Source organism: Scyliorhinus torazame, chromosome 18 (genome assembly GCF_047496885.1).
Source record: "Scyliorhinus torazame isolate Kashiwa2021f chromosome 18, sScyTor2.1, whole genome shotgun sequence".
Classification (NCBI taxonomy): Eukaryota; Metazoa; Chordata; class Chondrichthyes; order Carcharhiniformes; family Scyliorhinidae; genus Scyliorhinus; species Scyliorhinus torazame.
In genome coordinates this window covers 50,458,537-50,580,008 of record NC_092724.1, presented here as the reverse complement: position 1 = coordinate 50,580,008, position 121,472 = coordinate 50,458,537, and the positions used below count along the sequence as shown (strand labels likewise).

The 121,472-nt window shown below is 47.8% G+C and overlaps 1 protein-coding gene across 3 annotated transcripts; it reads right to left on the bottom strand.

Moving 5' to 3' along the window:
- Positions 1-10,497: 10,497 nt before the first annotated feature.
- Positions 10,498-98,836, bottom strand: LOC140395206 (signal-transducing adaptor protein 1-like). 3 transcript variants are annotated; one of them, XM_072482739.1, is made up of 13 exons: positions 98,661-98,836; positions 73,915-73,986; positions 71,020-71,139; positions 68,332-68,388; positions 66,934-67,103; positions 65,513-65,644; positions 61,210-61,279; positions 59,941-60,043; positions 57,093-57,185; positions 48,862-48,933; positions 17,913-17,945; positions 13,775-13,867; positions 10,498-11,814 (listed from the first exon to the last, which is right to left on the bottom strand). In XM_072482739.1, exons 1-13 carry the CDS (start codon positions 98,748-98,750, stop codon positions 11,774-11,776), a joined length of 1,146 nt encoding a protein of 381 aa, XP_072338840.1. In that variant the 5' UTR covers positions 98,751-98,836; the 3' UTR covers positions 10,498-11,773. The 3 variants fall into 3 exon arrangements, with proteins under 3 accessions (XP_072338840.1, XP_072338841.1, XP_072338842.1); XM_072482740.1 differs by having other exon boundaries at positions 10,498-11,811; XM_072482741.1 differs by lacking the exon at positions 48,862-48,933.
- Positions 98,837-121,472: the final 22,636 nt, after the last annotated feature.

The window sequence follows — 121,472 nt, the reverse complement described above, 5'->3', positions numbered from 1 at the left end:
AAGGCACAGAAAAAAAAAAAAATGTCGAGGGTGAGCAAAAAAACGGCCGTAAAAAAAACAGCTGAAGGTCTGTCGGGGAGTGGAAAGGTCACCGCAGGGTCACCAAGGAAAATGGAGGCTGGAGCACCAGGGGAGGCCACATTGCTTACGGCTGAAGAAATGACTACGGTGATGGCTGCGGAATTCGAAAAGCAGTTGGCGCAGATTGCGAAATGCATGGAGACGGGGAGGAAGGAGATGAGGGAGGTTTTGAGTGTGCTGGTGGAGGAGGCGGTTTCCCCGGTGGAGGAGACGTTATTGCAGCACAGTGATCAACTTGCCTCGATGGGGAAGGAGACGCGGAAGGTGATGGACACTAACAAGGATCTGCGAGGAAAAATGGAAGACCTGGAAAACAGATCCAGGCGACAGAATTTGAGGATTGTGGGGCTACCCGAAGGAGTTGAAGGACCGAAGCCGACTGAGTATTTTGCCGCGATGCTGGCAAAACTATTGGGGGAGGGGGAGGATCCCTCCCAATATGAACTGGATCGGGCTCATCGGTCGTGGAGGCCTGTACCAAAGGCGAGTGAGCCGCCAAGGGCAGTGACTCTGTGCTTCCGTAGGTACAGTGTGAAGGAGAAGGTCCTGAGCTGGGCCAAGCAGAAGCGGGTGGTGCAGTGGGCTGGAGCTGGTATACGTGTATACCAGGACTTTACGGTGGAGCTGGCGAGGAGGCGGGCTGCCTTCAACCTGGTGAAGAGGGCACCGTACATTAGCAAGGTGCGGTGCGGCATTGTATATCCAGCGAAGCTGAGGGTGACTTACAAGCTCAGGGACTTTTATTTTGGAACGGCGGAGGCAGCGGAGTAGTTTGCGAAAGCAGAAGGACTGTGGCAGAACTGACAAATTGAGGAATGGCCATGTGCCGATGTAACCTCATGACTGTATTTTCTTCTTTTTTGTATCACTGCGCGCGGGTGTAGAGGCTAAAGGAGCCAATGTTGTATATATTTGGACAAGGGAAGGGACGGGACTTTCACTCGAAATGAGGGCTCTTTGGGGTGTAGGTGGATATGCGGGGTTTGTGTGCTAAAAGGGGATCTTTGGGCTTTCCTAGGGCCGGGCAAGGGGGAAAGGGACCCGGGCGGGGGCCTCCACTCTGGCCGGTTTAAGCCGGCCAGTGAACGGGAGTGAGGTGGGGGAGGGGCTGCGGCCATCGGAGCCTGGCAGAACAGGGTCCGAGTGGTCTAGCCGGGGTGGAAAGTTGGGGGGAAGGAACCGAGGTTGGGAGGAGGAGTTTTACAAGAGGCAGTGGACGGGAGGAGCTGGAGACCTGGGGTGGGGGGGCGGGGGGGGGGGGGGGGGGGGGGGGGGGAGCTGTGTAAGATTAAGGGTGACTACAGGTAATCCCTGATTCCTTTTTGTCATTTGTTTATGTAAACATGCGGGTTGAGGTTTGGGGGTTGGTGGGTAGATGGGATCGTTGTTATTATGGGGACTGACATATCTTGCTGATTATTGCTTATTGTTGATGGGTGTAAATGTGGGAGAAAATGTGAAAAAGGAGGAGAATAAAAAAATTTTAAAAACGTTACAGCAGGGCACTTGGAAGTAATCAGGCATTTTCAACATAATTTTGTGAAAGGGAAATCATGTTTAACCAATTTATTAGATATATTTGAATAGGTAACTTATGCTGTGGATAAAGATGAACTGGTGGATGCACTGATTTTCAGAAAGGATTTGATAATTTGCCGAATCCAAAGATACTGGGAAAAATTAAGGACACAATCTACCGGTCAGTGCAATATGGCCGATAAATGACGGGAGTCTCCGCTCCCAAGATCTACCTGCCTCACTACGCCTCGCGAGATCTAACACAATCTTGTGAGACGTTGCGATGTAAAGCCTGCCCATTGTGGACGGGACCACTTTTTGACAAATCTACATATTAGAGCGGCGAGACATCTAGTTCACTGTAATATGCAGTTCTCTGAGGTAACCAAGGCGTTGGGACCAATCTCCTTCACTTCGGGTGAGCGCTGTTCAGTGGTGGTCTCCACAAATGGGGACCGGAGGGAACGGCATTCATGGGGATCTCCCAGGAGATCAGAGGCACCCAGGTGCTTGCCCCCTGGGCAGGGTGGCACCCTGGCACTGCCAGTATGCTGCTGCCACTATCCACAAGTGGCTGTGGCAAGGCTGCAGAGCTTTGATCTGATCCATCGATTATGGGATCACTTCGTTCAGTCTTTAACAAGCACGTAGTCCTGTGTTGTAGCTTCATCAGGTTGTCAGCTACATTTTAGATACAACTGCTACCACTCCCGGCATGTTCTGCACTCGTGAACCAGCGTTGATCCTCTGGCGTAATGTAATGTAAAGTGAGGGATATGTTGGGCCATAAGGTTACAGATTGTGATGGAATACAATTCTGCTGCTGCTCATGGCCCATGGTGCCATATGAATGACCAGTTTTGAGCTGCTAGATCTGTTTTTTGTATCTATCTCATTTAGGATAGTGGTCGTGTCGCACATCATGATGAACGGTCCCCTCAGTGTGAACATGGAATGTTATCCCCACAAGTTCTGTGTAATGTTCACTCCTACATATACAGTACTGCTATAATGTTCCTACAACTATGCTGTCTGAAACCTGTGATGTTGCAAAGAATGGATCTGTATGGTTCATCAGTGGTGTTTCATTTGTAAAAGGCTCCAGGATATTTTGCATTGCCATATTTTAATTCCTCCTGCCGTTCTATTCACAGGTTTTACTTCCTTCCCCACCCAGGCCATGCCTCCACTTGAATGAGTGGATAGCTGATTTAGCTTTCATTCCTCATCCTCTCCACACTCTTTCCCCCTCCTCCATGATACATGAGAGTTAGCTATGGTGATGCACCTACAAACAGCAGGCATGCTCCGTTTCTATCAGTCTTGGCTAATGTGGAACTCACTTGATAAGTATTTCTGGGTAAATCCAAATTTTTCCGTCAGTTTACCAAGACTCCAGTACGAAAGTAAAATACCGTTGATGCTGCAAATCTCCTTGACATCGGCTGTAAAGTTGATCACTGCTGTCTCGAAGTTACATATTCATAGCCTGGTCTTTTTTGATCTTTTGTGTAAACGTGATAACTACTGTAAGTAGGTAATCACAAAGATCCATATAATGAGTTTTTGTGTTGACATGAGTGTTCTGGCAGGTGGCCAATATCGATTCCAGCCAGGGCCTTATTTGATTGGTCCTGTTTTCCACCTATATGAATTTTCCCCTCTGCCAGCCTGTCCCCAGCACCACACCATTTTCATCAGGGATCTGGACATAGCTTAGAGTTTGCTGTCGGTCCTACCAGATCATCCAGCCAATGATGCAGTTGAAGTCACCGCCTAGTATGGTTGGCCCAGACATTGCCAGCCATAGTGGGAGGGGAGGAAGTCAGAATTTTGCGCTTGCACAGAAGCAATAGGCCAGCTAGGATGGAACACATTATGTATAGGATTTAATGCTAAGCATATAAATGGAGACAATTTTTAATCCCATTTAAAGTGTGCAATTTACGAGTCTGAAAGTCTATGCAATTGTCAAACTTTTGTGTGTTTCTGCATGTCCTTTGCATTCACAATCGGTTGCACCCTTGCAAGGTTGAGATAACAGTCTTGCTCCCTCACGGGAGTGTTGTTCTAGCTGGGTGACATTGGATTATCGGGGGGAGGGGGAGGCGGGGGGGGGTGTCCTTTACCTCCTTTCCATCCTGCGCACCATGCTGATTTTTCTGCTGGTGGCGACTCCCTTGCCTTTCCTCACCTGACGAGAAGCAACTGGGGGTGCCTGTTAGGTCAGCTACCTCTTGGAGTTAGTTTGGACTTTGGCCTTTTCTGTCTTTGTGGTTTTTCTTTTAAACAATTGTCAGCCTCCTTTGTTCTTCTTTTGTCTCCTCTTCCATTGTCTGCTCTACAGGAGGCTGAGAGGTGATGTTCTGAGTTTGACAGTTTGCTGAAATATGCTGCCCATTTTGATTGCTTGCCACACCTTCTTCATGGCCTCTTGTCCACCCATGATGAGGTGTCAATCCCCTTTCGAGGTTTGTTACCCCTGTTAATCATCTGCACATGGGTAGTCTAGCAGTATGGGCGGGACATGGAAAGCTGGCCAGCTTCCCTAGAACCATGGAATTCCTACAGTGCAGAAGGAAGCCATTCGCCCCATCGAGTCTGCACCGACCCTCTGAAAGAACACTGTACCTGGGCCCACTCCCCTGCTCTAACCCGTAACCCCACCTAACCTGCACATCTTTGGACTGCAGGAGGAAACTGGAGCACCCAGAGGAAACCCACGCAGACATGGGGAGAACGTGCAAACTCCACACAACAGTCACCCAAGGCCAGAATTAAACCTGGGTCCCTGCCGCTGTCAGGCAGCAGTGCTAACCACTGTGCAACCATGCCACCCCCCCCCCCCCACTTCAGCACACAGCACTTGTTCTCCTTGCAATCTGCCGACCTTCATGCTTGCAGTGTCAGCAGGAGGTTGCTCTGCAGTTGGCAGCCATGCATCCGGATGCCCCAACTCTGGGCTTTCTCCATACACCAGGTAGCCTTGACTTCATCCAATGGTGAAACTGGAGGGTGGCTCCGTTGGCATCGATCTTCAACATCACCTTGACCTGTTATCTGCTAGTCCAAATCACGAAAGAATCCTTGGCTTCATCTTCAACTCTTCCCATGTCACCCCAACATACCTGACAAGAAAGACCAGCACATCCACTATGAGGATACGTGGTTTTGTCGTGACAGCAAAGTAAACAACAGCTCCACAATGAGGATTGACAGCTGTAACTGGTTTGCTCTCTCCTTCAATATGTTTAAGAGCCTCAGGCGGCTTGTGAGGTTTTTAAACATCACATCGAAGTATTCACTGGGGAAACACTAAGGCAGAAATGCCTATAGCTTAAAATCCAACATTCAAAACGGGTTTGCTTAACAAACAAAGCCTGGTCTACCACTATGTCTTCCTCACTGTGACCCTACACACCCCTTGGCTTGGAGCTCAAGTATTGGTACCAGCCATGGCTGAAACATTTGAGGGCGCAATTCTCCAAAATAGAGACTAAGTGTTCGCGCCATCGTGAAATGCCGTCGTGTTTCACGACGGAGCGAAATGGGCACGGGGACTACCGATTCTGTCCCCCAAAGGGGCCCAGCACGGCGCTGGAGCGGGTCACGCCACTCCAGCCTCCCCGAACAGGCGCCAGAATGTGGCGACAAGGGGCTTTTCTCAGTAACTTCATTTAAAGCTTACTTGCGACAATAAGCGGTTTTCATTTCATTTATAAATGGGCGCCACGCCAACCCGCGCATGCGCGGGGGACTTCTTCAATGCTCCGGTCCCGACGCAACATGGCGCGGGGGTTCTGGGGCCGGAAGTGGAACAAAGTAGGCCCGGGAGGGGAGAGGCCAGCCCGCCGATCGGTGAGCCCCGATCGCAGGCCAGACCCCATCGGAGACCCCCCCCCGGTGCTTGCCCCACTCTACAGGCCGCCCCCTGACCCTTCGCACAGAGTTCCCGCCGGCAGCGACCAGGGGTGAAAGGTGCCAGTGGGATTCTGCCGTTTCCGCGCGGCCGCTCGCCCCATCCGGGCCGGTGAATTGGCAGCGTGGCCTCGTAGAGCGGCCCGCGACCGGCGCCGCGCCGGTGCAAATGGCGCCGATTCTCCGCACCTCGGAGAATCGCGCGCCGGCGTCGGGACAGCGTGGCGCAGTTGCGGCGATTCTCCGGCCCGGCGCAGACTCGGGGAATCGCGCTCTGAGTCTTCACTGTATTGATGTTAGTCCTAAGCCAGCATGAGATGCACCAATGAGAGGAGAGCTCGAACACCATGTCGTCATTGTTGTCAGGGCATTAGACCCACATCTGTCTTTAGTCTACTTACAGCAAGCTGTCTGAGAAAGCAAAATTTGTTCTAGGCTTATAATGAACGGAGCCCTTAATGGAGCCTTCTGCTCCTTTATGGAAATGTTATTAGTCATTTTCCAATTACTAATGTCAAAACACAAATAGAGCACAAAAAGAATGATAAATAGGGTGTTCGAAGACTCGGATGGAGCTGGAGTGGTCTAACTCTTTGCCAAGTCCTTCCAGTTACCAATCATATTGTCAGTCTATATTAAGTCTCTTTAGATGGAGCCTGGCTGGCTGTCCTCCTGTGTAATTTATGTTTTAAAGGGGAGTACTATATCATTAACAACTGTACAATTTAATAGTCAATTCACAAACATGTTTCTTTGCCAAGTGTTAAACCACCTGCTGTTGCGCTTCAGAAAAAGGCAATTTTCCCACCAGCAGGACAAATACCATTTCAGAGCACTACATTTTACAAAGCATGACCATTATCAGAATTGTTTTCACTGCCATAAAATATTCCAGAGAATTCTGCCTTGGCCATGATTCTTTTTTTCATTCACAATTTTCTTTTTGTTTCTTTCCCTTTCTGAAGATTGCCGCCTTTACAGTACACAGCCTGTACTATAAAGATTTGCTTCTGTCTTTCTGTTGCGATCATTTCACAGATGTTAGTGGCAATTGGACAACTCGCCCGAGTGCCCCTGCTTTGTCTGTAGCCCTATGTGCATAGATCCTGAGTGACTTGACATTGGAAGGAAACATCATATTCGAAGTAAAATTAAAGCAGGAAATGCTGGAAATACTCAGCTGCTCCTGCAACATCTGTGAAGAGACACAAAAACATCAGGTAGACCAGCTTACATCTGTGTATCTAGCTAGTGAGCATCCTTGTATGGTGGCACAGTGGTTAGTACTGCTGCTCACAGCGCCAGGGACCCGGGTTCAATTCCAACCTCGGGTGGCTGTCTGTGTCGGGTTTGCACATTCTCCCTGTGTCTACAAGGGCTTCCTCCAGCTTCTCCGCTTTCCTCCCACTGTCCAAAGATGTGCAGGTTAGGTGGATTGGCCAGTCTAAATTGCCCCTTAGTGTTCAACAGTTAGGTGGGGTTACGGGGATAGGGTAGTGTGTGGGCCTAGATAGGGTGCTCTGTCAGAGGGTCAGTGCAGACCTGATGGGCTGAATGGACTCCTCCACTGTACAGATTCTTGAGGGAACAGTGTTAGAGCTTTTTGAGGCCAAAATGTCTCTTTTACATGTTTGGTTTCCAATAGCAGACAAAGTAATGTGACAAAACGAAAGAGAAAATGCTGGACAATCTCAGCAGGTCTGGCAGCATCTGTAGGGCGAGAAAAGAGCTAACGTTTTGAGTCCAATGACTCTGTCAAAGCTAACAGACAAAGTGGGAAATATTTATACTGTGGAGTGAGAATGAAAGATGAGTCATAGCCACAGAAACCCAGGGAAACAGGGTGCTAATGGCCACAGAAACCAAGGGGAAAGAGTGCCAATGGCAGTCCCCAGAGAGAACAAAAGATGTGAAAGGCCAAACAGCAGAGAAACTACAGATGCTGGAATCTGAAACAAAACAGAAAATACTGGACAATCTCGGCATCTGTGGAAAGAGAAGGGAGCTAATGTTTCAAGTCTGGATGAATTTGGCTATGATAAAGAGTCATCAAAACTAGAAACGTTTGCTCCCTTCTCTCTCCACATTGAATCATTCCCTGATACTCCATCTTCCCATTTTATCACGATACGGAAATATTTTTTTGTCTTCCTCTTGATCAAGTGGCACAATGGTTAGCACCGTTCTTTCATAGAGCCAAGGACCCTGGTTCAATTCTGGTCTTGGGTCACTGCCTGTGTGAAGTTTGAATGTTTTCCCGGTGCCTGTTTGGGTTTCCTCCAAGTGTTCTGGTTTCCTCCCACCGTCCAAAGATGTGCAAGTTAGGTGAATTGGCCATGCTAAATTGCTCCTTAGTGTGCAGGGATGTGCAGGTTAGGTTCTGGGGTTATGGGGTAGGGAGGTGTGGACATAGGTTGAGTGTTCATTTAAAGGGTAGGTGCAGACTCGATGGGACGAGTGGTCTCCTTCTGCACTGTAGGGATTCTATGCAGTGCCAAATCTTTCCAAAAGTGAAGCCCTCAACAACTTTCCATGTAGCTTCCACTATATGTAATTTGTGGAGTGGGGGTAGGGTGGGGTCGGCCTGGATGATTTTAATGGCTGGAGTGTTACAAAATAGAATCACTGATCCCACTAAGATAAAAGCAAAATACTACTGTGGATGCTGGAATCTGAAACAAAAACAGGAAATGCTGGACAATCTCAGCAGGTCTGACAGCATCTGTGGAAAGAGAATGGAGCTAACGTTTCGAGTCTAGATGACTTCACACGTGCTGGGATTATCCAGCATTTTCTGCATCAGTGTCACTGATCCCACCCCCAGGCTTTGACACGTTCCACCGATTTGTGCGCCCGTTAAGTGAGATTCTGCTTGAGGCACAATACTTGTGAGATTCACCATATTTCCAATTTTATTTTTCTAAGTCTTAAACAGAAGATGAAACATTCAGCATGTTTCATAATGGCCACTTTCTGGGTGGGACAATTACATACGTGACTTTGGGTACATTTAATGGTGAACAGATAAAGACCAGGGCCGGAACTCCATTTGGGAGACTTGTTTTCCCGCTGGAGATGAATCACCTTTGATTTGCACTCGCACTGGGAGCACAGATCAGGGACAATTCACTACTGTTATGGGCCAAGGTTTAGAGAACCCCAAAGTGTATCATGGAGTTCACCTGACCGACAACTTTTAATAGATTGTGGTATAGGGAGCACATGGTTCACTCTACAGGTGTGTTACAGCAGAAATGGAAAAGTATTTTTTAAAGCAAAACAATGTTTATTCTATGAACTCAAGTTAGTCTTTTTAAAACATAGAGTGAACATCTTAGCAACCATTGATTCAAATACATCCCCCAAAAAATACAACACTAAGTAATTCTTACTTTCCTTTTAACATCCATAAGACTTAAAAACACCTTTTAACAGAAAGATATCAGGCGTAACTTCACTACTGAGAACAGTTACCACGTTGAAATCAGCAAATGGACACTCATAAGCTTGCAGAGATTCACACACATCCTGCTGTGATTGCAGCTTCTCCAAAACTAAAATGAAACCAAACCCACCCTGCAGCAAAAAGCATAAAGCGAAAGTAAAAAGCTGACAGACTGCCCAGCTCCATCCACTCTCTGACATCATTGCAGTAATAAACACGCATTTCTTAAAAGTACTCTCACTGCAGATATTTATATACACACCCATTTATAAACACCCATTTCTTAAAGGTACTCTCACATGACACTACCCCTTGCCATGCAAATTCATGTATGGGTGGGGATCGTGAGGGATTCCCTTGGGAATCCTCCTATTAGGCCACCATTTGAGCGAGCGGCCAGATAGCGAGGCCCGGTGGCTGGAACCCCTCCACCCTGCAATGCAGTTACTCTGCCCCTCCCATGGGAGTTTCAACATCACCCCCCACAGAAAGAGGGTGACCCGACCCCACCACCAGAGACTCCCAATACAGAAACCCCCATCAGAGACCCCCCCCCCCGCTCCCCCATATGGGAGACTCCCATAAGAGAGACCCCATAAGAGAGAGAGAGACTCCATCTGACTTCCCCCCCCCCCCCCCCCCCCGCTCCCCCATAAGAGATTCCCCACCATGAAGCCCCCATTACAGAGATCCTGGCCTGGAAGCTGGAGAGCATCCAGACAGAGACAGTGAAAAAAAAATCACAGCTTTAAAATTCGCCTGTGCAATACACCTGCTGGCTCGGGCAGAGAAAGAAGCACCTGTAAATTCTTAGAAAGAGAAAACCACATCAGCTGGGTTTAACCCTCCTCAGATCTTTAATCTGTAAGGCTTTCATTGATACCAATGTGAAATTGATTTTACTAGGCTGTGATTGACAGCATCCACACAGCCAGCTGTCTGGATTGTTAAATCTCAATTCCCTTCATGCTTGAGTGGAGTTCAGTAGTCAGCTGTGAAACTAACTGCAATGTTTATGAACATCGAGCTATGATTGACAGTTCTTGGACCACATCAAAGACAGTTAAGTGCTCTCACTTCCTCTTTTGCTCTGCAGAAAGTACTTTACTGTAGGGGTGGGTTGCATTGGGGGGGGGGGGGGGTCCTCCGATTTTGCGGCAACTCCCTTAAAGAGCCATGCTGGGAAATACCTGCACATATTCTCACCCACGTGAAACCCAGCTCAGAGGACTGGAGATTCACGTGGATTTGGAGAATCTGGTGCCCAGCCCATTAATAGAATGAATTGCACCCTCCCACTGGCACGGGGTGTGAACCTTGATGCTGCCGCCAGTGGGGGACCGGAGCATTGGAGCTGGATCGTTGTCGATCCTGTTTTTTGCCTGACACTGAATTCTTGGCCGCATCGGGAACTCCGCTACCAGTGGCAGGCAGCAGAGAATCCAGCCCCAGGTCAAAACTACATGAGAAAAAGAAAATTTCCCTTGGTACAATTGGCGCTCAATATAGATATTAAGATTACAAACACCACAAGCTTTAATTTCATCCAATGTTTGTCAAGACTTTATTTTCATCATGATTGTCAAAATGGTTACAATTTAAAAACAGAATTAAGAAAATAGTGCAAACCATAAATATGTACAGCAAAATTTGCTTTAATATTGTTTTCTACAGATATCCCCCGCACCATTTTTAAAAGACAATTTGAGAAGTGCAAGCAAGTCATATTGATCAGAAGTTCTATGATTTGGGCAGCACTAATTCTATTCAAACAAAGCAAATTGGAGGTTCTACTTGATTGGTCTCAGTGTCTCTGTATTTGATAGGAGACAGTCAGGATACAGTCATTATGCTGCAAATCTGACAGGATTAGATTTTGCTTGGTTAAGGACAGGACCAGATATTGCTATTTTGTCTTTTATCCTAAATAACCCAGCAATACTTTTAAAGATGTGTGAGCTGCTTGAGGGCTCTCCACACCCATGCCCATCAAGAGTCACTGTCTTCAGAATAAAGTGTGTGATGGCGGGGGGAGGGAACTAGAGGAAAAAACAAAATAATTATGTTTTATATTAGATAAAAATTACTTCAACCTAATTGAATACATTGAAAATTCACATTAATCCTTATCAAAGTACTTAACATGTACCATGCTTAAATTAATCTTGAGATCTTTTTCACAGCACTGCTGGTTACTAAGCTCAGCTTTTTTATAAAGCATACGTTACTGTTCACATGTAGTCCAATATATTGTGTTATCATGTTATTTAAAAGAGGAAGCTGCACTCGAGTCATGTAGCTCGCCCTTACACTGCTCGTGGCTAAGTGACCCATGTACACAAAGGTACAAGCACAAATGAGATCCAGGTAGATCCGTGGAAGGAATTGGCACAGGTGTCTATGATCTCATCATCAAAACTAATGTTTACATCTTGTTCAATTTAGTGTAGAAAGGAAGTGGGACTGCATCATCTTTTAATCCGAATAACTACTTTTTACAGTACAATCTGGATTGTAAGATTGAACATCTTTCAGTTAAGTCACCATGACTATCATTAAACAGGAAGTGCAGCAATGGCAATTATCATATCAAAGAATCAACATTTAATGCACAGTTTTAGTGAAGAGGATTGGTTTGATATTACCCAAAAGGGAAGTCAACATCCTCAATGATTTTAACATGTTTTTTTACATGTTTGGAAATATCACAATATATTTCACTCAAATCCCATTTCTTCACTTAATTCTTCTCCAGTCCTCTGATAGGCATAAATGTTATTGGGAAGAATGTTGCTCATTCTTTGCTGTCTTTCACCCCATCAACTTTTCCTGGTGCTCACTGTTGACAGCTGCTGAAGAAACAATAAAACGTGTTAGCTTGGAACACATAAACATAGTTAATTAAGCAAGAAGTCTGACAACACCAGGTTAAAGTCCAACAGGTTTGTTTCGAATCACTAGACTCGCATTCAAAATATCGTCTTGCATCTTTGACTTTGTCTATATATATATATGTATGTTTCTATATATATGTTTCTGGAACCCACCTCTTCATTCACCTGAGGAAGGAGCTGTGCTCCGAAAGCTAGTGATTCGAAACAAACCTGTTGGACTTTAAACTGTGTTGTAAGACTTCTTACTATGTTCACCCCAGTCCAACACTGGCATTTCTACATCATAGTTAATTAAATATCATCAGGAAAGCCTACATTTATCACACAGATCACACAGTCACAAGTTTGATGAGTGCAGCTCCAACAATACTCAAGAAGCTCAACACCATCCATGATAAAGCGGAAGATGGATTCGCACCGCATCCGCCACATTCAACATTCACACCCGCCACCACCGACGCATAGTGACAGCTGTGTGCACCATCTACGAGATGCACTTCAGAAACTCGTGCAAGACTCCTTCGACAGCACTTTCTAAACTTGGCCTCTACCACCTGTTATGGGCCAGGATTTAGCGAGCCCCAAAGTGTATCATGAAGTTCATCTGACGCACAGCTTTTAATAGATTGTGGTATGGGGAGCACAGGGCCCACTCTACAGGTGTGGTACAGCAGAAATGGAAAAATATTTTTTACAGCAAAACAATGTTTATTCTAGGAACTCAAGTTAATCTTTTTAAAACATACAGTGAACATCTTAGCAACTATTAATTCAAATACAACCCCCAAAGAATACAACACCAAGTAATCCTTTAAGCATTCCTTTTAACATCCATAAGACTTAAAAACATACCCTTTAACAGAAGCACATCAGGTTAAAGTCACTACTGAGAGCAGTTTATAGTTTCAAATCACCAAAAGATCGATTTACAGTTTTTAGATTACAGAGAGAGAGACTCATACACCTTCTGGCTGTGACTGCAACTATCCAGCTCTGAAAATGAAACTAAAACACACCCTGCAGCAAACAGCCTAAAACAAAAATAAAAAGCTGACAGACAGCCTAGCTCCACCCACTCTCTGACATCACTGCGTAATAAACACCCATTTCTTAAAGGTACTCTCACTACAGATATTTATATACACACCCATTTATAAACACCCATTTCTTAAAGGTTCTCTCACATGACACACCTCAAAGGACAAAATCACCAGATGCATGGAAACACCACCACCTCCAAATTTCCCTCCAAGTCCGCCCTTCGTTCATTGTTGCTGCGTCCAGATCCTGGAACTCCACCTCCACCCACCCCCTAACGGCACCATGGGTATTTCTACAGCACAGGGACTGCAGTGGTTACAAAAGGCAGCTCACCACCACCTTCTCAAGCACAATTAGGGACGAGCGATAAATATTGACCTAGCCAGCGGAGCCCACATCCCATGAACGAATATATAAATTGTCCAACCATGTACACTTTACTGTGGCTATCAGGAGTGGGAAAGGTAACTGGTTTTTCTCCTCTGGTCCAGGAATATGAGACCAATTATGGTTTCCCTACTGCGCGCCTACTGAGATTCGCTAAGAAAGACACGGAATCAAATTTGTGACTGTGTGATCTGTGTGGCTCTCGGTCGCACTGGGCAGTGTACTTACCATTTGAGTGATCAATGGTGCTGCTGAGCAGGAGCTTCGAAATAGTTGAAAAGCTATACTACACCATAATACTGAAAAATTGCATTTATAAATCTAACAAGGTAGTAAATCCTGTGCTGTTTGCTGATTGCATACCCAAATTCCACAACATATATTTCGAGTAAGTGAAAACTGCGTCTATTCTTAAGATTTGATAGGTACAGAATTTAATAAGCACTTTGAAAAACAGTATTTCATATTTTTAACCACCTTCTCCGCTTACCTGATTTTAATCTAGGTAGAGCTTTGATTTGGGAAGAATCTGCCTGTGTCTGAATTTTTGCAATTGGTGGCATAAGTATCTTCTTGGGTCGAGCTGCAAAAGACAAAAATCAGATGTTCAAGAAGACTACAGAATAATGCTATTCTCAATGTCATATCTGACACGTGGAAATGTCGACTAATGTAATCCTGCATACATAAGAACATTAGAAGCAGGAGTAGGCCATCTGGCCCCTCGAGCCTGCTCCACCATTCAATGAGATCATGGCTGATCTTTTGTGGACTCAGCTCCATTTTCCGGCCCGAACACCATAACCTCCCTTTATTCTTCAAAAAACTATCTATCTTTATCTTAAAAACATTTCACGAAGGAGCCTCTACTGCTTCACTGGGCAAGGAATTCCATAGATTCACAACCCTTTGGGTGAAGAAGTTCCTCCTAAACTCAGTCCTAAATCTACTTCCCCTTATTTTGAGGCTATGCCCCCTAGCTAGTTTTGCTTTCACCCGCCAGTGGAAACAACCTGCCCGCATCTATCCTATCTATTCCCTTCATAATTTTATATGTTTCTATAAGATCCCCTCTCATCCTTCTAAATTTCAATGAGTACAGTCCCAGTCTACTCAACCTCTCCTCGTAATCCAAACCCTTCAGCTCTGGGATTAACCTAGTGAATCTCCTCTGCACACCCTCCAGTGCCAGTACGTCCTTTCTCAAGTAAGGAGACCAAAACTGAACACAATACTCCAGGTGTGGCCTCACTAACACCTTATACAATTGCAGCAGAACCTCCCTAGTCTTAAACTCCATCCCTCTAGCAATGAAGGACAAAATTCCATTCGCCTTCTTAATCACCTGTTACATCTGTAAACTAACTTTTTGCGACTCATGCACTAGCACACCCAGGTCTCTCTGCACAGCAGCATGTTTTAATATTTTATCATTTAAATAATAATCCCTTTTGCTGTTATTCCTACCAAAATGGATAACCGCACATTTGTCAACATTGTATTCCATCTGCCAGACCCTAGCCCATTCACTTAGCCTATCCAAATCCCTCGGCAGACTTCCAGTATCCTCTGCATTTTTTGCTTTACCACTTATCTTAATGTCATCTGCAAACTTGGGACACATTGCCCTTGGTCCCCAACTCCAAATCATCTATGTAAATTGTGAACAGTTGTGGGCCCAACACTTATCCCTGAGGGACACCACTAGTTACTGATTGCCAACCAGAGAAACACCCATTAAATCCCACTCTTTGCTTTCTATTAATCAACCAATCCTCTATCCATGCTACTACTTTCCCCTTAATGCCATGCATCTTTATCTTATGCAGCAACCTTTTGTGTGGCACCTTGCCAAAGGCTTTCTGGAAATCCAGATATACCCCATCCATTGGCTCCCCGTTATCTACCGCACTGGTAATGTCCTCAAAAAATTCCACTAAATTAGTTAGGCACGACCTGCCCTTTATGAACCCATGCTGCGTCTGCCCAATGGGACAATTTCCATCCAGATGCCTCGCTATTTCTTCCTTGATGATAGATTCCAGCATATTCCCTACTACCAAAGTTAAGCTCACTGGCCTATAATTACCCGCTTTCTGCCTACCTCCTTTTTTAAACAGTGGTGTCACATTTGCTAATTTATGTTTTACTACCTCCATTTATTTAATAGTTTGGGTTTTAGACAATGTGATTACCTCCAGACTGTGCATGGCTTTCAACATTTCAATCGTGTACATTGGGCAGCACGGTAGCATAGTGATTAGCACAATTGCTTCACAGCTCCAGGGTCCCAGGTTCAATTCCCGGCTTGGGTCACTGCCTGTGCGGAGTCTGCACGTTCTCCCCGTGTGTGCGTGGGTTTCCTCTGGGTGCTCCGGTTTCCTCCCACAGTCCAAAGATGTGCAGGTTAGGTGGATTGGCCATGATAAATTGCCCTTAGTGTCCAAAATTGCCCTTGGTGTTGGGTGGGGTTACTGGGTTATGGGGATAGGGTGGAGGTGTGCGGTTGGGTGGGGTGCTCTTTCCAAGAGCCGGTGCAGACTCGATGGGCTGAATGGCCTCCTTCTGTACTGTGAATTCTATGATCTATGATCTACATCTTGTCCCCTTAATCTAATCTAATTTGTGTGTTTGAGAATGCAACACATGTCCAATTTGAGCCAGACAGGCAGGAAGTGCTGAACAGAGCCACAACACCTCTTCACAGGAACGGGGTGCAATTGGGATGGAGTAGAATGTCACACTTCAGTTGACTAACCAGTGGGTGTTCAGGAATCTCAGGTTCGGCAGCCATTAAACTAAAATCAGCTTCTGTTTATTCCCCAGTCAACTTCTCCGAGTTCAATGGTTCTCAAAGTGTGGTCCATGAGGGTCTGCAAACTGGCCCAAAATGCAAATCACTGAGATGCAACCCCATGATGGAGTCCATTTCAGAGAACCCCCATTCCCACCACTTAAGCTGAATGGCTCCCAAGTGCGTGGCATGAGGTGTCATAAGCACGAGCAACAATATAGTTTTGTAAGCAACATTTAGGTTTCTGTTGATTTTGTTTCATTGATGTAGATATGAGATAAGTATTAGTTTCTCAGAAGACAATTGTAATAATGTTATAACTTAAATTAACCCGTTCTCTTGTAGTATTAATGTCTATAATGTAGAAATGTCCACACCTAAATTTCAAGCATAAGTTAGTAATTTGCGCATGCTATTTCATTTTTTTATATGTTCATTACATTGAATAGCAAAAAGCTCCCCCAAATATTTACAGTTTCCATAAATTCCCATTAAGTTTTTTTTGCGGTGGAAAGCAAAAGCAAGTGGGGTATCATAGAATCATAGAATTTACAATGCAGAAGGAGGCCATTCGGCCCATCGAGTCTGTACAGGCCCTGGAATGAGCACCCTATCCAAGCCCACACCTCCACCCCATCCCCATAACCCAGTAACCCCATCCAACGCTAAGGGCAATTTTGGTTACTAAGGGCAATTTAGCATGGCCAATCCACCTAACCTGCACATCTTTGGACTGTGGGAGGAAACCGGAGCACTCGGAGGAAACCCACGCAGACACGGGGAGAACGTGCAGACTCCGCACAGACAGTGACCCAAGCTGGGAATCGAACCTGGAACCCTGGAGCTGAGAAGCAATTGTGCTAACCACTGTGCTACCATGCTACCGGGATTCAGATCACAATGCCTCATGAGATTGCTTTGAGGGACCTCCCAGTATCTGTCGGCGGCGCTGCCTTTTGCGACCAATGCAGCCAGTAGATCACATCCACCGTCAAGGACTGTGCTGGGTAGAGCCAGTCGGTGGTGTGCAGCGTCTTTGGGCCCAGCTAAGTGGTCGATGGATGAAAAGGTTTGAGGGCTGGTGTCTTCCTCCATATTCTAAACATTTTATTGGGGGGCCACAGCCCAATCTATGTCTGGTTAAAGAGTTATTGGGTGCAATCTAACCAAATTGGAACAGAGTCCCGTGATGAGCGCGTTTAGCTGGGTGTTTCCCGGCACCTGCAGCGCCAAGAAACACCACGCTATCTATCAGGACTCTGTTTCAATTCGGGGCCATGGCGGGAAACGCCCTGCTGAGGCTGCACAGAGACCTGTTTCCTGCACTGAGGAGCTCTGCTCACCGGAACTCCTCAGTGCAGGAGGAGATCGGGATGCCATTTTTAAATGGTGCCCTGATCTCTCAACTCCATGATGTGACTATCTAACACCCCTCCCCCCCCCCTCCCCTCCCCCTTCAGAGCCCCAAGCCCCAACACACCTATACGGGAGTTCTCTCATCCCCCCCCCCCACCCCCCCCAACCCCCACCAGCAGTGCAAGGTTGCCACCCTGTCCCAAGGGCAAGCTCCTGAAAGACAACAATTGCCTGGGAGCTCTCTACAATCACGTGTCCTTTTGTGGGGAACAGCACTGAACAGCGCTCGCCCGAGATCTCTGGGGCAAAGGTGTAATGTCCCACCGCCTCAGGTAGATCAGAGGAGCGTATATTAGAATGAGACTAGCTTACTCACTCTAATATGCAGATTTGGAAAATAGTGATCCTGCCCACATTGGGTGGGATAATGCCCCGTGGGATTGCTTATCTTACTTTTAACACTTGTTTTTTTACTTACTTGTTATTTTGACTTGATCCAGCTTCTCAATTTCTGAGGAAAGAAAACATGTTATATTCTCAAATGAAGAAGAATAGGAAAGGTCTCACATAGAATCATCCAACACAGGATATGATTTTCCTTTGAAAGTTACTGTCGAATCTGCTTCCACCACTCTTTGAGACAGTGCAGCCCAAATCATAACAAGAGGCTGCTTTAAGATTCTCTGCTCATTCCACCCCCTACACCGCCCCCGCTCCCCCCTTGGATTTTTAAACCCATCACCTTCATTCAGGTTGCTGACCGTCCTGGAGTATGAACAGTTTCTTTCGATCCGATCTATCAAGCCCTCTCATAATTTTGAACACCTATAGTGAATCACCTCATAGCCTTCTCTGTTCAAAGAATATAAATCCCAGTTTCTCCCATCTCTCCACTTAACTGAAGTCCTCTACCTGGCATCAATCTGAGAGGCCTTCTCTGCACCCTGCTCAAGGCTTTGAAATCCTTCCTAAAGTGTGGTGTCCAGGATTGAACACAATACTCCAGCTGGGGCCTAATTCATAAAGGTTGACTATAATTTCCTTGTTTTTGCAAGTCATGCCTCTATTTATAAAAGCCATATGCAACAGCATTATCAACTCATTATCTAGATTCAAAGATTTGTGACTGTGAATCCCAAGGTCCTTCTGCCCTTCAATCCATGAGGAAATTATGCTGCTTAATTTACATTGCCTCTTCTTCTTATTTTTCCAATGCATCGTTTCACATTCCTTTGCATTAAATTTTATCATGTGCCTTCCAATGTTACCCATACTGGGAATGCTAGCCAATGTGTTATATTCAAAACTGGACAGCAGGATATTTGCACCACTCAGTTTGCAGGTAAGTGTGATGGTTTTGTGCTATTGAGCCATGCCTATTAGGATCTGGTTCAAGACTGCCCTGAATTCAACAGTAAACTCCATAAACTGTTTTCTTTCAGAGCACTAATGAGCTGCCTGCCCGCAAGCGGCTAATTCCAGCTAGTCATGTAGAAATATGCAGCAGAATAGGATAGGAATAAAGTTGGGGAGAGTCAATCTGGGCCACTTCCAAATGTCTGATTCTAGAGCAGCATTAGCAGAGTTTGGAAGCAGGGCCACTTCATGCCCTTAGTACAATAAAACATGGTATAGAAAGTCCAAAGATGGAAGGTAACGACAATGAATCTCCAATATACACGTTTAGATATTTGTAGCATCTTCCCTCGAGGCGTTAATATCCGCAGACAAGTTCTTTCCAGCAGGGTTCTCTGAGTAGTGATGTGAAGGTAGATTCCCCATCAGTGCAGAGGCATTAATGACGATTGTTGCAAACCCAAAAAGCTACCACAGTTAAGAGTAGCCCACTCTGGCTGGACGTCTTCCTGGGATTCCCACCATTGATCTCCCAACATGGCCATACTTGCAGCCTTTCCATACCAACTGGAAAGCAAATAGACTTAATAACACATTGGGTGATTTTTGACTATCAAACCACCCCCGATCTTATAACTAATACTTTTATAACTAAAGTGATGAAGCTTTTCATTTTGTAAATGCCCGTATGATTTTTCTCCTGGATTGCCAGGAAGCATATGGCTATTCAACATGACTCACGTTGAATAGCCATGAGGCCACACTTAGCCCCGTTTTGTACACTGAGGAGCTCCGCTCGCCCGAACTCCCCAATGTAGGGAGAGATCGGGACTCCATTTAAAAATGGCGTTCTGATCTCCGAGGCCCCCAAAGTGATCCCCGACACCACCACCCCCCGAATCGCATTGGATCTCACGATGCGTCACTATCCCAGGTGCAGTGTCGCCCAGCTTTTATTGGCCGCACTGCACTGGGGAGAACTGCTTTTCCGGTGCAGCGTGGCCATTGGATCGCACCCCGTACTCCACCTGCCCATTTTTTGTCCATTCATGTAACCCATCTATATCCCTTTGCAGATTCTTTGTATCCTCCTCACAACTTGCTTTCCTACCTATCTTTGTATCATCAACAGCTTTGTCTGCAACACAGACTTCATCCAAATGTTGATCTCAGCAGCTCTTAGCACAGGGCTAAATCGCTGGCTTTGAAAGCAGACCAAGGCAGGCCAACAGCACGGTTCAATTCCCGTAACAGCCTTCCCGAACATGCGCCGGAATGTGGCGACTAGGGGCTTTTCACAGTAATTTCATTTGAAGCCAACTTGTGACAAGAAGCGATTTTCATTTCATTTGATTTCATGGTGCGGCTCCAGCACTGTGGCACTCGACCCTACCAGTTAAAGTTTGCCAACTTGAAAATTTTCCAAAGTCTCTGTTTCCTATTAGTTTGTTCCAACCATGTTAATATAACACCCCCAACCCCATGAACAAAGGATTCTTTGGCAGCACCTTCCAAATACCTAGAAAGACAAGGGCAGAAGATGCATTCACTCCAAGCCACATACCATCCTGACTTGGAATTATATCGTTCTCCAAGGCTGCCTTCAGGACGCGCAACAACGCAGAATCGTCGAGCAGAAACTTATAGCCACGTTCCGCACACATGAGTGCGGCCTCAACCAGGACCTGGGATTCATGTCGCATTACATTCATCCCACACCATCTGGCCTGCGAAATCCTACCAACTGTCCTGGCTTGACACAATTCACACCTCTTTAACCTGGGGTTACCCCATCTCTGGATCTATAAAGATTTAATCACCTGCTAATGCTCGTATTCCAAGCATTGTCTGGCATCTTTGAATCTGTCTATATATATATGTTTCTGGAACATACCTCTTCATTCACCTGAGGAAGGAGCAGCGCTCCGAAAGCTAGTGACATCGAAACAAACCTGTTGGACTTTAACCTGGTGTTATAAGACTTCTTACTGTGCTCACCCCAGTCCAACGCTGGCATCTCCACATTATGGAATTATATCACCATTCCTTCCCTGTGGGTGCACCTGCACCAGATGGACTGCTGTGGTATGAGGAGGCTCACCACCAATTTCTCAAGGGCAATTAGGGATGCTGCCCAGCTAGTGATGCCCACATCCCTTGAACAACTGTACTTTAAACATTAAATCCAGCAAAATGCTCATATCTCCAATTCTGCCTTTAAACATTATCATGAAAATTGCAAATACTCAATACATAATTAAAGCTACTGTGATTTTTTTAAACTTCATTTATGGGATGTGGGCACCGCTGGCTTGGCCAGAATTCATTGCCCATCGCTAATTGCCCTTGAGAAGGTGGTAGTGAACTGCCTTCTTGAACAGCTTCAGTCCACCTGGTGCAAAACCACCCACAGTGTTGTAAAGGAGGGAGTTCCAAGATTTTGACCCAGTGAAGGAAGGAACGGTATAGCGACCCCACACCAGATCCCAACAGTGTCTACGATACTGGACCGAAACCCCAATGTATTCTTTTGTAAGAATGATTTGCTCCAAGGATGTTTGCAAGAATGGGGATTTGGTCATTTTAAAATAAAACTTTATTATGAATACAATCTTAAACTTTTTAACTTCACACCCAAAAAGAGCAGCTTAGAATTGCCCCTTAAACACTACTACTCTATTTCCCATTAAACAACTAGAAAATAAACATACAGCTCTCAATCGATCTTACTGTGGGAAGGTTGTGGACACAGCATCAGGCAGCTCAGAACTCAACTCCTCTCTCCAAAGTCTGCCTTTCCAAAGCCTTTCAAAATATCTCTCTGCATTCCTTGGCTCCACTCAGCAATGACCTCATGTCTCCAAGCTAAAAAAACAAATGATCACTGCAGTGCAAAGCACATTAACTCGCCAGGGACTTTCCCAGTCAAACCATAGTCCATCAGTCCAGACTGAAAAACACATTCCTTTGTCAATTACTAAAAGCACCCAGGCCCTGCAAAACAGAATTATTTTTAAACAAACATGACCACTGCAATCAAACACACTCTAACCCCAGGCTTTTAACCCTTAAATTGCCCAATAATTGCATTTCCCTCTGGGTCCTGAGTACATCTGCCAGCCCTGAGATGTAACCAACACAGTCTGAAACATCTATTTGCCAACTCGCAGCTGTCTATGAGAGTGTGACCTTGTCAGTCAATAAGAGTTCATCACAAGAGGTGGAGCAAGCAGGCATGGAGGAGCAGGCAAAGGCAGGGGAACAAGTGGGAGAGTTACAAGAGAGGCCAGTGGGGGAGGGGGACCAAGTGGAGGACGGGGAGCAGGAGGAACAGTTGGGGGGAGGGAGCAGGTGAAAACATCGGAGGGGGAGAAGGTGAGGGTGTTGCAGGGGGAGCAGATGGGGGCATCGCAGGGGGAACGGATGGAGGGGGAACAGATGGAGGAGAGGGAGCAGATGGGGCACACATGAGGAAAGCAGGCAGGAGAAGGAGAGCTGCAGGGTGAGAGGATGGAAAGGCTGTGTGGGGAGAAGGGGGTTAAGGTGGAGGTGCTGAGGGACGGAATGCTGTGGGGAGAACAGAGCGTGGAACTGTGTATTACGGGTCTCTTCACCCACATTGTTCGTAGGAAAGTGATAGACACAGACAGTGAAAGTGGAAACTCTTCAGACTGGGGCCATGTCTGTCGTCCGTGCCCAGGCATGCATGGGAGATTCTTAATGAGAGAACAAGAAAGGGAGATGCACAGTCTGATGAAAGAGCACCCTCAAATATAGATAGGAAACATAGAATAAATATGTCCTGGGAGTCTGTGACCGACTGTGAGAGAATTCAGGGCACTTGTCAGGAGCATCATTTTGGGAGCTCTGCTGAATCAGTGACAATATCTCAGAAGAGAGGGGTGGCACGTTGGCCCAATGGTTAGCACTGCTGCCTCACGGAGCCAAGATCCCAGGTTCGATCCCAGCCCCGGGTCACTGTCCATGTGGAGTTTGCACATTCTTCCCGTGTTTGCGTGGGTTTCGTCCCCACAACCCAAAGATGTGGAGGGTAAATGGATCGACCACGCTAAATTGCCCCTTAATTGGAAAAAATGAATTGGGTACTCTAAATTTATGTCTAAAAAAAATCTCAGAAGGTGATTTTACCGCAATACTTCACAAGTTCTGAATACAGAAATCCTACCAATTGTGAACCTGTCCGTTGTCAGGCTAGATTCCACAGGAAGTTGAATCTGTTTCTCATAACTGGTTTGCTGGATGCACTTAGGAGAAACTATGGGAAAATAAATGATGATCAAAATGAAGGAGACTCTTCTCAAGGCCGTGTAGCTATTCAGGGCGGTGCTGGTGATCCAGCCAGGAGGCCATCAGTAAATAATGTGACAATAACTAAGGGCTTAGAGCATCTGTACCAGAGCCCAGTTATAAAATGTGTTAATTCTACAACTGGCTACCATAGCGAGAGTTTACAGTGTGACCATATTGATTGCAGTGGTCTTTTAAGGAGTTTGTATTCTGATGGAACTTGCCCCACAGCTGATTGTGTGGCAGCACGGTAGCATTGTGGATAGCACAATTGCTTCACAGCTCCAGGGTCCCAGGTTCGATTCCCGGCTTGGGTCACTGTCTGTGCGGAGCCTGCATGTTCTCCCCGTGTGTGCGTGGGTTTCCTCCGGGTGCTCCGGTTTCCTCCCACAGTCCAAAGATGTGCAGGTTAGGTGGATTGGCCATGATAAATTGCCCTTAGTGTCCAAAAATTGCCCTTAGTGTTGGGTGGGGTTACTGGGTTATGCGGATAGGGTGGAGGTGTTGACCTTGGGTAGGGTGCTCTTTCCAAGAGCCGGTGCAGACTCGATGGGCCGAATGGCCTCCTTCTGCATTGTAAATTCTATTATAACATCAAGGGCATTTAAATGGTCATTGGATAAACATATAGATGATAATGGAATAGCGTAGATGGGCTTTTGATTGGTTTCACAGAGGGCCTGTCCTGTGCTGTCATGTTCTATTGTAGGTTCTTTACTCAGAGAGCAGTGAGGGCGTGGAATGCCCTGCCTGCAACAACAGAGGACTCGCCAACATTAAGGGCATTTAAATGGCCATTGGATAAACATATAGATGATAATGGAATAGTGTAGATGAGCTTTACATTGTTTTCACAGGTCGGCACAACATTGAGGGACGAAGGGCCTGTAATGTTCTATGTTCTATGTTCTAGTTTTGAGATAGTTGAACTAACAGTATTGTTAATAGTGTAGATGTGAAGTGTAATCTTTACTTAACTAATTTCTTAGTAATATGTTCGAATCTGATTCAGTGTAGTGTAATAAATTAGCTTTGTTTATTAAACACAGCTTCCTGTTCTTTGTTAGCGCTACAACTTTCACCATCCTGAAAGAACTAAAACAAGGAACACTCAGTCTGCTCTGCATGTTGGGGACCAATCTCAAAGTTACCAAACAAGTGATACAAACTTGAATCCAACTGCAGAGGATTCTGTGCCCATGCAGAAAGTGTCAGAACCTGTTAATGTTCAAACTCAACCAATACATACTGGACAATTACCAGGAAATTGTGTGGTGACCTGTAAATGTCAAAGTGACACATTGAAAAGTTTTCATTCAGGCTGGCTACACTACTTTGATGGATTGCTCGGGAAAGTGGTGTATGTAAACAGTGTGACTGGACTGAGTAGCTACGAAGTTCCGCCAGATGCCCAGACACAGCTGCCTGTATAAAGGACTTCACAACGATGGCAGTTAATGTTCCCACTAAGACTGGTAGGTTGGGAAAGAAATTTAGAGGCACCCCTTCACATCCCTCAAAAGTACCCCACAACAACTCAACTGGGCCTTTTTGATAGGTTCATAGTGGGATCTCCACCCCAGTTCTGCCTAAATCTATCATGATAACTCTGAATTAGGCCATGGGTCTCTTGAGTCTGATTCATCATTCAGCAAGACCGTGGCTGATCTTTGACCTTGACTACACTTTTCTGTTGATCCCCATACCCCTTGAGTACAAAATGACGAGCTGAAAACCTGACTTAGTAAGTCACTAAATGACCATGCTACTCTGCCGCACATTCTATAACAGTCCTGTTATAAACAGATGTGGTAAACCACTGTTGTATATATATTAGGAGATGTACGGTAAGACCCTGTACAACAGGTACAGCGGTAGTCCCTGCCTGCTGGCTCCACCCAGTTGGCAGAGTATAAATATGTGTGTCCTCCATGCAGCAGCCATTTCGCCAGCTGCTGTGGGAGGCCACACATCTTAGAGTAATAAATCTTCAGTTGTATTCAACTCTCGTCTCTGTGCAATTGATCGTGCATCAATTTATTACTCTAAGATTTTCAGAAGATGGACCTCCGCATCAAGCCGGATCGCCTGCAGCTGGATCCGCAATCAAAAAGGACTTTCAGTACTGGCTAGCTTGTTTCGAGGCGTTCATCAGGTCTGCACCAGACCCAATTCCGGAAGCTCAATAAATACAGATACTGGACTCGAGGTTGAGCTCCAACGTCTTTCCTCTGATCCAGGACGCGGCGAACTACGGCGAAGCCATGGCCCTACTTAAAGAGAATTACGCTCAGCGGACGAACATGCTCTTCGCCAGTCACGTATTCTCCACTCGCTGTCAGCTCCCTGGTGAGTCCATAGGAGATTTCTGGCCTGTCTTAATTCCACTAGTCAGAGACTGTGACTGTCAGGCCGTTACGGCCACGGAACATTCGAACCCCCTTATGCGGGACGCTTTTGTTACGGGGATTGGGTCAGATCTCATACGCCAGCGACTTTTAGAGGGGGCCACGCTCGACCTCGCAGCAACAAAAACACTGGCGCTATCGATGACGGTTGCCTCGCACAATATTCAGGCCTACACACCCAGCCGCGCGGCCCAACCCTCCTACGCATCGCGGACCCCACAGACGGCTGTCCATGCGCGGCCTTACCCAGCCAATGCGCCTGCGTCACGCGCCAGCCAGCCAACCCCGGGGGTCCCCGATGATACTTTTGCGGCCAACAAAAACAGCCCCGCCAATGCTGCCCAGCCCACGCTGCCCTTTGTAAGGCCTGCGGTAAGAAGGGGCACTTCGCCGCGGTGTGCCAGGCCCGCGCAGTCGCCGCTATCGCACCAACCCCCCTCGTTTAAGCACAATGGGCGTCGCCATCTTCTCCCCCTCAGACCACGTGTGGCCAGTGGGAGCCGCCATCTTCTCCCTCCACGCGCGGCCAGTGGGCGCCGCCACCTTCCGCTCTGTGGAACATGTGCGGCCCATGGGCGCCGCCATCTATTTCTACCCCCGCCACGTGCGGCCAGTGGGCGCCGCCATTTTGTCCACCCCAAGATCTCCAGGCACCGCCATCTTGTCTCACCCACAGCGCATGGGCACCACCATCGTTCCAGGACCCGTGCCCCCCGGGCACCCCATCATCCGACACCAGCGACGACCAGCCACGACTCGCCTCGGTCACCATCGACCAATCTCACGCGCACAACCTGGCCACTGCATCGACCAGCGTTAAGATCGATGGGCACGTGACCTCTTGCCTACTGGACTCCGGGAGCACCGAAAGCTTCATCCACCCTGATACGGTAAGGCGCTGCTCCCTCATGGTACACCCCACCAATCAAAGAATCTCCCTGGCCTCCGGATCCCACTCCGTGGCGATCCGGGGGTACTGTATAGTCACGCTCAATAGAATTCAGCGGCTTCCGCCCCTACGTTCTCCCCAATCTCTGCGCTGCCCTGCTACTCGGCCTGGACATCCAATGTAACCTCCAGAGCCTAACCTTGAAATTCGGCGGGCCCCTACCACCCCTTACTGTGTGCGGCCTCTGACCCTAAAGGTCGACTCTCCTTCCCTTTTCGCAAATCTAACCCTGGATTGCAAACCCGTCGCCACTAGGAGCAGATGGTACAGCACCCAGAACAGGACCTTCATCAGGTCAGAGGTCCAGCGGCTGCTTTGGGAAGGCATCATCGAGGCCAGCAACAGCCCCTGGAGAGCCCAAGTGGTAGTAGTTAAAACTGGGGAGAAACACAGAATGATCGTGGACGACAGCCAGACCATCAACAGGTACACGCAGCTCGACGAGTACCCCCTCCCACGCATATCTGATATGGTCAATCAGATTGCACAGTACCGGGTCTTCTCAACTGTGGACCTCAAACCCGCCTACCGCCAGCTCCCCATCCGTAAGGCGAACCGTCCATACACTTCCTTCGAGGCAAATGGTCGCCTCTACCACTTCCTCAGGGTTCGTTTCGGCGTCACCAACGGGGTCTCGGTCTTCCAAAGGGAGATGGACCGAATGGTCGACCGGTACGGATTGCGGGCCACCTTCCCGTACCTAGACAATGTCACCATCTGCGGCCACGATCAACAGGACCACGATGCCAACCTTCCAAAATTCCTCCACACCGCCACTCTCCTAAACCTCATCTATAACAAGGAGAAGTGCGTGTTCAGCACGAACTGCTTAGCCATCCTTGGCTATGTGCTCCAAAACGGAGTTCTGGGGCCCGATCCCAACCGCATGCGCCCCCTCATGCAGATCCCCCTCCCCCACTGGCCGCCCACTGCCCCAAGGCCCTCAACGCTGCCTGGGGTTCTTTTCATACTACACCCAGTGGGTCCCAAACTATGCGGACAAGGCCCGCCCACTCTTCCAGTCCACCCATTTTCCGCTGACGGCCGAGGCTCAACATGCCTTTGACCGTATCAGAGCCGATATCGCCAAGGCCGCGATGCGCGCAGTAGACGAGACGCTGCCCTTTCAAGTGGAGAGCGACGCATCAGACGCTGCCCTAGCCACCATCCTCAATCAGGCAGGCAGGCCCGTGGCATTCTTTTCCCGCTCCCTTCATGCCTCTGAAATTCAGCACTCCTCCGTCGAAAAGGAGGCCCAAGATATTGTTGAAGCTGTGCGGCATTGGAGGCATTTCCTGGCCGGCAGGAGATTCACGCTCCTCACTGACCAATGGTCGGTAGCCATCATGTTTAATAACACACAGCGGGGCAAGATCAAAAATGATAAAATCTTGAGGTGGAGGATCGAGCTCTCCAGCTACAAGTACGAAATTTTGTATCGCACCGGCAAACTCAACGAGCCCCCAGACGCCCTATGCCGAGGTACATGTGTCAGCGCACAGGTAGACCGACTCCGGACCCTGCACGACAGCCTTTGTCACCCGGGAGTCACACAGTTGTACCACTTCATCAAGGCCCGCAATCTCTCGTCGAGGAAGTCAGGGCAATCACCAGAGACTGCCAGGTCCGCGCAGAGTGCAAACCGCACTTCTACCAGCCAGACCGTGTGCGCCTGGTGAAGGCCTCCCGCCCCTTTGAACGCCTCAGCGTGGATTTCAAACGGCCCCTCCCCTCCACCGACCGTAACACGTATTTTCTCAGTGTGGTCGATGAGTACTCCAGATTCCCTTCGTCATCCCATGCCCCGACATGACGTCTGCCACCGTCATCAAAGCCCTCAACACCATCTTCGCTCTGTTCGGTTTCCCCGCCTACATTCACACTGACAGGGGATCCTCATTCATCAGTGATGAGCTGCGTCAGTTCCTCCTCAGCAGGGGTATTGTCTCCAGCAGGACGATGAGCTATAACCCCCGGGGAAACGGGCAGGTAGAGAGGGAGAACGGGACGGTCTGGAGGGCTGTCCAACTGGCCCTACGGTCCAGGAATCTCCCGGCCTCCCGCTGGCAGGAGGTCCTTCCCGATGCACTGCACATCATTCGGTCACTACTGTGCACCGCCACTAACGACATACCCCATGAACGGCTCTTTGCCTTCCCCAGGAAGTCCACATCCGGGGTGGTGCTCCCGGCGTGGCTCGCAGCTCCAGGACCCATACTCCTCCGTAGGCATGTCCGACTCCACAAGGCGGACCCGTTGGTAGAAAGGGTGCAGTTACTCCATGCGAACCCCCAGTATGCCTACGTAGCGTATCCCGAAGGCCGCCAGGATACTGTCTCCCTCAGGGACCTGGCACTAGCAGGTTCCACACACACGCACACACCTCTGGCCCGGCTCCACACACCCCTCCCCCAGCGCTCCCAGCAGCAACCTCCCCAGGACCATCCGTCCTCCCCCTGCCCATGCCCGAGGATGAAGAGGATTTCGGCATGCTCTCGGAGTCACCGAGGGCCAGACCAACATCGGAATCGCCGCCACCACTGCGTCGCTCCAAGCGGCACATCAAGGCCCCGGACCAACTAAACCTATAACTGGTTCGGGGCTGTCTACCCACTGGACTTTAAAAGAAATTTCTTTTTTGCAATACTGTACATTAAACTCAAACTTGCTGTATATAGTTCTCCACCACCCCCGCCGGACTCAATTTTAGCAGGGGGTGAATGTGGTAAACCACTGTTGTACATATATTAGGAGATGTACGGTAAGACCTTGTACTACAGGTACAGCGGTAGTCCCTGCCTGCTGGCTCCACCCAGTAGGCGGAGTATAAATATGTGTGTCCTCTGTGCAGCAGCCATTTCGCCAGCTGCTGTGGGAGGCCACACATCTTAGAGTAATAAAGCCTCAGTTGTATTCAACTCTCGTCTTTGTCCAATTGATCGTGTATCAACAGATTTCTCACAACTCACCCATTTCCTCTAAATCGCTCTACCTCAGCCTTCCTATTCTGTTTCCGGTTTATATCCTTGCATGATCTCCTTATCTTCACCATCTCTTGTGATCTTTCTGTACCCCTTATCTCTTTCTTGTTTCAGTTTCCGCTTGGGGCCCTTCAAAAAGGGAGAGAGGCAAAAAAGTAGGAAACTATAGATCGGTTGGATTGACCTCTGTGCTGCGGAAGTTGCTGGAATCAATCATTAAGGAGGTGATGACTGAACCATTAACAGTATGGTTTTATGATGGTTAAGACACGCTTAACAAACTTGCTTGAGCTCTTTGAGGACATAACCAGCAAGATGGATAATGAGGAACCATGTAATTAAAAAAGCAAATGGAATGTTTGCATTTATTGCAAAAAAGACTGGAGTATAAAAGTAGAAAAGTGTTGTTGCAATTGTAAAGGATATTGGTGAGACCACATCTGGAGTATTGTGTCCAGTTTTGGTCTCCTTATATGAGGAAGGATGTGGTGGCATTGGAGGCAGTTGAGAGGAGGTTCACCAGATTGATTCCAGGGATGAAAGGGTATGAGGAGAGATTAAACAGTTTGGGCTTATGATCGCTGGAGCTTAGAAGGATGAAAGGGGAGCTGATAGAGGTATATAAAATACTAAAAGGGATTGATAATTTAAATGTAGATCAAATGTTCCCCCTTGTGGGACAATCTAGAATGAGAGGTCGCAGATATAGGTTGAGAGGCGGTAGATTTAGAACTGAGATGAGGTGGAACTACTTCTCGCAGAGGGTGGTGAATTTGTGGAACTCACTGCCCCATAGTCCGGTGAAATCTGAGTCATTAAATGGTTTCAATAAGGAGATAGTTGTATTTCTGACAAAAAACAAAGGTTAAAGGAATATGGGGAACGGATAAGGCGGTGGACTTGAGACCAGGAAGAGATCAGCCATGATCTGATTGAATGGCTCGAAAGGTTGAATTGCCTACTCCTGCTCCTAATTCCTATACTTAGAATCCAATATTCCTAAAGTTTTCCAGCAATCACAATGACGATATATTTCCAAGTCTGGGATGGTGAGTGGTTTGGAGAGAAATTCCAGGAGGTGGTGTTTCCAGGCATCTGCTGCCCGTTTCCTTTTACAAGGTAATGGTCATGGGTTTGGAAAGTGCTGCTGAAGGGACCTTGGTGACTTCCATCCGTGGTGATGTAACTAGTTTCATGCATTTGCCTAATTTAAAAATCAACAAGGCAACATATAACTGGAATGATCGGGGGGAAACATGGGGAGGAATTCTCCATTCTAGCGGCTAAGTGCCGGTGCCAACGGAGAATCCGCGGGTGATACACAACAGGGAAATCAGCGCAAACTCCTCACCAATTCCGGTACCGGTGAGGGGCTAGCACCGGCGCCATGTGAACCACCTGCGGATTGCGTGGAAAACGGCCGGAGAATGGCTGGGTCCCAGGCCACGCATGTGCAGGGCTGACGACCTGCGCCGGTCACGCCAGAAATGATGCCACCAGCCATGCTCAAACCTAACCTGCCCACCCCAACCCTACAGCACCCCCCCCCGTCCACCCCCACCACACCCCCCAGCCCTAGCGAATGTCCCCCGTCCAGCAGAACAGATCCCGGACAAGTGTGGCGGCGCTGGACGCCGTCCGCAACCAGCACGCCGGGTTTTCAACCGCTAAGACCGCACGTGGCTCACGCCATCGGGAACTCGGGCCCGATGACACTAGTTTGAAGGGTGCGGAGCATCGCAAACCGGCATCAAACCGGTACCTGCCCTGGATAGAGCGTCGGAATCCACTCTCCGCCCAATCACCGATACCAATTTTGGCATCGGGCTATGGGGAATGCCGCCCATGGGGTTTTCATGTTCTTTTTGATTTATTAAAAATTTTCCCCCAAAAAACATCTGGTGTGACTCAGGTTGTCTGCACCTACATAGAGAATAGTCACAGTTGGGCTAATATGAGGGTGATAAGAATGCAATGAAGATGTTGTTAATGTTGGGAAATTCCAGCATTGTTCAATCTCATAAGATCTTTGGACACTTACAACAGGAAAATGGTTTGGAACACTGAATAATTTCACTTGGTGATCTCCATATGTTAAAGATTAACTGCAGGGAGAGTGAGGGCCAACAAGCCTCACTGAACAGCAGTATTTCAGTGCATCAACACAGAATCAAAGTTGGATTGCACGCCCAATAACAATGGAGTTTAAACAATTTTCTTGCTTTTTCCTTAAGAAAAATCAGGGGGTTTTCTCCTAAATTAATAAATGCCGTTCCTCCAGAACTCATTCACTTTCTGAATGAGGGAGTCTCAGTCCATTTCGCTCAAGGGCAGGTTAAACTTTAACTCTAGGTTTACATTTCAAACCGGAATTACACCCCTTAACTCAACGAATAAATTGTGGGTGCGATTCAGCGACTGTGTTGTGCCCAGCGTGGATCTGGGCACCCCGGTGAATAGCAGGCCAAATATGGAGAGCATACCATCAGTCCTCATTTACATTCATTTCAATCTCATTAACGTGATTGAAGTTGAATGCAGCGGCCTCCTGGAAATTACCCTACTTCCCAGCGGGAAATCACATGGGCATCATTTAGTACTCCTTTTCAAAAGCGTGAGCTGGTGCAATGGCAACTGAGGGGAAATGAGGAGGTGAGTCACCATTTCCATTTTTCAGCATGCAGGGGCACCCTTGGGGAGGTTAGGGGCTTTGCATCTGTGAGGCCTTCAAGCTATCTTTGAATACTGTGGAGACTCATAACGGGGCAACCACAGCTGCAGCCTGTCTGTCCTACCAAACACTTCCAGATCACAGCCCTGCTGCTGCTTCTATCCTGAAATTCAATTTCACCCCCTTTGACTGTGAGCAGCCTCTAGCTTCACAGCTGAAGGATATTTCAAATGGGGAATTAGCCTTAGTTAGTTGTGACAGTGCTTCACAGCTGCAGGTTGTGTTTGCTGCTTGCTTCTGCTGGTGGCTGCAGGTGCCTGGAGGCTGCTGTTGCTGTTTCCTTCCTTTTCTGTAGTTGGAAAGAAGGACAATATTTTCTAAGATACCTGAGCCCTGGAACACCGGGCTCAGGGAGACGTACGAGTCCAGAAGGCAATCCAGTTTGAGGCAAAAAGATGCTCCAGTACCTGGTGTGTGACATTGGTCCAAATGGTCCACCTGATGACGCCATTGAAGAAATGCTTTTGCAGATTGCTAATGCTTTTGTTGCTGGTGTGGTGAGTGCTGCATGTAATTGGCAGGTCACCATGGGTTACACACCTGGAAGTCAAGGATGTTCAACTGCACCATGAGCGGCAGTTGAATATGTGGATGCCAGGATTTGATTCCGGTGAGATTGGGCCTTGTGGGAGGGTCTGCACAGCTGCAGATCCTGGACAGAGAACGGCACTGATACTTAGAGCAAGTCACACATTGATGGACAGATCATTTCAATGACAAAGTTCTGGACATTATAACACATTCACAGGCTTCACCTCAGTTTCTGTTGAGGAACCTGCAAGAGGTGATATTGTGTGTTTGTTTTTTAAAATGAAAATGAGCTGACAGAGCTTTGTATTGGTACCAATATGGAACGATGACGTTTCCTTGTTGTTTACTGGTTAGTGTGGTAGGTGGAATGTTACGTACTTGATTTTCGAATCTTTGTTACTGTTCACCGTTTAATAAACAAAATATTCTCAACTCTGAAGTGTCTCCTCAAGGGCACACATGCCATGTCTCAGAGAATGATTAGTGTGTTGCATGTCCAGCAAACTTTGATACCTGAACATTATGCGTCGACACCATAGAGGCAACTGCCAACAATCAAACACGAAAGAGCAGGGATTCACCACTGTGGATCTTCTCATGACCAAAGGGTGAGTGTGTGGATGAACGGAGGGCAGCTGAGCACGGTGTCCCTAACGTTCCTGGCAAAGATCTGGGATTTGTGGTCTCGGGGATCCTGATGTGGCCGGGTGTGAGTGTGCAGAGCAAGATTTTCCAGCACAACTGCCTCGCTGGATGACACACTTAGAGAAGGCGGGTCACGTAAGGGTAGGGGAGGCTTGGGGGTTTTAGGGGTCCCGAGGGGGAAGCCCCAACTGATTATCAGTCTCGCTCCTTCTCCAGTTCCTTCCAGATAAAACGATGTTTGCTGGTGTGGATCCAATGGAAGCTTTCCTCACATTGCTTGTGACAGCTGAGGTGGGCAGATGCCGGAAACGGCACCAACACCAACACCGGTTGGAGACAGATGCACAGATATGCCCATGTGCGGGGTCACGGCGCAACCTGAGTCCTGGCCGCTCAACAGGCTGAGTAGGGACCCAAAATGGGAGACCAGTGATGGCCCAAGGTGTACAGGCATCGTTGGTTATTCAATGGGTTGACGGACATCATGTGCTGCAGAAGACAGTGTGGCACCTGTGCCACATCTTTGCCGACTTGGCACCTCGTGGAGGAGGAGGATACCCGCTCCCAGTGGCCATGAAGCTTACTGCAACTCTGAACTTTTATGTAACTGTCTCATTCCAAGGCTCAAATGAGACCTGTGCGGCATGTATCTATCTCCTACCTGATGTGTTGGCTGTTCTGGATCACATACAGGTCACCAACACTTGAAATAGTGCAACACTATTTTATTGACTCATTAACTGTTTAACATACTCAGACTGTGGGTTAATACGATACTAGCTTTAACTAAAGACCTTTGCCTTGTCCTAACCAGTCGATGCACTCAGCACATGGTGAATGTCTGTGTTGCAGGCTGTGAGCTCTGTCCTCCTCGTTAGCTGCAACTCGAACGAGCGGGAACTCTGATGCCCCCTGTCTTTATAGTGCGTGTGCTCTCACTGGTGATTGGCTGCGGTGTTGTGTGTGTTGATTGGTCCCACTGTGTGTCCATCAGTGTGTGTCTGCACCATGATATACTGGTGTATATTATGACATCCCCCCTTTTATAAAAAATGTACCTGTGTGGCAATAAATAGCGTGTGGTGAATGTTCCTGACTATGTGTGTGCGAAATATTTACAGGACTATGTACATAAAAACTAAGCTATTTACATGGGAAGGTGCCTGGTGCAGAAAAACAGTGTGTCACAAGAATAACGAGATGAACACTATGTACAAACCACTTGAACGATTAAATGGAAGAACAGAACAGATCATAAAGTCCATAAGTCCACAAAGTTCACAAATTAAGTCTCTGAGGTGGGCGACAAATCCTGGTTGACCGTCTCAAGGGTGGGTCAGGGGCCGCCGGCTGAGGAGCGGGCTGGACTGCGTCAGAGTGAGGAGGATGCAGAGTGACATGAATCTCTGCATAGTCCAGGTCAGCGTCAATAGGAGGGCGTGGCACTGGCGGAGGCTCACGTAGCGAGTGCAGAACGAGACGAAGGGCACATCGATTGCGGCGCAGAATGGAGCCATCCGGTAGACGAACCAGGAACGAGCGGGGAGCCACCTCCCGAAGAACCACAGCGGTTGCAGACCAGCCACCATCCGGAAGATGGATACGGATGTTGTCATCTGGAGCCAGAGCAGGGAGATCAGCTGCACGGGAGTCATGAGCCACCTTGTGCTGTGCACGAGACAGCTGCATCCCGTCGAAGGACCGGAACGTGTTCGAGGTCTGGGACATGAATGGACGGCACCGTTGTCCTCAGGGTGCGACCCATGAGCAGCTGGGCTGGCGACAGGCCAGTGGACAGTGGGGCCGAGCGATAGGCCAGCAGGGTGAGGTAGAAATCGGACCCAGCATCGGCAGCCTTGCAGAGGAGCCGTTTGACTATGTGGACGCCCTTCTCCGCTTTGCCGTTGGATTGGGGGTACAGGGGACTGGATGTCACATGCACAATGTTGTACCTCCTGGCAAAGTTGGACCATTCCTGGCTTGCGAAGCAGGGGCCATTGTCCGACATCACAGTGAGTGGGATGCCGTGTCGAGCAAAGGTGTCCTTGCAGGCACGGATAACTGCAGACGACGTGATGTTGTGTAAACATACCACCTCCGGGTAGTTTGAAAAGTAGTCTACAATCAAGACATTGTCCCTGCCCAGCGCGTGGAACAGGTCGATGCCAACCTTAGACCAAGGGGACGTGACCAACCATGGGGCTGCAGGGTCTCACGTGGTTGGGCCGGCTGGAAGCGCTGACAAGTGGGGCAGTTGAGCACTGTGTTGGCGATGTCGTCATTGATGCCGGGCCAGTACACTGCCTCTCGGGCCCGTCGGCAGCACTTCTCCACGCCAAGATGACAGTGTGGCACCTGTGCCACATCTTTGCAGACTTGGCACCTGTTCCAAGGCGAGCTGGCGCATGCTGTGCGGGATGACAATGCGGTCCAGTTTCAGGAGAACACCATCGACTACCGCCAGATCATCTCTGATGTTGTACAACTGCGGACATTGGCCCTTGAGCCACCCGTCTGTTAGGTGGCGCATGACACGATGTAGCAAAGGGTCAGCCGCCGTCTCGCGGCGAATTTGGACGAGGTGTTCATCCGTGGCAGGTAGATTGGAGGCCACGAAGGCCACATGGGCGTCAACCTGACCGACGAATCCCGCTGGGTCACACAGAGTGTTGACTGCCCTGGAGAGAGCATCGGCAATGATTGGGTCTTTGCCCGGGGTGTATACCAGCTGGAAGTCGTATCGCTGGAGCTTGAGCAGAATACGCTGGAGGCGAGGCGTCATGTCGTTCAAGTCTTTCTGTATTATATTGACCAGCGGGCGATGGTCGGTCTCAACGGTGAATTGGGGAAGGCCGTACACATAATCATGAAACTTGACCACACCAGTCAAAAGGCCCAGGCACTCCTTTTCTATCTGCGCGTAGCGCTGTTCCGTGGGGGTCATGGCGCTTGACGCATATGCAACGACGGCCCATGCTGAGGCCTCTTCGCGTTACAGGAGCACTGCCCCAATGCCAGACTGGCTGGCATCAGTCGAAATCTTTGTCTCTTTCGCTGGATCAAAGAAAGCTAAGACCGGAGCCGTGGTGTGTTTGGTTTGGAGTTCTCTCCATTCGCGCTCGTGGGCAGGAAGCCATTGGAAGTCTGTTGTCTCCCTGACCAGGTTCCTGAGAGCTGTGGTATGAGAAGCAATGTTAGGGATGAACTTCCCTAGGAAGTTGACCATGCCCAGAAATCGGAGGACCGCCTTCTTGTCCTCTGGCGTTTTCATGGCTGTGATGGCAGCCACCTTGTCAGCATCCGGCTGCACACCCAACTGGGAGATGTGGTCCCCTAGGAACTTGAGTTCCGTCTGACCAAAGGAGCATTTGGCTCTGTTGAGGCGTAGACTCTGCTCACGTATGCGTTTGAACATGCGCTGGAGGCGACTGACATGCTCCTGCGGGGTGGTCGACCAAATGATTAAGTCATCAACATAAACGTGAACACCTTCAATGCCTTCCATCATTTGTTCCATGATCCTGTGGAGCACTTCTAAAGCCGATATGATCCCAAACGGCATCCTGTTGTAACAATATCTGCCAAAGGGGGTGTTAAAGGGACACAGTTTCCTGCTGGATTTGTCGAGCTGGATTTGCCAGAAACCTTTCGAGGCGTCAAGTTTGGTGAAGAGCTTGACGTGAGCCATCTCGCATGTGATCTCTTCGTGCTTGGGAATCGGATAATGCTCCCTCATGATATTGCGATTCAGATCCTTGGGATCAATGCAAACTCTCAGCTCACCGGAAGGCTTTTTTACGCACACCATGTCAGTTGGATCTGTAACTCTGGAGATCACTCCTTGGTCCTGGAGGTCCTGCAGCTGCTGCTTGAGGCGGTCCCTGAGGGGTGCTGGGACTCTGCGAGGTGCATGCACCACAGGAGTGGCGTTCTGTTTAAGTAGGATCTTGTAAGTATATGGCCATGCCTTCGAAGAGTCGCGGTGCTGGTCGATGATGGCGTCAAGTTGCGCCCTGAAGTCAGCGTCCTGGAAGGCAGACGTGTCATCAGGAGAGAGAGTGAACTCTTTGAACGAGGTTCAACAGCTTGCACGCCTGTGCGCCAAGCAGGGAGTCCTTCGAGGAGCCCACGATCTCGAAGGGAAGGATGGCTTTCCGTGACTTGTGTGTCACTCCAAGTTGGCACGAGCCGATAACAGGAATGATGTTGCCATTGTAGTCCAATAGCTGGCAGGCCGATGGAAGGATGGCTGGTTTGACACAAAGGTTTTGGCAAGCAGACCAGGCCATGAGATTGGCGGAGGCACCAGTGTCCAGGCGGAATCGTATTTGGGACCGGTTGACCGTCAGGGTGGCACACCACTCAACGTCTGGATCGATGCTGTATACCGACAGCAGCTGGTGTCTTTGCTTCGGGGACAGCCTGTGTTTTGTTACGACACCGACTCGAAAAGGCGCTTTCAGGTGCTCGGTGTCACTGTTGTGTGGGAGGTCCGCATCGGACTCGGTGACCGTGGGTTGAATTGCCTGAACATTCCTGCGAGGCTGGCTGAAGCGATATGAATGGGCAGGCTGAGCTGCTCGACAGAAGGCAACATAGTGGCCAAGTCTTCCACATCGTAGGCATTGTCGAGATTTTACGGGGCGTTGCCGCACATCGTGACGTCAGCACATTCGTTGCGCCACCGCGCATGCGCGGTGCGGTCGTGCGTGGTGCACGCCTGCGCATTACGTTCCTCAACGTCGCCATCCCCTCGTTTGGTGCGTACAAGCGCGGGAGTCCATGAAAAGAGCGCAAAATGGCCACCCTCATCCAGGCTGAGGCCCTGGAGGTGCTCAATCACTTGGACCCGTTCCGCCTCGTGGGAACCTTGCCGCTCCGTTTCAGCCGCTTGTATATGGAAGTACCGACTCGTGACGTTTTCATGTAAGACACAGGTCTTGATGGCGGTTGCTAGGGTGAGTTGCTTTACTTTGAGGAGCTGCTGACGTAGTGGGTCCGACTGAACACTGAAAACGATCTGGTCGCGTATCATCGAGTCGGAGGTGGGCCCGTAGCTGCAAGATTGCACAAGGATGTGGAGGTGCATGAGAAAGGATTGGAAAGGTTCATCCTTACCCTGCAAATGCTGCTGGAACACGTAGCGCTCGAAACTTTCATTCACCTCTACGCTGCAGTGAGTGTCAAACTTGAGGGGGACCGTCTTGAACTTCGTCATCTGCAAAGGTGAGAGAGTTGAAAATGTGGATGGCATGGTCCCCGGCCGTGGAGAGGAGAAGAGCAATCTTTCTGGTGTCCGAGGCGCCCTCCCTGTCCGTGGCTTCGAGGAAGAGCTGGAAGCCCTGTTTGAAAATCTTCCAGTTGGCCCCGAGGTTGCCGGCGATGCGGAGCGGCGGCGGCGGGCTGATGTTGTCCATGTTGCAGGATGACGGAATGCTGGCGGAAGGCAGATCACATGCAGGTAGGTCTAAGAAGTGCTAATATCCCACTCCTGGTATCATGATGTTTTGGGTGTTCTGGATCACATACAGGTCACCAACACTTAAAATAGTGCAACACTATTTTATTGAATCATTAACTGTTTAACATAATCAGAATGTGGATTAATACGATACTAGCTTTAACTAAAAACCTTTGCCTTGTCCTAACCAGTCGATGCACTCAGCACATGGTGAATGTCTGTGCTGCAGGCTGTGAGCTCTGTCCTCCTAGCTAGCTGCAACTTGAACGAGCGGGAATTCGGATGGCCCCTGTCTTTATAGTGCGTGTGCTCTCACTGTGATTGGCTGCGGTGTTGTGTTTGTTGATTGGTCCCACTGTGTGTCCATCAATGTGTGTCTGCACCATGATATACTGGTGTGTATTATGACACCGCTCACAGGTGTAGCGGGAGTTTACGGATACTCTTAATGCCCAGGCATCCAACTATATCACCTTCGACCTGGATCAGGCCCATCAAGTTTCCCGGGCTGCAGAATTTGCTGCCATAGTCAGGACACTCCGTCCAGGGGCAGATAGATGGCACGCATGTTGCTCTGCGAGCACCAAGTGCTGTTGAATACGGGCCGCGATTTCGCCAATGCGGCCGTCATGAAACGCCCCACCAAATGCGGCCAACACCGGACTTTTCTTTCCGTTGAATTACGCCCTGTATTTTTATAGTGCTTTTAACATAGTAAAACGTCTCAAGGTGCTCCACAGCAGCATTATCAAACAACATTTTCACATTGCCCCATAAAACGATAATAGGGCAGCTTGTTCAAAGAGGTGGGTTTAAGTGGAGCAACCTTAAGGAGGAAAGTGAGGCAAAGAGATATAGGGAGGGTTTTCCGAAGCCTAGGGCATCTGAAAACTTCACCCTCCGCAGATGGCTGCCAATGGTGGAGTGAATAAAACTGGGGTCGGAAAAGCTGAGGAGGAGTTTAGGTACCTAAAATTTGTGGGGCTGGAGGAGATACACAGAGGTCAGGGGGGGAATCCTGCAAGTGATTTTTAAATGTCTGAATGATGGAAGAGTACAGACTGGGGGCCAAATATGGTCTCTTCCTGGTTCGTTTAAGCTCAGGATCACACCAGATACTGAACCACCAGATTGTAATTTAAGGTGAAATTTATTTTTTTAATGAAAGCAGATCTCTAGAAAGTAGTGAGAAGAAGCTCATTGAGAAAAAATGACTGATAATCAAATATCATTCAGAATTAGGGCAAATTGAAGAGGGATTCCAAACAAATCCGCAAATGGAGGAACAAGAATGTCAAGATAGTGGATACATGCACGGCTGTATGTGATCCTAAAGGTTGGTTTAGCTCAGTTGGCTGGACAGCTAGTGCGTTATATAGCACAAGGACAGCAGTGTGGGTTCAATCCCCGTACCGGCTAAAGTTAGTTATGAAGACCCGCCTTCTCAACCTTACCCCTCGCCTGAGGTGTAGTGATCCTCAGGTTAAGTCACCACCAGCTCTCGCTTTCAAAAGCCGACAGTCATCTGGGACTTTGGTAACTTTACTTTACCTAAAGGTCTAAAATTGATTGGCGCCATGCCAACCGACGCCGAAAGGCCTCCGTGAGTTGGCGCATGCGCAGGTGCGCCAGTGTGTTCCCAGAACCGCTGCCGTGATTCCTGCACATGCGCAGTGGGTTTCTTCTCCGCGCCGGCCAGGGTGGAGTTCTACAGCGGCCGGCGCGGAGGGTAAGAGTGCCCCCACGGCACAGGCCCGCCCGCAGATCAGTGGGCCCCGATCACGGGCCAGGCCACCGTGGGCCCCCCCCCATCCCCCGCGAGGACTCCGCAGGCCGCCCGCAGAGCCAGTTCCCGCTGGTACAAACCTGGTGTAATTTACGCCGGCGGGACAGACCAAAACGGGCGGCCGCTCGGTCCAACGCGGAGCGGAGAATCGCCGGGGGGTGGGGGGGGCGACTGCCAACGGCCCCCGACCGGCGCGACGGGATTCCTGCCCCCGCCAAAAAAACGGCGCCGGAGAATTCGGCAACCGGCGTCGGGGCAGTGGGGTGGGATCCACGCCGCCCCCCGGCGATTCTCCAGCCCGGCGGGGGGGTCGGAGATTCCCGCCCGTCTCTGTATTTGCACTTGGCATCCCACGATGGGCCTCTTCAATGGGAGAACTGCCAAAGTGTTGCAACAATCAGTATTTCCAAATAAAATCTATATGTTAGAATATTGTAGTGATAATGAAGGATAATTACTAACCAGGCCACTATGGAGAGAACCCTGCCCTTCTACTGCCATGAGACCTCTTACCACCTTCTGCGGCACAGTCTGGACCTTGGTTGATATCTCATCTGAAAGACGCCACCGCTGGCAATGCAGCCCCCACCAAGTACTTCACTGGCACGTCAGCCCAGATTATGTGTTACAAGACGGGGTCGTCGCCCCCCCCCCCCCCCCCCCCCCCGCCCTCCTGCCACCATGATCATCTGGTTCTGTTGTAAGTCAATGGACTTTGGACTGGCCCGTCGACTCTCCTTAGACCATAAGACATAGGAGCGGAAGTAAGGCCATTCGGCCCATCGAGTCCACCCCGCCATTCAATCATGGCTGATTTCAACTCCATTTACCCGCTCTCTCTCTCCATAGCCCTTAATTCCTCGAGAAATCAAGAATTTATCAACTTCTGTCTTAAAGACACTCAACGTCCCGGCCTGCACCCAGTCCCGCCTCAACGGTGCCTGAAAACCCAGGCTAAAGTCTCTGGATTGAGAGTTGAAATTAAATTAGAGTTTATGGACTTTTCTGGTGAAAAAATAAACGTGGTTTACATTTGGCTTTTGCATAGCACTTAGAATGGAAGCACAGTGGAACATGAATGTGTCACATCTTCATGGAATATTCAATCGATCGAATTGCAAAGGAGTAAAATGAAGTACAGAAACATTTGGTTGTGCCGTGGCAGAGTGAAGGGGGCGAGAGCTCTGGTGATATAAAATTTATTTCCAATGGGGTAAATTCCCCAGGTAATATTGAAATTTGTTGTGTCTTTTTCCTAGCATTACGGAAGTGTAATTCTGGAAGGAAAAAGAGAAGCTAAGGGAGTTCCAGATAGACCAATGAGCGAAAGATACAAACAAGCTCAGTCATGGCTGGAGAAGGTTTAATGACAGCGAGGAGCATCACAAGGAATTAAGAGTTGTTCCCTCATATCCCTGGTATCTCAACCTTACACCCTCATGTTCCTTATGTTTGATTTATGCATCCTCATGTAAGCAAGGTCTGCGTTGTGACTCACGTGTATCTGGCGTCAAGATTGTACATTACATAAGTACATTGGGGCTGCAATTGGAAACTCAAATCTACTATACTTTATCTGAAAAAATATAAGAGGAATGTGTGACATTATGGGAATTGTTCAGAAAACAAAGGGTTAATGTCATATCTTAATTAACCACTAGATGCATCTAGATGCAGAACTACATAAAACAGTGACTTACAGACTTCTGGAGGAGAGCTGGAGGAGAGCTTGAGAGAACAGTGATAGAGAGGACAGTACAGTTAAAGATAGAGTGTAGAGACTAGTGTTAGTTGAGCGTAGATTGTAGATTACTAGACTATTGCTTACTATAGGAGTAAGTGGTTGAGCTTAATTAAGTAGTGTAAATAAATGTTAGCTTTGTTAATGAATTTAGCTTCTGTGGTCTTTGCGAATACTATAACATCCATCCTGAGAATAAAATCACGAAGAACACCACAGAATGAAACCCTATAGAGTTGATGATGATCCACCATTCCATAAAATCTAGTCGATCTGTTGGATTATAGATGTATCATAGTGATGTTAATGACGATTCCCAGGTTAAAAGGTTTTCTTGGAGCACTTCACTTCCTGTATTCTGAATTCTCGTACGTTAGATCTGAAATTCTGTATCAGGACAGCGCATTCCTGACCAGGAGACATGGAAAACTTCTCAATCATAAGAATCAGAGTTTTAAAACCCACCCAATTATTTCCCAGGGGAATCTGTGCCATTTTTTTTCACTCTTCAGGCTGTAAAATAAGTAACCAACTCCACAGCTAACCAAGACAGGAAATGTAATCAAACTAATACCAGCATTTTGTCATTTACATGCCTGGTTTCTTTACTACAAACATTACCACTATTTGTTCCATGACATCTTTGGCATGTAATCTCTCTTGCCCTACCCCAGATCATCCCTTTTGTGCTCCCCCCCCCCCCCCACACACACACACACACACACACTCCCCCGGCTCCAGTCAACCTCATAAACCCATCACATTCCCACCTTCCTTCAGTTCTGAAGAAGAGTTATGTTAAACTCAAATCGTTAACTGTGTCTCTCTCTCCACGGATGCTGCCAGACCTGCTGAGCATTTAAAGCATTTTTTGCTTTTATTCCAAAACAACTATGTTCAATTCACCTTTTGTTTATTGTCAGTACAGATCCAGGGAAGCTATTGGAAAAAACATACGAGATTGTACAAAGTTTCAGACCCGCCAAGCATCCCGCTGTCTAGACTGCCTCAGGTCACTCGTGACTGGTAAATGGGCGACGACGAAATGCTGAAGTGGTGGTGGTGATGGTGGGGGGGTGGGGGGGGTGTAGCATGTGAAGAGAACAAGCTTATAATTTGCATCTCAAAATGCACCATTACTCCTCTTACTGAATCTAAATTTAAAGTGCTTTATTATGTGAAGAATATGTTCTTCGCGGGATGTTAAACTGAATGGTGATGGTGCGGGCTGCATGCAGTGTTCTGAACAATTAGCGAAGGCTGAATAACTGTTGGCAATTGAAGTTGTTGGAAAGTAATTTAGTACCTTTTAATTCCGCGCATGGATTAGAAGCAAGGCTCGATGCATATAAATCACCCAAAGTCCATGGATAGTATTTTATAGAACTATGAATTATTGCAGCTCATTTGAAAATAGATGCGAGTTTTGAAAAATTATAGTGATGGGATGGCTTTAATATACATTTGACAAATCAAATCTGTCAATCACCACGATTCACAACTGGGTGTGGCAACATTGCAGAGCTTAGAGCTGATTCATTGGTTGTGAGATGTCTTAGCTCTGACTGCTGTCTTAGATGCCTTACAAGCAGTCTTGTGTTGTACCTTCACCAGGTTGACACCTCATTTTTAGATAAGCCTGATGCTGCTCCTGGCATCCCTCCTGCATTATTCATTAAACCAGGTTTGATTCCCTTGGCTTGATGGTAATGACAGAATGGAGGATATGCCGGGCCACGAGGTTACAAATTTGGGGCTGGTAATGGCCCACAGTGCCTCATGGATGCCAGTCTTGAGTTGCTAGATCAGTAGAAAATCTGTCCCATTTAACATGATGGTAGTGCCACACAACATGATAGAGGGTATCCTCAATGTGAAGGCGGGACTTTGTCTCCACATCGACTATGGTGATCACTCCTACCAATATAATCACAGACAGATGCTTCTGCAATAGATAGATTGCTGAGGACGAGGTCAAGTAAGTTTTTCCCTCTTGTTGGTTCCCTCACCAGCGGCCACAGATCCAACCTGGCAGCCATAACCTTTAGGGTGCTACCGAGCCACTCTTGGTGATGGACACTGAAGTCCCCACACAGAATACATTCTGTGCCCACGCCACCCTCGGTGGTTTCCTCCATGTAGTGTTCAATATGTAGGAGTACTGATTCATCCGGTGAGGAGGTTAATTGTACCTGGGGGTTTCCTTATCATGTTTGGCCTGATGCTAAAAGGCTTCATGGGGGCAGGGGGCAGTGTTGAGTGCCCCTAGCACAACTCGCTCCCAACTGTATAGCACAGTGCCAACACTCTGGTATGTTGTCTGGCCCATCACCTCCGCCTGGGTTTTATCAACGGAAAATCCATCAGAAACATTAGACAGAATTTTACTAGCCCTTTGGTAATGGGCCAGGGGATGTTCCACATCTTCCTACTATCATACTATTTTTCTACCAGCAAGAAAGTCGGCAGATGTGCCCCTAACTGCCCCCTGCTTGGAGCCCAAAGGATTAACTTACATTTCGCTCATGTCCGGGGGAGCCTGGAGCCACATGGCCAATGAAATCAGTGGGCTCTGCGGAGGGGACTCCTGACACCAATTGCTGACATGGTGACAATGGCATCGTCTGCAACCCACCACACCCATCCCACATTAATTGCGACATGTCTGCCTTATCCCAGCTTCCCCAAACCCCATTTACGCCTCTTTGCGAATGCTTGGCCCGAGAGGTGCCCTCTCGTTGCAGCTGTAGCTTCAGTAATTGCTACCTTTAGCAGTGGCATTGCGAAGCTGCCAGCCCTCTGACTGAACCAGGTGTTCTGGGGGGGCATGTTGTGGGTCGGAGGTGCAGCACCTGCATATGCTCCTCTGTGTCCCGTCACTGAGTGAAGCAGGGAACAAAGGTGGGACTCCTGCCACCCACACAAAATCCAACCCATTGTTTTAACCTCTGCCACATGAACAGTATAAATGAGTCTGGCCAAGCTGATTACCCACTCCAGTATAATGGCTAGTAGTGAAGCAGTGTATACCATCTACAAGATGCACTGCAGGAACTCACCAAGTATCCTTAGGCAGCACCTTCCAAACCCACAACAACAATCCATCTAAAACTGTGATGGGCAACCTAGGCTAGTGATTGGGCCGCAGTGAGTGGTCCACCAGCCTCCAACGTCCAGATCCCATAGATTGGGCGCGATCCAACGGGCACACTGCGCCAGAAAAGCAGCTCGCCGTGGTGCAGCATGGCTGGTAAAAGCTGGGAGACCCCACTCCTGGGGTCTACCCGGCTCGCAACACTTCGCGGGATCCAACACAATCTCACAAGACATTGTGATGCAAATCCCGTCCATTGTGGGGATGATCACTTTTTGGCAAATCTGCATTATAGAGCAGGACAACGGGCTGGATTCTCCGTCCCGCCGTGCCAGATTTCTCGTTCAGCACGCCGGCGGGATGCCCCGTTTTGCCGGCTGGTCAATGGGGTTTCCCATTGTGGGGCCCCGCGCTGTTGGGAAACCCCTGGGCTGCCGGCAAAATGGAGCATCCCGACAGCGGAGAATCCAGCCCAGTTGGTCTCATTCTAATGTGCAGATTCCCGTGGTTTCTGAGGCTTTGGGATTCAGCCCCTTCGCCTCGGAGACATCAGGTGAGCGCCGTTCAGCACTGGTCCTCACAGAGACCAGATGGAATGGCACTCGTGGGGGTCTCCCAGGGGATTGGAGAAAACCAGCTGCATGCCCCTTGGGCAGGGTGGTGCCCTGGTACTGCCATGGTGCGCAGGTGGCACTGTCAGCTGGCATGGGCACTGGCAAGGTGCCAAGCTGGCATTTTCTTTCCACGTGTGATTGGGCCGGGGGTACCTGGGCCAAGGACCCTCCTACAGTGCGTTCGGGCTGGAGGGTGGAGGTCGGGGATTGCTTCAGGAGGCTCGGCAATCAGGAAGCCATTTAATGGTGTCCCGATCTCTCGCTACACTGGGGAGTTCTGGCAAGCGGAGCTCCCCACTGCACAAAACGGGGCTGCACAAAACGGGGCTATGTGCGGCCTCGGCCATATGTTCCCCATTCAGGCCCCTTCTACAACATGAATCGCATTGTATAGCCACGTGTTTCTCGGCACTGCAAACGCTGCGAAACACGTGGTTGAACAGGCTCGCTATGGAACTTTGTTCCTAATTGGTTGAATCGATCCCATGAAATTTAAAATGGACTGCAGCTTACCACCACCGTCCCAAGATGGGCAATAATTGATCATCTTTGCCAGTGAAAGAACAGTGAAAGAAAGATCGTAGGGAAGATCACAAAAATGTATTGCTAAAATAGAGACACAGCAAGGTTGCATGAAAAAGGGTGTGGTGCAGATTGGAGGTCAAATATTTCGTTTTATTACAAAGGAATTCCAACTGCTGCTGATTTACCGCAAGTTCTTCAACTTGACCTGAAAGGATTATGGAACAATTTATCCGATTGGTGCAGACCTGGACCGTTGACATGTGTTAAAGACTATTACTCACTGTGGTAGCCTTGAAGCAACAAAAATAACCTACATTTATATAGCACCTCTAACTTAGCACGAGCAACCAACAGTGCTCCACAGGAGCATTATTAGCCAAACTTTGACTCCAAGCCACATATGGAAATATCAGCGTTAGGTGACCAGAAGGTTGTTCAAAGAGTGATTTAAAGAGTGATTTAAAAAGAAGAAAAAGATGAAGAAACAGCAGTCAAAAATAGGGGAGCAATAAAAACTGGGCTGCACGAGGGCAGGGAATTGAAGCAGCGAGAGATGACTGAAAGTTGTTGAGTGGTAGGACGTTATTAAGGGAAAGAAAAGAAGATGTAGGGATTTACAAACAAGAGTGAGAATTTTTAAGCCGAGGCATTGCCAGGCCAGTCTTAAGGAAATTCTAAATGAAACATGATCTTGCTAAATGGACACATAATCCCAGTTGTTACACAAGGGATTTATCTGTGCCTCTCAAGTATTATCAGAGTTTATAGTTCCTTGAGAGCCGCTCGCGAACATCTTAATTGGCTTTCTGTCTCTCTGCATGTCCAGATAATTTCCACTCACCAAGGTACGGTTTCTCAAGTTGTCAGCTCACACATTGAAACAACCACAGATTGTAAGCAATATAAAGTTTCTTTTAGAATCCCTACAGTACAGGAGGAGGATATTCATCTAACTAGTCTGGACCAACCCTCCGAAATAGCACCCTACCTAGGCCCAATCCCCGGCCTAACCTGCACACCTTTGGACATTAAGAGGCAATTTAGTGTGTCCAATCCACCTAACCTGTACATCTTTGAGAGGAAACCGGAGCACCAGAGGAAACCCACACAAACACAGGGAAAATGTGCAAACCTCACACAGTCACCCAAGGCTAGAATCAAACCCGGGCCCCTGGCGCTGTGAGGCACATGTACGTCTCCCTCTCTCTCACATATGCTAAGTACTGCACCACCATGCCACCCACGGTTGATAAGAATAGTTTTATTATTAGAATATTGACCATGTACAACATCCCAAGTTGCATGATATTTAAAGATGCTAAGCAATATGAAGTTGCAACATAGCGATCTGTGGCTGGTTCCAAATTTATTCCTAAGTTTGCACTAAGTTCGCTAAGCCCAGCTGAGATCTGTGCATCAGCATCCGTGGGCTAATGAAGATCCTACTTCTGATCGCTGAATCACAGAATAAGACAGTGCAGAAGAGGCCCTTCAGCCCATCAAGTCTGCACTCTTGCATGAAAGACACCTGACCTGCCTACCTAATCCCATTTGCCTGCACTTGGCCCATAAGCTTGAATGTTATGACATTCCAAGTGCCCATCAAGGATGGGAGGCAACCTGCGTCTACCCCCCTCCCAGGCAATGCATTCCAGACTGTCACCACCCTCTGGGTAAAAAAGGTTTTCCTCAAATCCCCCCTATACCTCCTGCTCCAACCTTGAATTTGTGTCCCCTCGTAACTGACCCTTGAACCAAGAGGAACAGCTGCTCCCTATCCATGCTGTCCATGCCCCTAACAATCTGAGGTCATCCCTCAGTCTTTTCTGCTCCAGCAACAACAACCCAAGCCTATCCAACTTCTCTCCATAACTTAAATGTTCCATTCCAGGCAACATCATGGCGAATCGCCTCTGCACCCACTCCAGTACATCCTTCCTATAATGTGGCGACCGGAATTCCACACAGTACTCCAGCTGTGGCCTCACCAAAGTTCCTTACAGCTCCAACATGGCTGTAGTCAACTCTACTAGAGTTGAAGATGCATGTGTGGATATTGAGTGAGGGCACGATTGTCAGAACTGCAATACTCATGGACTTACACTCATAAGTGAACTAGTCACTAAAGTAAATCATGAATGAAAATGTGTGTGGAATCTTATGCAGTCAGTACAGTCAGAACAAAATGGGTGAAAATTTAAAATAAAAATGCAAATAATATATTTGGACACATTAGAGAGGGATGATAAATCACATGTAACATTTCAACAGTGCAGTTTGGAAATTAGACAAATTACCATCATTATTGAGGTACTCTCCTTCCGGTTCGATTATTATAGGAATCTTTGGACTTAGTTTCTCTTCCTTAACTGTGAAGGAAAGATTTGAAGTGTAGGAGTCAGGAAAGATAAATAAACAAATAGAAAATCAGCAAACATAAATATATATATATAGCTTGGGCAGAATTTCTTCATTGGACCAAGAAAAGGAAAATAGAATAACCCCTTCTTATTCATAGAATTTACAGTGCAGGAGGCCATTCGGCCCATCGTGTCTGCACCGGCCCTTGGGAAGAGCAATCCACCCAAGCCCACACCTCCACCCCATCCCGGTTACCCAGCAATCCCACCCAACCTTTTTGGACACCAAGGACAATTTAGCATGGCCAATCCACCTAACCTGCGCATCTTTGGACTGTGGGAGGAAACCAGAGCACCCGGAGGAAACCCACGTGTCGTGTTAGGTACACTCGTCTAACACTGGCTGCAACTGGATGCAGCTTAGATCAGAAAGGTACTCCAGACCTTGAAGTTAGTTCAGTCAGGTTTATTGAACTAATAGCACAGTCAGCACAGTTCTCTGTGAGTTTGACTCTCTGCTAACTTAAGTGTGGTTACTCTGTCTGACTGAACCAGACTAGCTCTTAGCCACGTGGTGGAGGTGTGAGATTGTAAGAACATCCTTGACTGACTCTCTAGATGTTCATCAGTGGAAAGAGGCGGAGTGTGAGTGCCACGTGTCTTTTATAGTCAGATCCCACCCCCGAGTGTCCTGCCTGCTTATTGGTCATGTCCAGTTCTGTGTGTCCATTAGCTGCTTGTCTGTATATCATTATGTATGTGTCTGCATATCGTGACACCACGCAGACATGGGGAGAATGTGCGGAGGGGGGAGAATGTGCAGACTCCACACAGTCAGTGACCCAAGCCAGGAATCGAACCTGGGACCCTGGAGCTGTGAAGCAACTGTGCTAACCACTGTGCTACTGTGCTGCTCTAATGCCAAATTCTGATTGCATTTGTTGCTCAGTGCAATGTGGTGGTATGTATTGGGGGTCATGTGGGACTGTGAAGCCGAGATGCTATTGGCTGACAGATCCCGGGTCCTGGTTGGCTGCCGACTCCTGGCTCCGCCCTGAAGGCGGAGTATAAGAACCCGAGCTTCTCCCCGCAGCTTCATTCTGTTGCTGAGCTGCTGGGGACAAGCATCGCTTAATAAAGCCTGGATCAACTTCATCACTTCTCGTCTCTCGTAAGTCATTGTGCGCTACAATTTATTAAGCGAGCTTAAAAGACTATGGAGCTCCGGATCGCCCCGGAATGCCTGCGGATCAGCCCCCACGCAGCGAACTCGGCAGCAGGATTCAAACACTGGCAAGCATGCTTTGAAGGCTACCTCCGAACGGCCCCCGGCCGGATCACAGAAGACCAGAAAATGCAGGTCCTGCATTCGAGGGTAAGCCCGGAAATTTACCCTCTCATAGAGGATGCAGAGGATTTCCCAATGGCGCTCGCATTGCTGAAGAGCATCTACGTTCGGCCCGTTAACCAGGTCTACGCGCGCCACCAACTCGCGACGAGACGGCAAAGTCCCGGAGAATCGCTAGAGGAATTCTACGCCGCGCTGCTAATTTTGGGACGGGGCTGCAGCTGCCCGCCGGTGAACGCGATCGAACACACGAACCTGCTAATTCGCGATGCATTTGTGGCAGGTATGAACTCACCCCAAATCCGCCAAAGACTTTTAGAAAGAGAGTCGCTAGGACTCTGAGGCACGGGCCCTTGCAACTTCCCTAGATGTGGCCTCGCAAAACGCCCGCGCCTACGGCCCCGACCGCGCGGCAGCCCCTTGGGCTCCGTGGACCCCCGTCGTGACAAACTACCCCCCCCTCGCAAGCGTGCGCGGTTAAAGCGCCAGACCATCCCGAGGGGGCCCGCCGCTATTTCTGCGGGCAAGCGAAACACCCCCGGCAGCTATTTGTAAAAGCTGCGGCAAGAAGGGCCATTACGCGGCAGTGTGCCGGTCCCGGGGAGCCGCCGCAATCCCCGGAGAAGAACGAGCCCAGCACATCCCAAACGCTCCCCAACCCCCCCAGCGCCCCATGTGCGACCCGCCGGCGCCGCCATTTTGGGTCCCGGGCATCACGAGGTGAGGATGGGCGCCGCCATCTTGTGACCCCCAGCCACGATTCATGGGGGCGGACACTTTGTCCACCCCCGACCACGTGCGATCCATGGGGCGGCCATTTTGTCCACCCCCGGCCGCGTGCGATTCATGGACGCCACCATCTTGGTTGACAACAAAGGACCCCAGCATCGACGGCTCCACGGGGTCCGAAGACAACGCCGCGACACTACTACCACGACTGGCTTCGGTGACACTGGATCAATCGCGGCCCCGGACGCTCCAGACGACGACAACAATGGTGCTGGTCAACGGATACGAGACGCCATGCCTGATCGACTCCGGGAGCACTGAAAGTTTTATTCACCCAGACACGGTAAGACGCTGTTTTCTGACCATCCATCCAAGCACGCAAAAGATTTCCCTAGCTGCAGGATTCCACTCCGTAGAGATCAAAGGGTTCTGCATCGCGTACCTAACGGTGCAAGGGAGGGAGTTTAAGAACTACAGGCTCTACATCCTTCCCCAACTCTGCGCGCCCACATTACTGGGATTAGATTTCCAGTGTAACCTGCAGAGCCTAACATTCCAATTCGGCGGCCCAATACCCCCACTCACTATCTGCGGCCTCGCAACTCTCAAGGTTGAATCGCCGTCCTTGTTTGCAAACCTCACCCCGGATTGCAAACCCGTCGCCACTAGGAGCAGACGGTACAGCGCCCAGGACCGGATATTTATTCGGTCCGAAGTCCAGCGGTTGCTGAAGGAAGGCATAATCCAGGCCAGTAATAGTCCCTGGAGAGCACAGGTGGTAGTAGTAAAGACCGGGGAGAAGCAAAGGATGGTCGTAGACTACAGTCAGACCATCAACAGGTACACGCAGCTAGATGCATACCCTCTCCCCCGCATATCCGACATGGTCAATCGGATTGCCCAATATAAGGTCTTCTCCACCGTGGACCTCAAGTCCGCCTACCACCAGTTCCCCATCCGCCCAGGTGACCGCAAGTACACCGCCTTCGAGGCAGAAGGGCGTCTATACCACTTCCTAAGGGTCCCATTTGGCGTCACAAATGGGGTCTCGGTCTTCCAACGGGAGATGGACCGAATGGTTGACCAGCATGGGATGCAGGCCACGTTCCCGTATCTCGACAACGTAACCATCTGCGGCCACGAGATGCAGGACCACGACGCCAACCTCCAAATGTTCCTCCAGACCGCTAACGCCCTGAACCTCACATATAACGAGGAAAAGTGCGCGTTTAGCACAAACCGGTTGGCCATCCTGGGATACGTAGTGCGCAATGGAATAATAGGCCCAGACCCCGAACGCATGCGCCCCCTTATGGAATTCCCCCTCCCCCACTGCTCCAAAGCCCTGAAACGTTGCCTGGGTTTCTTTTCATATTACGCCCAGTGGGTCCCCCAGTATGCAGACAAGGCCCGCCCGCTAATACAGTCCACTACCTTCCCCCTGTCGACAGAGGCTCGCCAGGCCTTCAGCCACATCAAAGCGGATATCGCAAAGGCCACGATGCGCGCCATCGACGAGTCCCTCCCCTTCCAGGTCGAGAGCGACGCATCCGACGTAGCTCTGGCGGCCACCCTTAACCAAGCGGGCAGACCCGTGGCTTTTTTCTCCCGGACCCTCCACGCCTCAGAAATCCGCCACTCCTCAGTGGAAAAGGAAGCCCAAGCCATAGTGGAAGCTGTGCGACATTGGAGGCATTACCTGGCCGGCAGGAGATTCACTCTCCTCACCGACCAACGGTCGGTAGCCTTCATGTTCGATAATGCACAGCGGGGCAAAATAAAAAATGACAAGATCTTAAGGTGGCGGATCGAGCTCTCCACCTTCAACTATGAGATCTTGTATCGTCCCGGAAAGCTGAACGAGCCGTCCGATGCCCTATCCCGCGGCACATGTGCCAACGCACAAATAGACCGCCTCCAAGCCCTCCACGAGTACCTCTGCCACCCGGGGTTCACTCGATTCTACCATTTCGTAAAGTCCCGCAACCTCCCCTACTCTGTGGAGGAGGTCCGTACAGTCACCAGGAACTGCCACAGCTGCGCAGAGTGCAAACCGCACTTTTTCAGGCCGGATAGAGCGCACCTGATCAAGGCTTCCCACCCCTTTGAACGCCTCAGTTTGGATTTCAAAGGGCCCCTCCCCTCCACCGACCGCAACGCATACTTCCTGAACGTGGTGGACGAGTACTCTTGTTTCCCTTTCGCCATCCCCTGTCCCGACATGACAGCGGCCACAGTTATTAAAGCCCTTGGCACCATATTCACACTGTTCGGTTGCCCCGTGTATATCCATAGCGACAGGGGGTCCTCCTTCATGAGTGACGAGCTGCGCCAGTTCCTGCTCAGCAAGGACATAGCCTCGAGCAGGACGACCAGCTACAACCCCCGGGGGAACGGGCAAGTAGAGAGGGAGAACGGCATGGTCTGGAAGACCGTCCTACTGGCCCTACGGTCCAGTGATCTCCCATTTCCCGGTGGCAGGAGGTCCTCCCGGACGCTCTCCACTCCATCCGGTCGCTGCTGTGTACCACCACTAACCAAACGCCGCACGAGCGCCTCCTTGTCTTCCCCAGGAAGTCCTCCTCCGGAACGTCGCTGCCGACCTGGCTGGCGGCCCCAGGACCCATCTTGCTCCGGAAACATGTGCGGGCGCATAAATCGGACCCGTTGGTCGAGAGGGTTCACCTTCTCCAATCGAACCCGCAGTACGCCTATGTGGCGTACCCCGACGGCCGACAGGACACGGTCTCCCTGCGGGACCTGGCGCCCGCCGGCAACACACACAAACCCCCGACATCGATCATCCCCTCCCTGCCACCGATGCACCCCGCAACCGCCCCCTTCCCGGGGGGATCGGTCCTCCTCCCGTGCCCGCCCAGGAGTAAAACAGGAATAAACACCGAAATGCTCCCGGAGACGACAACGCCTGAGCATGCACCTGTACCACCACCGGGGCTGAGGCGATCGACGAGGAAGACCAGATCGCCCGCTCGACTCGTGGAATCCGCGTGACAACAAGAATGTTGTTGTAACAAAAAAAAATGTTTTTACGAATATTGTAAATATTTCTCACAAACTTGTACATAGCCCAGTGTAGGGCTAAAACTGTAGTAACACTGTCCGAAATTTTCCTTCCAGGTCCAGCCTTGTAAACCCCTACCACCATGCGAACCACCACCCCGCCGGGTTCATTTTTAACAAGGGGTGAATGTGGTGGTATGTATTGGGGGTCATGTGGGACTGTGAAGCCGAGATGCTATTGGCTGACAGATTCCGGGTCCTGGTTGGCTGCCGACTCCTGGCTCCGCCCTGAAGGCGGAGTATAAGAACCCGAGCTTCTCCCCGCAGCTTCATTCTGTTGCTAAGCTGCTGGGGACAAGCATCGCTTAATAAAGCCTGGATCGACTTCTTCACTTCTCGTCTCTCGTAAGTCATTGTGCGCTACATGCAAATCCCTCAATACTGGACTCAATCAAATCAAACTCAATGACCACTTCAGTGAGCATCTTCACTCAGCAAGCGAAAGCTTGACCATTCTGGTTCACTGCTTCAACTGATCCTCCCATGCTCATTCTAACCTTTCCAATTTTGACCTTGTATGTTGTTCTTGCCAAGCTCAACATAAACGGCATTTCATTTTTCTCTTACATACACTGGATTTTACAACCCTATGTGTCTTCCCCATTTTTCTGCCACTTTCATCGATTCATATTCCCCTCAGAGGGAGATGGTGGCATAGTGGTATTGTCACTGAGCTGTAGCCTGATGGGTATTCCTGAAGGCACCAGCAAAGTGAAGACACCAGCAAAGCCTGATGGTTAAAAAGGCTAACTCTGTCAACATAAGTAATAGAAACAGTGGGGCCTGCGGTGAAGAACAGGATCTGATTGAACAATTGCTGTTGCTCTGCCTTGGACAGACAGTGAATGAACACAGACCCCTGTGTGTGTCGTGCTTCTGAGAATAAATATGACCCCTGAGTGAATCACGACTCTTTGAGCATTCGTAATCAGAAAATACACTGATTGATTAGTGCTGTTCCGTGAGTACGTGACTGGAAGCATGAGCGAGACCTGTATAAAAAGAAGAAACAAGAGACTTCTGAAGTGATAATCTGCATGAACAACCGTCGTAAGAAGCCATGCCCTGTGTCCGGGACCCAGAAAGGACAACGGGATCCATCAAGAGGAAGTCTGATCACCTCGCCTATTAACAGGTGGTATTTAGGTCTCAGCCATGAGTTTTGATACCTTTGTAGAACAGAGTTTTGATACTGCATATACAGAGCATTTGATATTTTGTGTCATGGAGTTTTGATATGGTGTATGATAGAATCTCTTGTGCAGCAATGATAAGCATTGGGATTTTTATGTTGTGTTTAATAAACAAGTGATTCAAAGTCAAAAGGTGTTGTGTCTGTCAATCAATCAATTTGAACTAGGGTCCCGGCCAACAAGACTAATAATCCAGTGACCCGGTGTAATGCTGTAAGTCTGAAATTAAAAGTATAATGAAACCAATGTCGAATGGTGTAAAAACCCATCTGATTTATCAATGACCTTTTGGGGAGGAAATCTGGCCTACATGTAACGGCAGATCCACAGTAATGTCGTTGACTCTGAAATGGCCTAGTTCAAGGGCAATTAGGGATGGGCAATACATGATGGCCCAATGATACCCATTTCCAATGAATAGAAATATCTTCTAAATTGTAGCATTTTGCTTTCCCTGTTATTCTACAATATTCTATAATACGTTTTTAATAATACATTAATTACTATATACTATAAATATATTTTTAAAAGCATGATTTTGATGATCTTCATATATCATCCAGCACTTTAACCAATTTAATAAACGTTCACAGGCTGTTAAACACTTTAATTGTTTCATCGTAATAGAGGTTAGCATTTAGTTCCTCTTATTCTTTATCTGCTGCTGTTCTCTCCTTGCCTCCCATCATTTTGTTGGTCAGTTCAGCTACCTGCTTATTTCAGCCATTCCTCTATTAATGTTACACTTTATTTTTCTGAACAAAGGTATTCCACCCAGACACATGCCCCTTTCATCTTTCAATTACTGATTGATGGATTGTTCATTTCCGACACTCTCGTGTTTTTGTTTCAGCTTTCTAGAATTCACTGATATTATTGACACACCCTGAAACCAATGGCTTCTCCAGTTATATGAAGTTAATGAGGAATCCTCACCAATTAATTTCATTGGTTTAGCTCAGTGGGTTAAATAGCTGGCTTGTAAAGCAGACCAAGGCCAGCAGCGCAGGTTCAATTCCCGTACCAGCCTCCCCAAACAGGTGCCGGAATGTGGCGACTAGGGGCTTTTCACAGTAACTTCATTTGAAGCCTACTTGTGACAATAAGCGATTTTCATTTTTTTTCCATTTCATCGTATCTCATTTAAAATTTTCTTTTGAAATCATAATACTGCCTGCTCCTTATTATTTGCCCATTAACCTATTCCAAAGGTGTATTACCCTTCAGCAGAAAATGTTCCGCTGACTTCCAAATATATATTAATTTTAATTTTATGTTTCCACATTTGATGCTTCCCCCACGATGATCAATTTTGCTAATCCTCTTTGTAATCTTCTGCAAAAACACACTCAACATCTTTAATCGTTTTTCCCAGAGCTTCATTGAATCATAGAATCACGACAGCAGAGAAGGGTGCCATTCGGCCCATCGAGTCTGCACCGACCCTCCAGAAGAGCGCCCGACCTAGTCTACACCGACCCACTCCTCTGCCCTATCCCTGTAACCCTACTTAACCTGTTGTACATTAAGGAGCAATTTAGCATGGCCAATCCACCTAACCTGCACATCTTTGGACTGTGGGAGGAACCGGAGGAAACCCACACTGACATGGGAAGAGGGTGCAAACTCCACACAGTCACCTAAGGCCAGAATTGAACCCGGGTTTCTGGCGCTGTGAGGCAGCAGTGCTAACCACTGTGCCACCGTGCCGCCCCTCAGAACTCTAATAATTGGAATTTTCTTGTAGGCTCTTCTCTTCCTGAAGGCAACAATGACTCCGACATTACCAGGCAGTCACTACATGGTTATCAGTTTACCTGGTGGGTATGTCCAGGTTGCCGTTTTGAAGGGTGACTGTTGTTGCTCATGATGGATCAATTCCCCACTCTCAGCATCTTCCTTCACAAGGCCTGAAAAAAAACAAGCGTCACGGATAATAACACACAGTGACTTTGGTTGGTTTACTATGCAGGATCACTACAGTGGTGGTATCAAACATGTTTCATTTCTGAGTCAAATGTCTCTCAAGTCGGAATTTTAGAATAACCTTGGGAGAGGTGGTCAATTTTAACCCAACTTTTACAATAGGAAACTGACGGGTTTGGATCAGCCACCAGTTTTACATAAAGTCAACTGAGTGTAAAATCAAGCAGCGGTTTAAAGAAAGCAGCCAACCGGATCACGTCAATTTCCCATCGACCTGGTTCAGGTTAAAACAACGCCTTGATTTTTTTTTTAAGTTTGAAAATAGATTAGGGGGAGGATATAAAAGCTAGCAGAGTTGCATATACGTATATATAACAAATGAGAAGGCAAGAGAATGGGGATGAGAAAATATCAGCCATGATTGAATGGCGGAGCAGACTCGATGGGCCGAGTGGCCTAATTCTGCTCCCAAGTCTTATGGTCTTATGGATTCACGGCATTCCTTCAAACCAAACTGTGATTTTTGGAGTATAGGTGTGGTAACTTGACCACAGAAAGGTAGCCAAATGTATTGTGAAAGTTCAATCTTCTTTACTTGATCAAAATAACAGTACAGCATGGATTCAGAAACAAGCAGTAATTAAACATAACTATACGCAAGCTCCCCGTGGAGAATGATGAAACCTGTGCAAGCCCACACTACCAATGACCTCACTCGCGCACTCCCACACTTGCTAAAGACATCCATACATGTAATCAAATAGGAAGAAGCTTTGTATAACACTATACCAATCGGGTTAAACTTCTGACAAGCAAATGTAAGAAACAATATGAATTGATATAGCATCCTGAACACATCTTAACATGTTTCTCATTGATTAAATTATACACACAACTATATCCATAGTTATACGGACAAATATGGCAGTAGGTTTAGACGCAGCAAGTCACTCAAACAGAAACCAAGATTAATGGCAGGTTTATCTCTGCTTAAATGTCGTTGGCCGAGGGAGGAACGTTACCAGGACACCAGGAAAACTCACATCTATTTTTCAAATACCTGAACAGATAAACAAAATCTTGGCTCGACATTCCATTATTTCCAGCTCTGTAATTTGTAATGGTCATCTGGCTACCCAGAAAGTGGTAACACTGACATTCCCTCAGTCCTACAATCAGATTGTCAGCCTAGGTCGAGTGCTCCGGGCCATGTATTATGTATTATTAGGAAGATGGGTGCAGTGGTTGGAGGTCTTAGTCCCGGGACATCACTGCAGGAGTTCCTCAGTTCCTAGGCCCAACTATTTCCAGCTGCTTGTTCAATGACCTTCCTTCCAACCATAAAATCAGATGTGGGGATATTCGTTAATGATTTGCACGATGTTCAGCACCATTCGCAACTTCCAGACATTGAAACAGTCCATTGCAAATGCAGCAAGACGTAGATAATATCCAGGCTTGGGCTGACTAGTGACAAGTAACATTCACTACACACAAGTGCCAGGCAATGACCAACTCCAATAATAAGAGATAATCAAACCATCACCCCTTGATATTCATTGAATCCCCCACTATCAGCATTCTGGAGGTTACCATTGACCACAAACTGAACTGGACGATCCATACAAGTACTGTGGCTACAAGAGCAGGTCAGAGGTTAGGACTCCTGTAGTGAATAACTCACCTCTTGACTCCCCAAAGCTTGTTCATCTCCTACAAGGCACAAGTCAGGAGTGTGATGGAATACTCCCCACTTGCCTGGATGAGTGCAGCTCCAACAACATTCAAGAAGCTCAATACCATCCAGGACAAAGCAGCCCACTTGATTAGCACCCCTTCCACAAACATTCACTCCCTCCATCACTGACGCACAGTAGCAGCAGTGTGTACCATCTACAAGATGCACTGCAGAAACTCAGGAATGTTCCTTAGGCAGCACATTCCAAACCCACGACCACTGCCATCTAGAAGGACAAGGGCTTCAGATACATGGGAACACTACCACCTGGGCGTTCCCCTCCAAGTCACTCATCATCCTGACTTGGAAGTATATCGCCGTTCCTTCACTATCGCTAGGTCAAAATCCTGGAACTCCCTCCCTAACAGCACTGTGGGTGTACTGACACCACATGGACTGTAATGGTTCAAGAACCAACTCACCACCACCTTCTCAAGGGCAATTAGAGATGGGCAACAAATGCTGGCCGAACCAGCGAAGCCCACAACCTGTAAAAATGAATATAAATAAATAAATAACGCCAGGCCAGGTCGTACTAACAAACCCTAAATAAATTGATTCAAGTATTGCTCTGTATGTTCACAGCAGCTTAATAATGCACACTTCGTGTCCCCAAGCTAGGTATGGTTTCAAATGGGATTGAATAAATTAACTTGCAAACAATGCAAGTCATCATAGGGGAAAACAATTGTTACACTGGTTTATACTATCATAGAGTTAAGTATTGGGTACCATAGGGATGCACCTAACCATAAGATAATCAGTCCATTTATGAGAATGAATAGAATCAGTGTACCCCAGAGATAATCCATGGCAAAACTTTTAACTTGAGAGAGTCTGGATTTTTTTGTGTATAAAGGAGGAATTACTTGCACAGAATAATTCTCCCAGACTTCCCCTCTCTGGCAAGGCCTTGTTGAAACCCATACATACGTTCAATATAATTATCTGTTGAATGCGAAATAAGCAATAAATTACAACAAAAGAACGGATGAACATACTCAGGTTGATTTCATAGTCTGTGGCTCTTTCTAAAGGCTTCAAAGCTCCATTGGTGTAGTTAACAAAATAGTCGATTACTTCCTGCTGACTTCTGCACAAGACCTGGAAAATACCAGAGATGTTGTCACAACTTCATCCACCATGTTTAGTAGCAAAAATGGAGATTTGGTAATTAAGAGCTTTTCACCCCCACACTGTACGTGTACTATTAACGTGAGAGGACTTTGCTTTACAAAGACGTTGCAGTCCAAATGTAAATTAAATCAGGGAGGGCCCATGCTGACACCATAAGGCGCAAGAGCAGAAGTAGGCCACTTGGCCGATCGAGTCTGCACCACCATTCGATGAGATCATGGCTGATCTGATATAATCCTCAACTCCACCGTCCCGCCTACCCCCATAACCTTTACCTTACTTACAAAAAAATTATCTATTTCACTGGAGGTAAACACTGAGAACATCTGCCTGGAGGAGCAAGTTTCATTTTATTTTGGGCAACGCCGAAATCATTTCATACCAACATTAAACATTATAAATGCAACGTACATGCATTGTTGGAGCTAAAGACAGCGGTGTTATATTTGGCTAAGAGTTGAATAGTGGAGATGTGATGATGTATTTTTGCTCGGTTATACAAGGTGGGAGTAAAGTTGTGAATGGCGTGGAGGTGTGCAAAGGAGTGTTCTCAGTAATTCAGATGTTCAAACTTCAAGCTTTCTTATGTGTCAGCAGAGAATCAACATTGGGTTAAAACTGGCCAAAAGAATGGGAGTAATCATACTAAGGTCATACCCAACAAAAATGTTCCTAAAGAAAGCTATTATAGAACACATTTTAGTCCTACTGATGCTGATTCATCTGGTTGGGGGGGGGGGGGGGGTGCATAGTTCCACATATTATCCTCCTCCAGCACTTCACAGTGAATAGTTTGCACAAAAGTGATCCTCCACACGTAAACATTAGCAGCTATAGGCTTGCATTATCACCAAGGTTACTTTAATCTCTGTTGACACAAATACAGTCACACTTTCCAACACTGCTCAGAGGATAGCAATCTGGGCAAGAGAGTACTGGTTGATTGCTCCCTGTAACTCAGGGGCTTCAAGACCAATTGTAACGTTGTTAATGCCATCCTAGTTCAAATCAACCAATTCAGCTGGAATCAGACTCTTCCTGCTCTATATGGTCCAGAACAACAATGGAAGGTACAGCTACCGACTGAGCTGTTTGTACTCAATAAAAGCGTAATTATACAGCTGCTTACTTACTCCATTGTCAACTTCAATGATGTACCCATTGTCTGCACAGCGTACTCGGTAGTGCTTTACAAGTGCATTGCTGAAAATGTAAAACACAATTTCATTATAACCACGTGTTTAACATGCTCACACCACATTGTTCCCTACTCTTACTTGTACTTACTCAGAACCTGAACACTATGCAACTCCTTGAGTCTTCGCTCCCCTTGTCTATAGTCAGGTTTATAAAGCCTAAGCATAACATCAGATAATTAATTGTTCTCATCTTTTATGGGCTTCCTGCACTGTGAGATTTGGCTCTTCATCAAGGTTCCTCTAAAAGATACCATTCTACTGCTTTGTGCTTCCATGTTGTCCACCTGAATGAGGTTTAAAATCCTGCTATTGTAATTTCTTATGAGTTTAATTCTTATTTGGACAGATGCTTTGTGTACCTAACATTTATAACCTAATCCTGTGACATTATCATAAATGTGAAGAACTTTAAGGGTTAATGTAATGTCTAAATCAACCACGAGAGGGAGCTAGATGTACAACTATATAAGGCATCAATACTAAGCCTGGTGGGTGAGAGGTTGAGGAGAAAGCTAGAGGACAGACTGAAGGAAAGATAGTGTGAGTGAGAGCAGATCACAGTTAACGTAATAGTGTAGACATTAGTAGTAGATCACTGAAGGTATTGGGCGAGATTCTCCGATATTGAGGCCAAGTGTTCGTGCCATCGTCAACGCCGTCGCGTTTCACGACGGCGCGAACAGGGCCCAGGCACGACCTATTCTGGCCCCCACAGGGGGCCAGCACGACGCTGGAGCGGTTCACGCCGCTCCAGCCTCCTTATGCGGCACCAAATGGGCGCCGCGCCAACCCGCGCATGCGCTGTTGGGGCAGCTCAATCCTGCACATGCGCAGTTGGGCCGCGCCATCCTGCACATGTGCGGGGAACTTCTTACGCGCGCCGGCCCCGACCCAACATGGGGTTGGTGTTCAGGGGCCGACCGCGCCAGGACGTAGGCCCGGGGGGTGGGGGGGGGGGGAAAAAGAGGCCAGCCCGCCAATCGGTGGGCCCCGATCGCGGGCCAGACCCTATCGGAGGCCCCCTCCAGTCGGAGGTCGTGTACACTATTATACACAAGATTGCTTATGCATATTATCACAACTGCCATGCTGACAGTGTCACCTGGGCACTGCCAGTGTGCCCAGGTGACACTGTTAGCCAGGCATCACGCCAGCCAGGCTGGCAATGCCAAGTTGCCTGGGTGGCATTTTGCTTGCCCTGGGGATTTGGCCTGGGGATGCCCTGCCCTTGTGAGGTGCAGGGAATATGTTGACCCCTTAGATGTGAGTCAGGACACTGGAGGTCTGGAGGCTGCAATTGTGCCCCGATTTGGATCTCTGATTGGGACGGAGTGCACCCTCAGTGGAGTGTTCCTCGCCGAGGCACCAAAATGAGACCCGATTGATAACGGGTTCATTCTCGGCGCTGACAGCACCGATAAACATCCGGCTAAACGCGCTTGACAAAGGACTCTGTTTCATTTCCATTAAATCGTGCCTCAAGGCATCATTTCCAAAACTGTCACTGATTTCATCTGCCCTGGAGATCTTCGCCCCACAGACTCAAACCTCACAGCTTTCCACCCACATGGGTTGCTTCTATTTTCTTCCCAAGATCCATACACGGGTCTGCCCTGGTGGACACATCATTTCAGTCCAATAGGACTTGCCCCAGAGGATGCCAGTCCTATCTCGACTATCTTCTCTTCCTGCGATTTTTCAAGCACCATTTTTTCAAGTCTCATGGTACTAACCATCTCCTTTTCACTATAGTCATTCAATAATGATAATTTTAATTAATAATAATCTTTATTAGTGTCTCATGTAGGCTTACATTAACACTGCAATGAAGTTACTGTGGAAAGCCCCTAGTCGCCACACTCCGGCGCCTGTTCGGGTACACAGAGGGAGATTTCAGAATGTCCAATTCATCTAACAAGCACGTCTTTTTGAGACTTGTGGGAGGAAACCGGATCACTCGGAGGAAACCCATGCAGACACGGGGAGAACGTGCAGATTCCGCACAGTGATCCAAGCCGGAAATCGAACCTGGGGCCCTGGCGCGGTGAAACAACTGTGCTAACCACTGTGCTACCGTGCCACCCCAATAACTCTCTACACTCAACAAAAGTGGTCTCAGGGTGCTCTGCATCTGCCGTGAACAGAGGTCAATCAATCCTAATCCACCCCCACCCTCTGGTGCCTGGTTGAACTTGTCACATTGAACAACTTCTCCATCAAGTCCAATCACTTCTTCTAAATAAAAAGGTGTTGCTGCAGGATCCCATATGGCCTTAATTGTGATTCCTTTTTTGTGAGATATTCTATATCCAACTCCTACACAGGCCCCCTCCCTCCCCACTTTTTCCAATACATTGATGGTTCTATCGGTGCTGATTCCTGATCCCATCCAAATCTGGTAAATTTCCACAATCTTGCATCCAATTGTCATCCTTCTCTCACCTACATTTTAAACTTTTCCCTTCCTTGATCTCAGCCTCTATGCAATCACTGACCACTATATTCCTTCTGATTCCGAGGGCGGGATTCTCCCGAATCCCCCGATGGCCCGACTCCGGCGTACAAAAATGGCGCGAACCACTCCGGCATTGGGCCAACTGGAAGTTGCGGCCATGCCAGTGGGGTTGGCACCACGCCAACCGGCTCCGAAGGGCCGGCGCGAGTTAGCACATGCGCAGAATCGCCGGCGTGGTTCCGCGCATGCGCAGACCGGCCGGCGTATTCTTGAGCATGCGCAGGGGGGTGTCTTCTCCGCGCCGGTCATGGCGGAGCCCGACAGAGGCCGGCGCGGAAGAAAGGAGTACCCTCACGGCACAGGCCCGCCCGCAGACCAGGCTACCATGGGGGCCCCTCCTCAGGGCCGGATCGACCCACGTCCCCCTCCGAGGACCGCACCAGCCGGTCTACCAGCCAGGTCCCGCCGTGTGGGACCATGTCCATTTCACGCCGGCGGGACTGGCCAGAAATCGACGGCCACTTGGCCCATCGGGGCCCGAGAATTGCAGGGGGGGGCCGCTGCCAACGGCCCTTGACCGACGTGGCGCGATACCTGCCCCCGCCCGAAAAACGGCGCCGGAGAATATGGCAGCCTGCATCGGAGCGGCAGGGTGGAATTCATGCTGCCCCCCGGGGATTCTCCGACCCAGCGGGGGGGCGGCGAATCCCGCCCCTAAGGTCACCTTGACACATCTTGTTCATGCCCTGCTTCCTTAGAAGGACTTTAATGCATTCTGTCAGTTTCTCGATCACCATTGTATCTGTTCTGCTGATACTGCCTTCCATGTCAATCTTTCCATTATGTCTTCTATTTTCCTCAACTGGAGGGTTTCCCTCTGTAGTGGTTGATAGGGCTCTTGACCATAGTCATTCCATTTCCCGTACTCCTGCATTCATCACATTGCCAGAGCCACCATCAGATTCCCTTATGTCTCGGAGAAGAAGTGCAGATTGCATGGCCATTCTATAGAACTTTCCCATTCAGTCTGCAAGCATGGCCCTGAGCTTCCAGTAGCCTGTTGTTCTAATTGTTGTCATTCTCCCACTCCCACCCAGACTTCTCTATCCTCAGCTTCCCATGCATTTCCATTGAAATGGAACATAAGCTGTTTCCTACACGTTCCCATTGAAGCCCAACATAAACTGGAGGATAACCATGTCAACTTCCAATTAAGCACTTTACAACCTTCCGAACTCAACAATTTCAGTTCATAGCCTCTTCCTTCATTTTCTTTGGCTGGCAGTTCTGTGACGGTTCTGCCACACCCATTTACGCCTCCTCCAGGCCCATCTTTTGTTTTATTGCTTCTCCCACTAGCAACTCAGTTTACCTTGCATCATTGCCCGTTTTGTCATTTAATCTCTCTTGTTTTCCGCCCCATCAAAGGTTCTCCCTTTTGTTCCATATCCCATCCCCATAGCCTTTGCCTGCCTCTGAGCTTGCTCAATACCTGGTACGTCTTTTTCTGATGATGGGCCATCTCGGTTTCTGTCACCACAGATACTGCTGTACCATCTGGAGTATTTCCAGCATTTTCCCCTTTTACCAGTTAGTCCTGTTGCAGTTTGTAAGGTGTTGCTGTTCTCCATAGGTGACTGTTGCATTCACCAATCTAACAATGCTTGTATGTTATAAGTAATCCGTTATTTGTCAACATGTATTAATTGTATGGTGTTTCTGGATGACCTGATGAGGCCATAAGCCATTAATTTTAATAAATTCAAGTTATTTCATTCTTACCCGTTGACCATTTGCCTGGTCGTAATTGCGAAATTCTTGTTATCCCTGCCAAGTCTCATTAACATGTTTCCATACTCCATGTTCTTCTCCAACATGATCTCACCTTCAAATCGTGAGATCTTGTAGAAGCAACTGGAACAAAGCAAGATAAAAGCAGTTAAAACAGAATTGTATTTAACTAAGCTGCAATCTGTACATACACAAAGCCAAAGTTATAATAAGAAGGTTTAACATTTTCATATCAAATCCTTTTGTGCGGTCTTTAAATTGAGGTGTTTGTTGATCCCTTAAAAACAACTAGATAAACCCTTTCATTAAGATGTCATTGCATGCAAATATTCACAGGATCGTAATGCACAGTGTATTTTCAGACTCAATATTCAGGTAACTAGTGTTATCTGGGTTCCTCCAATTAATCCTGGAGTACGCCTTCATCTCTAAACCATACAAATTTAGAAAGTCCCAGATTCAATCTCTACTTTACGCTGATTAGCTGATCAAACTAGGTTGGAAGTTTGGCTCCAGAGTTGGGCTAGAGAGGACAAAATCTATCCAGTGCTTCTGATTCTCATCATTGTTCTCACGAAGGAGGCGGTTAAAGGTTATTGGGGGTAGGCAGGAATATGACGTTGGGTTGTAATTAGATCAACCACGATCTGACTGAATGGCAGAGCATATTCGAGGGGCTAAGTGGCCTACTCCTACTCCTAATTCGCATGTTCATGTGTCCATATAAAAACTTTGTATTTCAAGTGAGGATAATGTTAGGCTGGAATGGTGCTCCCTCGCAGAAGAAGAGTTTGACCATGAAGAATGGACGCATCGAGGGTGACCAGCACCTTTTTTTCAAATGTCATTTACAGGATGTGGGCATCTCTGGTTAGGCCAGCATTTATTGCCCATCCCTAGTTGCCCCTCAGAACGTGGTGGTGAGTTGCCTTCTTGAACTGCTGCAGCCCCTGAGGTGTAGGTACATCCACAGTGCTGTTAGGGAGAGGGTTCAGGATTTTGACCCAGCGACAGTGAAGGAATGGAGTTATATTTCCAAATCAGGCTGGTGAGGACTTGGAGTGGAACCTCCAGGTGGTGGGGTTCCCACGTATCTCCTGCTCTTGTCCTTCTAGATGGTAGTGGTCGTGGGCTTGGAAGGTGCTGCCTAAGGCACCTTGGTGAGTTCCTGCAGTGCTTCTTGTAGATGGTACACACGGCTACCACTGTTCACCGGTGGTGGAATCATAGGGCAGAAAATGTCAACACCTTCAGCACAAGGAGTTGAAGAAAATAAAAATGAGAAGATGGACATGCATAATCCCAGAAGATTATACTCTTCCTTTTCCTCCATTGCCATGTTCCTCTTCACCAACTGAACCCCCATCATGCTGCCACCCCTTGTCCCTTCTTCCCACTTCCTAAGAAACCACCTGGGCATGCTCTCGATATCATCATACTCGTTTTCGATTGGCTCGGAGGTCTTCGATCGTTCCGGCAGAGGTGGAGGTCCTGACTTTCTGCGTTGTTTGATCTCTTCCTCCATCACCTCCTTAAGTCTTTGAATTTGTCCAGGGAGTAGGTGCAGGTTGGGAATCTCCAACTATGGAAAGAAAACGCGTTAAAACAACCTTCTCAGCTCCATTTCATAAATGTATGAAAAATATGGTATTTTCCTTACTTGCATCTGTTTAGGAATTTAATATTAGCAAAGTGGGAGTGCCACTTCCCTGCGGCATTCCTTACAAGTAATCCAGAAATGAAAAATATATTTATGCTATTTAGTTCCTAATTGAAGTGTTGCTTTAAGGCCACAACTCAAGCACACCCTTTAGGAATCCAGATAATTGGAACTGCTTGTAAATTGTTAGGTTAATTGGAGGTCAGTAAATTGCTCATCTTTTTAAAAAGAGACATTTTAAACGTACACGAGGAACAGCGGGATTCTCCACCACGTGATTCTCCGTTTTGCCGGCGCCCGGGGTTTCCCGACGGCTTGGGACTGCCCCACAGTGGGAAACCCCATTGACCGGCCGGTGAAACGGAGCATCTCGCCGACGGGGTGAGTCTGAAAAGTGGCGGGGCGGAGAATCCAGCTGAGGATATATGCAGAACAGGGGGGCCGTGGGAGAGCTCCTTTTTTCTGGCGAAACAAATCTATTCAATTTTGTGTACTCTACCCACCTTGTAGTCTGTGCTAGTGTATCTCAAAACAGGCCATAAGATCATAAGACATAGGTCTAGAATTAGGCCATAAGGCCCATCAGGTCTGTTCCACCATTCAATCATGGCTGTTGTTTTTCATCCCAATTCCCCTGCCTTCGCCCCATAACCCCTGATCCCCTTATTAATCATGAACCTATCTATATGGAAAGGTGTGTTGACCCTGGACAATAGGCCATCAAAGGTCCTTCACTGTCCAATCAATGACCTACACAGTCCTCACTATTCAGGCATTGGTTCAGCTTCAAGTGACTGAATTAAGGGCTATGGAGAGAGAGCGGGTAAATGGAGTTGAAATCAGCCATGATTGAATGGTGGAGTGGACTCGATGGGCCGAATGGCCTTACTTCCACTCCTATGTCTTATGGTCTTATGAATTTAAGCATTCAAGAGGAAATATCTGAAAAGGAAGAATGTGCAGGAATAAAGGGAAAAGGCCGGGAATGGCACTAGGGGAATTGCTCACTCAGGGAGGCGGTGCAGACGTGATGGGGCCAATGACCTCCTTCAATGCCGTGACAATTCAGTGATTTGAACAGTGTTTCTTCCGTTACCCTTCCAGGCTACAACTGAAGCTGACACTGAAGTGACAACAAGACCTGGCTTACCTTTACAGCAGTGTGAATAAAGCCTTTCCACTGCTCTCGACTCTCTGGGCTATCTGCCTGTGGAAGAAAAGATACAATTATCAAGAGCTTTTGGGGTTGAGGTTTGTTTTTGTATTTCTACATCTAGAAAAGGTCATGGAGATGGTATCCCATATTCACAGCAGTTAAGGTCCTCTATGACAACTAGAAGGTTTGTTGATTTAGTAGGCGGCACAGTGGTTAGCACTGCTGAGTCACAGCATCAGGGACCCAGGTAAATTACCCCTTAGTGTCCAAAGACTTAGGTGGGTTTACAGGGATAGGACGGGGGAGTGGGCCTCGGGGTGGTGCTCTTTCAGAGGATCAGTGCAGATTTGACAGACCTCCTTCTGTACGGCAGGGGTTCTATGGACAAACGATATCTAAATTCCAGAGATTGCTTCTTACAGTGTGTTGCTTTTATCCCCTCGAGTGAGAGAAATATAACAGTCTATGGGCAGACGTTTCCGCTCCCATCAGCAGCAGGAATCATGCTGGGCAGGGCAGCAAATTTGGCAGCAGGCCATAAGTCAGTTTCCCAAAGTCAGGAAATTTGTTTGAACTCTTTGTTCTGATTTTTATGGCGGGTAAAAGGCAGGTCTCGCTGATCTATAGCGGGTACTCGATCTGCATCTCATGACTGATCATTAAAAGGTTAACACACTGAAATCCTGCCCACCCCCTCTAAATTTAGTGTCCTACCAATGGGAATTTAGAACGTCCCCGACTGTACATACGTAAACCCGGCCAGGTGGACTACTTCCTGGACTTTCAGGTTGTCTGCCTTTCACACCGACACTAAGGGATATCAACTGCCTGTCACACACACTGCACTAAGGCTAGACACAGGGGAGGAGTGAGACTGAGCCAGGACTTGTGGGGGGATAGGGTTTAAAGAGCAATGTGGGAGAGTGAACGGCTGTCTGTGCGCCTTCCAAATAAGGTGCGCAGATGTTGGAGCCTACAAAGCCTTTCCTGCCCACCCCACCATGAGATTCAACGTGCTTCTCCACGGCTGCATAATTAGGGCGGCACTGTAGCACAGTGGTTAGCACTGTTGCTTCACAGTGCCAGGGTCCAGTGTTCGATTCACGCTTGGGTCACTGTCGGTGTGGAGTCGGCACGTTCTCCCTCTATCTGCGTGGGTTTCCTCTGGGTGCACCGGTTTCCTCCCACAAGTTCCGAAAGGCGTGCTTGTTAGATGAATTGGACATTATGAATTCTCCCTCTGTGCACCCGAACAGACACTGTAGTGTGGCGACTAGGGGATTTTCACAGTAATTTCATTGCAATGTTAATGTAAGCCTACTTGTGACAATAATGAAGATGATGTATTAATGAGTTGAACAACGCAAGATCTTGCGTGTTCAGCCAACCCGCTCTCCAGCGGAACTCATTGGGCGGAATTCTCCGGTCAGAATTCTACGGTAGCCGACGCCGAAATCACATTCGCCAATCGGCCGGAGAATCCCCGTTTCCGACAAAATCGGGGCCGGCGCTGCTTTAGTGATAATCTGCCCCCTCCTAAGCGGCGTACTCTAGACGTACACCGCACACCATTGCCTGAGGCCCACCACCCGATGCTCCACCCCAGACCGGCCGAGTTCCCAACGGTGTGGGTCTCTCATTGTATTACCTGTCGGGAACTCGGCATGGTGGTTGCAGACTCAATCCAGCGCCGCCACAGTCGGGGGAGGGCCGATCTGCAGGCAGGGGGGACTTTGGCAGGGGCTGAGGGCACTGTTGGAGGGTGGTCCGAGGCTCACGAGCCGGCCAAAGGGGGGCCACTATTTGGCAGGCCGGGTCCGCGCACGGCCAGTACCATGTTGCATGGCGCGGCTGCTGCAGGCTGCCGCCGTGTGCATGCACGGCCTCGGACCTAGCAATTCTCCAAGTCGAATCGACATCTAGAGCCGGGTGCTCTACGCTACCTTCTTGCTAATCCCCAGCCAAACGGAGGATCGTTGGCCGTTTTGCGCCAAAGGTTTGGTTGTAAAAGGCCACCGTTCCCACGCCGGCGTCAGGACATAACCTGAGAATTGGAGAATCCAGCCCACTCTCCTTCAATTCCTCCACCAGACTGAAGTCTCTGAAATGGAAGGTTCCGTCTACTAGAGACAGGAAGGTTGACGGAACTAAACAAGGTACGAAAATGGAAACAGACTTGCCTTTATATTGTCCTCATTACATCTCTCGCAAAATGTCAACATGAACAACTGAAGTGATTCATTTTACAATATGCCTGTCGTCTGTCAGCCATTTTGCATACAGCAAAACAGCAAGAATGAATGTTTGACCTGCTTTCCTGGCAATGCCGGTTGAGTAACAACATAGCATCTCATCCAAAAAAGACAGAAAGAGAAAGGCAGCGAAGCGAGGAAAGAAAATAAAACATTAATATTGTTTGGCTGTTCCCTGTTGCCTATGTGACAGGCAGCATGCTGCTTTAAGCCATGTTTATGTTTTTGGACCGAGTGGATGCCCCAGGTGAACAGTTCACACCTAGGATTTCTCCAACGTTGACAGGTCTGCCACGGGTGATGTGCTATCTTCTGCCTTTTCTGGGTGAAGTGAGCTACAAGGATATTAATTAAAAGAAGAAATGTTTGCTTTGGATGTAAACTTCCCAGGGCCAGAACATGGAATTCACCATCAAGAATAAAGTGTTACCTTTAATCTAACGTTGCCATGTTTCAGCTTTAGTATGAAGTTGGACGTCTGCGGGTCCTTGTCAGGGCCGTCCTCATTCACCACAGACACCAAGTCACTCAGGCTGATTTTCTCAATGTACTGTAAAATAATAGAAATCTTTAAAAATAAGTATGTGTTCCTCAAAGATTCTGAAGTGCGATAATTTTCTGCGGCACTTCCTAAGGGTGGAAAAGGTCAAATTTAAACTGGGGTGACGCTATTGTATCCAGATGATCTACGTACCGCTTCAAGGGGGCAGTGGACTTGGAGAATTAACACTAATGGGTAGAATAGGACGAAGAATGCAAACTGACCAACTTTAATAAATGCTCCCTGACATTATGGTGATATTATGCTGCCGATGGATTTAGCAATCATTTCAGCCGTTCGGCGGAAGGAATTCCCCTCCTTGAGAGCCATCAGCCAATCCGACTGGCTGGCAGCTCTTGTAGTCCCAGCAGTGCCAGGACTCAGTCCCCAATGCAATGGGCCTACATTTTTCCCAGCTAATCCTTTCCTTTTCACATTCTTGATTAAACGTTATGTTCCTCGCTAGTCTGTATTCCTATTGTCTATTCCCTTTCTCAATCAGTTTCTTTGCTACTCCTTAGCTGGGTTCTAAATTGCAGCCCCCACGCCCCCCCCGCCATTCCTCAAGCTTATAACCGAGTGGTTGGATTCTCTCGGAGTCAGGCCAAGCAACCCTAGATTGGGTGCAGAGGCTACTGGGCCGCGCCGTAATACATGGCGCCAGCCGTGCGTGGACCCGACATTTAAGATGGTGCCCCCTTGGACACCTCCTCGCCACCACCTGGCCTCACCCCACCAGCCCTCGCCGAAGCCACCCCAGCCAGCAGCATGACTCCCACCCAACTGTGACGCCGCTGGACACAGTCCGCAGCCGCCATGCCGGAGCATGCGCAACCTGCGTAAAATAGGCGCCGCCCCCAATTCGGTCATAAAAATAGATTCTCCGCCCGATCGATTACAAAATCGCCATCGAGAAAAGGTGAATCGCGCCCCTGGTCTGCAAAGTCTGTGCAGCATCACAGGGTTTGGATGGAGCAGGCAGATGTTCGACTGGGGGCTGAGTTTGATCAGGAACGGACTACCAACACCAGACTGGGATGTCGGGTAGTTTGGGTGGGGGAGGCGGGGGGGGGGGGGGGGGGGGGGGGGGAGGAAATTAAGACCTTGGGTGGGGTGAGAAAAATTATTTTGGGGGTTGGGTTGCGGTGGTGGGTGGAGGGCGTCACTGTGGGGAGATTATGCATGACCATCGACAATTCTCAGGCAAGCATCTGGGCCTATTAGGTTGGGGGAAAGGCCCTTATCGTCTGAATCCACTAAGCCTTTGCCTGGAGGAAGTTGCCAAGAGCAGTCAAGAGTTTTAAAACCTGCCCAGCAATGAGGCTCAATATTTAAAGATCCAACCCTCCTTCTAAGAGCGGACTGCCTGCTCACACAACCTGCGGCTTCAGGAAATGAATAGGTTGACATCTGGGAACTAATGTTGCTGACTTTACCCCAACCCAACCCCACCCCCACCTGTTCTTTCTTGTTTTTTAAAAATGTTTTCCAATTAAGTGGCAATTTAGTGTGGCCAATCCACCTACCCTGCACATCTTTGTGTTGTGGGGGTGAGACCCACGCAGGCATTTAAGTAGGGTGCTCTTTCCAAGGGCCAGTGCTGACTCGACGGGCTGAATGGCCTCCTTCTGCATTGAAAATTCTATAACTCTATAAGACACGGGGAATGTGCAAACTCTACACGGACCTGGGGTCAGAGTCAAACTGGGGTCCTCAGCGCCGTGAGGCAGCAGTGATAACCACTGCGTCGCCGTGCTGCCCCTCCTGTTCTTTCTTTAGGTAAAAACTTAGCCTCTCAGCTTAAACAAGAGAGATTCCAAAGCTCCAGGAGGAGCCACGACTATTCACACATTGGAGGGGTGGGGGCAACTAGAACAAACTGAACAACCCAACACTAAGAGCCATCGCCACAGACTGCATACAATTGATGCGAGTATGGTTTTACCCTTAAGAGGCAGGAATAAGATGTACCATGTCTTAATGCACGTACACTCATTTATAGCACCACTTCCACCCACTCGCTGCCTGAGATATCACTGTAATACAAGTGGTATGCCCTATTAAATTAAAATTTGCAGCTGCCAAATCGGCTGTGGACAAGATTGCTGCAAGCATTGTCAATCAGAACAATGGCTCGTTTCAAAGAAGCAGAGCTTCATTTGCGAAATGCGGGCCCAGCAGGCTTCTCCCGTCCCAGGATAATAACTATTTATAAATCAACTTCCAGGTACACGGGCTCCTCAGATACCGAGGCACTCCGCCAGTTGACACTGGGCAGAATAATTAAAAGAGATATTCCAGTCAGATTAAATATCTCCTCCTGAATGTTGACCTTAGTGAATCCGACAAGTTTTCTTTGAGGTTACTAATGTATCAGCAGCTTAACAAGGCACTACAGAAGTATAACGACAGCTTCTGGAACTGTTGGGTGCTTTGATGGGTGGGAATATAGTTTTTCCTTTCTGGTTGGATGAGCTCAAAAGCATTGAAAGAGTTTCATTGTATACTTACCTCAGAAGTTTTTCTTTCTAAGACCCAAGCAGAATGGTGGCATTACTGAAAAATGGCAGCTGTGGTAGCCACTGGCAGATAATCCTGCATGTTCCTCATCTTGTCAAGCACAAATAATTTTCCGCCACTTTTCACCCCAGCCCCCCGCCACCCCCCCCCCCCCTCCCCCCCCGCCCACCCCCACAGTAATAAAAATATTAAATGAGTCTGTTTATTGACATTGCTGTAATTTGGGAGATACGAGCACTTGAATTCAAAAACACGTGAACCTACCATTGGATCCCGACTGGTCACCTGGAAAAGCAATTCGTTCCCTCTTAGCACGGTCCAGTACCTCTTGTATGTCTGTCAAAAAGCAAGATTGCATGTTATACAAATACATTTTCTCTCTTCTATGTCTCCACCCGATACCCCCACAAATTGGCCGACCTGTTGGGGGAGAACCAAGTAGTCCCAGTCACTCACATCACCATGGAGACTGAATGGAATTCTCAGTTTGATTGTGTGCATTGCTGGGAGCCATATCCACCATCTTAATTGCCTCTCTGCCCCCACTGGACAACAGTTTTCCCGTCAATCAGGCGTGTTCAAACGATCAACTCACACAAAATCGGTATTCAATTTTCAGCCCTCTCCTACTGAAGGTCCTGACTAAGTTGTGATTCACTGCTGTTGAACACGTCCCAGTACTTCATCCAGAGTGGCTGCTTTTTCCCCCCCGATCAGCAAGTCTCATCGTGCTATTCAACCACAGGAGAGGGAGAGCTGTCACAATCAAATCCAACTCCCTACCTCCCCCGAGAACCAAACTCAGCTCCATTCCAACAGGATAGTGATCAGAGTCTCGTTCATTGTTCTCTCTTCAGTCCACAGGCGGTGAGGCCAATTGCAGCACTCAAACTGCTACCCAAATTGAGATCAGTCAACTCAGTCTGGGGGTCAATCTTTGGGCATTAGCTGGCCCATGTAGTTCAATACCATGCCATATAGTGGTATCACTCACAGCAACTGTAGCAATGTAAGCATGCTATTACAGAGTACAAATGACTGTTAATCACCAGGCCAGAGCTTGCTCTTGTTATCTGATCTCATCCGAACCGGTTCTTCAATTCAGCAAAGCCATAGATTTTTTTTCCAATTAAGGGGCATTTAGCGTGGTCAATCCACCTACCCTTCACATCTTTGGGGGGGGCAAAACCCACGCAAACACGGGGAGAATGTGCAAACTCCACACGGACAGTGACCCAGAGCCGGGATCGAACCTGGGACCTCGGCGCAGCAGGGCTAACCCACTGCCCCACCGTGCTGCCCAGTAAAACCATAGATAAATGAGCTCAAAGAAATCAGTAAATTTAAGTCAGCTTCTCAAACGTTTGTAAGAAAAACCCAGTAAGCCTGGATTTGGTCAATATTGGGCTGCTTCTCAGCATTTTCATCCCCTCCATTCTCTTGACGATCCATGGGCACCTTCCAGCTTGAAAAGGGAGAGGGAATGGGGGAAGCGAAGGGAGATTCCTTCAAGGTCTGGCGATGGAGGAGGATGAAAATTTATCATGGTTTCTACTGTATTTCATGAATTAAAGAAATTATCAATCAGTAATGACTGGCGTTGAGTGATTGTAAAAGTCTTTCTTGTCTCTGAGCATTTTCACCAGTTCTAATTTTTTTCTTGCAAAAAAAAAAACATTTTTCATAAAATATCCAGAAGAAACATTACAAAACACTTCAGAATTGTCATAACAGGAAACAGCAATGATATTCAGATTTTCTTCATAGATCATGGCCGGATTCTCTGTTCCGGGGTCCGAATGCTCCCACCAATGGAGAATCGGGACTGGTCTCCCAGAACACTAAGAGCGGCGCCTCGGTGCAAGTCTCACTCCTTCGCAATGCAAATGTACGCACGGTGGAGAGCTTGCCGGATTTCTTCCAAATTATAATATTGGTCCGCCAATTTGGGCAGGCAGCCCAATCCTAAAGTCTGTCGGCAGCCCACCCCCCCCCCCCCCCCCCCCCCCCCCCAAGGCTACAACCAAAATCCTGATCCCTCCTTCCCCCCACTGACAACGAGGGGCATCCTCCCCACTAGGGGGATAATAAGTCACCCCCCCCCCAGACCACTTAACATGAGGATGACCCGATCGCCTCTGACGCCCACCCTCCCAGCTCCCCCTGCAGCCACCCTTTCAGTCCCCGCCACTGGCATTGCCAATGGAGCACTTCTCCCTGGCACCATGGCACCTACACCTACACCCTGGGAGTGAAACCCACACCTGGGACGGTGGGCCTCAAGGGGGGGGGGGGGTCAAGCCAAAGGTCAGGTGCCCCTCTGCCACTGCCAGGCTACAGGGAGGTTCCCCAAGGTTCCTGGAGGGGGTGGGTGGGTTTGAGCTGTGGATGATGGTTTGCACCTTCCAGCACTGGGCAACCTGAAGATGACCCTTTACATGATGATCTCAGGCAGCTCTTTGCTCAACAACATCCTCCTGGTCTGTGTTTTTTCATCATGATATGGCCTCCTCAGCCTGAAGTGCTCTGTCTGACAGCTGCTGAGCAGTCCAGTGAAAAACCAATGCAGGAAACTTTCCCTTTCCTAACATCTTCTCCCTCAGACAAAAACATTTAAGATAGCAGCTTACAAGTGTCAGAGCCTTCCTAGAAAGCCCTCAACACTCATCAAGATCTCATTACAGGATCCTTGGGGAACCCTCATCTGCAGCCTGGCAGCAGCAGACTGGCACATGACCAATGCCCTGACCCCTTTAACCCCTCCCGGGGTCCACACCACCAGGGCTGCACTTGGCCAACCACACACCGAAATCCACCGAGTGGATTATCCGCATTTTGCATTTTCCTGCTGGCACGGGATGGGTAGCACGCTATGGCTGATGGCACAGGAGCAGAGGATGTCAACGAATCTGGCACCGATCCCATTTTTCAGGCAACCCACCATTCTCTACCCCAATTGGGAATCCCGATACTGGCATTGGGCAATGGAGAATTCACTCCCATGTTGCACTCTGAGGTGCTTCAATACGATAAGGACAACATTATAAACTTTTCAAAATGGTCTTTACAGACAGTGCAATGATATTCAAATTGGGCGGCACAGTGGCGCCGTGGTTAGCACTGCTGCCTCATGGCACCGAGGACCCAGGTTCGATCATGGCTCCGGTTCACTGTCCGTGTGGAGTTTGCACATTCTCCCCGTGTCTGCACGAACCTCATCCCCACAACCCAAAGAGATGTGTAGGGTAGGTGGATTGGCCACGCTAAATTGCCCCGTACTTGGAATTTTTAAAAAAATAAGAACCATTTAAAATAAAATGATATTTACTTCCGGTGGCGGCTATGAAGGAGTAAGTCGCACATTTGGTGGTTCCCGCTCGGGTCGGACTTTTGGACCTTTTCCCCCGATTTTCTACCGGACTTGAACTGCAAGACTGATGACAGAGGCAATTGTTCACTGAATTCCCACATCGGTGCATGGAGAGAAGGACTAGAAGTGCTCGTAAAGGCAAAAACAGAAAGACAGCGAAGGCTTGGGCTGAAGCTGCAGTGGGAGACAGCATGGCGGAGGACCCAGCAGTCTATGGAGCAGCTGATGCAAGTCATTCAGGAAGGCTTTGCTAAGCAGAAACGGGACTGCTTGGACCTGATAAAAGAGTCGATTGAGCGGCTGGAGCTTAGATTGGACGCCCAAGATCGGGCGATCCAGGGTAGAGAAGGCGTTGGCTGAGCAGGAGGAACATCAAACTGCAGTGGAGTTGGAGGTGGGGATGCTGAGAGACCAGCAGAAGAAGCTCCTGGAGAAGGTGGAGGACCTAGAGAATTGGTCCCGCCGGCAGAACTTGAGAATTATTGGGCTCCCGGAGGGGTCCAAAGGAGCGGACACTGGGGCATACATCGCAGATATGTTTGAGAAGCTGTTGGAGATGGGGCATTCTCCCGACCCTTGGAGGTGGATAGGGCTCACAGAGCACTCGCGAGGATGCCGTGAATGGGAGCCCCCCCGAGGGCAATGGTGGTGAGATTCCACAGGTACTTGGATAAGGAGCGCATTCTACAGTGGGCCAAGCAGACACGGAGCTGTAAGTGGGACAATAGTATCCTGTGGGTCTACCAAGACCTGAGTATGGTGGTGGCCAGGAGAAGAGCAGGCTTCAACCAGATTAGGTCAATCCTTTTTAAGAAAAAGGTGAAGTTCAGACTGTTGTACCCGTCCCGTCCCTGGGTCACGTATGAGGAACAGTACTTTTATTTCGAGTCGTCTGAGGACATGCTGGACTTTGTGAAAAGGAAAGGACTGGTGATGGACTGAGAACTTTTGAACTTTGCTGCAACGTTCAGGTTTTTTTGTTTCTCTGTTCTTTAAAAAAAAGTTTCGTTTTTTGTTTTGTGGAAGCTGTTTGTAATGCCTTCTGTATTGATTTGGGACCAGTGGCAGAGCTGAGTGAGTTAAGGTCTTCATTTGCACTGTTGGGGGGTGGAGGTGTGCATGTTTAGATTTTGGTGTATTTCTGTCGGGCAATTGTATGGGGATTGTTTGATCATAGATCATAGAATTTACAGTGCAGAAGGAGGCCATTTAGCCCATCGAGTCTACACCGGCTCTTGGAAAGAGCACCCCACCCAAGGTCAACACCTCCACCCTATCCCCATAACCCAGTAACCCCACCCAACACTAAGGGCAATTTATCATGGTCAATCCACCTAACCTGCACATCTTTGGACTGTGGGAGGAAACCGGAGCACCCGGAGGAAACCCACGCACACACGGGGAGGATGTGCAGACTCAGCACAGACAGTGACCCAAGCCGGAATCGAACCTGGGACCCTGGAGCTGTGAAGCAATTGTGCTATCCACAATGCTACCGTGCTGCCCGATGTTGGAGTATATTTGTATGAGCGGGAGTGAGGGAGGGTGGGGAGGGAACAATAGGTGGGAGACCATCCGGCACCAGGGATGGGGGCCACCAAGCTAGCTGGGCGGACTAGCTCACGGAAACGCATGGGGGGTGTGCATATGTTCTGTTTATTAAAAGGGTTGGGTTGCAGAGTGTTGTTACTAGGGGGAAGAGGGGGGAGAAAATGTTCTACTGACGAGGGAGGGACTTGGGCTAAGGGACAGAGAGGAGGTTGGGGGCGGAGGCTGCCTGGGGGTGGGCCGGTGGAGGCACGGAGCATGGGCTGGAGGCGGGCCCAAAAAAGGGGATGGCTGATCGGCGAAGAACAAGCTACAGTCTGAGGTGTTCCACATGGTTAATAGCCCCTCGGTGTACTATGGCTGAAAGGATTACACACTGGCCTTTCCCCACTGCATCTTGACAGTGACTGCCGCAAGTTTGAATGTGTCCCTCAGCACGACCTTGAGATGTGCCCATTCACTGGTTCGAATTTTTTGCAGTCAACCAGAAAATAATTTCTTTTAAGAATTTGTTCAAAACAACAGGTCAATTTTTCTCAAGAACCCTGACCAACCAGACTTGGGTTTATCGGTCAATCATTATTTTCTCTCAGAAATGAAAGAACTAAATTTGCATTCAGTTAGAAATAATTTAAACTCGGTGTTAGCTGACCTGTGATTAAGAAATTCAGTTGCGTTATTCAAAACAACAATCAGCCACCCGTGAAATCTGTTATGATAAACTACATTCCTTACCCATGAACCAGTGTTTTCTTTCAACACAGTGAGGGAGGGAGTGGGGGAGGTGCAGGTCTAAGCATGCGAGAGTCTACAAATGCTGAATAGCAAGGTGTATTTTTATTTGCAGCCAATGTAAAACTGGGTCCTTTTGAATTGGATTGCACTTGGATATCAAAGTGGCCCGACTTAACCTGTTCCACCGGCTGCTCAGAAGATCCACAAAAAGTATATCTGCCTCATTGGATTTGCCAGCTCTGCTTGGGCTAAATGGAAGATGTGCACCAAATTGCCAGAGGCCAGTACAGTCCCGCTATCTCAATGGCATACAATTCCCAAAAAATAATTCATAGGAATGGCATGTGGATCTGGAGTAGGTTTAAGCTATTAGCCTTAAATTACAACACACCCCACTCCAAACAATGCTCCTCTAACTGGATACTTATGATAATGAGGTTCTAAATCAATTTATCATCACCACCTCAACAAACATCACAAATTAAATTTTGATACCACCAGCATTCTCCCCTTGCTGCCTTGGAAGCTAAAATTTCAGAGTCAATGGTTCACACAGCTGCTCGGGGGGTCCCTCTATGCCTCCAAGTTCTGCAATCTCTCTTCATTTAGAAAATATGCAGCTTTTCTATTTTTCCTGCCAATGTGGACATTTGTGGACAATGCTCTGAGGTGCAGAAACATCTCAATGTCCTGGTACATGAGTCACAATAAGATGGTATGCAGATACAAGTGATTAGGAAGGCAAATGAAATGTGGTCATTTATTGCAAGAGAAATGGAATATAAAAGTAGGGATGTTTTTGCTAAAGTTGTACAAGACCACATTTGGCACGTGGGGTACAGTTTCGTTCTCCATTTTTCAAAAAAGGATATAATTGCAGTGCAGAGAAGGTTGACTTGACTCATTTCTGGATTGAAGGCCTTGGGCAAGAACGTCACGGATGAGACTCGGACAATGGAGAAGTCCATTGACCTCGGGCAGGATTCTCCGGTCGCCGGGCGGACGTGGCCGGAGAATCCCATCCCTTATCTATGGAAGAAAGGTTGAACCTGTTGTGTCTGTATCCACTGGAGTTTAGAAGAATGGAAGGTAATCATATTGAAACATATACTGAAACATATACAGGGAGGATATTTCCTCTTCACGGACACAGAATTGTTAGGGCGCAGAAGGAGGGCATTTGGCCCTTCATGTTTGCACCAGCCTCCAAACGAGCACCGTGGCTTTGTGCCATTCCCCGGCCTTTACCTGTACCTTGTACATTTCTATTCAGATAATCATCTAATATCCATTTGAATGCCTCGATTAACCTGCCTCCACCACGCTTCCAGGCAGTGCATTCCAGATCCCAACCTGAAAAATTGTTCCTCACAACACATTTGCATCTACTGAAAATCATCAATCTGTGCCGTCTTCTCCGAGCAGGCCCACAGTTCCTCACTATCTTCTCTGTCCAGCTTCTTCATGATTTTGAACATCTCTGTTAAATCTCCTCTTAGCTTCTTCTCTCCAAGCAAAACAGTCTCAATATTTCCAATCGACCCTCATAACTGAAGTCTTGCATTCCTGGAACCATTCTTATAAACCTCTTTTGCACTCCCTCTAATGTTCACAGTCTTCCTATAGAGTGACATCCTGAACTGTATACAATACTCCAGGTGGGGTCTAACTAGTGTAATGTGAGAGTACCTTTAAGAAATGGGTGTCTATAAATGGGTGTGTGTATAAATATCCGTAGTGAGAGTACCTTTAAGATATGGGTGTTTACTATTGCAGTGATGTCAGAGTGTGGGTGGAGCTGGGCTGTCTGTCAGCTTTTTAATTTTCATTTTTGAGCAGGCTGCAGGGTGTGTTTTAGTTTTGTTTTCAGTGTTGGAGCTGAAGCCAGACAGAGCAGGTGTACTGTTGATCTCTCTGCCATGAAAAGACTATCTCTTGATCATTTGGTGAATTCAGAATTATAAATGTTCTCAGTAGTGAATGTAAACCTAATGTGTTTCTGTTAAAAGGTGTTTTTAAGTCGTATGGATGTCAAAAGGAAAGCTTAAAAGGATTACTTAGTGTTGTATTCTTTGGGGGTTGTATTTGAATTAATGGTTGCTAAGATGTTCACTGTATGTTTTAAAAAGGTTAACTTGAGTTCACAGAATAAACATTGTTTTGCTTTAAAAAATACTTTTCCATTTCTGCTGTACCACACCTGTAGAGTGGGCCGTGTGCTCCCCATACCACAATCTATTAAAAGTGGTAGGTCAGGTGAACTCCATGCTAAACATTAGGGTTCTCTAAACCCTGGCCCATAACACTAGTGTCTTGTATAAGTTCAGCATAGCCTCCTTGCTCTTGTACTCCATGCCCCTATTAATAAAGCCCAGAAAACGATATGTTTTACTAACTGCGCTCCCCAACTGCTCTGTCACTTTCAATGATCTATGCACATATACACCCAGGTCCCTCTGCCCTGCACTCCTTTAACAAGTTTACCCCGTATATTATATTGTCTCTCCATTTTCTTCCTACCAAAATGCATCACTCACACTTCTCCACATTGAAATTCATCTGCCACCTTTCTGCCCACCCCATCAACATGTCAATTCTGATGTTCTGCAGTGTTCTTGTCACAGTTTACAATACTTCCAAATTTTGTGTCACCCGTAAACTTTGAAATTGTCCCCTGCCCACCAAGGTTTAGATCAGGGTTTTCAAACTCAGGTTCGCGACCCGCAGGTGGGTTGTGGGTAGGTGTCGGGAGGGTCGTGGAGCGATTGGTTGTGGCGTTCCTGATCGCGGGAAGAAGTTCCCAACTGCAGTCCCCGATTGGTTGCGGTGTTTGAGGGGCAGGCGGCACGGGGCTAGGCTGTGTGCTGGTCACCGCACGCAGAGTGTTGAGGGAGGGGGAGGATGGGTTGACGGGTGTCCACTTGGACGCAATGGTAACAGTGTTGGTCCCAGCTTGGAGCTCCGCTCTGGTGCTTGTCCTTTGCTGCTCTGCTCGTCCGCCGCCAGCGATCGGCAGTACGCAGCCTGCGGCTACTTGGTCAATCCGTTCAACGGCCAGCACAATGTCCGTTTGCACACCCACGATGGTAAATACTGGTCGGGAAGTGGTCTGTGACACACTGGGGTGGGTACAGTGAGAGGAAGCCAGGCCAGATTTCTCGGAATACTGATTAACCAAGGCCAGTCAATAGGGCTGACATATGTGAACACTAGATGAAACCTACAGTCATCACTTTTTGTCGACACTCTCTGGAAACCAGGAAGTCAGAGCTTTTGGTGAGAATGGAGCATCAGGTGACTTGGATGTTTGGATAGTGCAATGCAGTGGGACCATTAAGAAATAGTGTGACATTGTGTATGTTTGACAAGTTACTTATCTCCTCTAAAGTCATAGTTTGTAAAGTAAAAACAAGAGTATGCTTTTTTATAATTGGTTAAATTGCTAAAGAAATGGGAACATATTTGAAACAAAGTTTGTGTGTAAATGTAAGGCTGCATATGTTCAACTGAAGTGAATTTAATTTTTAGCAGTAAAAAGTCATAAATTTGGAAAAATTAGATATTAGAAATAAAGTTTCAAAGTTAAAAAAAGAATGCCGGCCGTGACCGTCCTTTAAATATGAATGATGAATCTTTCCCCCAGAGGCAGCGGCAGAGAGAAGGTCATGCAGCTGGCACATCAATGCTCTGGGCGTAAAATCATAGAGGTGAGATTACTCCATTTTGTTGCTGCCAGTAAGCAAGCAACAGGAATGTGTGAAGAACTGAAGATGGGTCATTTCGTAATAAGGTAGAGAGGGCCAGAGATACAAACAGAACAGGATCTCACAACTAAATCTGCTGGAGAGAGCTTCTCAGGAGAGTCAACGGTAGGACAAGGCAATGCTAGTGTGAGCTGTATACCGAGCTCCAGGGCTTCTGGTGAACAAACAATTAATAAGAAACTAAAATCGGGAACAAAGCAGTGTAAAGATGATTTCTTGAGGTTTGGTGCTAATTGTGCCAATGCGATTCAGGATGCAAAGCCCATGTTTGGTATATGCAGGGAAGTGCTGACAAATGAACTTTAAAACCCTCAAATCTTCAAAGGCATTCGAAGACGAAGCATGACGAGTACGAGGACAAACCTCTTTTTTTTTCAAAGCATGCAGCAGGAAGTTAAATTGACAGCTGAAGTCCTTAGCTGAAATGTAACATTGAATGATGAAGCAAGAGATAGCGTGAGGACCAAGCATTAAAGGTAAGCAATAATGATATGTCGTGAAGGTCAGCCGGCATGGGTCGCTAACGTCAGCTGGCATGTCTCGCAAACGTCGGCCGGCATGGGTCCCGAAGGTCTGCCGGTTGGTAAAAGTGGGTCCCGGGAAAAAAAGTTTGAAAAACACTGGTTTAGGTCATTAATATATATCAGGAAAAGCAAGGGTCCCAATACTGACCCTGGTGAACACCACGTCAAACCTTCCTCCAGCCCTAAAAATATCCATTAACCATTACTCGCTGCTTCATATTATTTAGCCAATTCCCCCTCTTGTAGGAATATAGTTTAAAAATGAAATAGGTTTCCCTTTCCAGATGGAGATGAGGAGAGTTTATTTTCTCTCAGAGGTTCATTGTTCTGTGGCATTCTCTTCCCCAGAAAGCAGTGAAGGCTGGGTCACTGAATTTCTTCAAAGCTGGGTTAGATAAATTTTCGACAGGCAAGGGAGTCAAGGGTTTTGGGCAGCAGTGGGGGAGGGGGGGACGGCAGAAGAGTGGAGTTGAGATCACAATCAGATCAGTCATGGTCTTACTGAATGGCGTAACAGGCTTAAAGGACCCAATGGACTACGCCTGCTTCTAATTCTCAAGGCCTCCTGTCCCCATGAGTATGAAACAGGTTGGCATAAGTGGCTTTTGAAAGTAGCAAAACATAGCAGTAGACAGCATTCCAGAATGTGGGAACAAGAGCACCAATGTGTGCCACTAATAGTGAGTAACATCAAAAAGGTCCACAGTAATTGTATCTAATAATGCCCACCCATGCCATGGCCTGTGAGTAAAGATTAAAACTTGTCCAAATGAGGTGGATAGATAGGGCCTGGGAATATTGCTTCTGGACCTTAATTTTTCTCCCCGTTAAATTTTGCAGCAATAACTTCTTATTGATTTTTAATCCCCCACAGGTTCGCCTCTGTATAGAAAATTAACTTGGTAGGTTGTGAAGCAGACATGGTAGGAGATTTGGGCATTGATTCGCACTTCAGGTGCACAAAGACATTCATTCGTCTGAGGAAGATGCCATGCAGTTTCTTGATTTGTGAAAGTCTGTGTGCACAGTTTGCCACCTCTGCAATGGCCTGACTTTTGTTCGGTCAATGGAAATGAATTATGACAAAATAATTCAAAATCCCACCAAAATACATTGGCCAAATGGTCTGTTGTTTACCAGTGAGTTAAAGAAAAAAAAACCTTATGGCATTGATTTTTTATGGCAGTCATATCCATAATGTTTTTGTGAAGGATCTGTAGGGTGACCGGTGCAATGTTGTGTGCAGTGGTCTGTTAGCTCACACAAGCAACAAAAATGGAATTTAAAAAACAATTGCAAATTTTTTTTCTCACTATTCCAGCACCAGCTGAGAAAGAAAGTCACCTGGATAGGCAGATTCTGGCGGGTTCTACCAGTGTCTAAAAAAGCCCCAAAATAAGACTCTACCTAGGAAGCAGAATCTGTCAGTTAAAATTGCCATGGGAACTTATCGGCTGTCTTCCCATGTTTTGGGCATCTGACTGATGCAGGCCAGTCAGATGAGGCTTGGAACATAATTATCATTAAAAACTCACACTAGTTCACATTGAAGGGATTCCACACTCACCCCAACTCCATCCACCTAATTTATATCCCAAGTTAAAATCAGGGTTAATGTGAATCATCTCTCTCTGTGTAATGTAATTTAATGATTGAAACTTGTTCTGTTTACTGTTCTTGATAAGCCCAAGGAAACTGTTGACTATAAGACACTGGAGAAGGTGGAGAAAAGATTTACAGGAATGATGCAAAAACTGAGAGGTTAAAACTATCCGGCAAGGGAGAAAACACTGTGGCTCTAATTCTCTAGAAATGAGAAAACTGAGCTGTCTTTAAAATTATGAAGGGACTTGATAGTGTAGAAGTAGAAATGTTTCTATTTGTGGATGTATTCAAAACTAGAGACCATAAATATTAGAGAGTCACTAATAAAACCGTAAGAAGTCTTACAACACCAGGTTAAAGTCCAACAGGTTTGTTTCAAACACTAGCTTTCGGAGCACTGCTCCTTCCTCAGGTGAATCACCTGAGGAAGGAGCAGTGCTCCGAAAGCTAGTGTTTGAAACAAACCTGTTGGACTTTAACCTGGTGTTGTAAGACTTCTTACTGTGCTCACCTCAGTCCAACGTCGGCATCTCCACATCATGACTAATAAAACCAATAGGCAATTTAGTTTTTATTCATTGAAGGCAGTGTTTTTCAAACTTTTTTTCTCGGGGCCCACTTTGCCAACCGACCGACCTTCATGTACCCCGCCGGTCAACCTTCGCAACCCACACCACATTTGTTTATCTTTAATGCGAATGGGGAGCCTGCTTTGTCCTCACGATCTATCTTGAATCAGCTTCAAAGGAGGAGAGGGCAATACACATATCAGGTGCAGACTTCAGCCAGTTCCTTTGTGCCGTCGGTATTTTTATGAAAATGGAAAACCCAACCTCGCACATGCATGTCGTCGTGGGTGGCAATAGCAGCAAAATTCATGCTTTCCCAGCGCTGAATACTCATGCCGATGCTATTCCAGAATGCTGACAACCTCATTGGCTTTTGACGTGTTTTTAATCTGGTATCACAGGTCAGCTACAGCAGCATAGTCTTTTAATTTGGAGTCAGCTCCAAGAACTGACACTTGGATCACAACATCAAATGGAATTTTTCACCCACCACTTCTCTTTCAAAATCTGAACTTCTCCTTTGATTTGTCAGTACTTCCCTGCATATAACACACATGTACTTTGCATCTTTATTTGGATTGGCACAACTGACAAAATTATGTGTCAAGAAATCATCTTTATACTAATTTGTTCCAGAGTTCAGTTTCTTCTTTGTAGGTTGTTAACCAGAGGCCTTGGAGCTCTGCACAGAGCTAACACTAGCACTCCTCTGTCCTGCCCTGGACTCTCCTGTGCAGCACTCTCCAGCAGATTCTGCTGTGAGATCCTGTCCATTAGCTACACTGCTTATTTGTGTCTCTGGCCGTCTCTTACTTTTAAGAAAATGACCCATCTTCACAGTCCTCTTGCCAGCAGCTGGAAAATGAAAACAACGCCACTGTGTGATTTGGTGCCAAAAGCACGTACAAGTGCTTGACATCAAGTGTATATGCACTGTTGTCGCTTCTGGCCGGAATATTCCACTCAGCCTCCTTTATTTTAAATTTTTAAAAGCGGCAGTGTCCACCATTCTCAAGGCAAAAGCCAGTCGCGGCTGTTGGATGCTCCTCCCCCGATCGGGACTACCACGGAAACAGCGCGATCAATCATTCTGCAACCCGCTTGATACCCGACTGACCACTGCATGACCCTCCTGACACCCGCCTGCAACCCACACTTTGAAAAACTCTAATTTACAGGATGTGGGCATTCCCGGCTAGGCCAGTATTTATTGCCCATCCAGGATTGCCCTTGAGAAGGATAGGAAATGGTAAGAATGTGGACTTTGCTGCGAGGAATAAGTGATATGAACAACTAGATGTCTTTACAAGGATACTGGATAAGTAAATGAGGGAGAATGGAACAGAAGGATACACAAATAGGTTAAGATGAGATGAGGTTTGTGGGAAGCATAAACACTAATGTGGATCAGATAGGCTGAATGGTCTGTTTCTGTGTGTAAATTCTATATCATTCAGTACCGTTCTTTGTTGGCCGTGTAAGCAGTGCCTATATCACAATATCTATTTGATTCATTAAGCCTTTCTTCAGTTGTGGGTTAGATAATGGGCTTTGGCCCCTATGACTGGAGTTGAAATGCAGTTCAGGCCAAGGTGTGAAAGCTTCTCCTCACTACTGACTGGCATCAAATTAGTTTGGCCGGTTATTAAATACCTGAATAAATATGCAGCCAAGACAGAAACTGTTTTTGTTTCAGTACAAAACCAGCCATTGCATTCTCAAGATAAATGGTTAGTAAAATGGATAAATGTCACATTGGTGCAGTTGGGGGCACTCATCTGAGTTTGGGGAGAGTACAGAGGCTTTATTCTTCATTTAACTCATTCTGTACTTAACTAGGGAGGGCTTTGTGGCATGGTAGAAGAGCTTTACCCGACATCTAACCAACACCAGACGTAGGGTGGGATTCACCGACCAGCCCGCCGCATGTTTTTCGGCGGAGGTGGTTACCGACCCTGCCATTGTCAACAGGATTTCCCGATGACTGCACCCCTCATCACCGGGAAGCCCATGCGCCAGCATGGGATCGGAATATCCCGTGCCATCAACAGTATTCCATTCCCCAGCACAAACTTTGTTGCCTTGTTTTGCCAGAAAATAAATCACCATTTCTTATACTTTCTACTTTAAAAATAAAACTGAATTTCTTGTGACAAGTGTCCTTTACATTGGAACAATCACCACAATAACTTTTTCCCTGAAACTTCCACAGATTGTGATGAGTTTCTACAGTTTCATATGAGATGCTTCTCTCGGTCCATCCAGTCACTGACTTGTGGCACTAATTGATTTCAGTGAAAGAAAGTTATTTTGACCAAACGTCATTGATCCAAAATGTTATTACTGCCAGACCTGCTGAGTATTTCCAGTATTTTGTTTCCATGAAAGCAAAAACTAGTTTGTGTAGATTCCGGGTGCCGGCTGTCACAACAACCCACAGGCAAACTATGTGACTAAATGATCACGTGATGACAAGCAAAACAACACGATGGGGAAAATTGAAATCATATTTCAGAATATGATTCACTGGCAGAAAATGCTGGAAACGCCCATCATCACCTCAGGAGGTATTAGTGGAGAAAGGAAAAAGTTCTACCATTTCAGGTTCTTTGACACTTCTCTATTTGGACGAAGATCACAAGACTTACATTTCAATTCCAATTCTCTTTCCGCATTTAAGTGGTGTGCTAAGGCAGACTTTTATCTGTTTCCGTAGCTGGTTATTCCTGGAACAGGTTACTTGCGGCTTATAGCTAGAGGGGTACCACTCTGTATCAAGCATGGATGACCTGGGATCTATCCCACTCTTACCACCAGCCATTGGCGTGCAGGAATGATTTGACTCTCGGCCTGTTTGGCCACGTTGGGCCATCAAGTTCTGTGGTGGGTGTTATCACCTACCCGGAGCCTATCGGAGGGGGACAATTGGTTACCCCACGTTATATTTTGGGTCCAATCAAATCAATATAATGAAGGAAACAAACGTAGGGACAAAGTAAAATGGGCCACTCCTGGTAGGGGCACTGCCCAAAAAGAACTACAGAAACTTACCAACATCAAATCATAGTGTGAAATGAGGGATCGATAAAGCAATCCAACCCCTGCAGCGCTCATCAGGAAAGGAAGATGGTTACCCCATGTACCCTGGGGAATATGAGCTCCTCCAATGGGGGAGGGGGGCAATGTTAGCATTGCAGCTATATAAATAAAGCTGACACGTGCGGTACCAGCTAGAGAGGGAACCAGCAGTGAACTACTGGTACTGTGTACAGATGGTTGTAAATAAAGTTACTCTCTGGTTGACTCTACAAACTCGGGCTGGACTCTTCGTGGCCCTCACAAAAGTGGGACTTGAACCTGAAGCTTCTGGATCAGAGACAGGAAAGCACCCCACTCCACCTAAAGACCATGCAACTATTTTGCTTTTGTCAGATCCTGCCTAGCCAGCTGAGTATTTCTAACAAATGTTCGCTTTCATTTCAGATTTCCAGTATCTACGGTATTGTGCTTCTTGCTTCAGCGAATGTCTATACCCAATGATCTGTTTGCCAAAGGTTTTTAAATCGCTGTTCTTAAATGTTTTCAGGGTGATTTTTACATTTGTCCCCCAATTTCTTCAAATTGTAACATCAAACACTCCAAGGACAGGTACACAAAGTTCAATGCAGATTAAAGCTCCCTGTACATTGATTCATCAACCTACCAGGCAGCACGGTGGCGCAAGTGGTTAGCAAGTTTGCCTCACGGCACCAAGGTCCCAGGTTCGATCCCGGCTCTGGGTCACTGTCCGTGTGGAGTTTGTACATTCTGCCCGTGTTAGCTTGGGTTTCGCACCCACAACCCAAAAAGATGTGTAGGGTAGGTGGATTGGCCACGCTAAATTGCCCCTTAGTTGGAAAAAATTAATTGGATACTGCAAATTTAAAAAATAACCTACTAGGCCCAACCTCAGAGCTGCTCGAGTGTAACATTGTTCCTCATACCAGCTATCCTTTTGTAAATATAGAATCATAGAATTTTTATAGCACGGAAAGAGACCCTTCAGCCCATCGTGCCCGTGCCCATCATCAAGCACCTATCTACTCTAATCCCATTTTCCAACACTTGGTCCAAAGCCTTGTATGCCATGGCATTTCAAGTACTCATCTAAATATTTCTTAAATATTGTGAGAGTTCCCGCCTCGACCATCCTTTCAAGCAGTTAGTTCCAGATTCCCACCACCCTCTGGGTGAAACGGTTTTCCCCCTTATCTCCTATAAATCTCCTTCCCATTACCATAAATCTATGCTCCCTGGTTATTTAACCCTATGCCAAGGGGAAAGGTTCCTTCCTATCCACCCTATCTATGCCCCTCAATTTCATACGCCTCAATCACGTCTCCCTCAGCCTTCGCTGTTCCAAGGAAAATAGTCCCAGCCTACCCGGTCTCTCTTGATAGCCGAAACACTCCAGCCCAGGCAACATCCTGATGAATCTCCTCTGTACCCTCTCTAGTACAATCACTTCCTTCCTAGAGTGTGACGACTAGAACTGCACACAGCACTCCAGCTGTGACCTTTACACAGCTCCATCAAAACCTCCCTGCTCTTATATTCCATGTCTCGGCTAATAAAGGCAAGTATCCAATACGCCTTCGTAACCACCTTATCTACCTGTCTTGCTGTCTTCATGGATTGATGGGCACACAAACACCAAAGTCCCTCTGATCCTCTGTATTTCCTAGGATCCTGCCATTCATTGTATATTCCTTTGCCTTGTTAGTCCTCCCAAAATGCATCAAGTCACATTTTTGGGGGTTAAATTCCATTTGCCGCTGGTCTGCCATCTGACCAGAATATGATTCTGAGCTCAGTGTGAATCACTGTTACTGCATTGCGGTAGGAGGAGCCACAATGCAGTCTGCAGTCTCAGATCTATGACATCTGAGAGTTGAATGCAGTCTTTGTTAAACTCCTGTCATAGCGGACTTTTACAGCAAACACAAAGGAGAAACTATTATTGCATCAGTCCAGACTGATTTATCCCCAGGTTCCAGAGGTGAAAGACTTGTATCTAGAGAACTGTGCCACCCAAAGGGAGAGGGAGGGGGAGAGAAGATGAAGTCGCATCACATTAAAGGCACTGTATAAACTCAGATGTTGATATGTGCAGCTGTGTCGTGTCATGCATACATATGCAAGAATTTATTGGCGTGTGTGCATAATTCTGTCTGTGTGTATGTATTATTCATACTGACATCAGGATGTATTTATACATTTACAGAAACTGAGTTGTTCGAATTACTAATTAGAAAAAACTATACATACTGATACTTCTGGGCACATGCCAGGTTCAGCTATAAATCATATCAATTCAAGTACTTTTATGAGAGTTATCTTCTCAATCATAAATAAGGAAACCAAGTATTTAAAATGGTGTAAATTGGTCAGATGGCAAAGTTATGAGGAAGGATGGGAAAATCCTAGTCTCTCCATAGAATCATAGAATGTACAGTATTGAATGACGCCATTCGGCCTATCGAGTCCGCACCGGCCTTTGGAAAGAGCACCTTACTTAAGCTCACACCTCCACTCTATTCCCATAACCCAGTAACCCCACCTAACCATTTTGGACACTAAGGGCCATTTACCATGCCCAATCCACCTAACCTGCATATCTTTGGACTGTGGGAGGAAACCGGAGCACCCGGAGAAAACCCACGCAGACATGGAGAACGTGCAGACTCTGCACAGACAGTGACCCAAGCCAGGAATCAAACCTGTGATCCTGGAGCTGTGGAGCAACAGTGCTAACCACTGTGCTACCATGCCGCCCGCCTTTGAAAGGAGGTGATTGAACTATCGGTGAAATGAATAAAGAGTATGAAACAATATTTCCATAATACAAAATCATATCGTTAAACTTGCTTCATCAGTTGTATTCTTACTTCTCAGTCAGACATCCCACCCTAGAGCCATGTGAATCTAATCTAGACTTGATTGCTGAGTACTGAGGATTAGTTTGCTCAGTTGGACGGCTGGGTTGTGATGTGGAGCGATGCCAACAGCATTGGTTCAATTCCTGTACCGGCTGAAGTCATCATTGAAGGTCCAGCCTTCTCAACCTTGGCCCTCGATGGAGGTGTGATGACCCTCAGGTTAAATCACCACCACACAGCTCTCTCGCAAAAAAGGAGAGAGCAGCCTGTGGTCTGCGGGGACTGTGGCAACTTTCATGGAGGGAATGTTGTATTATTAGGGGCACTGGGTTGGATTCTCCAGTTCCACACCACATGTTTCTCGGTGGCAGTGGGATTCTATCATGCCCACCGCTTGTCAATGGGATTTCCCATTGAAGCCACTCCATGCTGCCAGGAATCCCACAGGTGCTGGCAGGAAAAGTGAATCGCAACAACCAGAAATTTCCAGTCACTCTCTTGCAAGATGAGATGTTAAATCAATGCCCTCTTAACTTGGGTGTAAAAGATCTAATTGCACTCCCCAAAGTACAACAGGGATGATCCCCCTGGTGTTTTGGCCAACAGCGACCCATCAACCAACAGCTAAAACAGATCATCTGCTCATTTATTTTATTAGTTTGTGTGACCTTGCTGTGCAGAGATCGATTACTGTGTTTCCTGCATGACAACGGTGACTTCACAAGCAGTTCATTGACAGTAAGTGCTCTGGGATTGCCTGAGCTTGTGAAAGGTGTTATAGAAATGCAAGTTCTTCTTTTCTTCGATAAAAACAGGGCAAATGTTCACTAAGAAACACTGACTGATCTTTGGGAGTTCTTTGCAAAGAGCAGAACATGCTCAAAATGAACTTTGAGGTAAGGTATTGGGATCCAAGACCCTAGGAACACTTAAGATCCACAGAATTGTTACGATACTGAAGAGGCCATTCAGCCCATCATGTCTGCACCAGCTTTCCGAATGAGCAATTCCCTTAGTGCCATTCTCCTGCCTTATCCCCATAACCTTGCATTCTTTCTTTTCGGATAACAGTCTCGGTGTCTTTTGAATAGTTTGATCGAACCTGGGGCCAACACACTCTCGGGCAGTCAGAGAATGTGAGGGAGAACTATAGAATCATGAGGTGGGATATGTGGAATGTTCATCCTTATTAATGTTTTGTGACCTTCTAATTCAAATCTTCTATCTAACTCGAAGGGAGAAGGATTTCATAAATGCACAAAATGGCCAACATGACGAACAGCAATGTCCAAACTTGGGTCTGGTACTAAACCTGACCGGCCACTTTGTGTCTGAACATCTGCCTCTTGTGCCTGAGGCTAAGATGTTCCAGGTCAGTTTTCACTCAAAATGAACAAATAATATGTTTGAGCCTTCACAATAAGCGATTTTCATTTCATAAAGGGAGGAATCTTACCATATTTGTTCCAGGGTGTCAGGCTCAGACTGAAAACCTGCATGTAGCGCTCCAGCTGCACAAATAAGTTTTCACTCCAGACCTTGAGCCTCTCTGAGTCAAAACCATGAGGAGCCATGGCTTACTCTGGCGAGCGGGGCCTGATAGAGCTGACAAGGCGCGGTTTGAATATTCAGTTGGTGAGGTTTTATTCTTTAATGAGAGGGGAATCATGTGGCTGGGTAATTTCATTCAAATGTATTCAGAAACATGAAAACCAAGTTCCCAGCCTTTGTGGGTGCGAACTGTGTGGCGCCACCAGCGAGGGGCATGAAAAATGATCTCCGGATCTCTCCGGATCTCCCACTCAGGTTGGCAATCCCACGGGCCGCTAACGGGGGCTTAAAATCACCCCCCAATGTATTTGTGCTTTTGTTATAAGAGGAAGGGCAATTAGATGTTTTTGGGTGTTCCAGTCATGTTGGGGATTGGAATGAAAGGAATTAGCATGGGAAAGGGAGGTGTCATATAAGAATTTGTGAAATTTCCACTGGTCAATAAAAGTCTCACAACATTTTGAATACATTTCTAGTAGCCGTACGTAAAGACCAAGACATTTCTCCCTTTTGGATGGCAAAGATTTTTTTTGTCTAAAATTCCCCCCGACATCCCACCAACAGACAAATTAAATAAGGAAGCAAAGGTTGAACCAGGGCATTCCTTCCAAAAGACGACAGGACAAAATTTTAGGTGTAATTATGAGATAGCCCTGAGTTCAGGCATTTTGCTCTAACGCCTTGAATCCTTAGCCCATTCTCTGATCATGCAGATCATGACAAGTCCTTTCAAAAAGGTGCAAGATTAAACATTTTTCTTTAAACGCTAAAATAATGCTTATTCAGGGTTTTTTTTGGTTTCTGTTACACAAAGAGGTTTACAGTTTGGAGTAGGCTATGTAATTATAGCCATGATATAAGCATTTTATAGCCACCACATAAGCATTTCCTCTTGTTTACATTCCATCTTCAATGGCACACAAAATTAACAAGGAACAAGTTAAAGGCAAATTGATAGATTGTAGCAGATTCATTGCACAACTGCAACACAAGTGCCAACAATGAGTATTTCCAACAAGGATAGGACACAACCATCGCACCCTGGACTTGCAGCACAGCCATCAACCTCCCATTGCTATTATTAAACAAAGAAATTAAATGGATCGGCAAGTAGCTATAGGCATAGGGCAAAGTTCAAAACTCCTCAAAGTTGGATCACCATCTATGAGCTGGCAATGAATTAGTGCGCACCTGGTTGAGTGCAGCTGCAACAAAACTCAAGGGGCGGGATTCTCCGCAAAACCAGACATGTTTTCTGGCGCACCGCTCCCCCGCCGGCAGCAGGATTCTCCATCCCGGCAGCCAGTCAATGGGGTTTCCCATTGTGGCCACCACCACACCATTGTTAAATCCGTGTGCGTGAATGCGCTGCCGGCGAAGCAGAGGATCCCGCCAACGGAGAATCCGCCAAGGTGTAACAGAACAGTTTGTTTTACCATACCCCTACTTCTATGTTACTTATCCACCCCCTTCACCATCAGCGCATTATTGCTACAGAGCATATTTATATCAACACCATGTTTACTTCAACAGCACCTCCCAACCACAGGATCCTCACCACTGGGATCAAGGACTTAAGCAGCATGTTCATGGGAACACCATATCCTCGGTTTCCCTTCAAGTCACACACCATTCTGACATGGTTTGTAATTTCTTTATCATTGAGTCAAAATCCTGTCTCCTGGCCAATGGTAATCACGAAGGCTTTAATAGTGTGGACTCTCAGTGATGGAGTTGCATTGGAGAGAAGGATGGGCTTTCCTTTATTAGAAATGTTAATTGCTTGTAACTGCCCTGCAAATGTTATCTGCCAGTTCCCCTTCAGGTCACTCACCATTCTGACTTCGAAATACATGGCGACAAACCTTCAGTGTCGCTGGGGCAAAATTCTGGAACACCCTCCCAAACCGCACTCTGCTTTATTATCGGGAGAGTGGTGAATGGAGCTGAACAAGATGTAATCAGCAGCAAACAGCGCCACTAACTTGAAATGAAAAAATGAAATGAAAATCGCTTATTGTCACAAGTAGGCTTCGAATGAAGTTACTGTGAAAAGCGCCTAGTCGCCACATTCCAGCACCTGTTCAGGGAGGCTGGTACGGGAATTGATCCGTGCTGCTGGCCTGCCTTGGTCTGCTTTCAAAGCCAGCGATTTAGCCCTGAGCTAAACTAGGCCCTGTGACCAGACTTTATGATGGACCAAAGGCACTAGTGAAGCAGCTGAAGATGGTTAGGTCGAGGATGCTTCTAAATTATTCCTGCAGTGATGTTTGTGCCTGGTGCTGATTTGCAGACCAAAGCTAGCCACTCTCAGATGAGCTATTCCAATACATAGGTCACTGACATCTACCTAATAATGTGGAAGATGGACCAGGTATGCCTTTTTCCCAGAAATTTAGCCCAATGATTTACAGTCCTCTCATCTCTGCCCATTTTTAGTTGATGATTGATTAGCAAAGGGATGGAAGGACTCAGTAATATTGCCATTAAGCAGTACGAACTCATCAATAATCTGGTTGGTGAAAATGGTCTTAACTTATTTTCCTTCTGCAAACTTATAGTCCTCTGAAACTTAATTACCATCTGCAGTGTTGGTCAATGCCTGGTATGCCCCAATGCTTGGGGTGTGAAGTGACCAAGTAACATCCGCGCCACACAATGACCATCTCCAACAAGAGAGAATCTAAGCATCATCTGCCAACACTTCATCACCTTGCATTAGATTTCTGTATATCCTGGTCATTTATGTCAAATAGAAACAATAGCATTCCCAGTAGCACTGTACCTTGGGCACACATTCTGTATGTTTCCCCCACTTTGATACAACACTTAAATTGTTTCCAGATGTCTAAACAGAGCAGTTTGTTCTGTAGATTTCGACCATCCACCTCTCAGGTATTGCCAGCATGCAGGGCTGCAATACCCCCTGTGATGGTCAAGCAAGGAACAAGAGTGATGGTCAAACAAGGAACAAGAGTGGAAGTCCAGCATGGAACAAGAGTGATAGTCATGCAAGAAACAAGAGTGATGGACAAGCAAGGAACAAGAGTCATAGTCATGCAAGGAACAAGATTAATGGTCATGCAAGGAACAAGAGTGATGGTCAAACAAGGAACAAGAGTGGAAGTCCAGCATGGAACAAGAGTGATAGTCATGCAAGAAACAAGAGTGATGGACAAGCAAGGAACAAGAGTCATAGTCATGCAAGGAACAAGATTAATGGTCATACAAGAAACAAGAGTGATGATAAAGTGAGGAACAGGAGTGATGGTCAATCAGGAAACAAAGTGGTGGCCATGCAAAAAACAAGAGTGATGGTCATGCAAGGAACGAGAGTGATGGTCATGCAAGGAACAAGAGTGATGGTCATGCAAGGAATGAGAGTGATGGCCATGCAAGGGGCAAGAGTGATGGTCATGCAAGGAACGAGATTGATGGTCATGAAAGGAACAAGAGTGGTGGTCAAGCAAGAAACAAGAGGTGTTTTTGTTTTTTTAAGTACCCAATTCATTTTTTCCAATTATGGGGCAATTTAGCGTGGCCAATCCACCTACCCTGCACATCTTTTGGTTGTGTGGGTGAAACCCACGCAGACACAGGGAGAATGTGCAAACTCCACAAGGTCAGTGACCCTGAGCAGGGATCGAACCTGGTACCTCGGCGCCGTGGGGTAGCAATGCTAACCACTGCACCACCGTGCTGCCCTGCAAGAAACAAGAGTGATAGTCATGCAAGGAACAAGATTGATGGGCAAGCAAGGAACAAGAGTAGTGGTCATGCAAGGAACAAGAGTGATGGTCATGCAAGGAACACGATTGATGGTCATGCAAGGAACACGATTGATGGTCATGCAAGGAACGGGAGTGATGGTCATGCAAGGAACAGGAGTGATGGTCATGTAAGGAACAAGAGTGATGGTCATGTAAGGAACAAGAGTGATGGTCATGCAAGGAATGAGATTGATGGTCATGTAAGGAACAAGAGTGATGGTCATGCAAGGAACAAGCATGATGGTCATGCAAGGAACAAGCGTGATGGTCATGCAAGGAACAAGAGTGATGGTCATGCAAGGAACGAGATTGATGGTCATGCAAGGAACAAGAGTTATGATCATGCAAGGAACAGGAGTGATGGTCATGCAAGGAACAAGAGTGATGGTCATGCAAGGAACAAGAGTGATGGTCATGCAAGGAACAAGAGTGATGGTCATGCAAGGGACAAGGGTGATGGTCATGTAAGGAACAAGAGTGATGGTCATGTAAAGAACAAGAGTGATGGTCATGCAAAGAACAAGAGTGATGGTCATGCAAGGAATGAGATTGATGGTCATGCAAGGAACAAGAGTGATGGTCATGCAAGGACCAAGAGTGATGGTCATGCAAGGGACAAGAGTGATGGTCATGCAAGGGACAAGAGTGATGGTCATGCAAGGGACAAGAGTGATGGTCATGCAAGGGACAAGAGTGATGGTCATGTAACGAACAAGAGTGATGGTCATGTAACGAACAAGAGTGATGGGCATGCAAGAAACAACAATGATGGTCATGTAACGAACAAGAGTGATGGCCATACAGGAAATAAGAGTGATGGTCAAGAGCTGGGAAGAAACAAGGTTGATCTCCAGGGCTTGAAATTATGAAGAACCAGATTTTCCATTTGAATTTAGACTTTCAGCTTTAAAAGGACAAATTTGAGATGCAATCTTGTAGAAGCCTTTAAGATCAAGGGTTTAGAAAAAGGTTAGTCTTGAACACAAATTCAAATTAGCAAATGCTCACTTTGGTATAGGTAATCAGGATTTTGGTTTCACACAAAAAGCCATCAAGGCGCAGAACAGGCTTCTCAATGAGAGCAGCGGAGGCAATAATTCTGGAGTCAAAACAAAACAACTGAAGGCGGGGGGGGGGGGGTTGTAGGTGGTGAAGAGCAGGCAGCTTGTTGGGTTTTTCCGGCTACAAGAATGGTGACGGGGATCCATTGATGGCCCTGGGCCAGTGGGAAATCCGTCCTCCGTTCCGAACTTTTGATCCCTTCAGCTGTACTTCGAGCACTCAAACAACGGTCTTAACTAATGTTTTATATCCTTTGGCAGGGGAAATTTTGTGGGATAACCCCGGTAACAGCTGTATCAACCGGAACAATTCCGCTCCTGCCGCGCCAGTGTGAAAGAATTTACTCTCCTTAAACCTCAACTTGGGAGAAAAACTTGCAATCCCTGAGAAGAGACCCTTCCAGCTCTTGTAATATCAAAAGTAGGTTTCCTGCTTTTCCCGAAATACTATGCAACGTATTTGCAATTCACTATTACCAGAAGCAAATCAATTAATATTACAAGCATTTGTCAAAGTTCCCAAATTAAAAACTTAACTCGCCTAACTCGCCACAGTAATGAAATATTAATGGGGATCGATTGGAAATAGAATTACCTGGCTTTTAGTTTCTAGTTTTTCTAAATAGCCCTCATGGTAACCAGGAACGTAGGAGATTCTGTGCCGCCCTAGTCTCGGAGATGCCATGGTATCGGTTTGCTGAGGGCGAACTTACTCAGAGACCGCCAGCTGAGTTGTTTAAATACTATTGCAGGAAGTGTGCAAGTTTGGAATGTCAGTGGAGTTACCTGAGCAATGCTTGTTAGAGCCATCCCTCCCCTTGCTAAAACTGATTGGATCAGGGAGAGGTGACAGGCTGCAGGGAACCAAATGATTGGCTCCCATTCATGTCCATCACAAGATTTTGTAGCTCCCCATAGCCCACCCTCGGTGGTCTGTTAAATTCTTCCCACAACATATTTATGCTGTTTCTAGATAACGTGGCGGAACCTACAGGGTGGGGAATGCTTGCCTTCCCAACGCTCCTTGCAGAGTACGAGCTACCCCCGCTCGGGGTGGGGTATCTCAATTAACCAATGTATAAAAGGTCAGCCATGAAGGCACTGACCAGAATAGAAACCCAGTAGAGATCTCCAGGTCATGCATATATCGTTTGTGTAAATACAACTTTGTTTCTTATTGTACTCCCATGTCCTTATTATAGCATCCTCTGGAGCCTAAAGTAAAATGTAAATCGCAAACAAACACGTTTAAGGAGGTGAGCTGAAGGAGCCGAGGGGGGTCAGCAGCAGCAAACCTAAATTGTAGTTCTCCATGTACTCTGATCTATAGAGCCCCCCAACACCCCATTACCAGGTGGCACAGAGAGTTTTCCAATAAATAAAAGACCTGCATTTATATTGTGCTTTTCACCATCACCAGTCTCAAAGAAGCCAATGAAATAATGTCGGAAAGGCAAACCGAAATTGCTGGATAAACTCAGCAGGGCGGGCCGCATCTATGGAGAGAGAAATCGAGTTAATGCTTTAAGTCCAATATGTTCTGTGGAAGGGTCACATGGACGGGAGGTCTGTTTCTCTCTTCACAGATACTGCCAGACCTGCTGTGTTTATCCAGCGATATTTCTGTTTTGATTTCAATTTCCAACATACATAGTATTTTGCTATTATTTAAACTCCCAGTGACAGCAGTGTGATGATGGCCTTAGAATCTCTTTAGAATCTGATATTGATTTGGGGGGGGGTATAAATATTTGCCATGACACCAGGGATAACTCCCCCGTTCTTCTTCAAAATGATGGCAGCAGGGAAGACCCCTAGCCAGAGTCAAGAGATCACAAATCTGATCACTGAGAAACTGAAAAATCCTGATTGTGTCAGTCAATATCCTGTTGCAGCTTTTGAGGAAATGCACAGTTGGTAAAAGGGCCAGGTAGTCAATGAGGAGATTTTGTTTTAACCAGCAGTTAATTGTGATCGGGAAAGCACTGTTTGTAAAGACTGATGGAAGCAGATTTAATAACATCTTTTAACAGGGAGTTTAATATATCCTTGGAAGGAAATCATTGTAGGATTATGGGAACAGAGCAAGGGGAGTTCCTTAGGGTAATTCCTGACTATCTTCAGCTGCTTCATCACTAATGTTCCTACCATCATGTCAGAAATGGGGATGTCTGCTGATGTTTGCACAATGTTCATCACCATTCACGACTCCTCAGATACTGAAGCAGTCTGTCTTCATATACAGTAAGACAAAAGTGCCAGGCAATGACCATCTCCAAAAATAAAGAGACAAAATGTACCAAGAGGCTTGAAGATTGTAACGCTAGCTTCACGATTCAGAAGGCTTCTTCTTGGGGTTCTCTCCATTGGCACTGCTGGTTCTCCCTTAATAGCTGATGTAATGGTGCCAATGTTATGGCTAAATTCAAAATGAACCTTCCGAAATGAACCATACCGAGGAAGGACTTAAGCTTGCTGACATGTTTGGGTGCCAGCACACTTCCTATGGCCATGACTTTTTCTTCCAGAGTGTGCAACCCTGTCGCGTCAATGCAAAATCATGTGTATGCCACTTCTGAGGCCTGAAAAGTGCATTTTTTGCATTTTAGGTGAACACCTACAACACAAAACCTCTCTTCTAGGCTGGCGATGTGTTCTTCTGGGTGCCAGGGACTAGCACCTCATCAAGGTAAACCATCACCTTCTGAATTCCCTGGAGGAGATTTTTCATTGTCCGCTGGAAGAGAGCGCAGTCTAATGCAATGCCAAACCGCAGTCTGGTGTACAGGAAGAGGCCTTTGTGGGTATTGATTGTAGCAGATATCTGAGACTCCTCATCCAACACTAGTTGCAGGTAGACATGACTAAGATCTCATTTTAAATAGGTAAGGCCCCCACCAGTTTAAGGTAGAGGTCCTTGATTCAGTGAATCGGATACCGACCGACCTGGGCAGCCTGATTTATTGTCAGTTTACAATCCCCGCAAATCTTTATCGAAAGACCAGGTTTTAGGTCAGGGAATATCAGTGTACCCACTCTGAAAACTGAACTGGCTTGATTATACCGAGCTCTTCCAATCTCCTTAGCTCTGCGTCAACCTTCTGATGCAATGCGTCCGGCACTGCTCTGACTCTGCAGAACTTGGGTGTTGAATCCGGATTGACATATTTCTTGGTTTTTACGCCTTTAATCTGGCCCAATATTTTGTGGATGACGTCTTTGCATCTCCTTAAGACATATCAGAGGAAGCCATTGGATAATTTGAAGATTTCCAGCCTAATCTTCTGTAACTAGTCTACCAGACTGGGTCTATGTCCTCCCATGACAAGGAAAGGCACATTGGTCTCCTGCCCTCTGTAGGCCACTGGGGTATTTGCTGTTCCAAAGATCTTCAAAATTTCCCCAGTATATGTTGGAGGCTTGTCTGTAGTACTCTTCAAGTTTAAGGACTGCGTTCCTGCACAAAGATATTGGAAAGTCTGCTCATCCACAGTGGTCACTGACACACCGGTATCAACTTCAATTTTAGGGTTTTACCATTCACCATTAAGACAATTTCAATCAGAGCTGTCTTATTCAATTGGACATGCATTCAATCGCTACATTGCATGCTCTTCTTCAGGGCTCTTCTCCACTATGTTCATTGGTGCTGTGGACTCCGATGCTGTTCGGCTTTTTTGCACTGATGTTCCTTGCCTCGCACGGCAATGTGCTTGTAAGTGGCCCCTTCGGTTGCACCTGAAGCACGCAAACTTCCAAACATGACAGGTCTCCTGGGAATGGCCCCCTCCCCTCGCAAAGATTGCATTCCACCTCGGACTCAAGTGGACATTCTAACTCCTTCCCGCTCCTTGGGTTCCGGTCCGTTCCTGAGGACCATGTATGGCTCTGTGCTGTGCCTGGTGATCCCACCGTAATACCCACGGTCGTACCATCCCATACTTGGTTAACCTCCCCTTCTGCCACATTTTATGCTCAGTGGGGCATGTTTTGGCTCACTCCATCATCTGAACTATCTCAATCACTTTTTCCAATGTAATCAGTTGATTGGTGACTCGTCTGGCTTCAGGCTGAATTTGTTGATCTTACATCTCAATGTTTTCGATTTAAATATGTAGGTGACTGAGTTGGTTTGTCTTCCGGAGACTTTAGTGCGGGGTTGAATTCTTATAAGAAACCTCTGTCTGCAGCAGGGCGTCACTGGATGGTGCCGGTCAGCAAATAGGGCTGAGGGTTTATTGGGTGGGAGAACATCCATCCTACAGTGTGGTGTCCATGAAGAAGCTCAAGTCTGAACTCACAGTTTTTATTTAATAAATAGTTGCCGCAGCTCCCTTGCTTTTATAATTGTGCCTTTATTCAGAAAACCAAGGATCCAATACGTCTTTTAGCACCCTTCTCAGGTTATCCTGCCACCTTCATAGATTTGTGTAGATACACTCCCTAGGTCCCTGTGAACCTGCACCCCACTTTAAAACTGTTCTATTTAATTTACATGACCTCATTCTTCCAATCAGAATATATCACTTCACACTTGTTTGTGTTATAGTTCAATTGGCATGTGTCTACCCGTTTCATCAGCCTGTTTAAATCTACTTTTTTAAAGTTTTAGGTCAATTGCAAACATCAAAATTTTACCCTGTAAATTCGTTCAGTTCAGCAATATATCAAAAAAAGCAATGGTGCTAATATCTACCTCTAGGAAACACCCCTCCAAATGACCGTTCACCACTGTTGTATGTTATCTTTCCCTTATAGCCAATCTGGTTCTGGGTGTCCCTTTAATCCCAAGGCCTTTAATTTTACTAGTAAACCCATTTTGTAGCACTTTATCAATTTTCTTTTGGAAGTCCACGTACAAAGCAAGATCTCACTACCAGCAACGAGAAAAATGACAATTGGTGATCTAACTTTGATGGGATCGCTCAAGAGGAAAATATTGGCCAGGATTCTGCAAGAACCAACCTGATTCTTCAAATAGTACTACAGAATCTTCTGCAGCCATGTGAAAGAACAGACAGGATCTCACTTTAATTTGAATGGATTGAGCTGACTCATCGCTTGCAGTCAACAGACAGGCAAGATTCTCATCCCATTAGTCTGAGCTGGATTCAGATCAGTTCGCTCTCTTTCCTCAGAGCTCAGGATTGGATTGGACATCTGATATTCAGCTTCATGGCTCCTCTCTGCCACGTCTCTAATCCTCAGAGACTAGAGCTCAGCACAGTATTCAAGGGTGATCCATGGGAGGTAAACCTAATGCCGTCTCCTGAACCTTTGTTTTGCCCACAATTGTATACTTTTCCTTGGTTTACTGTACATGATCTTACAATCAGCTCCTAAAGAATCTACTGGTACCCTTCTAGGTTCTGGCAGAGACTTTGGGGGTTACTTGGTATTCTTCAAGATTCCCCATGATCCAAATTGTTCCTTAAAATAAATGCTTTGATTTTATTCCCTTTTGTCTTCAAAATAATCTCATAGCAGCACCCACCTGCATTCTGACGAATGCAAAGTCTCAGTGTTACACCACACAGAGTTAAATCCAAATGCAGAATTGCGAGGAAAACATTTACCGGAGCTAGAACATTGCCCGGAGGGCAGTGAGTCAAAACATTACAGGAAATGTCTGACAGGCTTTAGGCTAATTCAACTTTCCGCAGGCTCACACTTGTGTCTTAATATTTATATCCACACATGCAAAGGATGGAATTCTATTTTTGTGGACCTCACTGCTGACGCACGGAGTAGTACCATTGGCAATGTTCCCTCAAATGTTTAATCTTTTCATTTTTGCTACCTGCGAATGAGAGGGCGCAATCGAACGGCCATGTTATGCCTGAAAAGCAGTGTGCCACGGCGCAGCATGGCCGATAAAAGCGGGGAGACCCCGCTCACGGGATCTACCCAGCTCACAATGCCTCGCGAGATCCAACGCGATCTCGCGCGACATTGCGATGTGAATCCCGGCCATTATGAGTGGGATCACATTTAGTCAAATCTGCATATTAAAGTGAGACAACTAGTCTCATTTTAATGTGCAGTTTCCCGCTGTACCAGAGGCGTGGGATCAATCTCCCTCACCTCGAAGACCTCGGGCAAGTACGGTTCAGCTCTGGTCTCCACAAACTTACCTGGCAGGGGTGAAACCATGATCCAGAAGGTGTGATGAAGAAGGTGTTTTCCCAGATCAAGTGTAGTCTGTTGATCGTGGATTGGAGAGCACGGAGGGATTGAAGTCGTCGAAAAGGAAACGTTTAGAGCTCGGCTGCTATTGGTGGATCTACATGCTAGTCTAAGCCTCTGGTTTTGGCCTAACGCCGATACACTTTAAAATCAATGCGTGAGCTATGGCTGCAGCTGCATCCCGACCACCAGGCTGGGGAGTGCGAAACACTGTCCGAGTCACAGCGAAGAAGTCGGAAGGGGAGTCACCTGTGGACCGCAATTTCTTTGTGAAGCGGGTGCTGCTCGAATGCTGTGGGTTTCAAGCAACAGACATCTTCTGCTTGCAAGACTTCCCCAACAATGGATATTTTGACGTTACCTTCAAGAGTGTCGCAGCTTGCATCAAATTCTTGAACGTGTTCAAGGAAAAAGGTAACCAGAGCCCCCTGTCTATCCTGACTGCGGAGCCTCTGTTTACGCTACCGTCGCAGCAAACGATGTTAAGGAGGTAGTGGGCGGACGCCTCCTTGTAGTAGACATTAAATACAAAAACGTCCCTCTCAGACTCATTAACGTATACGCCCCGGCCGTAAAGAGTGAGCGGCTGCCAGTCCTTCAGCAACTCCCGCTGCTGTTGGCCACCTCCAAGCCTGTCATTCTGGGCGGTGACTTCAACTGCATCATCGATGAGACTGGACGATCCAGCAGAGCCAACAGCAAATTAGAAGCTGCGTCCAGGCTCCTGATGGAAACGGTAAAAGACGCCAAGCTGCTCGACGTCTTCAGCAACCCTGCAGACGGAGCGCAGCATAGATACACATGGTCACGGCCAGACGGGTCCGTCCGCTCCAGGATAGACTCTTCTTTGTGTCCCGTGCTTTCACGGTCAGGTCCACTGTCATTAAGCCGGTGTTCTTCTCTGACCACTGCCTCCTACTGGCCGACTGCCACCTGCAGGAAGACCAGGGGGTGGGCAGAGGGACATGGAAGCTGAATGCAAAACTGTTGACTCCTGAGAACCTCGAGGAACTCAAAAGGGATGACAAAGGTTGGAGAACCGTGAAATCCCTCTTTGAGTCTCCACATCTCTGGTGGTAAGCAATCAAGGGGAACATCAAAAGGTTTTTCATCCTCAAAGCCATTCAAAAGGTGAGAGAGAGATGAGGAGCCAAGTCCAGGCTCCAGAAATGTATGCAGAATTTGCTCCAGCTGCAGTCGGTGGGGGTTGATGTCAAGGAGGATCTCCAAGAGGTGAAGAGCCAGCAAGCCTCGCTCTACACCTCGGAGGCCTCCAAGGTCATCTTCCGTTCCAGAGTCCGCTCCGTGGAGCAGGATGAAAAGTGCTCACGCTTCTTCTTCCAAAAGGTGCACAGAGAGACCTCTGTGATCAGCAGCCTGAAGGAAGAAGATGGCTCTGTAAAGTCATCGCAGTCTGACATCCTGAGGATCAGCAAATCCTTTTATGTCAGACTGTATGATCTGAAGCCAACAGATAACACTGTTTCCCAGGCCTTCCTGTCGTCTATCACGGAGGTCTTGGGCGACAGCGAGCGGGAAAACCTGGAAAAACCGCTAACTCTGGATGAGCTGACAAAGGCCGTCTGGTCCCTTGAGACAAGCAAAACTCCCGGAAGCGACGGCTTACCGGCTGAGTTGTATTCGGCTCTGTGGGACTGGATGGGCCCAGACCTGCTGGAAGTGTACGAGAGTATGCTTCTGGACGGCAGCATGTCAGAATCCATGAGGAAAGGCATCATCACCCTCATCTACAAGCAGAAGGGGGAAAGGGAAGAAATTCGAAATTGGCGCCCCATTTCACTGTTGAATGTGGATTATAAAATTCTAGCCAAGCTCATCGCCAATTGGGTCAGGTCTGCTCTGGAGTCGGTGATCCACCCTGACCAGACCTGTGCTGTACCCGGCAGGAAGATCTCTGATAGCCTCGCGCTACTCAGGGATATGATCGCCTACGTGCAGGACAGGAGGGTGGACACCTGCCTCATCAGCCTTGACCAGGAGAAGGCTTTTGACAGAATATCGCACACCTACACGATGGATGTGCTCTCCAAAATGGGGTTTGGGGAGGGAATTCGCAATTGGATCAAACTGCTCTACACAAACATCTATAGAGCAGTCTCAATCAAGGGGTGGGAATCAGAAAAGTTCCAGATCAAATCAGGAGTCAGGCAGGGCTGCCCTCTCTCCTCAGCCCTGTTTGTGTGCTGCATAGAACCTTTTACCGAGTCTATCAGGAAGGATCCGGGTATAAGAGGAGTGACGATCCCAGGCAGCGGAGACGAGCAAGTTAAGGCCTCCATGTACATGGACGACGTCGCCGTCTTCTGCTTGGACCCCGCGTCTGTACGCAGGCTCTTGAATGCCTACGACCAGTTTGAACTGGCCTCGGGAGCCAAGGTAAACCGCGGCAAGAGCGAGGCCATGTTCTTTGGGAACTGGCCCGACCGGTCCTTTGTCCCCTTCACTGTCAGGTCAGATTACCTGAAGATGCTGGGGATATGGTTCGGAGCAGCTGGGGCGTGCACCAAAACCTGGGAGGAGCGCATCGCCAAGGTAAGACAGAAACTGGGCTGGTGGGAACAACGCTCCCTCTCCATTGCGGGCAAAACCCTGGTCATCAGGTGTGAGGCACTCTCGGTGTTACTGCACATAGCGCAGGTCTGGCCCATTACCCGACCCTACGCCGCAGTAGTCACCCGGGCCATCTTCAAATTCATCTGGAGATCCAAGATGGACCGTGTCCGAAGGGACACCATGTACAAACCTCTGGATAAGGGAGGGTAAAACGTACCCAACGTCTCCCTCATCCTGATGGCCACCTTTGTGTGCAGCTGCATCAAGCTGTGTGTGGAACCCCGGTATACAAACACCAAGTGTCGCTACAAACTGAGGTTCTACCTGTCCCCGGTGTTGCGAATGATGGGCCTGGCCTCATTGCCGCGGAACGCTCCAAGTAGTTGGACCGTGCCGTACCACCTGTCTCTCGTGGAAAAGTTTTTGAAGAGAAACACCTTTGACCACAAGGCAATGAAGCAGTGGTCAGCACGTAATGTCCTCAAGGCCCTCAAGGAAAAGGAGACTGTGGAGGACGTTGGACGGTTCCCTGAGCAGACTGCCAGAGCCATCTGGCAGAACGCCTCATCACCAGAACTTACAAACAAGCACCAAGACCTAGCTTGGCTGGTGGTGAGAAGGGCCTTCCCCGTCAGAGTCTTCATGTACACCCGAAGGCTCAGCGCCGTTGCATGCTGCCCTCGGAGTGGCTGTGGGGGAAATGAGACAGTCACCCACCTCCTTATGGAATGTGCCTTTGCAAAGAAGGTGTGGAGAGAGATGCAGTGGTATTTGTCAAGGTTCATCCCGAGCAGCTCTGTGACACAGGTCTCTGTGCTCGACGGACTGTTTTCAGGGATACACCGAAACAAACATCAACTGCTGCTGGAAGGTCATCAACTCGGTGAAAGACGCTCTTTGGTCTACCCGAAACTTGCTGATCTTCCAGTGCAAAGAGCTGTCCTCGACCGAGTGTTGCAGACTGGCACATTCCAAGGTCCAGGACTACGTGCTAAGGGACGCATTCAAGCTTGGGGCAGCTGCCACCAAGGCGCAATGGGGAAAGACCACTTTTGTAAGGTCTTACCAGCAAATGTACACCGAGGGGCGGGTAACAGTGTAAACCCCCCTCGGTCTGGGTCATTAACACTCCAATGTATAAAAGAAACATGACAATGTAAATGTTTAAGAAGGAATTGTAACGTAAAGAGTGATTATGGGCGTAATGTTATCAAAATTGAATGGAAGGAAGTCAAGGGAATGTGTAACTCTGATGGAAATGTACAGTCAAGACAATTCAAAATGTTCTGTAATGTCTCTGATAGATTTTATGAATAAAGTATATTTTTGGAAAAAAAAACTGGTCTCCACAAACGGGGACCAGACAGAATGCCACTCGTAGGGGTCTCCCAAGGGATCAGAGGGCCCTAGGTGCATGTCCTTTGTGCAGTGTGGTACTGTGGCACTGCTGGTGCCAACCTGGCACTGCCAGCTGGGATGGGCACTGCCAGGTTGACACTGCCAAGCTGGCATTTTATGTGTGCTGGCAATCAGGCTGGGGATGCTCCCATAGGGCATGTGGCTTTCGGGTGGTCAAGGGCTTCGAAAATGGCATTCTGACTTCCAGTGGTGCCCATGGAGTGAAAGGTCGCATATTTGGCAGCTCCCACTCATGGTGGTCTTTTTGTGGCTTTTACGCCGGATTGTTGTAGGAATTTTGTAAAGTAAGGGTGTAGAAGAAGGAACAGAAGGAGCGGACTCCTAGTTTATGGAGCTGCGCCCCAGGAAAAATCAGAAAAGGAGGAATCAGAAGTTGGTGGCGAGTGAGGACCAGATTTCGAGTGTGGCAACGGTGGATGCGCAGGGTTTGGCCCCGCCCGCTCAGTGGTCGCCGGACCAGTTGGTGAGCTTCCTGAATAAGAAGTTCTCCCAACAACGTAAGGAGTGTGCGGAGGACCTGGCCCAGGCAGTGGACTCGATTAGGGCGGTGGTTGACCGCGTGGAGGCGAGACTGACGACCCAGGGACAGGCGCACCAGAGGTTGGCGGGGGAGCATGAGGAGCAGTCCACCTCAATGGCAGCAGAGATCGGGATGCTGCAGGACCAGCAGAAGCGATTGTTGGAGAAGGTGGAGGACCTGGAGAACCGTTCTCGGAGATAGAACATCCGGATCGTGGGTCTGCCAGAAGGGAAAGAAGGATCGGATGCTGGTGCGTACGTGGGGAAGATGCTGGAGAAGCTGATGGGGGAAGGTTCGTTCACCAAGCCGTTGGAGGTGGACTGGGCCCGCAAGGCACTTATGCGTAAGCCCCAGGGGCGTGTGCCCCCGAGGGCGATGGTGGTACGACTGCATCGGTTCTTAGACAAGAAACATATTATGAAATGGGCCAGGCAGACGAGGTGGTGTAGTGGGAAGATGCTGAGATCCAGGTGTACCAGGACTTGGGAGCAGAACGCGCAAAGAGGAGGGCGAGTTTCAACAAATTCGGCCCTGTACGCAAAAGGAATAAAGTTTGGACTACTTTAGCCCGGCCCGTCAATGGGTGACCTACGAGGGTTGGGAATTGTACTTTGGCTCGCCGGAGGACGTGGTGGACTTTATGAAAGACAATAAGCTGATGGGAGACAGAAGACCTTGAGCTTTGACTGTGAGGAACTGAGCTACGAGCTATGTTTTGTAAAACTTTAAACTTTCAACGTTCAATTTGCCATGTTCGGAATGATGTTTGAGGCTCTGTACATATATTTTCTTTTTCCGTTTTTCAATCGGTTCTGTCTGGGGTTAGCTGAATAGATAATATTTTGTTAAGGGAGGAGAGGTGGGCCTTTGTGCTCGACCTTGGGAGGGATTGTTTGTTTGTTCTTGTTTCTTGCCATTGAGAGTTTTGAGAGTTTGCATTAAGAGCAGGGGGGAGGGGAACCAGTGGGGGGTAGGATGCTAGCGGCAGGGGCAGGGGCTGCCAGGCTAGCTGGGAAGTCTAGTTCATGGAAGCAAAGTTAGGGGGTGAGCTGAAGACCAACATGTGGGGGGGGCAGTTAGACTGCTGACGGGGAGAGGACTTTTAAGGTGGTGGAGGAGAAGAGTTGATGACGGTAGCTGCCGGAGGGCAGGCCAGGTGAGGTGTGGGGCATGGGCCAAGGGCTGGCCTAAAAGAGGCTGTGGCTGATCGACAGGGGAGGGGGGTAGGGTGCCCCCGGACCAGATTGGTCACGTGGAACGTTCGTGGACTGAAAGGGCCGGTCAAAAGATCCCGTGTGTTCGCACACTTGAGGCAACTGAAGGCGGACGTGGCCATGTTGCAGGAGACGCACTTGAAGTTGGGAGACCAGGTTAGACTGAGGAAGGGATGGGTAGACAGGCGTTCCATTCGAGACTGGACTTTGAAATGAGGGGGGGTGGCAATTCTGGTCAACAAAAAGGTGGCATTCGAGATAGAGAAGATATGGTTATTATGGTTAGCGGGAAGCTGGAGGGAATAGCTGTGGTGCTGGTGAACATATATGCCCCAAACTGGAATGATGTTGAGTTCATTAGGAGGGTGCTAGGGACGATTCCGGGCCTGGACTCATACCTACTGATTATGGGGGAGGATTTCAACACGGTCCTGGATCCGAGACTGGACCGGTCGAGTCCCAGGCCTGGAAAGGTGTCAGACTGCTGCGGGGATTTAAGGAGCGCATGGGAGGGGTGGATCTGTGGAGATTCGGGAGGCCAAGGAGTAAGGAGTTTTCATTCTACTCCCATGTGCATAATGTGTATTCCCGGATAGACTTCTTTGTGCTGGACAAAACGCTGCTGGTGGAGGTGGTGGATACTGAATATTCAGCAATTGTGGTGTTGGACCACGCCCCACACTGGGTAGACCTGCGAGTGAGCAAAGGAAAGGCCCAGCAGCCGCAATGGAGATTAGATGTAGGGCTGCTAGCGGAGGATGAGGTGTGTGAACGGGTGAGGGAGGCCATTCGGCGATATATAAAGATTAATGATACAGGTGAGATCTCGGCAGGGGTGCTATGGGAGGCACTGAAGGCGGTTATTAGGGGGGGAACTAATCTTGATTCGGGCCCTTAGGGAGAAGACAGAACAGGCGGAGTTGGACAGGCTGGTCGGTGAAATTGTTCAGATGGACAGGGGATATGCGGAGTCTCCGGGTAAGGGGCTCCTGAAGGAGTGTCAGACACTGCAACTGGAATTTGGGCTCCTGTCCACAGGTAAGGCGGAGGGGCAACTGAGGAGGGTAAAGGGGCCGGTGTATGAATATGGGGAAAAAGCCAGCAGGATGTTGGCGCATCAGCTGAGGAAACAGGAGGAGGTGAGAGAAATTGGGGAAGTAAAGGATATAAGGGGGAAGGTGGTTGTGGACCCGGAGAAGGTGAATGATGTGTTTCGGGAATTTTATAGCCGACCTTATAAATCGAAATCCCCAACCGGGGAGGAGGGTATGAAGCGATTCTTGGGGGGGGTGCTAGAGTTCCCGAGAGCAGACGAGGAGCTGGTGGAAGGCTTGGGATGCCCAATCGGGCTTGGGAAGGTGACAGACGGACTGGGGCAATGCAATCGGGTAAGGCTCCAGGACCTGACGGATACCCGGTCGAGTTTTACAAAAAGTTCTCCGTGTTGCTGGGGCTGCTCCTGGTGAAGGTTTTTAATGAGTCCAAGGAGCTGGGGGCACTCCCCCAATACTATCGCAAGCTTCGATTTCCCTTATTCTGAAGCAGGATAAGGACCCAGAGAGCTGTGGATCTTATAGACCGATCTCTCTTTTGAATGTAGATGATAAGTTGCTGGCAAAGATCCTGGCCACACGTATAGAGGACTGTGTCCCGGGGGTAATAGGGGAGGACCAGACGGGATTTGTGAAGGGACGGCACTTGATGTCCAACATTAGACAGCTCCTAAATGTTATAATGATGCCAGCGCAGGGACGCGAGGTCAAGGTGGTAGTAGCCATGGATGCAGAAGAGGCCTTTGATCAGGTGGAGTGGAAGTACTTGTGGGATATCCTAGGAAGGTTTGGGTTCGGGCAGGGATTTGTGGATTGGGTCTGGTTGCTATACCAGGCACCGGTGGCAAATGTAAGGACCAACTGGGTCTGGTCAAAATACTTTAGTCTGTGTAGGGGGACAAGACAGAGATGTCCGCTCTCCCCACTACTGTTTGCCGTGGCCATAGAGCCCTTGGCAATGGCCCTTAGGGCATCAAATGTCTGGCGGGGGATAGTGAGGGGGGTGGGGGGGTGGGGTGGAGCATAGGGTCTTGCTCTACACGGACGATTTGCTCCTTTACATAACAGACCCGTTGGGGGGGATGCCTGGAATTATGGAGATATTGGAAGAATTTGGTCGTTTCTCAGGCTGCAGGTTAAATATGGGTAGGAGCGAGGTGTTCGCGATCCATTTATGGGGGCAGGAGAGGAGACTGAGGGAGTTACCATTTGAAGTGGTGGGGAAGAGTTTTAGGTACCTGGGGATCCTGGGGGTCAGCTCCATGAGTTAAATCTGGGCAGGGTGGGCGAGCAAATGAAAAGAGACTTCCACAGGTGGCACATGCTCCCGCTGTCATTGGCGGGGAGGGTACAGACTGTGAAGATGACAGTCCTCCCGAGGTTGCTGTTTGTTTTTCAATGTCTTCCAATTTTTATCCCTAATGCTTTTTTCAGGAAGATGAACGCGGTGATCGTGGGTTTTGTATGGGCTGGTAAGACCCCGAGGGTGAAGAAGGCACTTTTGGAATGGGGGTGCAGGGAGGGAGGCTTGGCCCTTCCGAATTTTATTAACTATTACTGGGCCGCCAACATAGCGATGGTTAGGAAGTGGGTAGTGGGGGAGGGGCCAGTGTGGGAGCGAGTGGAGGCGGCATCTTGCAAGGGTACGAGTTTGGAGGCTTTACTAACGGCGCCCCTGCCTTTCTTGTCGGCTCAGTACTCCACAAGACTGGTGGTGGTGGCAGCCCTAAGGGTGTGGGGACAATGGAGACAGCACATGAGATTGGAGGGGGCGTCAGTGTGGTCATCGATCTGTGATAATCACCGGTTTGTTCCTGGGGGACTGGACGGGGGCTTTAGGAGGTGGCAGCGGGCAGGGATTGAGAGATTTGGGGATCTCTTCATTGAGGAAGGCTTCCCGAGCCTGGAGGCATTAGAGGAGGAGCTTGAGTTGCTGGGTGGGAACGGGTTTCGGTACCTGCAGGTACGGGACTTTGTCCGGAGGCAGGTTCCAAGCTTTCCTCGCCTTCCCCTAAGGGGACTACAGGATAAGGTGATGTTAAAAACGGGGGTTGGGGAGGGGAGGGTTTCGGAGCTGTGAAGTCCTCACTTAACTACATTTGGCAATTCCCTATTATCAATAGCCTTCAGTCGTGTGGCCAGAGGCCTCCACGGTCAGTGGTAGTTATGGGTGGTCGGTGGGGCAGACAGGCAGGGGCTGCGATTGCCCCTGTAATGGGTACACATAATCCAGACCTGCAGGTGCTGAACACCCATCCCACCCCCAGCCCATGGGCGACCACCGCCCACTGATGGCAGCCCACCTGACCGAGGCTGGCCCCCGGGGTCTCCAACAACCCCACCCACAAACCCCACCCCCCCTCCCCCACATCCGAGAACCGGGGCAGCAACCCAGCGCCCCCAGACTAATTGCCTGGGAGCAAAGATGGCTGCTCACCTCCTCAGGTCCCCGCAGCAGCCTTTCAGCCAAGTTCACGTTTTTAAAAAGGTTTACTAATCGGCTCCCACGTGACCACTTGCTGGGGAGTGGGGGGGGGGGTTAGATCACGGGAAGCAATTAGCTCCTGTTAATTGTGTGGAGATTAGCCTTAAGTGGTGATTATCAGTTTCTCGCCATGCGGCAGCAGGATCTTGATTTTGCCAAAGGAAGCGGGCCGGAAGATCACAAACCGATTATGGCCTCTTCCGCAATCTAACGGCCGCGTCGCGCTCTCGCTCAAGTGCAATGCAGCCATTAAACGCACCCCTGATTTTTGGACATCCTGCTCCTGGGCTTCCCATAGAATCCCCATAGTGCAGAGGGAGGTCATTCGGCCCATTCACTCCGAAAGAGCACCCAGCCTGGGTCCACTGTCCCCCCACCCTATCCCCGGAACCCGGAACCCCACCTAACATGTCCATTCTTGCCCTGAAGGCTCAATGTGTGAATACAACATTCATTCCAGAAAGCAAGGTGGGGAAAGGAGCCAAACATTACACACTTTTCTAAGTATTTATTTACGGTGATACATGTTACAAACATGCACCTCCTAACCCAATAACCATACAGTTTCAGTCTGCACCTATTCCTCGGGGAACAAGCAAATTCCCAGTTACTGCCTACCAGCTGCATCCAATTAAATATAAATCACATAATATTAACACCCACCATAGTTTTGAACATTTACAGTCAACAAAGTCCTAAGTTTGATCGTCAATGTGTGTTGAGTTAGGTGATGGCAGTTGAGACCATGGTGGGGATAGTTCAATGGCCTCATGTTCTCTTGACTGGGACAGGAAAATGACTGGGACAATCTATTGAAGGCAGATGTATTGAGTAGGCTCTATGACCTGAATGTATGGAGCTTAGCAGGTATACTGGCATTCAACTTGGGCCACACATGGAAAGGGCTCACACAGAGTGACACTACTGGCTGGGGTTACCCTTAATTTGGATTTACCCTTAGGTAGAATAGTCATAGTGCAAACCTTCCCAGAGTTGCCCTGGAGTCTCCAGGGATTGCAGATTAATCTCCAGGAGAATGCTGCAAACAACCTAGGAGATACATTGTAGGGGTTGTGGTAGCGCAGCCCCTTAAAGGAGCGTTCGTCAATGTCCATGTGACTGGCTCAGGACCTACCTTGCAGTAGCGCGCGAATCCTGACCAATAAGGGATCAGCACCGGCCCTGGGAGCGGGGTTCTGGTCAGAGTGAATCCATTGGCCAGAGTGTTAACACCTAGATTATAGACTCTGTGCCTGTACTTAGGTTACCCTTGTTAGTTGCCAATTAACCCTTTGTTCTTCATTACCACCATCCACCCGGTACTGCCTTGGGCTACCACAGGGCTATTGAACAAAATGGCTTTCACGCACATGGACAAACGCAGCGCACAGTCCCAATTCGGTTAGCAGGTGGCCCAGGTGGTGGATAGGCTGCAATAATGTTGGCTGCAGAAAGTAAGGCTGTGAAGAGAGTGAGTATCAGAGAGCGAGTGAGAGAAAGAGTCGGCACACACAAATAATTAGCAAAAGAACACTGACTGAATGAGCAGAACAGTGAGCAATGGGATGATTGGCAGTGTGAGTATAGACAGCTGTGAGCAGCCTCTGCTGGCAGGAACAGCTACTGCATCCAATAGTCCCTGGTGGAAATCCGACGGTGAGTTTTAGAAACACTATTGAAGTACTTCATCATTAAGCACATTTACAATATTGTAATCATTCCAACTATTGGCTTCAGAAATTAAAGCTGATCTTTTTCAGCCCAATGTGACTAAATGCGTCATTGGTGTTTCCTTTGCTCTGAAAAAGAGTTACATTGGACTCAAAACGTTAACTCTGGGCGCGATTCAGCGACCCCGTTGCTCCTGGCACGGAACCAGGTGAATTGAGCGCAAGCCCAAAATCGGCCCCTAATGGCTCATGGGCGGCACAGTAACACAATGGTTAGCACTGTTGCTTCACAGCACCAGGATCCCAGGTTCAATTGCTGGCATGCATCACTGTGCGAAGTCTGCGCGTTCTTCCCGTGTCTGCGTGGGTTTCCTCCGGGTGCTGCAGTTTCCTCCCACAAGTCTCAAAAGACGTGCTTGCTTGGTGAATTGAACATTCTGAATTCTCCCTCAGTATACCCGAACAGGCGCCGGAGTGTGTTGACTAGGGGCTTTTCACAGTAACTTTGTTGCAGTGTTAATGTAAGCCTACTTGTGAAACTAATAAATATATTATTTAAATACCAGATGCCAGACTTACCCGGCATCCGGTACTCACCGGCTGTGCCTGGAAGACCTCGCCAGGGTGCCGTTTAGTATTGGTCCACACAAACATGGACCAGGCGTAATGGCACCTGGGTACACTGAAACTGCCAGGGTGCATTGGTGGCACTGCCAAGGATCAGGCCCAGGGCAGGATGGAGGCGGGCTGAGGGGGAGCTCCCAGGGCAGATGAGGGGGTGAGATTTGGGCAGCCATAAAAAATGGCGCCCCGATCTGCAAGAAGCCTTTGAAGCTCGACAGCAGGAAATCGCTCGAAGTGCAGCCTCGGCGGAGCGACTCTCAAAGCCAAAACAAACGACAATGTGCCGTAGGATAGCGGGTTGTTTCTCGGCGTTGCAGCCATCAAGAAATGCACCCATCAGCTGACATTAACTTCAGTCCACTGAATCACGCCCTCTGTTTTTCTCTCTCCACAGATGCTGCCAGACCTGCTGAGTTTATCCAGCATTTTCTGTTTTATTTCAGATTTCCAACATCCACAGTATTTTGCTTTTAGTTTTTGTGAGTTATTTATTTTTTGTGAGGTACCTCGTGACTGAATCTATACTGGGAAGGTGTCTCTCCACTCATGGGTGACTCAGGTCAGGTTCAGGTGGGTTACTTCAGAGCTACTTGATTGACACGATATACAGGCTAGGCTAGAAGGTAAGTACATCTCTCTCGTGTGCAGACTATTCCATCAGATTCTCTCACACATGACTGCTGATGTCACTGTTACATCATGATACATATCACTAACTCATTACCATAACCATTAGGCCATCACGCAACAGTGATTGCATTGTTGTTTGTGGGTTCTGCCACCTGTATTTCCTACTTTACGACAGTGGCTACACGTCAATAGCACTTCTTTGGCAGCGAACCACATTGGGACATCCTGAGGTCTTGAAAGGTGCTCTTTAAATGCAAGTCTTTCCTTCTTGAAGTGAGGGGAAAAGCTGCATTTAACAAGTACACTCATTCGTGGTGTGCTGAGGGTGAATATTAAAAATAAATTGCTGTGTCCAATAAATTATGATCAGGGTGGTACTGGGTCAGGCAGAAGAGAGACTCCCTGTTTCTATCCCTGCTCCGCATTGAGCTCGCCAAGCTAAGTTGCGATACATAGATACATAGAAGATAGGAGCAGGAGGAGGCCTTTTGGCCCTTCGAGCCTGCTCCGCCATTCATCACCATCATGGCTGATCATCCAACTCAATAGCCTAATCCTGCTTTCTCCCCATAGCCTTTGATCCCATTCTCCCCAAGTGCTATATCCAGCCGCCTCTTGAACATATTCAATGTTCAATGTGGTGAACGTATTACTGCTACCATTCACCATTGTATTGCATTACATTGTATTGTATTATGTTGATGCCCTTGTGGGCTCCGCCTATGGCTCTGCCCCCTCGGGGGAGGTATATAGGTCTGCAGCCTGTAGGTGGCACTCAGTACAGAGCAGTCGCAGGCAGGCACAGACCTAGCTGATTAAAACCACTGTTCACTTCTACTCATCGTCTCGTGTGAATTGATGGTCGCATCACCTACTTCCTGTGGTAATGAATTCTACAGGCTCACCACTTTTTGCGTGAAGAAATGTCTCCTGATATCTGTCCGAAATGGTTTACCCTGAATCCTCAGACTGTGACCCCTGGTTATAGATACATAGCAGGTCGGGTGTTACAACTGGGCTGGAGGTGGTGGGCCGGGTAAAGTGGCGATGGAGTTTGGCTCTGCGTCTAGCTGCTTTGCAATGATTGCTGCTGGAAAACATTCATGGGAATCATGTGAGAGGATCGGCCCCAGCTATGACACCCTGTCCCTCCCCATGATCAAATGGACAGTCCACACTGCACTCTCGGATAAAGAATGATCACATTGGTAGTGTATGGAAGGTCAGTCAGTGACCCTGGAGCTATATCTCAACAAGATGTGCAGGTTAGGTGGATTGACCATGCTAAATTGCCCCTTAGTGTCCAAAAGGTTAGGTCGGGTTACTGGGTTATGGGGTGGAGTGGAGGCGTGGGCTTGGGTAGGGTGCTCTTTCCAAGGGCCGGTGCAGACTCGATGGGCCGGATGGTCTCCTTCTGCACTGTAAATTCTACTATAATTCTAAGAGTCAGATTCCCCCTCCAGGAAAAAAAGGGAAGATATAAATTGTAACGATTGATGTCAGGGTGGATACATAGAACATAGAACATAGAAAATACAGCACAGAACAGGCCCTTCGGCCCACGATGTTGTGCCGAACCTTTGTCCTAGATTAATCATAGATTATCATTGAATTTACAGTGCAGAAGGAGGCCATTCGGCCCTTTGAGTCTGCACCGGCTCCTGGAAAGAGCACCCTACCCAAACTCAACACCTCCACCCAACACCAAGGTCAATTTTGGACATTAAGGGCAATTTATCATTGGCCAATTCACCTAACCTGCACATCTTTGGACCGTGGGAGGAAACCGGAGCACCCGGAGGAAACCCACGCAGACACGGGGAGGACGCGCAGACTCCGCACAGACAGCGACCCAAGCCGGAATCGAACCTGGGACCCTGGAGCTGTGAAGCATTGTGCTATCCACAATGCTACCGTGCTGCCCTTAAGAACAAATAAATCTACACTATATCATTTTACCGTAATCCATGTACCTATCCAATAGCTGCTTGAAGGTCCCTAATGTTTCCGACTCAACTACTTCCACAGGCAGTGCATTCCATGCCCCCACTACTCTCTGGGTAAAGAACCTACCTCTGATATCCCTCCTATATCTTCCACCTTTCAACTTAAATTTATGTCCCCTTGTAATGGTTTGTTCCACCCGGGGAAAAAGTCTCTGACTGTCTACTCTATCTATTCCCCTGATCATCTTATAAACCTCTATCAAGTCGCCCCTCATCCTTCTCCGTTCTAATGAGAAAAGGCCTAGCACCCTCAACCTTTCCTCGTAAGACCTACTCTCCATTCCAGGCAACATCCTGGTAAATCTCCTTTGCACCTTTTCCAAAGCTTCCACATCCTTCCTAAAATGAGGCGACCAGAACTGTACACAGTACTCCAAATGTGGCCTTACCAAAGTTTTGTACAGCTGCATCATCACCTCACGGCTCTTAAATTCAATCCCTCTGTTAATGAACGCGAGCACACCATAGGCCTGCTTCACAGCTCTATCCACTTGAGTGGCAACTTTCAAAGATGTATGAACATAGACCCCAAGATCTCTCTGCTCCTCCACATTGCCAAGAACTCTACCGTTAACCCTGTATTCCGCATTCATATTTGTCCTTCCAAAATGGACAACCTCACACTTTTCAGGGTTAAACTCCATCTGCCACTTCTCAGCCCAGCTCTGCATCCTATCTATGTCTCTTTGCAGCCGACAACAGCCCTCCTTACTATCCACAACTCCACCAATCTTCGTATCGTCTGCAAATTTACTGACCCACCCTTCAACTCCCTCATCCAAGTCATTAATGAAAATCACAAACAGCAGCGGACCCAGAACTGATCCCTACGGTACGCCACTGGTAACTGGGATCCATGACATGGCCTTAATTACTTTGCAAATTTGCATTATGAAACACTGCTCCCCATTATAGAATTACCTTGAGGACTACTTGAAATCAGTAGTCACCTGTAACAGCAGCCCTTGGCCTACTGTGTTAAAGATAAGCAATTCTGTACTTTTATTAACGTAATCTGTCTCGGCAGCCAGCATGAAGTTTAGGTAGTCAACAAACTGATAGATCAAAAGCAAAATACTGCATATGCTGGAAACGTACGCAGACACAGGGTGAATGTGCAAACTCTACACAGTCACCCAAGGCTGGAATACAACTCAAACTCCTGGTGCTGTGAGGTAGCAATGCTAACCACTGTGCCACCTCTCATTCCTTTCTCCCTCATGTGCTTACCTAGCTTACTGTAGATGCATGAAATGCTATTCACCTCAACCACTCCCTGTAGTCGTCAGTTCAGTATTCTTACACTCTTGGAGTAAAGATGTATACCCAGAATTCCACTTCAGAATTATTAGTGATTACTCTTTGGATGCCCTCACAGGAGTGACATTTCCCCCCGTCAGATCGTAAGATCTGGGCACCCCTCACAGCCTTTTCTTCTCTAAAGAGAACCCAGTCTGCACAGCCTTTTCTGATCAGCATAGAAATTAATTTGTCCTTGTAATTGTACATGAGGCCATAAGTCTAGTAATTTGCACCAGGCCACATTTTTGCAAAAGCAAGCATAACAATCAATTAACTTCAGTCATGGACCTCGCTATTATTAATGCTATTTTACAATAAATGTGAGAGAAACATTTGTCTTGGTTTAATTTTTATTACCATAGGATGCATGTGAAATATGTGAAAATCCAAGCAAGGTCATTTGCAGTATTTGGGAACAAATATTTATGTTAAATGGAATAGAACCTTAAAATCAAAGTCTCGAGCAACATAGAAGAGGCCATTATGCCCATGCCAGCACTTTTAATAAGCCATTCATTTAGTCTCACTCCCCTGTTCTTTCCCCATAGCCATGCACATTTTTCTTTCCCAAATCTATCTCCAATTCCCTTTTGAAGGTAATATGCATTGACCATTCTTTCAGGAGATGCATTCCAGATTTGAGGTGTCTGCTGTACATTGCCATGTTTGTGATGCATGGAGAGCGGGGACCACAGCTGCTCTGTAGACCATGAGCTTGGTGTTTGATTTGAGGTTTCGGTCTTCGAACACACTGTTCCTCAGGCGTCCGAAGACTGCACTGGATGCCACCAATGTTGCCTCCACAAAATTCTGCAAATCCACTGGCAGGATAGATGCACCAGTGTAAGCAATCTCCCAGGCCAATATCCCCAGTATGAAGGCACTGGTCAAGCTCGATCAACAGCGATGGGCGGTCCACATTGTCCGCGTGCCTGGCACAAGACTCCCAAACAAGCGCTCTACTCCGAGCTCCGCAATGGCAGGCGATCACTGGGAGGGCAGAGGAAATGCTACAAGGACCCTCAGCCTGTCTAAATAGGTGCAACATCCCCATCGACACATGAGAATCGCTTGCCTTATACCGCACAAACTGGAGAAGAAACACCGGCAAAGGTGCCAATCACCTCAAGCGTCACAGGGTGGAGCACGTGGAGGCCATGCTTAAACAGTGGAAAGATAGCCCAGAATCCAGAGTGTCCCACCCACCCACCTCATCAAACACCACCTACCAAACCTGTGGCAGAGTCTGCAGATTCAGGATCGGACTATTCAACCACCGCAGCACCCACCTCCCTCGAGGGAAGCAAGTCATCCTCGACACTGAGCGACTGCCCAAGAGAAGAGCAGCATTCCAGATCATTACAACCTGTTGCCAAGCAAAATAATCTCTTCATATCAATTGACATATTTTACATACACAATAAAAGTCCTTTTCAAATATTTCCAACTATTGTAGATGGGTTATAATCATTTGGGTTCAGAGGGAGACAATTGCAGAGGACTTGATATTATCACACCACAATCCCGTGCCACACCAATGGCAGGTAGCTGAGTTGTCAGCTGCCAACACATTTAGGTATGTGCCTTCTATAGCATTATTTATTGCCGTTGAATAGCACAAATGGACCCTAATCTCTTCCATACCGCCCCTCAAAGCGGCCTCCACTTCCCCTTTGTTGATGGCGGCTTCTCTCTCTCCCCAGTATGATTGCAGACCTCCTCCCT

Coding starts and splice junctions, on each gene's coding strand:
- LOC140395206 (XM_072482739.1), bottom strand. CDS start 98,750: ATGGCATCTCCGAGACTAGGGCGGCACAGAATCTCCTACGTTCCTGGT. Junction 61,280..65,512: donor ACCAGGCAAATGGTCAACGG/GTAAGAATGAAA, acceptor TTACATTTTCAG/CAATGCACTTGTAAAGCACT. Junction 57,186..59,940: donor AGACTATGAAATCAACCTGA/GTATGTTCATCC, acceptor GTTTTTTTTCAG/GCCTTGTGAAGGAAGATGCT.